Source organism: Hemiscyllium ocellatum, chromosome 18 (assembly GCF_020745735.1).
Source record: "Hemiscyllium ocellatum isolate sHemOce1 chromosome 18, sHemOce1.pat.X.cur, whole genome shotgun sequence".
NCBI lineage: Eukaryota > Metazoa > Chordata > Chondrichthyes > Orectolobiformes > Hemiscylliidae > Hemiscyllium > Hemiscyllium ocellatum.
The window spans coordinates 32194851-32339029 of NC_083418.1; the positions used below are offsets into that span (position 1 = coordinate 32194851).

The following is a 144179-nucleotide window of genomic DNA, read 5'->3' on the forward strand; positions in this document are numbered from 1 at the left end:
TATGTACCTTCTGACTCAATAGGTCATAACATGGGACTTTAATATAAAGACAATGTTGGCGTGTTGAAACATTCTTAATGGTAGCTTGTGTTATTTCCTAACATGAATAATTTTATATGAAACAAGCTAGTTGCAAGATATGTTTTTGAAAGTTTTATTGGAGTATATAAACACCTATGGAATAAAATATTGCAATGGGAAGAATATATAATGCTAAGTAGGGATTCTGAATATTTTATTTTCGACTTGCTATATCATCTAACACCCTTACAGGATGACGCTGCAGATTTTGGTAATTACACAATTGCAATTCTTGTGATTATACAGGTGCTACAACTACACTTTGACATCTCAATATCTCACTTAATTTTATTTCTGTACCAATTGGGATAATCTGTTTCAATTACCCTTGATGCTAAAACCAAGATAAAATCTCTGTCCTGTTGAATCCCACTGTATATTGTTCCAGCACAGCTGTACTGTTTACACAATGTTGTTGCCATTGTGTTTCTTCCTTGACAATTTTCCCTACCACCTGAGCGACTTGGCTGAAAAAAATCTTTTATCCAGAGCTTTTATCTCTCCTGAGGAGACTTCAGCCAATTCACATCCACCAACCTGCTCTGAAAACCAGCATTGATTTTGATAGTAGTGATGAATTCCATCATCCACAGTATTCCAAAGTAATTGTAACAGTCTTAATCTCGGTTAAAAAAACAATGTCAATTTGTCCTTTTCCCAATGTCAATGGATTTTTTTTTTAAAATCCTAAGATTCTGATTTGGAGCCATATCATCCAAAAAAGTTCAATCTTCCTTAGGTCATACAACAGCTGTGTATCTGAGAATTTTTGAATGAAATTGATCACAAATAAATTAACAAATGCCACCATCAGTTGCAAAAGTAATAAGTAAAACTACCTTCTATTCTGGAAGATTTCAATAGGCTCATCTCATTCCCATCCACTTTTGTCATTTGACTTTGGAGAGAATGAACTTAGTATTCTCTTGGACGTTACCATGATGTTTACTGTGGCTTTGTGGAAATTTGTGGAGATCATTGTAACAATCGTTATTCTGTTTTAAATGCTCAGCTATTTATAATCCAGCCACAGTTTGTGCTATGGGAAGCAGCCTATTGATGGCTATTGGGGTTTGAATAAATCTTGAACTTTATTCAGTGTTTTCTGTTAATTTAGCAAATGAATCTCCAGGTTGGAAATAGTATAAATTATGTATCCAAAAATTTAAGGTAATTTGTATCTTAAAAGGTGATTAGGTTGTTAAGTTCTATGCCTGTGCCTATTTGAATATTCATCTTTTGTAATGATTTACTGCCTTCATGCAGGTTGGACTGTGGGGGATATTGACTGAGCTTCAATTCAGAGTGGTTCCCTTTGCACCTTAGAAGAACTACAGTGGTCTTTGGAGGCACAGATATCCAAGCTTCTGTACATTGAGTGAAAGGGCCCTATTAAAATATAAGTATTCATTCAAACTATTAACCATTCAGTTATTCAGTTTTTTTTCCTTGTCTGGAAAATGCCAGTAATCCACACACAAATGCCGAGAGATGTGAGGGGACTTGTAGAGCACTAATTCACTTTGTGATAGAGCTCCTGATGCTAGATATTAGTTCAAATTGTGGGACGCAGAGTTTGATTGTGATAAGGTGATGCGATGAAAATAAACCAAATGTTATATGTGAATTACCCCTGTTAAGACTGACTTTGTTTCTTGTGGATTCTCAAAGATGTGCTACTTTTTAATGCATATATATTTACAACATTTTAAATGGTAAATCTTAAATGATGTCCTTTTCCTCCTTTACAGGCAAAATTGCTAGTGCAATTTGAATGTAATGTCTGAGCACTAATGGATATTCTCCTGCCCAGGATTATTCATTCAGAGTGTAATTAGTTAGATGTTGCCATATAAGTGAGGTACTTGTTGAATCTGTGGTGTTAGTCCTGGCAGCCAAGATGACTGGCTGTGTAACTAGTTTCTCAAGCAGTGATGCTATAACATTACTGACTTTGGTTTGATTTTTAAAAAAGCCAGCAAAATACTCCCAAAATTCCACAGCCCCATTCAAGCTATTGGGAATCCAACTGCTCTGTTTGATGAGAGATATTCTAATCCATAAAGATACACAATAGTTTTTTTTTCCCCCGAAACTCAGTACTGTATGTTTTAGAGTATAAGGGTCAGAGGGAATGAAGTAATATTTTCTCCTCCATCCAGTATACTATATAGAAAGGAAGAGAGAAATTCCAACACTACTTACAAAGAGAGAAAGAATGATACCCAACAACATCAATATATTTTCCAGCAGCAGAGGCAGATTCTATCTGACTACTTACATTTTTTTTTGTCTGCACAACCTCAAGTGGTTTCATCTTCTGGAGTTATAATAGATATCCGTCAGAAAGTGACTGGAGGTTCCAATAAAGGGGAGGATGAAATAGGTTTTCAGAACACTTGCCTCTGGGATTCAGTGGCTTCAGGCTGACAGCATCATAGTCACACGGAAAAAGCTGTAGCCCTTGAATAGACAGATTTTGCAGGAAAGGAAGTCTATATGATGAATTAGTACAGCAATAAATTAGCAAATGGAATTGCTGAGTCATGTGGATGCTGAATTAGCTTTTGTGTTGTGTCCAATGCTAGTGCCTTGTCTGGTATCATCAGATGAGAAGTATTTGATGCATAATTCACATTTAATCACTGTCTCACCCCTATCCTGGTGCCTCTGCCGATATCTAGACAGAAAGAAAGACATTATTTGCAGCATTCCCCTAGTTTTAAAAACCCGTAGTTGTTTTTGTTATAAAATACTCCAGTCAGGTAGTAGCCCAGTGAAAGAAAGAAACAAAGTCAAGCCTCTTGTCAGAAGTTGAAAAATGTGGAGATTAAATTGGTTTTAAAGCTGTATAGAGTAAGTCGAGGATGAATGGAAAAGAACAAAAGAGAAGGTCTGTGATTAGGGTGGAAGATGAGAGAGATTAAATAACAAAGGGTGACCTTTTGAAGGAAGAAATGGTTATGAAACAACGTTTCAAACATTCCAATTTGTAGCTCATCTGGATCACCTTTTTGTTTCTCTATTTGACCTGCTGTGCTTCCATATGCAGTCACTGAGTCCCTAATGTATAGGCATGCTAAGGTAGGCACGTTTAAGACGGGCACAAAAGGAATGCACAAGTGCTGTAAACATTTAATTGTCTGTCTATCTCATGTTTTACTGCAGATTCCCCACAATCAATCACAGCCTTTCATAACTTTATAGTTTCCTTTTCTCTAGATTTAAGATCATTTCAGACTGAACTACATTACTTTCAAACTTGATGTAAAATTCTACGAATGTTCACCATCCCTACATCCCCTTTTGCAATTAATCAGCGCATTGTTATTATTGCATTACTAGATTTAAAATAACATGTTCTTGATTTGGTTTCTCAGCATTCTATTCTAGAAAACATCTTGCATGCATTCCAGAAATTCATACTGCCCAGGATTTGTGCTAATTAGGTTTACCAAATTTATGTACAGAATGGCATCACACATGAATATTGCATCATTCTTAAAAATGAACATACAGGTTAGAAGCCGTGTAGGGCATCAAGCATTTTGAGTCTGCTGTGTCATTTAATAAGAATTAGTTGAGAATGAACAGTGTTTTACACAGGTTTATTATAATTATCTTTTCTATCTTATGCCTGTATTTATAAAGTCTAGGACTCTATCTGCTTTATTAACAGCTTCCTTGAACTGCTCTACCACAGTCAATGATTTGTGCACGTATATCCCATTGCTCTTGCATTTTCTTTAGAATTATGTTTTTATTGTCTTTCCTTAATCTCTAACTAAAATCAATCACCTCAAGCATTTCTGCATTATCTTCTGTTACTTGTTCACCTATTCTGCCAGACTGACTATGTCCTTTTGAAATTTATCATAATCCTCCTCACAGTTTGCAATACCACACTCATTAGCTGTAGTTGCTCTGGCAGCAATGAAACTTTTTTAAAAATCCAACTATTGGAGAAAATTCTGAAGATATGCACTTCACTTTCACTTGAGGCAAGGTTTGATCAGCAAGCTTTTTCAGAGGGAGATAATGCCTACAAATTTGATTAAATTTTCTAGGGTGATGACCAGGTGTGTCATTGAGGATAATGGATTTTAGCAAGTTTTTGACTAGTTCCCACAAGGGAGACGAGTAAGATAAAAACCCGTGGGATCCAGGATAACTTGGAAAGTTAGATCCAAAATTGGCTTAGTGGTAGGAGCTAGACCGAAATGATAGTAATCTGACTGGAGGCCAGTGTGGGTGGGATGCAAATAAATTAGTGGATGACAAAATTATGTGAGTGGTTGACAGTGAGGAAGGAGGTCTTTGGGTACAAGAGGGTGTAATGTATTGGTCAGATGGACAGATCAGAGGCAGGTGGAATTTAACTCTGGCAAAGGAATACTCGAATGGCAGGATATGAGAAACAGAAGGATCTTGCAATGCTTGTCCACAGATCCCTGAAAGAAGGTTAATAGGATAGTTAATAAGACATACAGGTCGCTGCCTTTATCAATTGTGGCATTGATCGTAAGAGCAGGGAGGTTACGGTGGAGTTGTATTGGACTTTGGTTAGGCCATAGTGGAGTACTGTGTACAGTTCTGGTCACCATGTGATAGGAAGGATGTGACTGCACTAGAGAGGCTGCAGAGGAGATTGCTTGGGAGAGAACAGTTTGGCTATGAAGACCGGCTAGATAAGTTTGCGTTCGTTTTAGAGTCAAGAAAGCTGAGGGGGGAGGGGTGGTGGTGGGGTAGAAAATGGTGTGCCACAGTTAGGGGAGGACAAGGTCAGTAGAATGCAGCTGTTTGCCTTAGTTGAAAGGTCAGTTACGAGGTGTTATAATTTTAATGAGACAGGCAGAAGATTTAGAAGGATTTGTGGAATCCACTTGAAATGCTAAGCACTGGAAAGTGGGACTCATTTCTGATAAAGATTAAATAATAGGTGCATGCGAATGGATGTTAAATGAGGGAAGGGCTTGGCTTTGCTGGTCTTAATAAACAGCCCATGAACACCTCATGGGCACTCAGTTATCTAGGCTTTCAGCTTTGGCAAAATACAGACTGACTGTATAAATGATTTTCACGTCTTATCATGAGTCATCTTTTAGGTAAGGTGGGGTAAGATGCGGAATTTTGGATAGTGCTGAAATGTGCATGTGCCTATGTTCACCTCACCATATTCAATGCTGATGGATGAACAGCTATTTACCAGTAGAATCTTACCTTTGGAAACAGGTAACCATAAGAATGATGCTGAAAACACAGCCACAGACAACGACCACCGTTGTGATCAGGCTTGGACTCTTTGAGATGGTATCTATTTGATAGATTTTAAAATAAGTTTGTTATTAAAAAAAACTCGTGAAATAGTAACTAAATGAAATTACAGGAGGACTTCTATCAGTGAATCAGGTTTCTGTATATTAATAGTCATCAATAATGTTATAGAAGGAATGTTGAGTTGCAACTTGCTGGTTGAACAATTATGGCTCTATCTATCTTACGGTAAGTACAGAAGGAGCTCTAACACAATGAGTTTATGTATGTTTGATTCAGTTTCCATTATGATTCAGCTTTTATTTTGCTTTAAATGGAGTCCATTTCCCCAATACTCTAATCAGCCATGGTCACATTTTTTTTGAAAAATAACTGCTAGGCAGTGTTGAGGGAGCTTCTGCAGTCTCAGACCCCAGCATAGAATATATGAAAAGACCAAAGGCCTATCTCTGAACTTAAGGCTAAGAACACTATTACCATTACAATCTGTCATACTTCTATTTAAACTACCAATGTCAGCACTTTTTTAAAAACTCTCCTGTTACATCTAATCTGTCTCCCATTCCTCTTCTCACTATCCTTTAATATTGAAATAACATGAATTGGTTTTTATTCAGGACATTAGAATTTCTTACCATCCCTCTTGTCCTTCCTTGCTCGTAAATCTATAGGTTTTGTAAAAACTGAGCTTGCCATCACCTAAATACTAGTTGTTGATTTGGCTTTCACTTTTTTCCAAACTTAGTGGGCCCTGTAAAATGAGCCTCAATTCTTGTTGTTAGAGAATTTTTTAAAAACTATGCAAATGATCAACAATCACTTCGTTGTAACGTGACATGGACTGACACTGTTAACTAAGCTGACAACTGGAGACATCAATGGCTGTTCACAATTGATAGGGAACTTGCACCTAGAAGTGGGGGCGGTTCCTCCACTGGAGGAAATCATTGGTGTATTTGGTATTCCCACTAACCAGTTGTTTTTTTATATATCTGTGCACTGTCACTGCTCAGACCTAAGATGACAACATCTCTAGGTACCTTGGCATATAGGTGCTGGAGAGCTCCATGCTCCAGTCGGGAGGTCACAGGTGAGAGAAGAAGGTCCAATGAGTGTAAGCCCCGTGTAACATTCAAAATGGATGGAGGTGTTACAAAAGAAGTAGTGTGCTCCTTCTGCTTTAGGAACCTCTCCACAAGGAGTTTCTGTCAAAAATCAGAAGATACAACTTTAACCAACTCCTGAAATGCAGATTTTTGTTTGGCAGTGGAATAAAGAGAACGGAAGGGGAGTAATCTAGGATTTATTGGGATGTTAACCATTTTGTTTTTGAGCATCTGGCTTCAGTTATTTAAATGCCTCACCTTAATCATTGATTATCAAAATGTCTGATCACTTCTAAGAATTTGAGCTGTTCTGCCAGGTCAGTTCATCTTTGTGCCAGCTCATTCTTATTGTATTTGAATAACTCCAAAACAATCTCCGCTTTATTGGTCAGCTGGTGCACTTCTGAATCGTGCAGCTCAGTAAAGATGAGAGATTTATCCAGAGTGTATACTAGGACCAAACAGCAAGCATCAGACCAGAAGAAGGAAAATTATGACACCAAAATTGGAGGTGTAGTGGACAGTGAAGAGGGTTACCTCCGATTACAACAGGATCTTGAGCAGATGGGCCAAGAAGTGGCAGATGGAGTTTAATTCAGATAAATGCGAGGTACTGCGTTTTGGGAAAGCAAATCTTAGCAGGGCTTATACACTTAATGGTAAGTCCTAGGGAGTGTTGCTGAACAAAGACCTTTGGAGTGCAGATCCATAGCTTCTTGAAAGTGGAGTTGCAGGTAGATCGGATACTGAAGAAGGTGTTTGGTATGCTTGCTTTTATTGGTCAGAGTATTGAGTACAGGAGTTGGGAGGTCATGTTGCGGCTGTACAGGACATTGGTTAGGCCACTGTTGGAATGTTGCATGCAATTCTGGTCTCCTTCCTATTGCAAAGATGTTGTGAAACTTGAAAGGGTTCAGAAATGATTTACAAGGATATTGCCAAGATTGGAGGATGTGAGCTACAGGGAAGGGCTGAACAAGCTGGAGCTGTTTTCCCTGGAGCATCGGAGGCTGAGGAGTGACCTTATAGAGGTTTATAAAATTGAGGGGCATGGATAGGGTAAATAGGAGAAGTCTTTTCCCTGGGGTTGGGGAGTCCAAAACTAGAGGGCATAGGTTTAGGGTGAGAGGGGAAAAGATATGAGAGGCTTGAGGGGCAACTTCATCACAGAGGGTGGTACATGTATGCAATGAGCTGCCAGAGGAAGTGGTGGAGGCTGCTACAATTGCAACATTCAAAAGGCGTTTGGATGGGTATATGAATAGGAAGGGTTTGGAGGGATACGGGCCAGGTGCTGGCAGGTGGGACTAGATTGGTTTGGGATATCTGGTTGGTGTGGATGGCTTGGACCGAAGGGTCTGTTCCCATGCTGTACATCTCTATGACTCTATACATGAAGGTAAGAGTAAAATTGTACAGTCATATAGCTGTAGAGTCAGAGACACATACAACATACAAACAAACCTTTTGGTCCAATCGGACCAGGCTAACCATGTTTCCATACTAAACTAGTCGTGCTTGCCTGTCATTGGCTTATATCCCTTAAACCTTTCCTGTTCATGAACTTATCCAAATATCATTTAGAAGTTCTAACTACCTGTATGCACCACTTTCTCTGGCAGTTCATTCCATGCCCGAAGCACACTCTGTGCTTTGAGAAAGGTTGCCCTTCATGTCCTTTCTCAATCTTCCAACTCTCACCTTGAAAGTATGACCCTGAGTTTTGAATTCTTCCACCTTAAGGAAAAGGCCCTTCCTATTCACCTTATCTATGCCCCTCATGATTTATAAATCTCGATAACTAATCAAAATTATTCCACCTACATGCAAAAAAGATTCAGAGAATTAAATCTAGAAGTTGGAGGCAAGAGTAAATACAAACTTGTGCTACAGCGAAGATACGGCATTACTTACAGAATTAGAAAAGGCCCTACAACGTACTGTTAAAGTAAAATTGAAAAGATTAGAAGATGGTTTGAGAATGACCAACAAAAGACCAAAACAATTGTAATGAGAAGAGATAGATTAGTAGACTCCAGTGGGAAGAATTGAAGTGGATGGTGTCACACTGGAGCAAATCAATGAGTTTGTCTATTTTAGGAACATGATAACAAATGTACATAGAATATAGAACAGGAGAAAGTGTGGACTAAAAATGCTGGACATCAGACTCAAAAAGTGTGGCACTGTAAAAGCAGCAGCTGAGGAGCAGGAGAGTCGACGTTTCGAGCACAAGCTCTTCATCAGGAATGCTCTTCATCATTGAATATAGAATAGTACAAGCCCTTTGGCCCCCTGTTGTGTTGACCTTTTATCCTACTTTAAGATCAACCTAACCTATGTACCCACCATTTTCCTATCATCCAGATGCCTATCCAAGAGTCACTTAAATGTCCATAATGTATCTGCCTCTACTACCACTGTTGGCAGTGCACTCCATGCACCCATCACTCTGTAAAAGAACCTACTTCTGACATCTTCCCTAAACCTTCTTCCAATCATCTTAAAATGATGCCTCCTTGTCTTGGCCATTTCCGCCCTGGAATAAAGTGTGGTTATCTGTTCTATTTATTACCTCTCATCATCTCTTACACTCCTATCAAGTCACCTCTCATCTTTCTTCGCTCCAATGAGAAAAGCCTCAGCTCCCTCAACTTTTCTCCTTAAGACATGCCCTCCAGCACAGACAGAATCCTGGTAAATCTCCTCTGCACCATCTCTAAAGTTTTCACATCCTTCCTACACTGAGGTGACCAGAACTGAATACAATACTCCAAGTATGGTCTAATGAGGGCTTGATAGAGCTGCAGCATAACCTTGTGGCTCTTAAACTCAATTCCCCTGCTAATGAAGGACAACACACCATATGCCTTCTTAACAACTCTTATCAAGTTGGGTGGCAACTTTGAGGGATCTATGGTAGACCTCAAGGTCCCTCTGTTCCTTCACACTGCCAAGAATCCTGCCTTTAACCCTGTATTCTGCATTCAAATTTGACTTTCCTAGATGAGTCACTTCATACTTTTCCAGGTTAAACTTTACCTGCCACTTCTCAGCTCAGTTCTGCAGCCTGTCAATGTTCCATTGCAACCTACAACAGCCTTCATGCTGTCCACAATTCCTCCAACCTTCTGTGATCAGCAAATTTACTAACCTACCTTTCCATTTCCTCATCCAAATCATTTATAAAAGGTTTGAAGAGCTGAGGTCTCAGAACAGATCCCTGTGGAACATCACTGGTCACTGAGCTCCAGGGTGAATACTTTCCATCTACTACCACCTTCTGTGATTCAGCCAATTCTGTATCCAGGCATCCAGATTTCCCAGCATCCCATGCCTCCTTACTTTCTGAATGAGCCTACCATGGGGAATGCCTTGCTCAAATCCATACACACCACATCCACTTTATCAATGTGTTATGTCACATCCTCAAAGAATTCAATAAGGCTTTTGAGTCACGATCTATCCCTCACAAAGCCATGCTGACTATCTCTAATCAACCTATGCTTTTCCAAATAATCATAAATCCTGTTTCTCATAATCCTCTCCAATATTTTGCCCACCACTGACATAAGACTGACTACTCTAATTCCCAGAATTATCCCTATTCCTGTTCTTGATCAAGAGAATAACATTTGCCACCCTCTAATCGACTGGTACTACTCCAGTGGACAGTGAGGACTTAAAGATCATCACTAAGGGCACAAAAATCTCTTTCCCTGCTTCCCATAGTAACCTTGAATGTATTCCATCAGGCCTAGGGGACTTATTTATCCTCATGTTTTCAAAATAACCAGCACGACCTCCTCCTCACCATCATGTTTGAGCATATCCGCCTGTTTCAGGCTGTCCTTGAGCCATTGAATCTCCTTTCACTATCACTCTCCTATTCCTTCCGCCACCCCCCCCCCCCAAATTGACTTCTGAGCCATAGAGCTAGGCTCAGTGTCAGAGACTTGGCCATCGTGGCTTTCCCCTGGTCAGTCATTTTCCCACCTCTTCAACAGAATACAAAACAGTAAGTTTCTTACTGAGGGGAACGGTCACAGAGCCCCTGCACTGGCTGCCTATTCCCTTTCCTTCTCCTGATGCTCACCCAGCTACCCATATCCTGTAACTTAGGTGAGACTATCTCCCTATAACTCCTCTCTACCATCCTGTTAGCCTCCTGAATGATCTGAAGTTCATCCAGCTCCATCTCTGGTTCCCTAACACAGTCTGTGAGGAGCTGTAATTGGATGAACTACTCGCAGGTGAAGTCAGCAGGGACACTAGCAGTGACCCTTACCTCCCACATCCTGCAAGAGGAGCATGTAACTGCCTGAGCTTCCATATTCTTTTGGTAATTTAGAGCAAAGGGAATTTTAAAAAATCCTTACCGTACCACCCTCTGCACAGAGTCTTTTATTTGATTAGAGGAGGAGGAGGATGGATGGGAGACACTACATGTATAGTGTTTGAGTTTAGCCACAGCCCGAATATGAGTTCAGTAACCCAGCCGTCCTTGTATCTGCTTCCACTCCTGTTCAGCCTGTGCTCTGCTGATTCCCGAGGTAAGTATTTTATATTCAAGCACCTTCCTGGCTGCCACCTGGCTTGTGCTCTCTCAACTCGTGCTGCTGAAATGGAGTCTGCTGATACACGAGGTAAGTATTTTATATGTAATGCAAAGGTTAGAAGGACAGAGATAGCCAGAAATAAATTTTTGAAGATCAAGGATGTTTTAACAACAAAACTCCAGTTTGTAACAAAGGAATAACTCAGAAGATGATGCATTCTATTCATCTTTCTGTATGCCTCAGAAACCTGGATAATAGATAAAGATTTGTGAAAGAAATCCGTCTTTGAAATGTGGATACTAAGATGTACACTAAATGTTCCAAACACAGTCCATTAGACAAATATAAGGATGCTTAATATTGTAAGAACAAAAAGAACTCCACAAAAGTGACATTTAGAAAATGTTGATCATTTGATCACAGCTGAAAAGGTACAGAAATGTGCAGGGTAATAAATGAAGACATTAATTGAAGCATTGTTGGATGGGAAAATGTCACAATGGTTGAAGAAGAGCTACCATGTGTGTGAGAGGATGGACCAAGACAGATGGGTGTGACACAGCATGCCAGCAGATCTCCTGGCAGGACTAACTACAAGCAGCAGCATATTGGACAAAGGGTACATCTGTCAGGGAGATATCATGGGACAGAGTATATCAGACTTGGGCTTATTTTAGAGGCTATTTTGTGTTGGTGTATATTGGGCTGGAGATTATATTATGCAATACCTCAGTTTTATTACTCTGCCTCTTGATGCATATGTATTGGTACTGAGGTTAGAATTGGCTATTGAAAATATTTTCGTCACAAAACCAAACATCAGTACACATCCTGTAATCTCATCCCTCCCTTATTTTAGTTCACTTTAGTTCACTTATTTTCCTTTTATTCCAACTACTTCCATTCCTGGTACTCCTGCCCAGCATTCACTTTGATCTCTATAGACCTTATCCCAGGCCATTTCCCTATGCCAGCTCTCTCTTACATCTTCTCTGTCCAATCTTTGTGCTGTCCTGATCCCATCCTCTTCCTGCATGGACTTGTCTCCTCCTCCCCGTCCTCTTCCTTATCCCTTTCCTTAGCCTTTCTCCTTCTCCCAGTCTTTCTGCCATGTTTCTCCCTCCCCCCCCCCCCGGCCACCCAAGCCTCACCGGATTCTAATCTGGTTTTAGAATTGACAGATAGCTTTTACCTACCAGTGACGTTCTCTCTCCATGGCGACAGATTGAGTGAGGGAATAGCTGAACTGTTACAGTATACAAAGTCATCGGGATAGTCATTGTGCGAGAAGACATCCACTGGAATTCTCTGAATCCTGGTGTTGTCACATATGATTCTGGACAGGGTGACTTTGTTCAGCTCTTCTCTCTGCTGGCTGGTAAACATGCCATCACTTTCCCACCAAAACCTGAGGAGAAAAATACAGCAGAGTAAGGTGCAGGACTGAGAAGAAAGCACAAAATTAGAAAGCAGAGTACTGTCAGATGCTGGAAATCTGAAAAAAAGTAGAAACAGAAAATGCTGAAGTATTCAGCGGGTCTGGAGTGAGAAACAGAATGTTTGAGGTGAATGACCTTTCATCAGAACTGGGAAAAGTGAGAAACATTAACCGATTTTGTGCAAGGAGTGGGTGGGACAAGGACAAAGGAAGATCTATAATACAGTACAAGACAGAAAAGATGAAATGACAGAATGTTAGCCTTACAGAACAAAGGGATTGGTGATGAGACAAAAAAAAAGCAGCAAAAAATGTGCCGAGAATATATGTGCTGCTTTGTGGAGAGAAAAATGAGGAAAAATAAAATTACGTGTGATGGTACTGTAATCAGAAGCTTAGGTTCATAATTTGTCAGGACCACTGAAGAAATCAGCATTTGTTTGATTAAGTCAAATAGTTGCTGGTGATGTTCAGTCCAGTAAGTTAGCTGACCTTGTTTCAAAAGGTGCCTGGAATAATGTTTCACAGATGTTTTGCCATTATGACCCCTTTTCGGTGCTTTACAATTGCTGTGACCCCAGACCTATGGGTATGGGGTGGGGAGCAGTGGCACTGGCAGTCGCATTGGAGAGGGTGTCCTGATGGTGGTGGGTGTTTGGTGGTTTGGGGAAGGGCGATGAAACTGAGCCTAGTTGAAGTGAAGGGGCCAGGAGTTCCATTCATAGAGTTTTTAATTTAGAAAAGCACATTCTTCTCTCATGATTTTTAAATGCTGCATTCATGCCTCAAGGTTCAGTGGTTAGACCATACAGCTTTTAGTCATTGGTCAGAGTTCTGTGGTAGTCATCATTGCATTGGAGCTAATGACCCATTGTTTGGGAAGCCTTGCCTCAAAAGTTTATTTACTTTGACTCCCTAGGGCTGAAGTTTTTCCACTTAGTTCACAGATCCATAAATCTTTGGTGATGAATAATATTCCTGGGTGGTAGAAATTCGCAGAGAATTTTGCTTTCTGAGGGTGCAACATATTCTCTTTTGCCAGGACATGATGGCTCAGATGTTTGTGGTGGGCCTTGAACATTGACTGTTGTCATTAAGTGTTAATCAGGTATCTGTAATATTTTCAACACTCCATGTTGTCTATTGTTATGTTGTTCGTTGGTGGATCCATGGATGAGTCTGTCATTCATGTGGCATGTGACACCTTCCACATCAACTATTTTAAACATTTGTCTTTCCAGAATCCCCAGTGAGGATGTGGTTGCAAAAGTAAGACCATTGAAATAATAACATCTAAATAGTGTTATAGATTAGATTCCCTGCAGTATGGAAACAGGCCTTTTGGCCCAACAAGTCCACACCAATCCTCTGAAGAGTAACCCACCCAGACCCATTCCCCTACCTAATGCATCTCTCACTATGGGCAGTGTATCATGGTCAATTTAACTGGCATCTTTGGATTGTGGGAGGAACCCACAGTAAACCCATGCAGACACTGAGTGCATGTGCAAACTGCACACAGACAGTCACTCAAGGCAGGAATTGAACCTGGGTCCCTGGCACAGTGAAGCAGCAGTGCTAACCACTGAGCCACCATGCCACCCCAATGAAGGTGACTAGAGTTTGGACTCCTCATTTAAGGGAAATTACCAGAATCTAATGTTTGTATTCAGCTTAGTGAAAGTTGTGCTGTTTGTGAACCAGATGCCATTAGATGCATTTCTCATGGTTCTGTCTTGTTCAAATGCATTCAATTAACGTAGTTTCTAGTCGATCTATCCAGTTCGGGAACTGGCAGTAGCTGATAGCTGATCACAAGGCTTTGTGGGTTCTGTGACTAGTGAAATAACCTGCTCAGAAGCATCATTGCAATCCCACTTCTTCCCCTTTTGTAGAAATAATTGTAAACCTTCCTGGGTGTAAACAAACAGACGAGTTATGACATTTTCTTTCAGTGTTGCGTTGTATGCAGCATTTACGTTTCTAAGGCATTGGAAATATTTTGGAAATTGTCATTTAAATTCACTTTAATTGTTTGTTGATTTCTACCACATTGGGAATGAGGACGAACCCTTACAGACTTACTTACTTAACTAGTTGTGTGGATAACTAATTGAGTTTCAGAGATTTCTCTGTCTTTTTGCCTTTAATATCACCTGAAGCTAATCTCTTACTTTGAGGCTGATTCCTCCTGGACCTTGAAGTTTTGCCAGGGGAAGACTGCTAGATATTTTACAACTGTTCAAGCCCATTCAACAGAACAGTAAGTATCACGCCTGTGTTTAATTTAAAATTGGTATGATGTCCATTGAGTTTAATTTTAGCCCTCTAATATTGTTACTTATTCTTTGTGATTTCCCCATTAAATGTGATTTTTAGTACAGGGCTTTCTTTAATAGCTTCTGCCTAGTGGTTTATAAACACAAACTTTTTGAAACAATCTGTTGTTTTAAAACAACTGCTAATGTTATAGCCATGGGTTCTGATAGTGTGGGAATAAGCTTTTTGCCTGTGGGCATCCTGAAGCCATGACAACTTTGCAAAATGACGTTTGGTGCTTTTTCAGGATGGTTCCAATAATGTTGTTCTGGTGTGCTTTTGGTTTTGTCCCACTGAGATGTATAATCTTCAAAGCACTTTGCCCTTGGCTTCACTGTCTGGGGCTACCTACAGTCAGGAAAGTGGCTGGATAGTGCTGGGTGAGTTCATTGCTCACCTGAATTGAAGGCCATGTCTCCTTTGGTGCTGTCTGTGGTGGTTGCTGGGCATACTGGCAGGGTTTCCTTCTTGCACTCTTATTGTTGGCATGGCCTTGAGGTCAGCCTGCTGCTCTTTGTTAACACTGGCTTTTTCTGCAGGCTTCTCCTCATTGCTTACCACCATTTTCTCTGTATCTGGTTACCAAAGCTCCCCAGTGTTCTTTTCTTTTTTGTCCACCATCCATATGCTGTAACAGTTTCCAAAGCCAGAAGTCCATACCAGGGATAGTGTAGCATGTCCAGCTTAGAGGGAAAGTTATTGGCTACCACTTGCCTCTATGCTGGAATATTTTTAAGGTGTTTTGACTGAATACAAGCCTGGGATAAACTTCTAATGTTTATTACCAAATACATAACTAGAGATTTTCTGGTGCTTTCTTCTGTGAAATCTCTGACCATGTGATTTGACATCACCATGACATACTTCCTTTTGCACAAGCTCAGTAACTTTGAGGGCATTAGGACATTTAACTGTTTATAGCATTGACTATTCATGAGCTTAGTTTATGAACTAATTACACCCAGAGGAACGAATGGGGCTCTAGTGCTAAACATATAGAGAATACATAATCCCTGCAGGAGTTCAGGCACCAGAGGGTGTGCCTGTCACTAAGATTTGGGATTCTTCCCTTCAGCTTCCAATAATCAAGAAAATGCTCAGAATGATTTGGTGATCCTTGTTGAGTGTATAAATGAGCTGGACAAAGTGTTTGCTTTTTAAACTCTAGCACAACACTTGAATACCTCTGAGGATATCTAAAACATGGGTCCTGGCAACCAGTTTCACAATTATCCTATATATTCTGAAATTTGCCCTTCTGTTATTTGATTTCCCAACCCAGTTGGTGTATGCCAGTCATTGGATTTAGGAAAGTATGGAGCGTCCTCATGGAGAGGCTGTATGCAGACTTTGTATCAAGCCATCAAGAGTATATGTGTAACTTGACTTAGACGCAGCTAATTAATGAGCATAAAATGTTTAAAAACTTTGCAGATCATTGAAATTAGTCTCTGACTCACTCTAACCTAACCAGTCTGTTTTGGTTAGGGGAGCACTGGCAATTCCTATACAAACCTGTCTCCATCCCTCAAAATTTGGAATTGTTTTCCAAGAAGACAGGCCAGGAGTTCTCCAACCCGAGCTTTGGGCAGTAATGGCTCTGCTATTGCACCGACCCACACATCGATATTGGCAGGTGTCTTGTACACTGATAGGAGCTTCTTGGCCAAGAATGTGCTGTTAAATATTTGTATCAATTCGGAGAGATTTCTGGCTTCCTGCAGTCCACAGAATTGTCTCCAAGCACTGTAACCTATCCAGAAAATAAAGAATGTTCAGATTGTTCTTTGGAACAAAAAAGAGCCTCATTCTGTGTCATTGCATAATGCTCTGCAGGCATAATGCACTAATTTCCAGCCTTATCCCATCTTTGTCGACAATATGGCCCAGGAAGCAAATACTTTCCTTTGAAAATCCACATTTGTCATTGAGGGTATGCCTATTGGCCCGAAAGCGTTTCAAAACCATATGGACGCTAGACTGTCTCCTGTGTGTCAATAAGCCATTAGTGTGGCATATTACCCCAACTAATCCTTTTGATGTATTGGAAGTAGAAAGTTTGAAGATTTCTGGCGCTGAGATGATCAAATGGCAATCTTTGAACAAAATCTCCCAAATAATGTGATAAATATCGTAAGTAGTCTTGCTCCTCTCAGAACCGACTGTTGGCATCAGATTTGATGAACAAAAATACTTTTAGACAATTTGGCTAAACTCTTATTGAGGGTAAACAAAGGGTAAATTTATCTTGTTAATGATTTAAAGTATGTTGAATCAATACATATTATGATGGACCTCTTGGGTTTGGGTGTAGTAACCAGGCCCATGCAACACTTTGTTGGATTGGCTACTGTAATGTTTGGAGCTCAATGAAACAAGAACATTAACTCCTTCAGAACCATTATATTGTCCAAGAGTTCATATTTCTTCCAAATGTTGTTTTATCTGGAAATTTTGAAATTGTGCTTTGTGCATCACAGTCTGGATACTTAATATGTTAGGAAGTGCAGGGGTCTCAATGCTGAATCTGACTATAAACCTCCCTTTAGTATGAAAAAGGACTGCCCTAACTACACTCAATTTTCTGTTGCTCAGCCAGTTTTTTTTTAATAAGTTGCTATAATTTCTTAAATTCCATGAGTTCTAACCTTTTTCAGAAGTCTGTTCTACATTAATTTATCAAATAACTTTGGAAGTCCAAATACACAACATTAATGACATTAAGCCAATTAATACTTGGCCCAATCTTACCAAAAATTAAATAAATATCGATTGTGACTAGTTTGATGGAGTGTTTCCTTTTCATGGAGGTGCATGTTGTTACTGCCCATGGAAGGTGTCCTGAGATGTTGGTAATTGATAGAGGTCTGGAGGAGAAAACAGTGAGCTGGAGTCACCAGATAACTGTTGTGATTTTCCATTTACTTTCTATGTGGCAGGTCGGAGAATGCGAAACTATATTGAGGTGAGTTTACATAATTAATCATGTAAATACAAACCAATACCTTCAAATAGACCTCTTGCCAGTCATCAGCTAGAATCTCATCTTGCCAAACAACACTTGGAAATTAGGACTTCTTGTTCTCAATGGTATGAAGCACTCATTCTCGATCTCATGATTCTCCTAACTCTTTTGCCATAGTTATAGAGTCATAGAGATGTACAGCATGAAAACAGACCCTTCGGTCTAACCTGTCCATGCCAACCAGATATCCCAAACCAATCTAGTCCCACCTGCCAGCACCCAGCCCTTATCCCTCCCAACCCTTCCTATTCATATACCCAACCAAATGCCTCTTAAATGTTGCAATTGTACCAACCTCCATCACTTCCTCTGGCAGCTCATTCCATACACGTACCACCCTCTGTGTGAAAAAGTTGCCCCTTAGGTCTCTTTTATATCTTTCCCCTCTCACCCTATACTTATGCCCTCTAGTTCTGGACTCCCCGACCCCAGGGAAAAGACTTTGTCTATTTACCCTATCCATGCCCCTCATAATTTTGTAAACCTCTATAAGGTCACCCCTCAGCCTCGGATGCTCCATGGAAAACAGCACCAGCCTGTTCAGCCTCTCCTTATAGCTCAACTCCTCCAACTATGGCAAAATCCTTGTAAATCTTTTCTGAACTCTTTCAAGTTTCTCAACATTATTGGGCGGCACGGTGGCACAGTGGTTAGCACTGCTGCCTCACAGCGCCTGTAGACCCGGGTTCAATTCCCGACTCAGGCGACTGACTGTGTGGAGTTTGCACGTTCTCCCCGTGTCTGCGTGGGTTTCCTCCGGGTGCTCCGGTTTCCTCCCACAGTCCAAAGATGTGCGGGTCAGGTGAATTGGCCAAGCTAAATTGCCCGTAGTGTTAGGTAAGGGGTAAATGTGGGGGTATGGGTGGGTTGCGCTTCAGCGGGTCGGTGTGGACTTGTTGGGCCGAAGGGCCTGTTTCCACACTGTAAGTCTAATCTAATCTAATCTTTCCGAAAGGAAGGAGACCAGAATTGCACGCAATATTCGAACAGTGGCCTAACTAATGACCACATTGATGGGCTGTGGTTCTACTTTCTGAGTTACCTTTTTAAAAAAAACCTGAACACACTAGTTAAATTCTATTTGTCCTTAGCATATTGGTGCTGATTTTCCCTAATTATCTTTCATTTATGTTTTGATGATACTTGATTTCAGAATATTATAGAGTATGTCTCCTCAATTTTCAACTCTACTTCCCTCGTCAAGTTTAAATGCATCTTATGCAGCATCTTATTGACTTTGAATACTGCACAGAAACTGACCTAATATTGCTTCTCTTTCAATTTTTATGATTTAGATGTCAGCATAGGAGGTATGGTTAATAAATCTGCAGGTGACATCATAATTGGAGCTATATTGGACAGTGAAAACTGTTACCTCAGAATACAATGTGATCTTGATCAGATAGGCCAATGGGCCGAGGAGTGGGAGTTGGAGTTAATTTAGATAAATGTGAGGTGCTGCATTTTGGAAAGACAAATCAGGGCAAGAGTTATTCACTTATTGGTAAGGTCCTGGGGAGTGTTGCTGAACAAAGAAACCTTGGAGTGCAGGTTCATATTTCCTTGAGAGTGGAGTCACAGGTAGATAGGATAGAGAAGAAGATATTTGGTATACTTGCCTTTATTTGTCAGTGTGTTGAGTATAGGAATTGGGAGGTCATGCTGTGTATATGTAGGACATTGGTTAGGCCACTATTGGAATACTGCATGCAATTTTGATCTCCCTCCTACAGGAAGGATGTGGTGAAACTTGAAACAGTCAAGAAAAGTTTTGTAAGGATGTTGCCAGGGTTGGAGAGCTTGAAATATAGGGAGAAGCTGAATAGACGAGGGCTAGTGTCCCTAGAGCATTGGAGGTTGAGGGGTGACCTTATCCAGGTTTATAAAGTCATGAGGGGCATGGATAGGGTAATAGACAAGGTCTTTCCCCCATGGTGGGGAATTCAAAACTAGGCATGGGTTTAGGATAAGAGGGGAAAGATTTAAAGGGGATCTAAGTGGCAATTGTTTCACACAGAGGGTGGTGTGTGTATGGAACGAGCTGCTAGAGGAAGTGGTGGAGGCTGGTACAACTACAGCATTTGATTAGATTCCCTACAGTGTGGAACAGGCCCTTCAGCCCCAGAAGTCACACCAACTCTTCAAAGAGTAACCTACTCAGACTCATTCCCCTACATTTTACCCCTGACTAATGCACCTAACACAATGGGCAATTCAGCATGGCCAATTTACCTGAGCGGCACATCTTTGGACTGTGGGAGGAAACCAGAGCACTGGGAAGAAACCCACGCAGACATGGAGAGAATGTGCAAACTCCACACAGACAGTCACCCGAGACAGGAATTGAATCTGGGTCCCTGGCGCTGTGAGGCAGCAGTGCTAACCACTGAGCCACTGTGCTGCCAAAAGGCATCAGGATGGATATATGAAGAGAATGGGTTTAGAGGGATGTGGGCCTAGTGCTGGAAAATGGTACTAGATTTATTTAGGATATATGGTCAGCATAGATGAAGGGTCTGTTACCATACTATGCATCTCTATGACTCTAATTTCATGCCCATCAGGTGCCTACATTGCTTCTTCTTTCACCATGAAGTTACTTTGGTAAATGCAGATGGAAAATATTAAATTAGTCTTTCAAAATGTCCCCATCCATTGTGTATAAGTTCCTTTTATAATCCCTAATTGGTTTCCTTTTACCACCCAATTGTATTGTTTAAATGGCTAATAGGAGACCCAAGACTCTTGTCACATTGCTGTTGAGGCAGCTTGCTGTGTGCACTCTGACTGTCATATTTTCTGTTACGATAGTGACATCACTTCAAACAAGTACTTAATTGCCTGTAAGATCATGTAATGTGTTAAATCAATGCAATTACTTCTTTTCATATTTTCTGCTCCATTGGTACTTAACAAAATGGCAGGACTGATGACTGTAGAGAGCTTAATGCATTAAAGATTATATTCACTGGAGTTAGGAAAAATGAGAGGATATCATTTAGAAACTGAAACCTCCGTCAGGGCGGGACTTGTACAGTTTATGGTAGGGCCCTGGGAGTGTTGATGAACAGAGAGACCTAGAGGTACATGTGCATATGCACATTTCCTTGAAAGTGAAGAAAGCGCTTGGTATACTTGCCTTTATTGATCAAAACATTCAATATCGGAGTTGGGACATCATGTTTGGATGTACAGGACATTGATTTGGCCACTTTTAGAAGATTGCGTGCAATTCTGGTCGCCCTCCTATAGGAAGGATGTTGTTAAACTTGAGGGTGCAGAAACAATTTATAAGGATGTCGCCAGGATTGGAAGAGAGTTATAGGGAGAAGCTGAACAGGCTAGGGTTTTTATCCCTGGACCGTCAAAGGCTGAGGGGGTCTTTATAGAGGTTTGAAAAATCATGAGGGGCATGGATAGGGTAAAGAGCCAGGGTCTTTTCCGCGGTGTGGGGGAGTCCAGAACTAGAGGGTGTAGATTTAAGATGAGAGGGGAAAGACATAAAAAGGACCTGAGGGGTAACTTTTTCATACAGTGGGTAGTGCACATGTGGAAAGAGGAAGGGTTTGGAGGGATACGAGCCAAGTGCTGGCAAATGGGACAGGTCAGACTGTGGGATATCTGCTCGATGCAGATGAGTTGGACCAAAGAGTCTGTTCCCGTGCTGTATGATGTTATGATGGGACAGTGTAGATGCAAGAGACATGTTCCTGATTTGGATGATCAGCCATGACCATAATGGATAGCAGAGCAGGATGAACGGCTGCATGGCCTACTCCTGCTCCTATTTTCTGTGTTTCTGTGTTGACCTGTAGTTTGATACTTCCAGGCCTGAGGCATTAAGTTTCGGCATTATCATTGCTCCTGTAATTGCAAGATAATTCTTTACAAGTCCTTATTCTCAGAATATTCATTTCACACCTGCTTTACCAGTTAGCCTTTGAGAATGAAGTAGGTATTTTTATGCATGACTTTTCCTGAAGGTTGAACACTGAGTGAGCCAGTGCTGTTCTTTCCTTGCCCTGCAGTAAATGGCCTGAAGGAATGTTGCTGGCAGGCAGGCAATTCCAGGTTCCAAACAGGAAGAGCAAGAATCTTACTAAAATAGAACAATCTCATCCATATCATCCAAAGAGTTCCTAATTGTTACACATGTCAGATTATATATTATCCTTTTTGTGGCACACTTTAGCCATTTGTTAATGTGATTGGTTGCTGGAGAATTAAATGGAACTTAGACAAAAAGTAGTTGTTTGATGAAACCAGTCTCTCTGTCTTTATTCCTGTGTCAGCAGTAATCTGAATCACATGTACCTCCCTCCCCAACTGACTCCCAGATTCCTTTGTCTTTTTACCCACCCATGTGATGGTTAGATTTTGCAATAGCAATGGTAAAACTGCTAGCTTTTGCTGTCTGTGCTGTCTGGGAGAGCTCCACAGTGTGAGCCCAGTGTGGTGGTGGTGGGGTGGGGTGGGGGAGCGGTGAGTCCTGGAGCAGGAATCTGGCTGTGGTGGGTGGGGTGGGGATGGGGAGATAGTGAGGAGGGTGAGTCCTGGAATGGGAGGCTGGCTGCGGTGGCGTGGAGGGGGGGGGGGGGGGGGGGGTGCGGGCGGGGGAAGGGAGGTGGTGATGGATGTGAATGCCAGGAGGCAAGTCCTGGCCTGGAGGCCTCAAGAGGAAGCGAGGCCCTTGTGGATTGGTAGTGAGGCTGGTGTGGTCTGGAGCTCAGTGCTGGCAAAGGCTTGTGAAAAGGAATGCAATTTGGGTTTTTAAAATAAAAATCTCTGTATTCCTATGCTGGACTTTTATTCATTATTTTTTCAATTCTGTAACAATACTTGAGTATTTGTACCTCGGTATTCTGTACCTATAATAGGGCCATATGTGGCAACATTGCAAAAGTTTCACTGCACTCATTTGACTCCACATGACAATAAAGCCAATTCTATTCTATTCTTTTCTTTACTGTTCTGAAGTCAGCTTCTGTTTCTGGAGTCTGCACGTGTGCAGTTAAATGTGGAAATGCAAAGCTACAATATTATTGGTCATGCTGTCTGTGAACTTGGTTTATCTGCTGATACTCACTTGGTAGTCCATGATCTCTCCCCCGCTGGACGTTTAGTGCTGCCAGATCCAATGCTAAGGATTCCTTGGGCTGAAACAACTTTTCTGTCAGCTCTTCTGGCATCATCTGTGTTTGTGTTTGAAGCTTGGCAGAGTTCAGTATAATTCCTCGAATGATAGGGTCAATACCTCCTGCAGTTTAATGCAACACCCTCAATTAGAGTACCAGACATTGAGAATGGCACTGAAATAGACACTTGGTTAGAGTACCAGACAATGTGGCAGATACTTGAACAGCCCCTGAGCTAGACCACATAGCAATGGCAGTGACAGACACTGGGTTAGAGCACTGCACAATGAGAGTGACACTGAAACAGCCCCTGTGCTACAACAATGGACAATGGGGGTGACAGTGAAACAGCCCCAGTGTTAGAGCACTGGGTAATGATGGTGACGGTGAAACAGCCCCCGTGTTAGAGCACTGGACAATGGGGGTGACAGTGAAACAACCCCTATATTAGAGCACTGGACAATGCTGGTGACAGTGAAACAGTTCTTATGTTAGAACACTAGACAATGGGGGTGATGGTGAAACAGTCCCTGCGTTAGAGCACTGGACAAAAGGGTGACACAGAAACAGACACTGTTAGAGGATTGAACAATGAGGGTGACACTGAAACAGAGTGTGGGGGTGAATTTTCCCTTTGTTCCCCTTCCAGATCACAGGTGGTAGCAGATTAGCCTCCAATTTTAAACAACATCTGTCCACTCTGCTGGGAAGACGCCCCGACAGCTGTCATGGCTGTTTGCCAACTAATGGCAGGAGGGGAGATGATCTGGCACCTGTGGCCTTTCTTACCTTGTCAATTTTCTACCTTTCTTTAGAAGTACCTCCATAGCAAGGTGTCCTCTTACTGCATTTGGACTTTACAGTTCAGGTGCTGGGAAAACATATTCCCAACATCCTCACCTCTTGGTCAAATTGTATTTGGTGACTGGCACTGATATGAGGCAGCGTCTGGATTTGGAATATTATCCAACATCGGGATTCCTTCCCAAAAGAAAATTCTAACCCAATAAGTTTGCATACAGGATGAGAAGAGGATTGCATTGGCTGACTAATTCTCTGTTCAGATTTACAGACGAACATGCTGGTTTGAGTAAAGAATTACAAATCTCTGGAACCAAATAGCAGGTACGTGATAAATCCAACATTAATGGATTTTGCTCCTGATAGTATACATGTTTAAATGTGTAACTTTTAGTTCTTACCTTCTTCAATAATTCTCCAGGGAGAGAAGAATGACTTGTGCAGAGAGATGCTGGGGTAGACTGGGCTCTCTCTGTAATTTTCATCTAGTCGAAACACTGTTGGGTGGATGGTAACATGAGCAAAACGAAATGCTGCTGTGGCAAATACATTAGAAATCCGAGGGTCAACTGTTTCATCGTAACCCTTATAAGGAGGCAGCTGCTGCTCTGTGGCAGCTGGCCCGAGAATTTTAGGTATATATTCCTTCCAGTTTATAACCTGTCGGAAAGGGAAGGCAAGCTCCAGTTACATTTCCTTCTCCTCAGCCCATTGACCAGCATAAATCTTAGATGCTGAAAGCAAAATGGCATCTCAATACTGTTAGTACATAGATTTGAAATTCAGTGAGGATCAGTCTTTCCCTGTGTCTCCATTAATAATGACTTCCATCTCTCCATATGCACTTCAATTTTTGTCTTCACCTTTTTTTATTTGCCTGGTCACAATCTCTGTTCTTGCTGACCATTTTTAATTAGTTTATGAGATGAGTGTTGCTGGTTAGGCCAGTATTTGTTGATCACCCCTAATTGCCCAGGCAGCAGTTAAAAAGCAGCCACAGTACTGAGGGGCTGGTGTCACATGGAGACCAGACCAGGTAAGATGGCAGGTTTCCTTCTCTAAAGGACATTTTTAACTTGAATTGATACACAGACAGGGACACATGGCTTATGTTGACATAATGTAATATTTTTAAAACAAAATCATGGATAGCAGAAACTTTATTATGGATTGGGCAATCAGTGACACCCCGACTGAATTATAATTGTTCAAACAACATATATAGTTCTACTTTACAGATCGAGTGATCAGTGATCCTGTGAAAATTTGCTCTAAAAGTATCAGAGCAGTGGCATGGAGGGGCTTTACAAAGGTAACCCACCCAGCCTTTCTATAGATGATCAGAAAGATCCATATAAAGACCAGGAAGATTCTCAAAGGCCAGCTCAAAGTACGAATTGACTTGAGGATTAGTGAGCTTCAACTTAGGCAATATAGTTAGCAACCTCAAGAGTTTATTGACCAGTTTATTGGAAGATGCTTCAGCACAGGATATGATTGCGACTCTTCCAAAGAAGAACTCTGAGAGGCTCACTGAGTTAGTCATTTAGTTGTCTGCATTAATTAAACCTTGAGAAAGGATCTTTAGGCAAGAAAATTAATTAAGAAACAATATTAATACATTATTTGAGGATAGATGCAAGCATGAGGCCAAAGAGGTAGGCCAACAAAATTAAAAGCGTTAGGTTCAGCCAGCATCATTACTGTGGATACCAAACTAACAAAATCTGTAACAGGTGCAGTTTGCTACATCTACCTGAAGACTGTCCAGCTTTTCTTGATGTCTATAAGAAAGTGGTGTCAAGGCATATTAGGCATTTATTTCTCATTCCTGATGAAGGGCTTTTGCCTGAAATATGTCGATTTTCCTGCTCCTTGGATGCTGCCTGACTGCTGTGCTATTCCGACACCACTCTAATCTAGACTCTGATCTCCAGCATCTGCAGTCCTCACTTTCACCTATGTATTATAAGTCAGGTTCCAAAAGACAATTCCCAGCAAGTAATCAGTAACCAATAAGATGGAACAACACCACAACACTGGGATCAAGGAAATTGCGCTTTCATCCTCTGTCAGTTTTTCTGGAAAAAAAATTCACACTCCTAACTTTTCCTAACCTGGTCAGTAGGCTGTTGGGTTATTAATTGTATGACTTCAGTGGGAGTAAAAAATGAGGTCTGCAGATGCTGGAGATCACAGCTGCAAATGTGTTGCTGGTCAAAGCACAGCAGGCCAGGCAGCATCAATTCCTGAGATGCTGCCTGGCCTGCTGTGCTTTGACCAGCAACACATTTGCAGCTGACTTCAGTGGGAATCTGTTAATCCTGAGTTAATTCATAATGTGAGCTGGTCATCAAGGATGTTTTTAATCTTTTATTTTAAGAAGGTGTACCAATGCAGACATATCAGATTCAGAGTCTGCCAAGGAAATGGCAAATGTCAGAAGATGGTATAAGGTGATCAGAAACTTTTATTACCATTGATATCCAAAGGTAGGATAACACACTCACTAAAAGCTAAAATTAAGATGGAAACCAATATGTCGCCACTATGCATCCTGAAAGAAGTGCCATTGAGTTCCATTGCTGAGGTACAACATTTGAAAGGCCATCTCACACCTTAACAAATCAGCAATTCTGTGCATTGGCAGAATCGCACTGCAGTGTCAATATACAATCTTGCCTTGATGGCCTGAAATCTTCTACCTGGTAGATACCTATGCAGTAGTAGGGCTACATATGACCACAGCTTTCTGTGGTGGCCTGAAAGTATAAAAGAAGTACCTAAAAAGATTTGTTTATTTTGGGCATACAAAGGTGAACTTGGTATATCACAAGTATTGATCCACATGAAGGCTAGCATGTGGTGGTGGGATAAATCAGGATATCCCGTGACTTAATGCATGTGAGGCACACCAAATAGAGTCATACAATACAACTTTGAGCCAACTTGTCCATACTGACTAGGTTCCTAACCTGAATTAGCCCCATTTGCCTGCATTTGGCCCATATCCCTCTAAACCTTTCCTATTCATGTACCTGTCCAAATATCTTTTCGATATCACTGCGACCACTTCCTCTGGGAGCTCGTTCAACCCAGCACTGGAGGGGGAGGCGGGGTGGGGTGCGTACATCCAAACAATGTTCCATCTAATCCGTGAACTAAAATAGCAACAAACATATTCCCAATTTATGGGAAGATTGCATCTTTTTGACAGATTACTTCTCGAACTTTCCCAACGTTTGACAACTTAGCAACGACCACAATATACTGGCATACCATTTCCAGACACGTAATAAGTGGGGAGTGACCCATATTGCGTCATCATCCCACTATCCACATTCAAATGTTATATACTTTTAAACAAATAGTCATTAATTGTTGAGCAACAAAACAAGACTTTCACGTTATATTGCTGAGTTTTCATGCAGCCTCAATTGTGAAAGAATTACTAGTGCAGACACAACCTATACTTGGAAGACAAGTATGAACAACCTTATCCAGCAACTACTTGCCCAAACATTCTGAGAGAGGACATTCTTCTTCAAAGAAAGAGGAGAATGACACAGATACACAATGAGAAAGCAGGTGGAGATCTACCAGAAATGCACACCAAACAGAGAATATAAGTTATAAATACAAATATAACTTGCATATGTGCAAATGTTTCTGAAAATATGCCACCAGCCCAGATAATACAAAATGATTACTGATCATGATTCTGCAGTGAAGGAAACCAGCTCAGACTAATAAACTACAGACCACTCATACACAAAAGAGAGGAAAATACTCCAATGACTATGATTGTTCAGTGGCTGAGCAATAGAAACTAAAAGCAAGACAGCTGAATTCTTGGACAACTGCAACAGAGAACATTGCATACCTCTCCAGACGGATATCCTGGGTATTAGGTTGAATTGTCAGACTGCCATATTGTCACACTTAAGTTTGAAATATTAGTCTTTTAAACTAAATTTTACCTGTTTGAATAATTAGAATATCAGACAATGAGGGTGACATTGAAACAAACCATGGGTTAGGGTACCAGACATTGAGGATTACACAGAAACTGACCCTGGGTTAGAGTACTGGACAATGATGGAATGAAATAGTGACTAAGGATGTATTTACTGATCTTGACCACTCGTACGCGATCATTACAATATTTCACTTCATATCCAGTTCATGGCAGAAATTGACTGTTTTGTCACTGCCTTGTCAGTATCTTCTTCCAGTAGGGAAGAAGTTCCCTCTCCTCCATTGCATTTTTTGCGCCAAGGTGCCCAGCATATAGTCACATCCTTTGGTCGGTTCCACCATTTTACAAGGTTCCAACTGCCCAATAATTTACACCACTTTCAGCATTGTCATGCTCTCAATGCACCTTGCCTTTCAGAGGTGGTAGCTGTTGGTGTGCTTTCACAAAATTACACAGAGCTAAAGATGAGATAGAATATTCAGCTCATCATCATTAATCTTTCGTTAAAAAGGGAGCTCCTTAGAATAATGACAATAGGAACATGGTTTTGAATAATGACAAAACTCAATACAGGCAAGCTCTGGAATCTAAAAGGCAGGTTGATTCACTTGTACTAATTTACAGTGTACACTTCTAATTTTTATTCATGGGTCCAGATGTTACTAGCAAGGCCAACAGTTATTGACCGCCTTTCATTATGCTTGAGAAGGTGGCAATGAGCTATGTTTTGAATCCACTTTGGTCCTTGTGATGAATTGCTACAGTGCACATAGGAAGGGAGTTCTAGGATTTTGACCCAGTGATAGTGAGGGATATATTTACAAAGTCAGGATGATGTGTGGTTGAGAGGGGTACTTGCAAGTAGTGACACTCCCATTTATCTGTGCCCTAGTTATTCCCAATGGTTGAGTTTGTGGGTTTGGAAAGTACTGTTGCAGAAACCTTACTAAATTGCTGTTGTGCAGTTGTAGATGTTACATACTGCTTCCACTGTATGATATTGGTGGAGGGAATGAATATTTAAGGTAGTCAATGGATCAGAAGAAATGCTTTGTCCAGAATGGTGTTAAATCTTTTCCGTTGATTGATGTGATTATTGTTATTTGTACCAAAGTACAGTGAAAAGGTTTGTTTACGAGCAGTACAGGCAGTTCATAGTAAGCTGAAATGTATAGAAGAAAAGATTTAGAAAGAGGGGTACAGGTAATATTGCACAGGGCGTGCAAAAGAGATCAACTTTAGCAAGGTTAGCATTATTTGTTGGAGAGGCATTCATCCAGGCTGGTGGAGAGTATTCCATCACACTGTGGACTTGTGCCTGGTGAATGAAGAATCATAAATATTTTAAGAAAATACTTGGCAGGTGTTGAGTGAAACCTTTTGCAACACATCTCAGGAAAGCAAGTCTGTGCACAAAAGGTCTTAGCCCCTTTATAGAGCTATACTTGAAGGAGGAGGTATTTGTAGACTCCTTTCTTTTACCTATAGTATGTTGTTATCATCACCCTGTGGCTTCTTAATTTTGAATATTTCTTGTGATAAAATTCATACCATTGTGATTTTCATGTGAAAATTGTCTGGGAAAATCTTAGTCTAAGGAATATGGGATGAGAATTTCCTATGAGCTGCTTTTCTTGCCATAGCTTCATTTGGATGTGCGCTGCAAATCCCGTCCAGACTCAGAGAAAAGAGCCAAACTCTCTTCTTGTGTATATATTGTTCCCTTCAAAACCATAGATTGTTGGCAATTGTGCTTCAGATGCAGGATGTCATGACAGATGTTGTATAAATGGAATTGCCATTACTTTGTAACAACTAATGTCTAGTTTTGCGGAAGAATTTTAAAAAGTTTTCTTAATGATGAAAGTTTTGGAAAGTGCTGAGATGCAGAGGCATCTGGATGACTGAATACATGAGTCACAAAAGATTTGTATGAAATACAGCATGTAATTCAAAAGCTAAGAGAATTTTATCCTTTACTGGGAGAGGAATTGAATACTGAAGTAGAAAGGTTACATTTTAGGATTACAAGGCATCGGTGAGACCACAGCTGGAGTACTGTGCACACTATCGGTCATTTTACTAAGAAAAAGATGGAAATGTGATGGAAGCAGCTCAGAGAAGGTTGACAAATTAATACCTGGAATGAGTTTGTTATCTTGTGAGGAAAAGTTGGATAGGTTAGGCTCTACTTGAGTTTAGGAGATTAACAGGCAACTTGATTGAGACATGTAAAATCCTATGAAGTCTTAAGAGGTTAGTTGTGGAGAGGTTGCCTCCTCTTATGGGAGAATCTAGACTAAAGGTGATTTTTAAGAACCAGGAGTGACATGTTTAAAACAACGCTAGGCATTTTTCTCATTTCAAACTGTTATAAATCTTTAGAACTTTTTTCTTGAAAAGTTGATGGAAGCAGGGTCCTTTAAATATTTTAAGGCAGAGGTAGGTAGATCCTTGTTCAGGAAAAAGCTAAAAATTTAACAGGGTAGGTGGGAACGCAGATTTGAGGTTACAGTCAGATCTGCTATGATTCAGTTGAATGGTGGAGCAGGCTTGAGGAGCTGAAAGGCCTACTCTTGCTCCTTGTTCATATGCTTAATAACTGGGCCATTGAACTCCATTTATAAACACAAACTGTGGTAAGTTAATTTAAAAAATACAGACTTGACATGATTATTATCTACAAATATATTTGTTTTGTCATTGAATAAAATGTCTTCACTTAGGCATCTGTCATGCATTTCTTAAAGCCTGGATAAAATGCAGTTTAGATGTAAGCATTGAAGGAAATCACATAGCCACAATCTCCTAACACAGTGCTTTGCCTAAAAGGATCTGAATGCAGAGGTAAAGAAATTGCTTGGAATATACAGAGGTCCCTATCTTGCCAAGAGTAATTCTCTTCATTACCTGATGGTATGCTCCAATTATTTTCCGTGCTTCCTGGTACACAATCTCTCCACTCCAGTGTGGATTTAGTTGGTGCAAATCTGAGGCGATTCGATTGTGCTCTCTTAAGAAGATTGTGTGCAGTACCTGCATCCCTAAATGTTCATTTGCTCGGGAATCTCCTGCAAGACAAATTCTCAAATTCTCAGGTATTGGACAAACTGGCCAGTCTTGCTGCAGTGTCTCTATTTTATTGGTACAGAAACTGGCCATAATGGTTACTGAAATAACCTTCCTTTCTCTTGTCTTGGTACCAGTGCCTCAAATGGAAAGTGTTCAATTTCTGAGCAATAAAGTTCACACCTTTTAAGGTTTAACATTAAATTTAGAGTTATAAATTCTGGGGCCTTTTTCAAATCTATAAGCTAACTCTGCTGTTAATGAATGCAAGGTAACTAATTTCTCACAGTTGGTTGTTAGTTTATAAAGAACTAGTCCCAACTCCAGTATGTACTGGTCTGACTAGAGAGAACTGTTTGTCTCTTCCATTGTCTTTTCTGAGATGTAATGGTGTCACAGAGGTCAGCTACTATTTTGCATACTGTTTGCATGTTAATCTTATCTTCCTGTTTCCTGGTATATGGGGGATTTGTTTAGCCATAAAGGACTCAATTGATTAGATTTCCTACAGTGTGGAAACAGGCCATTTGGCCCAATAAATGCACACTGACCCTCCGAAGAGTAAACCAGCCAGACCCATTTCCATCTGACTAATGCACCTAACACTATGGGCAATTGAGCATGGCCAATCCAGCTGACCTGCACATCTTTGTGATTTGTGGAAGGAAACTGGAGCACCCGGAGGAAACCCACGCAGACACAGGGAGAATGTGCAAGCTCCACACACAGTTGCCCGAGGCTGGAATCGAACCTGGATTCCTGGTGCTGTGCGGCTGCGGTGCTAACCACTGAGTCACCATGCTACCCTCGTCTTAATTCCAAAAGTCTCTTCCCAGTCTGAGCAACTACCATTTTAGCTGGGAATGGTGTTGAGGGTAATTGGGCAGGACATATTTCACATCTCAGTGGTATGTGGAACAACAGAACATTTAAGAGTGCATCTGCTTTCAAATAGGGGCAATTTTCGTTCTTGGGATTTCCAAAACATGCCATGTGGGCTTTTGGCATTTGAGAAAAGAATCTGAGCAAAGGTAAGGTTCTCTTTTTTTGGGAATGTCAGTTGTCTCTTTGGGAGAGACCAGTATCCTTTGCAACTATTAAAAGAAAACATGAACATACATATTAAGTGGATAATTTCTGCAGATTAATTACATTTTCAAGTAATTCAAGTTCTTCAAACTCTATAATATTTTGAAAAAAGGGAACTATCCAATCTGCAGTTGAAAAGAAATGTGTTTGCCAATTTCACCATTTGGTGACATGAGGATTAATGCTACTGGACCCAACCCACAATCTATCATTACAACAAGTTCAGTTTAATTGATAGTTCTACATGGTTATGAAGGGATTAGCAATATTTGATGTGGGACAATGAATGCAAATTCTATGTTTGGTAACTACTTGAAGGTATTTTAAACTTATTGTATGGGCTTTATTAATGAATGTGTTTCCATTAAAATATAATTACTTCTATAATAGATACTAAAACATTATTTTAATTTATCTCACCATGGGTCCTTGAGGCCAGCTGTTGGTGGATATGGCATGGAAGATGTATGTGCAAATGGTGGTGGGTGGAATTATGGCTTGCTAAGTATTGGGACGCAGATCATGAAGAGTCATGGGGTGGGGATATGCGTGTGTCCGTGCACGTGCACATGGGTGTGAGTGTGTGAGAATTGGTGTTAGATCAACTGATTTGTTTTACAACTGAAATAAAGTTTAATTCGATCTTGGACTTGTGGCTACTCCTATATTCTTTCTGGTAGCGATTTGCCCAACTCCAGTTAATCCTTCCATCTGGAACGAAAACCCTCACTTTTGCCTGAATTGAGTCTGAGGAGTCTGGAATTTTTATGACCGTACAATCCCGATTCAGAAGAGAAAGTGCAGCCTTAGCCCTTGGCAGATCTTTCACTGTGAACATTCGCTTAGAGTTACAGGCAACTGCAGGCCTGTCTTAATCTGACATCCACACATGATCCCAGCAGAGATCACTGATCAGGTACAGGATTGATTTTTGTTTTCCCCCTTCCCTTCAAGCACTAAGGCCAAACAGAGCACTTCAACAGATAATCCAATTTTGACCAAATAACTTGGTACAGACTATGTCATGGATTAGAGTGTCCTCAGCTTTAAGGGTGAATTTCACACATTATTTTTATCTACCAAGTTATTGCAGAAATTCAGTGCACTGGATTAATTACTTAGTTACTGGATTAAATGGCTTTCAGGCTCTTGGTTTAAGTGGAAAATCCTGCTAAAGCTTTAACAAGTCATTCTTCAAAATAGTCTGCACAAGATAATGATAAAATAGGGTTTTTGAATAGATGCCAGCAGTAAAGAACCTAAGAGCACCTTGAGATAAATGCAGCAGAAGGACAGTATTAGGTGAAATAATTGCTTACTGGATACCATCATTAGTGAGGGACTCAGAGCACCACGAGAAAGGGATGCTTTCCGGTACGTAGATCTGTGACCATCCAGGGGGACACTGCAAATGGCTGAAATAAAAGTCTATAGATTACAAAGGTACTGTTTAATTATTAAACAATGGGAAGTAAAGGGTAGAACCAGTTAACAATGTGTGGTACAGTGTGGGGGGAGGGGTGGGGGGGGAGGTTTCCTGTGTTCAGGAGATAGCATCTTGGCATCAGTTAGCTATATTGTTATTGAGCAAAATCCTTTGGTCCAGACTTAGAGGTTGGGATTTTATCTACTAGCCTCTATAGCCAGAAAACAAACTGGTTGTGATGATAGTACTTAAAGAAAGGAAAGAAATAGGAGATGCAACTTTGACATTTTTTTGCTTAATCTAAATGCAATGTTTGCCAAATGTAGAAAGATCCATCCAATTAGCAGCAATAGCACAATGTGCATTGAAATATATTTGAAGATTGAAGGCACCAAGTCAGCAACGCATTAAAATGAGGAATTATCACTTCTTCGACAAGACACCTGGCAAGTCTAAAATGCATGGGAAGACTTGGGTGCAAGTTCAAAGGCCTTTCTTTACTTTCAGTCCCTTTCTCTTTCACAGTATAATGATAAGTTTGTGGCATTTACACCTTGATATTGTTTTACCTGCCAGAAAACAAGGAACATTTGACCTTTTTGTGTTGAGAGATTGGTCTCTGGTCAGTTCACAAGGATGTTGAAGTGTCTTGCTCATGAAGGGCAGGTAGGCCAGGCCATTGTCAGAGTATTCCTGGTTCACAGCTAGGTATCCGAGATCATTGGTAAGATTCCTCAGTTTCCGTGCCAGGGAGTCTGTGCTCCCGTAAACCATGCTGGCATCCACAAAGGAAGTGATACTGTTCATTTGTTCCCTGGGATGGAGCTGTCCGGAGAAGACACCAGACTTGCCACTCCCACATGCTGGAGCTGAACGGAAGAAGGGCATGCATTTCTCACTTTCATAGGCACGTGGGTCACCATCAGGGATCTGTGAAACAAGATTTTATCATTGGAAAATGGACAGGATTTGAAATGTTATGTCTGGTATGTATCAGTGATGTAGAACAGAGACTTGCCTGTATTGGGAAGCATGGGCCTCTATTGTCACATGACAATGAGCAGTCACTGCTATCAAAAAAGGAAGAAGAACTGGCAGTTTGTGGTGTCAGGTCCATATCGTGGTCAATCCACTGTCCCCACTCCACCAGTATGTGAGCATACCTGCTGTCCAGAGAAATATTCTCATTGCCAGTATACAGGATTGCAGTAGACACTGTCCTGGCCTGGAAATAACCAATGCAATGGTGAAGCTCAGAAAGCTGTCTCATTACTGTTACAACTTGACCAACTGTATACAACTACCTTGTCTCAGTGTGCCCCACTACATACCAGTGGCAAGGGGAACCTGTTATATTCTTTGCTTTTGACCCATCCTTTTGGAAGTGAGAAGCCATCATCGTACTCTGGCAGTAACCATCGAGTATACGGGACATTAGCTGCTCCCCACCAGGAATGCTGTCTACAGTTAGAGAAAGTACAACAAATCAGAATTTATTATTGGTGAGAGACATTTGAAGAATTCTAAAAGGGGTTAGACAAAATAGTAATGTTGACTCTAATCAATCTCTATGTGTGAGGTAAATTGTAGTACATCTATCGATGGGACAAATGTATACCTGCTACTAAGAGATATTGTGAAATCTTAATTTGCTGGAAGTAAGGCTATAACATTAATGACATCTAAGCAACTGAAAAAGTCAGTAAGACAATTTCTAATCGAACGTATATCAGGCCAGATCTCCAGAGTGTGGGTCAGATTCTACAAGATTCCACTGGCAGTAAGCACATGCCGAAACCTGAAATATACTGTGTGCTATGTACTGTGGTGAAGATAGTGGTTCGTATACAGGAGACTGTTCTGTTGGGCAGCATCTCAAAGGATCACCATCCATAGATGTAGAGGCTTTCCCAGATTTACAAAGAGCTATCCACCTGAAAGTTATTCCTTGTTCAAATAATAGGGTCACTATGTATCACTTCTCCTCTCTGTAAATTTGTTTACATGTTGGTAGACCAATTCATGGACATGGTCTCCTTTTGAGGAGACAAACTAATTCATTCACTGCATTTCCCGTTCCATTCACACTTTATACCCTGTCAGCTCTTTGTTTTTTTTAAAATAACCCTTCAATTGCATGATTGTGAAGAAAATAAGAAAGAAGACAGATTGCATCTTATTATTATGTTCTCATCTTCAAGATGTCCCAAAGCATTTCTTAAAAAGTAGGAATACAGCCAAAAGTTAGCTGCACATCTAAATTCTATAGACGAACCCTGAAATGTCACCGCTGAAAGGTCTCAGAGAGAAATGCACTACAAACCAAACTGTAGTCTCCTGTGTGCATCTCAGGCTGTGAACATGATGGTAGAAAAGATGACAGGCTGGGAAGGAGTCAAGTTTGTATTTGCTCCTCTTCAAAAATACACAAAGACGGAAGTTAAAAGGGAGTTTCAACCATAATCTGTTTGTGCTGGTGAGCTGAGGCACCGATGTACTACCTTGGGTTCAAGTGCTAGTGTACAGTGAAAATCACAGTCAAGGAGCTTTCTACAAGTCACCCCTGTATTGCAGGTAAGGAATTTCCTCACTTTGGAATGCTGGAAACCGGTCAGCAAGCCAGTTCAAAAGACAACTGGACAAGGCAATTTCAAATGACCTGAAAAGCCAGGACTCTAGAAATCCATGTTCAACTATCAGCTGTGTTCCACCATGTACTGTTAGATCAGCCTTTGGGTTATTTCTATGTATCTTTTTAACTTTTATCTTTTTTAGATTCACTTTTCATTTCCAACTAATTATTTGGCTAACTCAGAAAGCTGAGGTAAATTGGCTTCTTTTAAAACCTAACTTGATTGGGTAAGGGAGAAAGATATCCATAAGTGAAGGGATCCTTTTTAATTAACCCTGCTGTGGCCAGCCAAGGAAGTGGGTGAATAAAGAAAGGGAATCAGCTCATCTCCCCTATTCCAGGAGTTTAACAATTTGATGTACACCATTTGGATATGTTATAATTTGGGGAACATCACCTAGGGATTGTTCATAATATTTCTCAGTTAATTAATTATTTCAGAAGTTTTATGCAAATTTGTCAGTCAATTTGTATGTAGGGAGGTGTGGAAACTACAGTGAGAAGGATGACCAATGAATTTATTTTGGTGGTAGTGGTTAGGGGATGAATGGACACTGTGAGAAGCCCTCACTCTTTGAGAAATGTCCATGGTAGTTTTTTTAAATAATGTAGACGGAGACAACCTCAGTTTAACATCTCACCAACAAGGTGAATCCTCTGAGAATACATTGCTCCTTTTGCAATCTGTTGACCACCGCACAAGACTACTTGCCTGAAATCTGGCTTTGGAATCAATTAGTTTGAATTGCTTTCCTTGAATTAAATCAGGCAAGGAGTCCAGACAATAGTAGAGCCATGGAGCCATACAAATGTACACATCGAAATGGAAACAGACCATTCAGTCCAACTCGTCCATGCCAACCAGATATCTTAAATTAACCTAGTCCCATTTGCCAGCACTTCACCCATATCCCTCTAAACCCTTCCTATTTGGATGCCTTTTAAATGTTGTAATTGTACCAGCCTCCACCATTACTTCTGACAGCTCATTCCATACACCCTTTTGCGTGAAAACAGTGCTCCTTCTGTCCTTTTTAAATCTTTTCCCTCTCACTGCTCTCTAGTCCTGGACTCCCCAGTCCAGGAAAAGACTTTGCCTATTTACCCTATCCATACCCCTTATGATTTTATAAACCTCTATAAGGTCACCGCCTGCCTCCGATGCTCCAGGGAAAACTGCTCCAGTCTATTTAGCTTCTGTCTATAGCTCAAACCCTTCAACCCTGGCAATATCCTTGTAAATTTTTTCTGAAACCTTTCAAGTTTCACAACATCCTTTCTATAGCAGAGAGACCAGACCAGCACACAATATTCCAAAAGTGGCCTAACAAATATCCTGTACAGCACAACATGACTTCCCAACACCTTTATTCAATGCTCTGACCACTCAAGGAAAACATACCAAATTCCTTCTTCACTATCCTATTTACCTGTGACTCCACTTTTAAGGAGCTATGAACCTGCACTCCAAGGTCTCTTTGTTTAGCAACACTCCCCAGGACCTTTCCATTAAGTGTATAAATCCTGCGCTGGTTTGCCTTTCCAAAATGCAGCACCTCACATTTATCTAAATTAAACTCCATTTGCCATTCCTCAGCCAATTGGCCCATTGGATCAAGATCCTGTTGTATCTGAGGTAACCTTCGCTATCTACTACACCTTCAATTTTGGTGTCATCTGTGTACTTACTAACTATACCCCCTATGTTCGCATCCAAATCATTGCCAGATAAATGACAAAAAGCAATATTTCCCTTTGAAATTATACAATTTCTTATCACCTTACTGGCTCGTTGAATCTAAGCTTGGTTTCACCTCAACAATACATCTTCAACTGTCCTGTTCCATTCAAACCTGCTAGTATTCTTGTGCCATTGACTTTCAGCTAAGATCATCAACTTCAGAAGAAGCAGCCAAGATTGATGGACTGTCCTAGCAACAGATAGATCTGATAAAGCCACCAACACACTTATTCCAGTGGGTACAGTACCTGTTATTGCAGATGCCAGTAATGGTTCGATATTTGTTCAGTAGACAGGAATTGGAGCAAGTCACCGACCGCAACTGGCTGGTACAACCTGTTGCCTCAGCCAGCACCTGAAGATCGAGCTTGCTGAGCAGATCTGCAAGGGGCAAAAACACTCTCTCGATCAGAGGCAGCAAGGTCTGATTTCAGTCAGGGAAATAGCAAGATGTTTGAAGTCTTTTCCTCTGTTAATTGCAACCCTTCTCCTCATTGGCCCCGGGCACTGACTCCTGTTCAAAATCTCACTCCTTGTCTTTTCGCATGGATCGAGATGGGAGATTTGGGAAACTTATCCGCTAGTAAGGACATCAGAGCTGACCTCCATTCTTGCACTAATCTGATGTCCACATGTTCATTTTCTAGTAGAGCTTCAGGAGTTGTGAATCTGTCTCCTTTCTTCCATTTTAGGGTCACAGGGATTCAGACATTGGTCCAACCCCCTTTCAGTACCAGTTACCTGTGGCACTGCATTGGGGGTGCAATGTTGTTTCACCAGTGCATCTGCTATCCACTGAGATATTAAAATAATTGATCTGGAATTGTGCTATAAGTCAAAGGTCAGGAGTAAACAATGAACATGTCAAATAAGACTTTTATTTGGACTGATACTCCTCCATTTTTCCAGCGCGGTGAGGAGAGAAGGAGGAGTGAAACGAGGGCTGCTGGGAAGGGTAAGTTTTCCCGCATAAAAAGGGACTTACCTCAGGAGTCGGGCCTCCATTTTGCCAGAGTGGCGAGGAGAGAAGGAGGAGTGAAGCGAGTGCTCTGGGAAGGTAAGGGCTTAATTTATATTTGGGCAGTGGCCGCCCTCCTCTAACCGGAAGAAAAAGACTCTGTAAGGTAAGGCTTTTATTTATTTTTTCATTTATTTAAGTGCATTGTTTGATTTAAGTTAGTTCATATAAAGCTAAGCTTACAATGGCAGGGGACCTCAGACCCGTGGCATATGACTCTTGCTTAATGTGGGAGCTTAGGAACATTTCTGACGTTCCTGACTCTTACGCTTGCAAGAAGTGTGTCCAGCTGCAGCTGTTGTTTGACTGCATGATGGCTCTGGAGCTGTGGATGGACTCACTGTGGAGCATCCACGATGCTGAGGAGGTCGTGGATAGCACGTTTAGTGAACTGGTCACACCGCAGGTTAGGATTGCGAAGGGAGACAGTGAATGGGTGACCAAAAGACAGAAAAAGAGTAGGAAGGCAGTGCAGGTTCCCCCTGCGGTCATCTCCCTCCGAAACAGGTATACCGTTTTGGATACTGTCGGGGGAAATGGCTCACTAGGGGAGGGCAGCAGTTGTCAAGATCATGGCACCATGGCGGACACTGCAGTTCAGAAGGGCAGGAAAAAGATTCGTAGGGCCATAGTCATAGGGGATTCTATTGTGAGGAGAGTAAATAGGTGGTTCTGTGGCCAAAAACAGGACTCATGGATAGTACGTTGCCTCCCAAGTGCTTGGGTCGGGGATGTCACTGATCGCCTGCAGAGCATTCTAAAAGGGGAGGGTGAACAGCCAGTTGTCTTGGTGCATATAGGCACCAATGATATGAGTAGAAAGTGAGATGAGGTCTTGAAAGAAGAATTCAGGGAGTTAGGAGAAGACCTCAAAAGTTGTGATCTCTGAATTACTACCAGTGCCACGTGCTAGCCAGCGTAGAAATGAAAAAATAGGCTGGATGAACATGTGGCTTGAGAGATGGTGTAGGAGTGAGGGGTTCAGATTTGTTGGACATTGGGACTGGTTCTGGGGAAGGTGGGACTATTATAAAAGGGACGGTCTACATCTGAACCAGACCGGAACCAATGTCCTTGTGGAAGGTTTTGCTACTGCTGTTGGGGAGGTTTTAAACTAATGTGGCAGAGGACAGGGAACCAGAAGAGAAAACAAGTAGGCAGCCAGGTGGAGACTGGAGACTGTAAGAATCTTCTAACTCTAATCTCAAGATTCATCATGTTTCTGTCCTGTTTGACTAGTCTGGATCACGTTGGCGTAAGTAGGGAAGATGTGTTGGGTATGCTAGAGGTTATTAAGGTGGACAAATCCCCAGGACTGGATGGGATCTATCCCAGGTTGCTGAGGGAGGTGAGAGAGGAAATATCTTTGTGGCATCCTTAAATACAGGTAAGGTGCTGGAGGACTGGAAGGTTGCTCATGTTGTTCCCCTGTACAAGAAAGGGTAGTAGGGATATTCCGGGTAACTACAGACAGTGAGCCTGGCATCAGTGGTGGGGAAGTTGCTGGAGAGGGTACTGAGAGATAGGATCTATTTTATATTTGGAAAGGAATGAGCTTATCGGTGATGGGTAACATGGTTTTGTGCAGGGGAGATTGTGCCTTACCAACTTGATAGAGTTCTACGAGGAAGTGACCAAGTTGTTAGATGAAGGAAGGGCTGTTGATGTCATATACATGGACTTTAGTAAGGCATTTGATAAGGTTCCCCATTGTAGACAAATGGAGAAAGTGAAGTCACATGGTGTGCAGGGTGTTCTAGCTAGGTGGATAAAGAACTGGTTGAGCAACAGGAGACAGAGAGTAGTAGTTGAAGGGAGTTTCTCGAAATGGAGAAAGGTGACCAGTGGTGTTCCACAGGGGTCAGTATTGGGGCCACTGTTTTTGTAATATACATAAATGATCTGGAAGAGGGCACTGTTGGTATGATCAGCAAGTTTGCAGATAACACAAAGATTGGTGGAATAGCAGAAAACATATGGGACTATCAGAGAATACAGGAGGATGTAGATAGACTGGAGAGTTGTGCGGAAAAGTGGCAGATGGCTTTCAGTCCAGACAAATGTGAGGTGATGCATTTAGGCAACTCTAATTCTAGAGCATATTATGAAATGAACAGAAGAGCCTTGGGAAAAGTTCATGGGCAGAGAGATCTGGGAGTGCAGATCCATTGTACCCTGAAGGTTGCTGCACAGGTGGATCCAGTGGGCAAGAAGGCATATAATATGCTTGCCTTCATTGGATGGGGTATTGAGTATAAGAGCTGGCAAGTCATGTTAAAATTGTACAAGACATTGGTTCGGCTGCATTTAGAGTACTGTGTACAGTTCTGGGCGCCACATTACCAAAAGGATGTGGACGCTTTGGAGAGGGTGAAGAGAAGTTTTACGAGGATGTTGCCTGGTATGGAAGGTGTTAGCTATGAAGAGAGGTTGAGTAGGTTAGGTTTATTTTCACTAGAAAAAAGAAGATCAGGGTGACCAGATTGAGGTTTACAAAATCATGAAGGGTATAGACAGGGTGGATGAAGACCAGCTTTTTCCCAGGGTGAAGGATTCAATAGCGAGAGGACACACTTTCAAGGTGAGAGGTGGAAAGTTTAAGCGGGATACACATGGCAAGTACTTCACACAGAGGGTGGTGGGCGTTTGGAACGCGTTGCCAGCAGAGGTGGTTGAGGCAGGCGTCTGGACAGATGCATGAGTAGGTGGGGAGCAGAGAGATACAAATGCTTAGGAATTGACCGACAGGTTTAGACAGTACATTTGGATTGGCTCAGGCTTGGAGGGCCGAAGGGCCTGTTCCTGGGCTGTAAATTTTTTTTGTTCTTTGATCTTTTCCACTCTAACAATAAGCAGTTTCGCAGGTCCGACAGCTAATGCTTCACTGGACAAAGACAGCCAGATGAATGTCTGACTAAAACTGGGGTTTAGGGTTCTATCTGAAACTACTATGTTGCTGTTTTCACAAGAAAAGAGACAAATCTACTTCCCAAAACATCGGTAAAAATCTTGCTGTTCCATGTACTATAAACGAAGGTCAGTTATGTAGTTATATTAAAGCTATGATTCTAATGCTTAAACAATGGATTTGATGATCTTCGTGTCGCTAAAAATGCAGTGCCAAGGAAAATATCTAATCTTTAATAGCATAATACTAATGAATACAGATTTTTAATTTGGTCAAGAAACAAAGACCATAGAATGTTTTACCCGTCAGCGATAACTGCGAGTGGTTTACCCTGAGGGTCACTACAACCCAGGAAAGGGGAAAGGTTGAGAAGGGAGGACATTCATGCTAATCTCAGCTGATATGTGAATTGAACACACACTGTAGGCATCATTATGCATTGCAAGCCAGCTATCCAGGCGACTGAGCTAATCAATCATCAAGCTACTTTTCCATCCAATCAAGTCATAGTCACACACAGTCTGTGAATGGAGACAAGTCATTCTGCTTTAGGTTTTGAAGGGAACTGTATCTATAACAGCTCCCTAAATTCCTAATAATTATGCCTCACTAAATGAAATTGCACTTATTGATATCTTGCATGATAATTCCTTACATGAATGTATAATAGGTTAACCAGGAGGAAAGAAATCTGAGGTGGAGATACTGCATGAGGTAACTATTCTGAAGAAGTCACTGTTCTTGTAACATTGACTTCAATATTTTATTAATGCCACACCACACTGTGAGCATGAAGACGAGGAGTTCTATTCCAGCTTTTGGAATGAGCAGATTTGTCTGTACCAGCTCCCTCAGGTCTGAGTAGTTTTGGCCAAATGTACCTGTAATTATTGATATCATGCAATAAATGACTTGGTATCTAACTGTATCTAACTTGGTATCTAAGAACTGTAAAATCATGTGACATGATGTTAACTCATTGTGCTTTTCTCGACTAAGTGGACCATGGTTATATAAACATGTAAGAGTTTTTAAATAAGATATCATTCTAGTTGTTGATCAAGCAAAACACAATATTGCAAATAGAGGCCAAATCAAGGTCTTATATAAAGAAAGTAAACTTGATTTATGCTTTGTACCTTTCCAGCAATATCTCCTACTTTTCTATAATAAAATCAAGAACTGTAGATACTGGTGATCTAAACAAAACCAGAAAGTGCTGGAGAAACTCAGCAGGTCTGGCAATATCTGTAGCGAGAAAACCAGAATTAATGTTTTGAGTCCAGTAACCCTTCATCGGAATGGCTCCTAGTTTTCTATTTGCTTTCATGATAACCTTACAACATTGGCATTTACTTTTAAGGACTCATTCATGATAACATCTAGGTGTCCTTGCTGCCTGAAAGATATTAGTGTTGAACCCTGAGATGAAGCCACTCATTTAACAAGGTTATGATGTCCTTGGCTTTTTTCTCAGAGAGGTCATAAGTGACATGTACTCTGAAAGTCTGGGGTTAAAGGATTTTAGGGCCAATTTGATTATAGCTAACAGATACTGCCTCAGACAGAAAGATTTCAAGTTTAAAAAAAACACAGTTATACAATGAAAGGGGAGTGGCCAGTTCTCCCAGGTGAACTTTTCTCTGGTTTGGTTTGGGTTTTAACAGAAGTGTGGAGAAAGTTTCTCGACTCAAAGAAGCAGGTCCATGCTGGTCTCTCTCTGACATCTCTCCTGTAAGACCCGGTGTTTGATTTTACCTTTTGTGCCAAGGGGTGTTCATGAAATTGTTGCAAGTATTTGGAACAGCATCAAGTTAGGATGACCTGTTGGATTTTTGGATAGATTAAGCTATTCGGTATTCTGTTCTCTGTTGTTTGTGTTACATGCAGTAATCTTGGAAATAAATTCTGTTTTGTTTACAACTAAGTGGAATGACCAGCTGCAACATTCCTGGAATATCCATGTTTTATATCTGCTTAAAACAACTAACAATGTTAGGGTCTGGGTCACTTAATGTTTTGAAAGGGTCTGGCCTGGTCCATAACAACCCTTACTGGTGTATGTTGTATTATATGTGAGCTCACAGCAGATAGCCATTATTGAACAAACTTTATTTACACCTCCCCAACAGGGAGGGCATCAGAGAGCTCAGTATATCAAAATCCTCGATTATTGCAATATATTACAGTTAGATCAGTCTTATGTGTAATATTACATTTATCCATCCAAAATACCAGCTTTTAGATGTGGGCCTGTTCTGCTATTATATCTAGATCTGATTTCAGTCTTCCTTTGTCTCTTATGAGGTTCTAACTTAACGAAAATCTTTGAGTGACTATGAGAAGGCCAAAAATGATATTATCAGAATGTGATGCAAAACGAGACTGATTTTAATATCTGCTCCCCAGTCCATCTCTGTTTCTATCTTCCAAATGGGATTTCTTGTTATTTTGTAAAACGTAGCAGAATACTTGAACTTTAAAGCTGTTATCGAAAAATAAGTTGTTGTTTACCTGTTACATTCATGAATATCTTCTCCTGAGTGTACACCATCTGCCGAATGAGTTCTATGGCAGTTTCCATTAACTCAGCTGCTCTCACTGCTGTGCGAGTCTCTGCTACTGGATGTTTGAAGAAGCCAAGCAGGTCACTGGCACTAATGAAGCCTTCGGCCAGCATTGCTTTACTCCTAGAAATCAAAGAACACATCTTAGAGCAATTTAATAAAAGCAGAAAATGTTGGAGAAACTCAGGTCTGGTAGCATCTGTAGGGAGAAAAACAGAGTTAGCGTTTCGAGTCCAGTGGCCCTTTGTAAGAACTGGGCTTCTGACCAGTCCAGTTCAGATGAAGAGTCACTGGACTTGAAACATTAACTGTTTTCTCTCTACAGACCTGCTAAGTTTCTCCAGCACTTTGTTTATGTTTCAGATCTCCAATGTTCACAGTTTTTTGTTTTATCTTAGACTAATAAATAGTTTACACACGGTGGTGTAAATCTTCTATGAACCCTTCCCAACAGAATGTGTACAAAGTACGGAGATAAAATGTATAAATCAGTCAATGAGTTTGACTCATCATCCTGTCGAACCTCCAGTCTTGTATTTGAAGGGATTCTACTGAGTTAGTTGAAGAGAAGAAAATCTGAACACTCCCTAATTTCTAACTCAAAGTTGTCACCAATGACATGAAACAATAGCAAGAAATTGCTATTTGGCCATGAGCGGCTGCCCAATCTACTTTGGGCAAATGACAAGTTGGGATGTTTTGACAAATGGCTTTGACCATTTTCTGATGCCATTGTCCAGCCAAGCAGAAATTGTTTGAGGCATCATTTTAAGAAACTCCATTTGACATTGGTTTCAACAATATTCAAGATTTGAATGTGCCGATGTTGAACTGGGGTGTACAAAGTTAAAAATCACACAACACCAGGTTATAGTCCAATAGGTGTATTTGGAAGCAATATTCAATGTAGCTAGAGAAAGGCTAAGTCCACTCAAGGACAAAGGAGAGAATTTATGCGTTGAGCTAGAAGAAATGGGCATGGGTCCTTAAAGTGTGCTTTGCATTGGTATTCACCAAGTAGAAGGAAATAGATTATAAGATCTGGGAGGGGTATGCTGATATTCTGGGGTGTGTCAATATTAAGAAGGAGGTGGTGTTGGATGTCTTGAAAAATATTAAGGTAGAAAGGCCCTAAAATACCGGAGATTAGCGAATGTCACTCCTTTGTAGAGAACGTAACAGGCATAATCCAGGAAATTAATGGTAGGACATTTAGGGACAGGATTTACTTACATTTGAAAAAGAATGGACTTATTAGGGATAGTCTGCATGGCTTTGTTTAGGGGAGGTCTTGTTTGAGAATTTTTGTGCAAGTGACGTAGATGATTGATGAGGGGCAAGGATTTAAAATGAGCAGGGGAAAGGAGATGTGCAAGGCAAGGTTTTTAGACAGATGGTGGTAGGTGCCTGAAACACACTGCCAGGGGAGGATATAGAAGCCGATACATTAGCTACATTTGAGGGAGATATAGACAGACACATGAACAAGCAGGGAATAGAGGAATACTGACAAGATCCGGGCAGATGGGATTAGTTTAGAATGGCATCATGGTCACATGACCAAGGAACACACTTGATTGGAGCCATAAGCACCACCTTAAACCTTCAGTCTACCACAGATGCACAGTGGCAGCTGTACGTACTGTCACAAAGCTGGTTTCTTTTTTCTAAAAGTTGTTCCTTTTCTCAAGAGTATTTTGTCCTTGGTTTTTTTCAGAGGAGTAATAAACCACTTTGGTGCTGATTAGACTGGTTTGGAACAGAGATTAAAAGATATTGAGAGGTATTTTTGTTTATATGTAAACAGATGAGACTTCAGGCCAAAGTGGTCATGTTTTGGAAGTGATCCGTACAGTGAAAGGGGAGTGGTGAGCTCTCTAGTTGAGCAGTTTAGTTCAGTACAGAACTGGTTGGGAGTTCAACAGTGAGCTGTGTGGAAACAAACACTCTCTCTCTCTCTCTTTCTCTTTCCCTGCCCTTCTAATCAACCTGTAAGCATCTGTTCCATTTCTTAACTGTATTTCAAGAATATTTGCTTATTGGGACTGTTGTGTATATTTGGAACTGCATAATTAAGTCTAGTTTGGATAGAGTGAGTTCTATAGGGGTTCTTTATTCTGTTGGTTGTGTTTCATTGTGTAATTTTGTGGATAATTTTTTTTCTGTTTTAAAACCTGGTAGTCAACCTCGCTAACTTAATCCAGGTAATTTTCATGGTACACTTAGCGAAACAAATTGCAAAGTTATGGTTGGGGCTGTCTGCATAAGAATGTTTTGAGTAGTCTGGCCTAGTCCATAACAGACTGAGGTCTCTTTGTGGGATTTTAAATAGCAAGTGGTAGATGTCAATGTCTTTATTTTGGGTGTTGGTTTGGTTGGGTAGACAAAGCTTGGGATAGGAATGGCTCTTTCAGTCACCAAAAGTTCTCTCGATGTGGATGCGGTGACTTTGGAAGTTTTGCAAAAGGTGACTAAGTCCAAGCTGCAGGAATTAGCAGAGAAGCTGGAATTGGAGCTGCCTGCTTCTATGAGGAAAGGAGAGATAATTACAGCAGTTGCTCAGCATTTAAACTTGCTGGAGAAACCATCAGATTCTATAGAGATGGCAAGAATTCAATTTCAAATCATGCAGCTTGAGTTAGAGGCGAGAGGTAAGGAAAGGGCAGCAGAAATGAAACTGTTTGATATACAATTAAAAGCAGAAGAGAAAGAAAGAGAGTGCAGCAGAACAGAAAGAAAAGGAGAGAGCTTTTGAACTTTAAAAATTTACACTTAAAAAGGAGAGTCAGCTTAAAGGCTGGAGATAAAGGCTGAGTGACGAAGAGCGTGAGGATGAGCAAGCCCCTGGTCGTCGGACAGCCAAGAGTTTAAGTATGTTCAAGCATTGCCTAAATTTAATGAGAAGGAAGTGGAAGCCTTTTTCATCTCATTTGAAAGGGTGGCTAAACAAATGCAGTGGCCACTTGCAATGGTATTTTGTTGTTCCAAATGAAACATATAGGTAGGGCGAGTAAGGTATTGACATCCCTATCAAAGGAGGTATCAAGGAGTATGAGGAGGTGAAAAAAGCCAGTTTAAGTGCATATGAGCTTGTACCAGAAGCCTATAGACAATGTTTCCAGAATCTAAGGAGGGATCCTGGCCAAACCTATATTGAATTTGAAAGGATCAAACAGAGTAATTTTAATAGATGAATAAGAGCTTTAAAAATCGAGCAAAACTATGATGCCCTTCGATAGATAATTACTTTGGAGGAATTCTGAAATTCACTGCCTAAAGTAATGTGAACTCGTGTGGAAGAGCAGAGAGTTAAAACAGCAAGGTTAGCAACTGAAGTGGCTGATGGTTATGAGCTGGTTCATAAAATTCGGTTTGGCTTCCAGAATCATTTTCAGTCCATGAGGGATAGAAACTGGGGCAAAGAGAAATCCTCATGTGGAAAGGGAAAGGTAGATCTCAGTGAAGATTATAAGGACAATTGCCACAGGGTAAAAAGGAAACCCTTGAGGGGGACAAAGGAGTTAAAAAGCACCAGTATTTTCATTGTAATGAAGTGGGCTGCACAAAATCATAGTGTTGGTGGGCTAGGGGAAAGACAGATGTAGGAAAATTTGACAAGCCTGGGAGTTTTGTTGAACTAGTAACAAAAAGCACAAGGAAAGTTAGACAATTGCCTCAGAGTGTTCAAGATGATCAGAGTCTGGTTCAGGAGGAAGTGCCAGATCTACTTAAAAAATATACACGCAAGGGTAAAGTTTATTCACATAGGCCAGGAGTAGCATGTAAAGAGGTTACATTATTAAGGGACACAGGATCCTCTCAGTCAGTAATACTGAAGGATGAGCAGATATGTACTCCTGAGGGACTATTTCCAGAAAAGGTACTGGTAACAGGAATTCATGGTGAGACAAAAAAAAATGCTCAGTCATGTAAAGTGAGGCTAGAGGGTTCAGAGAAGAGTGGAGAATTTGTGGTAAGAGTACTGGACAAATTCTCAGCTCCAGGAATACAATTTGCCCTTGTAAATTATATAGCTGATTCACTGGTAGGCATGCTACCTACTCTTGTTGAAAGGCTAGTGGAGACGCAGGCAACTGAAAATATGAAGAATGTTTATCCAGGAACTTTCCCGATTGTATGGTCACAAGATCACAGAGGCTCAAGTTGAAGCAGGAGAGATCAACGGCACAGAAAAGGAAGCTGACATTGCATTATCCAATACCTTTTTTGATCAGATAAGTAGCACAGAGCAGCACAAATAGATATACATGCAAATATCTTTACCTCTGCTAAGCTGATTGAATTATAGCAGAAAGGTGAAGAGTTAAAACAGGTATATCAAAAGGCATTTACAGAGAAGGAAAGTGAATGCATCTCTGTGTGTTATCTTAACAAATGAGGTCTTAATGAGGAAATGGAGACCATCAGACATTCAAGCAGATGAGAAATGGGCAGAGATTCATCAAATTGTTTTGCCAGGAGGGTAAAGAAAGGAAATGCTGTGAGTGGCACATGAGCTACCAATTGGAGGTAATTTAGAGGTGAGGAAAACAGGCTAAAATACAAAGACATTTTTACTGGCCTGGACTACACAAGATAGAGTTGACTTTTGCTAGACATGTCATACATGTCAGCTAACTAGAAAATCACAGACAGTAATAAAACCTGCACATTTAATAAATATTCCAGTATTTACAGAACCTTTCACAAGACTCTTGATTGATTGCATAGATCCTCTACATCAAACAAAAAGTGGGAATAAGGATTTATTAACAATAATGGATGTGTTGACTAGATTTCCAGAAGCAATCCCATTATGCAACATCATAGCTAAAAGGGTTAGAAGAATTACTTAAGTTTTTAAACTAGATACGGAGTGCCAATAGAGATCCAGTCAGATCAATGATCAAACTTCACATCCAAACTTATCCAAATTATGAAAAACTTGGGAATAAAGCAATTCAAATTTTAGCTTGTGTTTTTCTCACCCCTAAATGACCTCCAAATGGTACCTCATGCGCCATTCGCAACATCGCCTTTCTATATCCCACTGGCAAAACAATCTGGAATTGCAGGGAGCGCGAGAGAGATGGCATCAAACATTAAAGATCATGTTGAGGACTTATGGTCAGGATTATCCAGATGATTGGGATAAGGGACTACCATTTTTAGTTTTTGTGATCAGAGATGCACCGAATGAATCAACCAAATTCAGTCCATTTGAATTAACCTTTGGGCACGAAGTAAAAGGACCATTAAAATTGATTAAGGAGAAATTAATACGTCAGGATTCAGAGATCACCCATTTGGACTATGTGTCAAATTTTAGAGAATGATTATATAGAGCTGGAGAGTTGGCTAGACAGCATTTAAAAGTATCACAGCGTACAATGAAACAGGAAGCAGATGAGACATCACAAATTTGCAGTTTTGAAATTGGTGATAAGATATTGGTGTTACTTCTAGTAATAGGTGAGCCTTTAAAAGCTAGGTTTAGTAGTTCATATCAAATTGTGAAGAAATTGAGTGAGGTGAACTACTTGATAAGGACTCCAGACAGGAAGAAATCTCACACTTGAGTGTGTCAAGTGAATATGCTCAAAAGGTATTTTGATAGGGGAGGAAAGTAAGAGGAGAAGGTATTAATGATTACAGCACAGAAGGAAGAACCAAGTTCTGAGGATTCTGAATTGGGCATTCCTCAAATCAAATTGGACAATGAAGAAGTTGTCAAAAATTGGGATAAATTATTGAGTTACTTTCCACAAAAAAATCAAAATGACCTGGAGAGTTATTACTATTCCATGGGGAGGTGTGCAGAAATAAACTGGGAAGTACTAACCTAATTGATCATGATATAGATATAGGAGATGCTGTTCTGATTAAGCAACATCCTTATAAGCATAACCCTCTAAAGTTGACACAGGTTCAGAAGGAGATCAAGCACATGTTCCAAGATGGCATAATTGAAGTGAGTTACAATGATTGGAACTCCCCCATAGTCATGGTGCCAAAGCCAAATGATGCTCAATGGTTATGTGTGGACTATCACAAAGTCGACACCGTTTCAAAGACTAATGCATATCCAATTCCACAGTTGGAGGACTGTGTCGAAAAAGTGTGATAAGCAACTTACATTTCTAAATTGGACTTGTTCAGATGCTACTGGCAAGTACCCCTGTCAGAGAGAGCAAAGGCAATTTTGGCATGTGTAACACCAAGTGGACTATACCAGATCAAAGTCATGCCATTTGGTATGAAAAATCCTCCAGCCACATTTCAGAGACTGACTAATAAGATCATTGCCAGATTACCCAACTGTGGCGTGTATATTGATGACCTGGTGATTTTAGTCACTTGTGGAAGGAAATTTACAGCATTTATCGGATTTGTTTGATCAAATTCAGAAGGCTGGCTTGGTTGTAAACCTCGTTAGAAGTGAATTTGCCAAGCCCAAGTCACCTTCCTGGACCATGTTATTGAACATAGACAAATGACATCACAGGATGCAAAAATAGAAGTAATTGGGGAATTTCCCACATCGTCAATGAAAAAAGCAGTACTACGGTTTGTGGGATTGAGTGGATTTTCCTGAAAGTTTGTGCTGAACTTTAGCAGTGTGGCTGCTCCACTCACTGAATTGTTATAAAGGGCAAGACGTTTCAGTGGACAGTGGATTGTCAAAAGGCATTTGACAGCCTAAACCCTATGTTAACCACTGCCCCAGCATCCGCCACACTGGATTACACGAAGCGTTTCAGGGTGGCTATTGATGCGAGTGATTTGGGTATCGATGCAGTGTTCTTGCAGGAGGATGACGAGGGAGTAGAAAGACCCTTTGGGTATTTGTCCAGGAAGCTGAACGTTCATCAACAGAAATATTCAATGATGGAGAAAGAGACTTACAACATTTCAGTGGTTATATGAACAGCAATTCATCTGAGACAATCGTATACACTGATCATAATCCATTGACATTTGTGGAAACATTTAAGGACAAAAATGCCAGACTGTTTAGATGGAGCTTGTTATTAGAGCCATTCAATTTGACAATTGTACATTTGACAGATCGCGAAAACATGATTGCCGATGCGTTATCAAGACTCGGATGAGATACGGAGGTGTTTGGTGGCCGGTGTGCTGTGGCCTGAATTTGCATATAGTTGTGCGTGTTGCATGTTTATAGTTAGTACAGTGTATATGTGTGTTTTGACCATTAACCAGGTTTTTGAAGGGTTTTAAAAATGAAGCCATCTTTTAATATTGATGGATCATTATTTTTTAAGGATGGAGGTGTCACAAAGCTTTGTTTTCTAAAAGCTGTTCCTTTTCTCAAGGATACTATGTCCTTGGTTTTTTTCAGAGGGGTCATAAACTGCTCTTGGTGTTGATTAGACTGGTTTGGTACAGAGATTGAAAGGTCTTTTTGTTTATATGTAAACAGATGAGACTTCAGGCCAAAGTGGTCATGTTTTGGAAGTGATCTGTATAATGAAAGGGGAGTGGTCAGCTCTCGAGCTGAGCAGTTTAGTTCAGTACAGAACTGGTTGAGATTTCAACAGTGAGCTGTGGGGAAACAAACTCTCTCTCTCTCTCTCTCTCTCTATTCACCCTTCTAAATTCAACCTGTAAGCATCTGTTCCATTTCTTAACTATGCTTCAAGAGGGTTTGCTTATTGGGACTGTTGTGTACTTTTGGAACTGCATAATTAAGTCTAGTTTGGATAGAGTGAGTTCTGTAGGGGTTCTTTATTCTGTGGTTTGTGTTTCATTGTGTAATTTTGTGAATAATTTTTTTTCTGTTTTAAAACCTGGTAGTCAACCTCGCTAACTTAATCCAGGTAATTTTCATGGTACACTTAATGAAACAAATTGTAAAGTTATGGTCGGGGATGCCTACTTAAGAATGTTTTGAGTGGTCTGGCCTAGTCCATAACAGTACCATCTTCAAGATGCAGTGCGTCAACTTGCTAAGGCTTTTCTGTCAGTGCCTTCCAAACGCGTGACCTCTATTACCTGGTAGGTAAAGGACAACAGATGAATGAGATCATCATAGGCTTGAACTTCCGCTCCAAGTCACATTCCATTCTGACTTGGAACTTTTTGTTTGTTCCTTCATTGTCACTACTTCAGAAACCTGCAGTTCCCTTCCTAACAGCACTCTGGGTGTACCCACACAAGATGGCCTGCAGTTAAAAAGACAGCACATCACTACATTCTTGAAGACAAGTTGTGATGGTCAACAGATACCAGTGCAGCCAGGAATGCCCATTTACTGAGCGAGAATTTCAAGAAAAGCTAGATAACGTTTAATGGAAAGAATATCAATGAGGAAATTTACTCAGTGAAATTTTAGTCCCCTTTTCATTTTTAAAAATTTGTTCATGGAATGTCGACATTGCATTTATTGCCCATCCTTAGTTGCCTCTGAGAAAGTGGTGGTGAGCTGCCTTCTTTAACTGCTGCAGTGCATTTGCCGTAGGTGTTAGGGACAAAATGCCATTACTAAGGGAGTTCCAAATTTTTTTGCATTGACAGTGAAAAAATGGTGATATATTTCCAATTCAGGATGATGAGTGATTTGGAATGGAACTTGCAATGGGTGGTGTTCCCATGTATCTGCTGCCCTTGTCCTTCTAAATGGAAGTGGTCATGGGTGTGGAAGGTGTTGTCTAAGGAGCCTTGGTGAATTTCTGCTGTGCATATTGGAGACGATGCACACTGATGATGCCATGCATCCAGGGTGGAGGCAGAAAATGTTTGTGGGTATGGTGCCAATCCAGAGGCTGCTTTGTCCTGTATGGTGATAAGCCTCTTTTTTGTGGTGTTAAAGTTTCAGTCATTCAGGCAAGTAGGAATATTCCATCATACTCCTGATATTGTTCAGGTTTTGCTGAAGTTTGACATGGACTGCTTCAGTATCTGAGGAGTTGCGAATGGTGCTGAATATTATGCAATGATCAGTGAACATTCCCACTTCTGATGTTATGATAGAGGAAGGTCATTGATGAAGATAGTCAGATGTAGGACAATACCCAGAGGAACTCCTGCAGAGATGTCCTGGAGTTGAGATGACTGACCTCCAATAGCCACAAAAATCTTCCTTTGGATTAGATATGACTCCAAAAGAGTCTGCCTCCTCCTCTAGCAGAGGGTTAATCCCCGATTCCCATTGATTCTAGTTTTGCTCAGACTCATTGACACTACACGCTCAAATGTCAATTGACCCTTGATGTCAAGAGGCAGTCATTGTTGTGTTAAGGCAGTGTTTCATATGAGTTAAGAATAGATCATCAGGTTACTTATTCTGTTTGACACAACAGCAATAAAGATAAAATCATTTTAATGTTTTGGAAGAGATTTGTGAAGATTTTCCTACCTAAGGTCTGTGTATTGTATTATAGATGACCATCATTACCCTTTATTCATATCTTTTAATTTATTTTCCGTTGTTCAAAGTTCAGTAAACGAGGACATATTTGGGAGCAAGTAACACACAGATCCTATTGAACACATCTTGTTCAGGTACAGGATATGTACAAAGCAAACTTCTCATCACCACATCAATCCCGCCCCAACGCCCCCCCACCACCACCCCCTCCATTGAGACCAGTTTACAACGCCATCTGGAAAGCAAACTGACGTACAAATATGCAGTGCGATGCCAGATCTCTGAAATATCAACAATCATTTCACATGATAATTAACTTTGAAGTGTGGTCATTGTTATTTATTTAGATAAATTCAGAGGCCAGCAAGATCCAATAAACAACTACAAGATTAAAGACAAATTAATCCGTATTGACAGAGCAAAGTATATTAACCAGGATAACATCTTAGCGTAAAGAGGTAGGTGGCACAAAGTGAGGACTGCAGATGCTGGAGATCAGAGTCGAGAGTGTGGTGCTGAAAAAGCACAGCAAGTCGGGCAGCATCCAAGGAACAGGAGAATCGACGTTTTGGGCAAGATGAAGGCCTCTTGCCCGGAGCATTGATTCTCCTGCTCCTCGGATGCTGCCTGAAGCTGTATTTTTCCAGCACCACACTCTCAGCACCAATTAAGAGTCTAATTCAAAGAATTATACTTCCAGCAAGACAGCACTTTATCTGATGCATTGAGCATGAAATGCCATAGGACATCTTCCAATAATTTAAAGGTCCTACATAAATGTAAGATATTTTAAATGTATCATTTAGATTAGGGAGTGCTGTTTTGTGGCCTTACAGCTCACAAATTACTGTTTCAGAGATAAAATTACGACCTACTGAGTCAAGGAATATTTGAAAATCAGGTAAATCTCCTTGCATAGTCAGTCAATGATGTACCTTATAGCAAATCTCACCCAGTAACATTTTACTTTCTCGCATCAGTTATCTTTGAGAACTTTCTGAATGAAATTTGTGTGTATTTATAGTGTGTCTGGTTCCTCACAATAACACAATTGTCTATCAAATTGTTCTCCTCTCCCTGTGGCCTCATTATTGGAACTCAGAACTCCTAGAGTCTCTATCTTCTACAGTTTCTTGTAAGATTAATTTCAAATGCATTACACCTAGATTCATTTCAACCTGCTGCCTATTCTTTTCCACGTTTTGATGTGGAGTTTTTTGTTGGTGGACTCTGGCACATGAATTTGCAGTATAAAAGAAAACTGAACTTGCCTCTTTTATTTAACATTTTACCTGTCTCTTGATCTTTTATACGCAGCATTGACAAGATCAAGTGCTCGCTGAATTGCGTCATTGACAAGCCCGCTCCCTCGCTGAGTCACCAATCCTGCAAGAGCAGAAAGGAATTGGTACATGGTTTAAAGAGTGAAGCAATAGATTAATAGTATTAATTTTGGAGAAACTGTAGATTAACATTAATTATTTTTAAAGTCCTATTTAGTTCCACACATTCCATTTCTTGGAAGCTATCCTTAGACACTAGGTCATCCAAACATAGAAATGTGATCTTCAGTTGAATTTTCAGCTGAAAATGCATCATCTCTGCTTTAGTCTGAGCAGAAATCTTGTCCATGTTTCCATGTCAGTGATACGGAATTAAACTGTCTAAAAATCTCAAGTGTTTCTGGTGCCTCAGCTGGTAAAGCCAGTGGGAACTGAAGTCCATGAACCAGAAAGGCACATGTTTGTTTGTGGTGTCTGCATTGAGTTAACTTGACACCTGGTTGATATCAGGTATGTGTTTAACAAAGGTTTCTGTCCTCAAGGTAAAAGAAAGTGAACCAGAGATCCTAGACTGTTCACTGCTGAATTTCTCCAGCAATTTCTGTTTTAGTTTGTTTCACATCACCAGCATCTGGAGTTCTTTGTTTCATTAAATTTAACACAGTTGGTGGTGTGGATATTTATATTTATCTCTGACTGTGTCAGATTCCGTATTTGAAACAAGTCAGTCAGGTTTTTTAGTCAACAGCTAATAATTGAGTTATTCAACTCCGACCAAAAGTGGATAACCTCACACTTAGCCCCACATTATTTTCCATCTCCATGACCTGGCCCATTCATTCAGCCTGCATAAATCCCCTTGAAGTCTCTTTGCATGCTGCACTTCACTCATATTCCCATTCAGTTCTGTATAATTCTCAAACTTGAAAATGTTATCATTGACCTCACATCTAAATCAGAGCTTGTGAAAAACCAGGGTCCAAGTACTGATTCTTGTGGTACCCCACTGGTCATAGCTTGCCAACCTGTGAATGATCCATTTATTTCTCCTCTCTTTCTGCCTGTTAACCAATCCTCAATCCATGTTTGTATATTACCTTCAATCCCTTGGATTTTAAATTTGTTTACTTCCTTCTTCTGTGGGATTTTATCAAAAGCTGCTGAAAATTCAAATACATCACATCCACTGGATGCAGGCATCCTTTTCCCTTATGTCCTCATCGTCCTCCTCATCATCTTCCTTGGAAGAGTGCTACCATTGCCCCAGTACCTGTGCCTCCAGGAAATGCCCCATTACCTGCTCCAATTGTGCAGAGTACAGCATGCCAGGGTGATGTGACGCATTCTGTCTGAACTTCGACAAACAGCAGAACTGCATCTTCAGGAGCCCTGATCTCTGTTTCCTCATGGCCTTGTTAATGCATGGGCTGCATTAAGCCCAAGCTCTGTGTCAGTTGGGTGGGACTTATACAATGGTGTCATGGTTGTGGAAGTAGCTTTCCTTTCCCAGTATCCAGCCTTGTAAGGCATCTGCATCCTCAATCACAGCAGGTACATCACACTACTCCAGGATAGAGGAGATGTGGCAGCTGCCAGGTTAGTAGGTACTCCTCTTTGGGAAGGGGAAACAGTGATCACCAATCACCTGGACATTAATTGAATGGAACCCATTCCTTTAGAATTCCACAACATAGTGGCCTGGTCCTCTCAGCGTGAAAAGTGTGCAGTCCCCTCTCACTGCCACATGTCACAACCCATAGTGGCGCAGTCATGGGGGAAGCCAATGTTACCAAATCCTACTGATCTCATCATGGGAGATCAAAATGAAAGGCTGTTACCTTTCATAGCCAGCCTTGGTTACTGCCCTGATGTATCTGTAGGAGCATGACCAAGGTCACCTGTCACTCCCGAAAGGAGCCAGATGCACAGACATTCCGAGTGGTTGTCATCTTCACAGCTCTTGAGAGAAGGTGGCCTTGCATTCGTGCAGCTCTCAGGTCCCATTCCAGCAGTTTCCTCGCAGTGTCCTGGGACATGTAGACCCTCTGCACTATGTCTCACTCATCTCCAGAAGGATCTTAGACCACTTACACACCCCGTGCAGCCTGAGGGCCCCTACAGCTGCAACTGCTCCCTAAACTGGGTTCTCCTTCTCCTCTGTTGGAACCTACTGCTGCTCCTGGACTTGCTGTTGGCCCTGATCCTGCTATGTGCACCTTCACCTTCTTAGGAAGGTACCTATAGGGAGAAATGTCCCTCCAGCAGCTGGGTACAGGACTGTTGGTGGAAATGACCTTCATTGGAAACAGAAAGTGTGAAAGAGATTCTTGGATCTCAGCAAGGTGATCAGTTCCATACCCTGCTAATAAGGACTGAGAACACTTCACCATGCGATGAGATATGCTGCAGACCAATTACGAGACCATGTCTCTATCATTCATCCAGCTTCATCACATGCAGCAGCTTGATGAAGGAGCCACACTGGATGAGTGACCACCACATTGCCTCAAAAAAGGAGCGCCTTCTGTTCTCTGAGACCCTTCTTATCTCAGACCTATGTTGGTCGCTCAGTTTCTCCCTGTATTCAGTAAGAACAATCATTACACTTATGTGACAGATGATGAAGTAATGGTTTGGGGCTCATATAAAGAGCTCATAGGGCTCATGGAAGTTGCATGAATAATGAATCCCATTTGGCCAGTATTGGCCTTTTTAATATCATTACCGCTAACTTCACCATTATTGAGATACCCAAGTTCAATTTGTAGCTGATGCCTAAGCATCTTCTCTCTACATGCACAGCTCATGGATGATGAAGTGATTGCAAATTAAATGTACCTGGGGTCTTGCAAATGGCTGCTTTACGTATTTGCATCTTCAGTCTTAGAGTCCAACAAATATGGTCCCACACTTTCACACAACAAATTGACACTGACTCAGTCCACCCTAGGCATTGTCCCAGCCATTTCCTAGAAGCACTTTGCATCTAGACAATGGAAAGTTATGGCAGAGCATGTAGCTTGAGGTGGAGACTGTCAGCAGCAGACTTCATCTGGCCACTAGGTACCAGACCAAACCCTCCATGTTCCCTTTTAGCTCGCACAACTATTCCCTCTGAAGCTGTTCTGCCTACCTCACCCCCCCCCTCCCATTTCACCTTGAATTCTCCCTCACCATCATCCTTGTCCTACCTCCACCAATACCTCGGTTTCCACACCCCACACCCTTGGCTCACCATCCCTCCTGAAAGTGATTCCCCTTGCTGCCCCTATGGTACCCCTCTTTGAACCTTCCTGCAAGATCAATGGGTGGACACCGACCCCCACCCCCTCACCCCCCCACCCCCCCCCCCCCACCCCCACCCCCAATCCCAGACTATTTACTCAAGACCTCTGGATAACTTCGGTAAGCAACCCCTCGACATGACTGGTCAGATCCCCGACTAATATCTTTGTAGCTCCTAGATGATGATACGTAATTCAGAACTCTATAGTGTTAGGATTAATTTGATCATTCATACTGCAGTCCTTGTTCTCATCCAAACAAGCAGGCAGTATCTTGTGTCTAATGGTTAAATCTAAACATAAAGGCTCCTTGTAGAGTCTTTGCCTGAATGACTAACAGTTATTCACCTCCAGTCCCTGTCTATTGACCAATCCTAATGTCCTACTTGACTTCATGTAACTGTCTTCTGGAATAATGTGTCGTGGTAGCTCTCCTGCTGAAAATGCCCAGCATTAGCTGCAGCTCTGAGCTCAGCGCAACACATCTGAGCTGAACTTCATCAAAGTGTCAGCATTTCACTGTAGATATGGTTGTTGAAGATTCCAATTCACTTCACAAACTATCACATGATGAAGCTATGCCACACTACCTAAATAGACACATCAACATAGCCTAAGTTATATTTATTTGATTAGTTACGAATTTAAGCTTTTGAAAGGTTATTGTTTTTGATTATTTAACATAAGCAACTGGAAGAACTCAAAAATAATAAATGTAAAATCCCTTCTTTGCACTGAATTCCCATTTGCACCAAATTCCAAACTTTAGTATTGTGTCTACGAAACTCTCTTGCTATGAAAACTCTGTGGGTAGCAAAATTGTTAAACACATGACTTACAGTCTCATTTACCTGGTACTTTGGGATGCATTTCTGCTGATGTGCATGGGGAGCTCAGGCAGCTGAGCAGGAGCAGGAACTGGTGGATTCCTGTGTTTAGTACCTACATGTGAAAAAAATAAACAGTTAGCACCACATAAGCACTGTAATGTCATTGCATATTAGCCTATAAAGAATGATGAATTAATTAACAGGCTCATTTTAAAATTAGATTGATTGTACGAACTAAAATAGTGGACAGAGAACAATCCCATAAATACTATATATAAAACATTTGTACAGTAACATTTCAAACATTACTGCGCAGACTTTAGTGGATTTGTGGGTGAGTGTCTCAGTTTTTCAGTTATAAGTGATTTGAAAAAGATTAGAACTGCATATATAAATGAGTCTTTAAGCGTAAGATCATTTGGAACATGACCTGGATTCTTATCCTTGAGGCAGGAATTGTAAGTTGCTGGTGTTGTGATCCTGTCTCCTGCCTGGTGATGTGAGCAGAAACAAATTTCATTATTAGGCAACAGAAATGGACTGGCGATGTGGCTTCCCCCTTTAGAACCATGTGCAAGATTGGAACAGAAGCATATGGAGGCTAAGGCTGGCAGTTTAGAAGGTCACTTTATATGAGTGTGTGGTACCCTAACTCTCACCCACAAAAGCCCTCAACCCTCACTCACCCCAAGCCCTTGATTCTGGATTAGGTTCCGTGATGGTTCACAGTTCCTATGAGATGCTGTGAACTATGTCCAGTATCAAAATGTGTCTAACTCCATGAAAATAGCAGTGGGACCTAAAATTCTTATGTCTCAAATGATGTAGGTAAGGGCATCAGTGCTGCATGTTGCCAGATTGTTATCCTGTGTCATAAAAATGTGAAGGGGGATCAGCAATCCCGGAGTTGGATCCTAAGCACCCTTTTGAAACCCTGCCTGCCTCCATTCTGACAGAAATTCAGGTTTGAAAATCCAACCCAAAGTTATATGAGAGCTTCCAAGATGGAACAAAGAGCGATTGACCTTTTATTTGAAACCAAGACATCGAGGTGCATTTTGACTTCTAAACATCTGAGCAAGCATGCATTTCCCCCGTGTCCTCCAATGAAGTGGTATTCAATCATTTCACAGGAAGGCAAGGCCAGTATTTATTGACCCTCACCTTGACCTCCTTCCACCTATCGCATCTCCATCGCCCCTCCCCTAAGTCCCCCCTCCCTACCTTTTATCTTAGCCTGCTGGACACACTTTCCTCATTCCTGAAGAAGGGCTTATGCCCGAAACGTTGAATCTCCTGTTCCTTGGATGCTGCCTGACCTGCTGCGCTTTTCCAGCAACACATTTTCATGCCCTCTTGCACTCTTCATTGAACCAGTGTTTATCCGCTGGTTCTATGGTAACAGTAAATTGAGGGATATGCCTTGCCATGAGGTTACAGAATGTGATGGAGTACAATTCTGTTGTTCCCAATGGCTCACACAACCTCACAAATGCTTTGTTTTAAATTGCTAGATCTGTTCTGAATCTATTTCATTCAGCTTGGGGGGAGCATGATACAATGCAGAATATTCTCAGTGTAAAGGTGACACCACTTCTCCACAAAGTTTGTGTGGTAGTCACTCCAACAATAAGAGCAAGTATTTACATTTATATAATGCTTTTAATGTAACAACATGACCTTGCTTCACTGCAGTATTGTGTATCAAAATTTGACACCTTAAAGACAGCATTAAGAAACTTGCATATCTGTACCTGCAGCTGCCTAAGCTCTGGAATTCCCCCTCTGAGTCTCACTATCAACTTACGTTTCTCTCCTCTTTAAAATGCTCTTTAAAACCCGCCTCTTTGACTGAGTTGGTCTGGTCTATATGTCTGGCTTATGCTACATAGTAGGTGTTTAATAGCTTCTGAAGTGACCAGTTATAATCAACTAGCACAAAGTTTAATATTAGGATAAAATCAGATAGATCTAATAATTAAATTGAATGTCATCAGTTCTTGTCCACAATCAACTGATTAATCAGTAACTTGCCCATGCTGGGCATCCTGGAGAAAGCAGATTGTACTCTGGCTCAGTGACTTCAGGGTCTCCCAATATGAAAGGCCCAGTTGAACCTCACTGTCAGGGCTGGTTGGTTTCTGAATGAGTGAGGTAAGCAATTAGTGGAAGGAACCAATTTGACCTCTAACCACCCTAATCTGTTGCAGTCCATGATAGTATTTGCAGGAGTTGATCAACTTACACTGCTTGTGACAACAGGAGTGTTACGCCACTGGATAGGAAACAGTTGGTTAATAGATAATCCATATGTATTTTCATTTCAATTGACTCCAGATAATACGTAAGTGACTAGTTAAAATCATCCCATGTCTAATTGATCAAAGCATTTTACATAGTAGTGTGACATCAGGTTGGATTCCAGCTTTGGATGATTGTCTGTGTGGAGTTTGCACATTCTCCCTCTGCCCTGGGTTTCCTTTTGGGTGCTCCAGTTTTATCTTGCAGTCCAAAAGTGTGCAGGTTAGGTGGACTGGCCATATCCGCCACAAATTCACCTGCGATCCTTCCATATCCGCCACAAATTCACCTGCACCTCTACACACATCATCTATTGCATCCGCTGCACCTGATGTGGCCTCCTCTATATTGGGGAGACAGGCCGCCTACTTGTGAAATGTTTCAGAGAACACCTCTGGGACACCCGGACCAACCAACCCAACCACCCCGTGGCTCAACACTTTAACTCCACCTCCCACTCCACCAAGGACATGCAGGTCCTTGGACTCCTCCATCGCCAGAACATAACAACATGACAGTTGGAGGAAGAGTGCCTCATCTTCCGCCTGGGAATCCTTCAACCACAAGGGATGAATTCAGATTTCTCCAGTTTCCTCATTTCCCCTCCCCTCACTTTGTCTCAGTCGAATCCCTCGAACTCAGCACCGCCTTCCTAACTTGCAATCTTCTTCCTGACCTCTCCACCCCCACCCCACTCCGGCCTTTCACCCTCACCTTGACCTCCTTCCACCTATCACATCTCCATCGCCCCTCCCCCAAGTCCCTCCTCCCTATCTTTTATCTTAGCCTGCTGGACACACTTTCCTCATTCCTGATGAAGGGCTTATGCCCGAAACATCGAATTTCCTGTTCCTTGGATGCTGCCTGACCTGCTGCGCTTTTCCAGCAACACATTTTCAGCTCTGGCCATTAACTTACCCAAAGTGTCCAGGGATATGCAGTCTAGGTGGGTTAGACATGGGGAAATGTATGGTTACGGGGATAGGGTAGGGAGAGAGGTCTGGGTGGGATGCTCTTTTCAGGGACTTGATGGGCCAAATGGCTGTTTCCACGTTGTCGGGATTTTATGATTCTATGAACTGGGCTTCCACCAAATGTCTGCTGACTGTTAAACCACTACGTAAGTCAGCACAATGCCCACTTCTCCTTTCTTTCTTGTTTAATGGTGAGTAAGGAAAATCAACCTTTGTTTCATTGGGGATTACAGAAGGTGCCCCAGAAGCAGTAGGACCCATAATGCAGACTTGAACACTAACCTGTGAAACTGCAACTCAAGGCTGCCCATAATCTAAACACCCAAATGTAGCATTTTCTGTAGATAGCAAATCAATCCATAGCCAATTGATCAAAACAAAACTTTCTACTAATCTGCACCTAACATGGTAGTGAAGAAATGTATCACTTGGCTCAAGGAACAGTCCTGTTCTCAACCATGGTGAAACTAGCATGTGAATGCAAGAATGGCCAGCATCTTCAGCTAAAAGTGAAGCCAAGTCAACCTACTTGGCCTTTTGTTGACAACTCACTACCATAATTAGCACTGTCCAATCAATTTGATTGAATCTGCATGATGTTAAGAGGAGGTTAAGTGCAGCGAGGCAAGTAAGGGGCAGATTGTGCTTTTAGTGGATTTGTGATAACAAACTAATTATAAAATTGGAGACTGTTGCATAAGAAAATGATTCTGAAAGAATTACTGTATCTTGAGCTCTGACTAGTTAGAAGATGATGTGTAGGTGTCAGTGTTGGGCTGGGTGGGCAAAGTCAGAAGTCACACGACACCAAGTTATAGTCCAACAGCTTTATTTGAAATCGCAAGCTTTCAGAATGCTGCTCCTTCACCTGACGGAGAAATGCTCTGAAAGCTTGTGATTTCAAGTAAACCTGTTGGACTATAACCTGGTGCCGTATAACTTCTGACTTAGTCACACTGACTCAGCCACAGGCTGGAGAATAAGTCAGAGTTTAGCACAGTCCCTGGAGACATGTCTTTTCTGTTTCTAGTTAGTAATGGTTCATATTGCTGGGATTTAATGTAATCTATGTATAGTTACTGTTAAGCAGTAAACTACATCTTGCTGGGCCTCTTCTGTGAGACTTATTTGTAGTCCATCCTCTACCTGTCTATTGAACTGACTCTTTGAATTGGCAGGGGCTTGGTGGCAGCAATCCCACCCAACCACATCACATACCCAGGCATCACTACCTGTGCATATTCTAATAGTGACCTCTGACCCAGAATTAACTTTCTCATTAGAATTCAAGTAGGAAAGGGGGATAGCAAAGTTGAAGGACAGGAAAGAAAAACAAAAACAAAACATGAAGGTGGGGCACAGATGCTGCTAATGAGAGAGAAGGGCACAAAATTCTGTAAATGATAGTAGCATTCAGTAAATTGGAGGACATGATATTTGTGAAAAGTTCAGAGACAATGAACAAACTAAAGGGAAACAATTAGAAGATTAAATAGATAGGGCGATAATGTAGATGAGGCAATATCCACCATACTCAAGGTGCTGAATGATGGAGACTAACCGGGGGTTGGGGGTGGGGGGGTGGACCTCAATGAGCAGTGACTTCAATTACAATGTTAAACATAACATGTACAGAATATGAATAAGAAAGCATTGTGCTGCTACAACTGATACATCTACACCCACCCAAATTCCTCAAAAGCCCCAAATGGGATTATTATCTCCCCAATTTTATAAACTGTTCCATGTTCCTATGCTGAGGGCACATACATGCAAAAGAAAGAGTTAATGACTGGGGAATAAAGATCATTAAAAATGCACAAAAGTGTAGTATTGTTACTGTCATCAAATCTGGAAGTGAGACAATGAACACTTGAAAGTATTGACCTAGATTTTACAAATCAGTGCACTTGCATGATTTTCTATCTGAATGCCTACACAGTTGATTCCATTGCACACAGCTCTCAGCTTAGAGTACAAATTCATAAAACCTATCCATCATGATACTTGTAATAGAAAAGAAATAGCTGAGACAGAAATAAATGAAGCGACCTTGAACAGCGGTTAAAGAACAGTAGCATTAGCACAGAACATTAAGTTAATAGAATGAAGAAGAAGGAAGTCAAGTTCAGACAGGAAGTCAGAATATGAACAGATGATAAAGAAGTTAGAAGAAACAGACAGTCAAAGTAGCTCACCTGGTCAGAAGCTTGCTGAATGTGAAAATGAAATAAAAGGATAGAGAATTTGAAAAAAACAAAATGCTGAACTTCAGTGAAAAAGTGAAAAAAATCTAAGTGAGGAGGCAGAAGCATATTTAAAAGCTGTAATAATAAAATGTAATCGAAAAATTAGGAGCTAAGATGTCCATCACGTAGTCAGGAGCAAATGTGAAGGATGTTTTCGCTATTTACTATATTAGCATTGACAGACAGAGATGAACACCTTTTGCTAGAAGCCATGATACATATTCTTTACAGAAAGGGATGTTGGAGAAGTTAATAAAGAATTTATTAAAGTGCTTCTCATGAATTTGGTTGTGAATTTTCAAGAGAAACACTGTTTCCAAATAAGAGGAGATTTCTTGACCTATTTCAGCTTGTAACAACATAGGGAGTGTGGCAGATTCATACAATAAACTTATTAATAGGTCAGCAGCTGATATCTACACGTTAACACAAGATGCGAATCATCCCCAAGACAATTTCAATTAAAGGGGTAGTTACTCATGTATCAATTATAATTGAGATTAAACTAAATTCCAGCAATTTAAATCATTCGAGTACTGAGCACACCCTTCTGATTTAGAGACAAAAATAACTGCAAATGCCAGAATCCAAAGTAGACAAACAGGAGGCTGGGAGAACACAGCAAGCCAGGCAACATCGGAAGGTAGAGAAGTCAATGTTTCGGGTATTAATCCTTCTTCACCAGGGAATTGTTGACTTCACCTCCTGATGCTGTTTGGCTTGCTGTATTCTTCTAGCCTCCTGGCAGGCCATTCTGAATATTGCTTGTAAGATCACTGTTATTTCAGTAAGAAAGTCACTGACAGTGAAAATCTAAGAATTGGCTACGTCTATGGAATTAGGATGAAAGAAAAAGGTCAGTAATCAAAGAAATTAAATAAGTGAAGTAAGTAATACAGTTGATTCACCTAAGAAAGAAGGTGAGTGACTGTAGAAGTTTAATATACACATAGTTGAAGTAGTAACAGACTAATAATAATTCATTAGTCCATATTGAAGCTTATCATGCATCATTGAGGTTCCATATTTATATTTTAATAGCTTTTTTAACAGCTAAATTCTGTAAGACAAAGACTACACAAACATATCTAGTGCAGCCATGAAACGTTTGCAAAAATACATTACTGTCCTGTTCAGTTTTTTTTTATTTCTAGATGACATAAATGAATTAAGTATTGCTTAACAAAAGCTTTGTTAATGACCAACTGTGGCTGCAGGTTTTTAAATTGAGCTGATTTACATAGAACAACATAAGAGGTGACAATGTATTTAAGATTTTATGTAGGTAAAGTGTGGAGTACTTTTTTAAAATCATTGTCTACAACAGGGATTGAAACAGAAACAGTCTGAAAGCCATCTGTTTCTTCACAATATAAACTGCATGTGAACACGTTGCCAAGCAGGTATTGTATTCCATGTATTGTATTGTATATACTACTGTTATCCTACATTAAACTGAACTGAGCTGAAGCTACAAAATTGTAATTCTGAATTAAATTACAAGATGTTAGACTGAGCCCTTTTATTTTTGAGTTTTTCTAATTCTGAAGCCAAGGATTGTGATGGTTATCAATTTTACTCTCCTTTACTGTAATTAAGATGTTCACATTAGTTATGATTAAAGTATCAAAATAAATCTTGCTTTTAAAGTAAGCTATGCCTTAGATAGAACTTAACGAATGGGTCTGTTTAGTTCCTACTGGTCACAAAGTTGTGGCTAGATATTTTCAACTTTTTTTGTAGAACAATTAAAACATACAAATTAGACCATGGAAATAAAAACTCCTCAATAAAATCCTGAAAATTGATTCATAAATCTTACAATTTTGAAGCATTTTGTGACTGCTAATTTTTAATAATCTAATTAATTTAACTTTATATTTCTTCAATTTTATATTGCATCCACCTGTATTATTTGCTCCTTTTAAAAACAAACATTTGGTTGTGAAACATTTACAAATTTCAAGTGGAAATAACACGTAATAATCAACATAACAGAATGACAAGATAAAATTTAAATATTATAAGCAGGTATCAGCTATAATGGCAGAAACCTTTACAGAGACATCACAAACTTTCAAAGAATAAATATACTGGGATGAGCGACACATGGAGAGTGGAATAGGCACCGACAGCTATCGTAAGTTTGTGATGAGCGATCTAGGCAATTCTGTATCTGTATAAGTGGATTGAACCACAATAGTCTTTGATGGTACTTTTGTTTCACAGACTCTAAGACCTGAGCCCGTTCCGTCAAACAGATGAACTCTGAACAAATTAGAAAGTTAACATGTGGAGAAACTAGGAAAGGTGGTATGAGACAGAAACTGACAAGGACATGGAGAAAGAGAAAGCTACAATAGACTGGGAAATGAGGAGTGAGACGTGGAATTCCAACTCCATGTCATTTGTTGTTCCAGTATGAAGTGCCAAACTAATCTTTAGTTCTTCATTAGTTTATTTGAAACTTTGCTATAATTAGATTAAAGAATTTATTCCTTACCATTCTGTTAATATGAAATGCTGCGGTTTCCTACTATTCAGTAGGATTCCCGAAGCTTGAATTTTTGGTGTCTGAATTCTCACTGGTGAAGCTAATGATCCCAGTTCTGTGTTTGGATTTTTTAGTTTGAAGCTGAAACTCAGTTTTGAAGCAGCATTTCCAGCTCTGTATCTTGATTCCTGTGACGATTCCCCCTGCTGTAAATTAATTCGAGACCAGTGTTCATAACTCGTGACTTATCCCTTGTGTTTGTTCAATAAGGTTCAGTTCTCTTTTTATCTGTTGGATTTAGCTGTTGCATTGGCAGAATTCATTACTTCAGAACAAAGCATCAACTACTCCTAAATAATAGTCTCATTCATACAAACTTCAAAAAGATTTCTAGCTCTAAATATTCAAATTTGTGGTTTGGGCATTGATAGACAGTGTCTGTATCAAAATAGAGAACATAACTTCTGTCAGAATTCATCAATGAAGGTCAAAGTGATGCCTTTTTCCCTTCTGATAAGGGTTGTTGTTAGCGATGCCATGCATTTGAAAATGATGGCCCAGTATTTTTGAGTGAGATCATTCGCAAAGCAACAATCAAATTAAGGTTTATTCCTATAGTGCAATATAATGTTTTTCTCCCCCATGTGTTGCAAATGTTTAAATACATTGATAATTATACTTCATTGTCAGTAACATTGTCAGTAGTCCCTTGATGGTTGAAAATTTCTCTTCCATATAAAATGAGAAAGAAACTTTGGAAACTCACTCAACAAAGCCAACAAATGGCCACAGACTGAAACTACATTGTGATAGTTGGTATCTAAAATTTCTAAAGTTAATTTAGAATGGTAACTGTTGAAAAAAATTAAAATGACAACAGAAGGTTTTGTGAAGAAGAAATTCAACAGTAGTCATCATAGACCTACAGCAGTCAATAAGGCAAAACATTATGAACTTGCATTTGTAGACAAGATAAAGACTGGATCTTTTTATTTTTCAGTATTTTTAATTGTAAAGTAAAACAGGATAAGGACGGTTTCAAAAAAAAACAAGGATTGTGAAAAGGATTACTGCCCTTTTTAAGGGCAAGTTACCTGAAACTTATTGTAAGTGTTGTTTACATGGCTGTTTGTTCAAGCAGTAGGAGGAAGGCAAGTTAGAGATGAGCCGGAGCCACGATGGTTACATGAATGGAGATTTGGCTGGCAGCAAGTAGCTGGTAGGTCTGTGCAATGGTGACCTGTTGTTGATGAAAACAGCCATCTGCCTGCCACCAACTGTGTGATTGGCTCCCAGGCAGCTGAACAACTTGTAAATATGAATGTTTGGATTACAAGTCACTAGACATTTGGAAAAAGGGAGCTGGCCTTTTTCTACAGCAAAAACCAAGCCTGAAGATAGCCAATTTATTTTCCACATCATTTTCTGAAAGCTGTAGGTTTCAATCGTTAAATCAGAGACTTTATAAATGTGAACTGTTGATTGTTTGCCTCCTACTACCAAGTAAAAGTACCTGGGGGAGGATGGTCGGGGAGCAGCAAAATCTTGACAAGCCAAAGAGATTATTTCAGTGAATCTGTGAATAGTGATCATTGAACTACCTTCTCAGGCTCACCCTTTGCCCATGACACCCTTTTTTTGTGCCTGTATGACTATATAAGTGTGTAGATGGATTTTATAGGGGACCCACAGTTTTATCAAGGAAATATATATTCTGACAATTCAAAATTGTTTACCTATTGCTAGAAATCTATTTGCAGTCAATATTAATTTTTGTTAAATAGAACAATCTGGCCAGAATTTTCAGTCAGCCTGGGTCTTGCATACTTATACAAACTTTTTTACGTTTGTGATGACACTAGGAGTAATGGGGCTTGATTTTGAGCACACTACCCCAGTGAGGGAAAACAGCAAACATTCCAAAGTATTTTGGAGGTTGTAATTGGGCAAATAAATGAGCTGAGCAAAAGAACCATTAACTGGGGTGACCAAAACCTTTGTACAACTGATTGATTTAAGAAGAGCCTCATAGGAGAAGAGAGAGAGAGAGCTGACAAGAAAATATTCCAAGATAGCTAGCTACCAGTAGCATGTCAAAGGGAACAGAGATGGGAAAAGGTCTAAATTGAAAATAAAGATTTTGGCCAGAGATGGAAGATACTGCACGGATAGGAATGACAAGTCCCCACAGGATAATTATATATGAGGATGGGTTTTAAATAGGAGATTTGGGCAAGGGATTTGGTGCTATTGTAGGTTATGAAGAGTAGCAATGATTGGTGAATGGGACTTAGTTCACGATAGGAGAGAGAGTTAATGATGAACTAGATTTTGTGGAGGATGGATAACGGGAGCCCAGGATGGAGAACTTTGGAAACATGAAATTTGAATGTGATTGAAGTTATGGATAAAAGATTCAGCAGCTTGTAAACTGAATTTGGGTTTGAAGAAGATGATCCTTGTGAGATGAAACATTTGCTGTTGGAAGCTCAGCTTGTTGTCAAATAAGATTGTGAACAACTGGTGTAGTCCAAGACAATGGCATGGAGGAGGATGGAATCAGAGAAGAGCCTTTGGAGGTTGTCTTTGACTCTATTTCATTAAAGGAGCTTCATTTAGATGGACATGGCCAAGAACAGAATCTTGGGGAAATTTACTTGCAATGGTGCAAGGATAGAAAGAGAAAGGAGTCTTTATTGGGAGCTGCTGTTGCTATGATTGGATGGGTCAGAATGGAACTTAGGAAAGATAAACAAACTGAATGGTGGAGAATTAGGGAGTGAGAATAGTGTTATTTATCTTCTCAGATGCTACATAAAAAATTATAAGAGATAATGCACCACTGTAACAAGTAGATGGTATTTGACAACATCAGACCCAGAAGGAAAATACAGTAAAAATGGCAAATGATATACTGGTTTGACTTGTATAGTTTAGAATGGAGCTTCATTATGACCAGTATGTTAATTTCCAAATATTACCTCTGTTTTTACTGCTTTTTATACTTAAGAGAAAAGCTCATTATAAAGAATTAAACACAGCATTTCAGGAAAGGTATAAATAGATTTGCAAGTGATAAATATATTCAATATCATTGGAAATGAAACAAAGGTTGGATATCAGACTATTGCTTGCATGGATGTTTTCTCAAGGAATGAGGTGAACACTCACAGATATTGTTGTTGGAGTTAACAAATTAGCACTGTTAGAGGATTGGTCAACTAGTGGGAAGCATAGAGTCAGGATAAATGGGCTGTAACTAGAGTTTCAGTTTTGGGGCCTCAAATATTTACAGTTTATAACTGGGATGAAGGGACTGAATGTGTACCTGCTGAAGTTACTGGAGACACAAAGATTGGTGAGAAGAGGATGGATAAAATCAGCTCTTGTATATAAAAGTAACACTTCTTTCCCCCAGTACACAGATATTGCACTGACCCTTGTGGTAGCTGCAGACCAGTCTGGCGATCCTGAGGAAACAGGGTGACTCATCTCTACAACCCTGACCTTCAGGACCTCGAGGTCCCTTTTGGTGAAGTGGGGGCAACCACTCTCTCTTACTATTGACCTTTTGAATTGTGCAGCAACAAAGTGTGAATAGCAGTTTCAAGCAGTGTCAGATCTGGTGCACAGCTGGGATTTAAATATGGTTCTAGTAGCACAAGCCTGTAGATCCTGGCAGGAGTGGATCTTCCACTGTTGGTGAATGCAAGATTGTGTGAGAATGGTGCTATGGATGCATGGTACATTCATAATGGGGTGAGCAGTCATAGATCGAGTGGGAAAACTTTGCTAGAGTTCAAGGAGAAAAATCTGACATAAAGCTCACTGAAATTGACATTTGGTCAATCTTTGGTAAAATTCAACTAGGAGAAAGTGAGGACTGCAGATGCTGGAGATCAGAACTGAAAAATGTGTTGCTGGAAAAGCGCAGCTGGTCAGGCAGCATCCAAGGAGCAGGAGAATCGACGTTTCGGGCATCAAGAAGGGCTTCTGCCTGAAATGTCGATTCTCCTGCTCCTTGGATGCTGCCTGACCTGCTGCGCTTTTCCAGCAACACATTTTTCAGCTTTGGTAAAATTCAACCTATTTCTGTACACTTGGTAACACAAGTCGGGATTCATTCCACCTGCAAGAATCTACATTGGACTCTGAACGTCTGCATTAAATGGAGAGTGACATAGTTGATTCTGAGACTAGGGTCTTGAATTTAAATAGAGGTATGAGGCGGAAGCTGGCTACAATAAATTTGAGAAGTTTACTTAATGGGATGATGGTGGATTGGTAATGGCAAACATTTAAAGAGTGCATGGAGGAACTGTAACAATTGTTCATTCCTGTCTGGCACAAAAATAAATGGGAAAGATGCTATGACCATGGCTAACGATGGAAATTAAGACATTAGATCCAGGTTGGGGCATACAATTAGCCAAAAAAGTAGCAGACCTGAGGATTGGGAGTTAGATTTCAGCAAAGTAGGACCAAGGGTTTGATTAAGAAGGGACTGTTAGGATGAAAATATACTTTTGGAGAACTTATTGTCAAACTCCTATTGGTATGTGAAGAGAAAAAGATTAGTGAGAACAGACGTGGATCTCTTACAGTCAGAAACAGGAGAGTTACAATGGGCAAAAATGGATAGCATACTAATTAAATATATATATATATATATTGGTTCTGTCTTTGCAAAGAAAAACAAAAGTAACATCCCAACAATGTTGAGGAACACTGTGCTAGTGAGAGGGAGAAACGGAAAGAAATCAGTATTAGTATGGAAATGTTGTTGGGAAAGTTTTTGGGATTAAAAATTAATTACTCCCTTGGACCCAATAATCTACATCAGGGATAGTAAATGTTGTTTTGTTAGGGGTAGATCATGCCTGACAGAGTCATAGAGTCATAGAGATGTCTTCTAAATCTTTTCTGAACCCTTTCAAGTTTCACAACATTTTTCCGATAGGAAGGAGTCCAGAATTGCATGCAATATTCCAGGTTTGATTTAGGTTTTTGACGGAGTAACTAAATGAGGATAGTATGCTTGATGTAGTCTAAATGGACTTCAGTAAGGCTTTTGACAAATTCTCACATGGGAGGCTGGTCAAGCAGGTAGGTGCCCATGGTATCCAGTGTGCAATGGCAAATTGGAACCAGATGTGGCTTAGTGACAGGAGACAGAGGTCAATGCTTGTTTTGGGACTGGAAGCCTGTGTCCAGTGGCATTCTGCAGAATTCAGTGCTGGGTCCCTTGCTGTTTGCACTGCACATTATTATCCAGGCATAAATATAGAGGGTTTGCTCAGTAAATTCTCAGATGATGTGAAAATTGGTGATTGGTAAACTGCAAGGAGAAAAGCCTTAGACTACAAAATGCTAAATTTGGGCTGGTCAGATGTGCAAAACAACATCAAATTGAATTTAATCCTGAAAAGTGTGAGGTTATGTATTTTGGCAAATTGAATACTTGTTTTTATTTGTCAAGGCATGGAATACAAGAGCAGGGAGGTTATGATGGAGCTGTATATAATACTAGTTAGGCCATAGCTTGAGTACTGTGTGGTGTTCTGGTCATCACACTATAGGAAGGAGATGACTGCATTAGATTCACCAGCATGTTGCCTGAGATTAAGTATTTCAGCTGTGAATAGAGACTGGATAGACGAGAGTAATTCTCCTTAGAGCGGAGACAGCTGAAAGGGTGGACACCTGATTGAGATGCACATAATATGAGGGGCATGGTAGTGCAGATAGGAAGAACCATTTCCTCTCATTAGAGGCATCAATACTGGGACATGGATTAAGGTAAAAGGTGGATAGGTTAGAGGAGATTTAGGGAAGTTTTTCACACCCTGAGGGTGGGATTTTTCTGGAATTCACTTCCTGAAGGAGTGGTAGAGATGGGAATCATAACAACATTTAAGAAATATTTAGATGATCACTTAAAGCTCCAGGGCATACAAGGCTATGCGTCAAGTGCTGGAACACTGGACTAAATAGGTGCTTAATGATTGGCACAGGTACGGTGGACCAAAAAATATATATATAGTCCAGTCATTTCTTGAGCAAAGTCTCCATTAATACCACAACATATTCCCATATGATTATCAGCAGCTCACCAACCTTATTTACCATACTCTGTGTATCTACATACATGCACAGTAAATCTAGTTTAGACTTCATTATGCTCCCTTTTACTCAGACCTCACCTATACTAGAATGCCTCTTCCAATCCTCAGTACACTTATCCTTTCTAAGGTTACATCCTGGTTCCCATTTCCCTCCCATGTTAGTTTAATCCTCCCAATAGCAGTAACAGATTGTCATGTAAGGACAATGATTCCAACTCTGATGATGTATAACCGGTATGACTTGCACATGTCCCATAGCCCCCTAAATTTGTTACTGAATTCTAAAGCCTGCATCATCTCTCTGGCCATAAATTTATCACTTTATTGTCTTATTCCTATGCTCACTTGTCTGTGGCAGCATGAGAATCCAGAAATTACTGCCTTTGAGGTCTTGCTTACTGGAGCTCCATGACTCCAGGACCGCATGCCTCTCCCCAGCTATCTCATCACCAATATGGACTAGCGACTGTTCATCCTCGCCCCCTCCCCCAGACTGTTCTTGCGTGCTCAGTAACATCCTGAACCTAGAATCAGGGAGGTAACAACCATCCTGATTGTAGCTGTAGAAACTCTTAATTATCTGTATAGTGGGGCAGCACCTGAGTTAATGAATGGTATGTAATGGTATATAAAAGGAAATTGTGAAGTAATCAGTTTATTAGAAATGGAATTAAGGGATCAAAAGGTTGGTCTCATCAAAGACAAACTCAGATAGAAGAAACTGTTTGGTACACTTGCCTTTATTGGTCAATACATTGAGTAGATGAGTTGGGAGATCATGTTGTGACTATACAGGACATTGGTTAGGCCATTTTTGGAATACTACATTCAATTTTGGTCTCCCTGCGAGATGTCAGTAAGCTTGAGAGAGTTCAGAAAAGATTAATAAAGATATTTCCAGGTTTGGAGGGATTGAGTGAGAGGGAGAGGCTGAATAGACTGTGGCTATTTTCCCAGGAGTGTCAGAGGCTGAGGGGTGAGCTTATAGAGGTTTATAAAATCATGAGGGGCATAGATAGGGTGAATAGCCAAGGTCTTTTCTCCAAGGTGGGGGAGTCCAAAACTAGAGAATATCGGTTTAAGGTGAGTGGAGAAAGATTTAAAAGGGACCTAAGGGACAACTTTTTCACGCAGTGGGTGGTGCGTGTATGGAATAAGCTGCTAGAGGAAATGATGGAGGCTGGTATAATCACAGCACTTAAAAGGCATCTGGATGGGTATATGAATAGGAAGTCTTTAGAGGGATATGGGCCAAATAAGATGATATTAATGTAGAATATCGGGTTGGCATGGACGAGTTGGACTGAAGGATCTGTTTCCATGCTGTACATCACTCTGACTCTGAGATAGAGACTAGGAGGAAGTATGAGAGAACTGGATAGTACAGCACAGGCATGTGTTTTGGCTTGCTGAAACAGCAGAGGTAATGAAGCCCATTGATGTTACCTCACTAGAATATATTTCATGATAGATGACTTTTCTCAGTACTTCCTTCAAATATTCATCATTGATGAGCAATGATATTTTGACTGAGGTGTTTTGGATGGTAATCTGCCTAGAAGTTCCTTTCTTCTGTTTGGTTTAAGGACACAAGACTTGTTATTTAGGATTCCCAGCTTTCACCATACCCGAGAAATGAGCGAGAAATACATTTCTGGGTTGATCAGGCTGGACTGCTTCTGCTTTGCCCTGATTTGATGCTTTGATTGTTGTTGATATTTCTCCTATGATTCTGTTCTGTAGTCACTGTGTGATAACTGAGTAGCTGGTTTATTGGAAGTACCACATATTGTAATACAAGTCAAATGTAGGCCAAACTGGATCAGGCTCCCGTTTCTGAAAGGCTTTAGTTAACCAGTTTTTACAATTAGCTAGTGCTGTGATGATTTTTTTTTCAGATACTAGCCATAATGTACCAGGTTTAGTATTGAGTTAAATTCTTTGACCTTATTGATGGGATTAAGTTTCTGCCTTGTATGTCTCGTCGGTATTCACTATACAGCTGGATAATAGGGATAAAAACCCTAAAGCATTAGCCTGTTCCTCAAGCTAGATATTTGTGGAGCTTATTTGTTTGTTTGAGCTTTCCTCTGCCTTTGACTGTTTCCTAGCTTGAGAGTTATGGCCTACTTCCAGATTCCTGTCAACAGGGCCCACAGGCCTAATGCCAGTGGCATGAGGCCTAATAAGAGGTGAGGACAGTTCGAGCAAGTCACCAGCCTCAATACAGCTCCAAGTTGTCGTCCACAAGAGCTAATTGAAAGCACTGTGTGTTTCTCACTGGCTCAGTCCCACACCTTACTTCAAAGAAAACCTTTCCTATGACCACAAAAGCTGCAATACACTCCTCAGCAGAAAGAATGAAAGGCATTGTACAAATAGTGCCACTAATCAGCAATTCAACATCAAACAGCCCTCTTTGAAGCTTTGACTAATTGACAATAATTATATAGCACGGTCAGACTCGGCTGGGTACTATGCATCATGAATAAATATAAGACACAGATTCATTAATGCCTCTGCTGAAAGCCTTAGGATGTTATCACGATTATAGAAATCTGTCTAGCTAGGGGTATGGAAAACACAATCTACTGTCTCCTCATATTTACCTAAACACACCTGTATATTTCTGCTTCACTATGCCAAGATATGGCAAGTTGTTCCTGTGTTACCAGCAGGTGTGACAGCTGGTGAAAGTGGACTGCTGATGGCTGCACCTTCGGAGTTTGCACCAGGGCTTCCAGATTTTGTTTGCCGTGTGCCACTGGCATAGTGTTCTGAGGGCAAATTACTGTGGTGAGAAAGGGCAGCAGTGTCCAGTTGAACTCCATGATGCTGAACCCTGGATCTTTGCCCCCGGCTGACCTGGTGACAGGACCAAATCTCTGAGAGGCAGCAGTCTGCATCACTGATCCCCAAGATTAGAAGCTGAGTAAAATCACCTGATGAAGGAGCGTTGCTCCGAAAGCTAGTGGGCTTCCAATTAAACCTGTTGTTCTATAATATGATGCTGTGTAATTTTTAACTGAATAAAATAAAGAATTGAGTTTAAAATGACGCAGAACAACATCAGTCTGTTTCAAAGCATTTTCTAACCAATGAAATACTTTTGAATTGTAGTCGCTGCTAAAACAAAAAAAGATAGCCAATCTGATCACAACAAAACCGAATAATGTGATAATGATAAAACAATTTTTTTTAGAGTGGTAGAGTCATAGAACTGGACAGTTTGATACAAACCCATCAGTCTCACTTGTCCATGCTGACCAGATATCCTAAATTAATCTTGTCCCATTTACCAGCATTTGGGCCATATCCTTCTAAACCCTTCCTATTCATATACCCATCCAGATGCCTTTTAAATTCTGTAATTGTACTAGCATCCACCACTTCCTCTGGCAGCTCATTCCATGCACGTACCACCCTCTGTGTGAACAAGTTGCTCCTTAGGGTCCCTTTTACATCTTTCCCTTCTCACCTAAAACCTATGCCCTTTAGTTTTAGACTTCTCCACTCTGCAGGGTCTATTTACCCCATCCATGCCCTTCATGGTTTTATAAATTTCTACAAGGTCACCACTCAGCCTCAGGCGCTCCAAGGAAAACAGCCCCAGCCTACCCAGCGTCTCCCTATAGCTCAAACCCTTTAACCCTGGCAATTTTTGCTGATTTTTGTTGAGGGCTAATACTGACAAAAAATCCAATGCAAACCCCTTACTCTTCTTCAAAATCTTTTCGTAAGATTTTCTACAGCCCCTTGATGGGCAGAGTACCTGGTTCAGTAATTCACTGTGAAGATGACACCTCCAACAGTCAAGCACTACAGAGAATTCAATCAATTTAGTCAGTGAATGATGTCATGTTAATGATCATTGACTAATAATCAATCATTTTTTTGGAATTAGTTTAATTCTAAGGCATTTTTTTTAGAAAGCATGACAATGCCTTATAAGTAATGAAACAGATGTTAGAGCAGAGCAACTGATTGCTAGGAGAAAGTGTGGACTGCAGATGCTGGAGGTCTGAGTTGAGAATGTGTTGCTGGGAAAGCACAGCAGGTCGGGCAGCATCTTAGGAGCAGGAGAATCAATGTTTCTGGTGTAAGCCCTTCATCAGTAATGAGACTTGTGGGCCAGGGCTGAGAGATAAATGGCAGGGGGTGTGGGGGGGTGGAGGGGTGAGCGCTGGTGGGGAGGGTTGGTTTTGTGGGGAAGGTAGCTGGGAAAACGATAGGTGGGTGAAGGTGATAGGTCAGAGGGGGGAGTGATGGACAGGTCCTCAGGGTGGAGGCTTAGGACTGGGATAATGTGGGGGGCGGGGAAATGAAGAAGCTGTTGAAACCACATTTATCCCGTGTGGTTGCAGGGTCCCAAGGTGGAACATGAGGCGTTCTTCCTCCAGGTGTCAGGTGATAATGGTTTGGCAGTTGAGGAGGTCCTGGACCTGCATGTCCTTGATGGAGTGGGAGGGAGAGTTGAAGTGATCAGCCATGGGGCGGTGGGCTTGGTGGGTATAGGTGTCCCAGATATATTCTCTGAAACAATCCGCAAGAAGGCATCCTGTCTCCCCGATGTAGAGGAGACCATACCGGGTCCAACGGATGCAGTGGATGACATTGGCAGATATATAGGTAAATTTCTGACAGATGTGGAAAGATCCCTTGGGGCCTTGGACGGAGGTGTGGGGAGTGGTATGAGCAGAGGTTTTGCGCTTCCTGCGGTGGCAGGGAAGGTACCAGGAGTTGTTTGTGGGCTGGTGTGTGGCGTGTGGAGTTGCGGACAGAATGGTCTTTTCAGAGCGCTGATAGGGGTGGGGAGGGAAATATATCTCTGGTGGTGGGGTCCGCGTGAAGGTGGCGACTACCACAGACATCTACTACAAGCTCACTGACTCCCACAACTATCTAGACTACACCTCCTCCCACCCTACCTCCTGCAAAAAAGCCATCCTTTATTCCCAATTCCTCTGGCTCCACCACATCTGTTCCCAGGATGACCAATTTCACCTCAGAAAGTCCAGATGGCTTCCTTCTTCTATGATTGCAACTTCCCTTCCCACATGGTTGATGATGCCCTCCAGCGCATCTCCTCCACTTTGCACACCACCCCCTTGAATCCCACCTCTCCCAATGCAACAAGGGCAGAACTTTCCTGGTCCTCACCTTCCACCCCACCAACCTCTGCATACATCACATCATCCTCCGCCATTTCCGCCACCTCCAAACGGACCTCACCACTAAAGACATATTTCCCTCCCTACCCCTATCAGTGTTCCAGAGTTACCATTCCCTCTGCAACTCCCACATTAGGCCCGCGAGCTACACCAGCCTACATCCCACTCCTGGCACCTTCCCCTGCCATCGCAGGAGTTGCAAAACCTGCACCCACACCACTCCACTCACCTCTGTCCAACACCCCAAGGGATTCTTCCACATCTGTCTGAAATTTACCTGTACATCTACTGATGTTATCTATTGTATCCATCACACCCAATGTGGTCTCCTCTACAATGGGAAGATTGTTTCAGAGAACATCTCTGGGACACCCGTACCCACCAACCCTACCGTTGAACACTTCAACTCCCTTCCCACTTCATCAAGGACATACAGGTCCTGGGCCTCCTCCACTGCCAAACCGTTACCACCCAACGCCTGGAGGAAGAACGCCTCATATTTCACCTTGGGATCCTGCAACTACAGGGGATAAATGAGGATTTCAACAGCTTCCTCATTTCCCCTTCCCCCACATTATCCCAGTCCCAAGTCTCCAACTCAGCACTGCCCTCCTGACCTGTCCATCACTCTCCCCTCTGACCTATCACCTTCTCCCTCACCTTCACCCACCTATCACTTTCTCAGCTACCTTCCCCCCAACCCCACACCCCCCTCCCATTTATCTCTCAGCGTCATTCTTGATGAAGGGCTTATGCCCGAAACGTTGATTCTCCTGCTCCTCTGACGCTGCCTGACTGGCTGTGCTTTTCCAGCAACACACTAGCAACTGATTTCTGTCCATTCAGCTTGCCCACCCACGGCTAGGCTACATGATAGATGGTGTTTCAAAATTATAAACACACAGAGCACACCAAATTCTTAAAGCTGAAGTCTCTTTGAGGCAAGGCATATGTACAGCAAATGAATCTTAAAATGACATATCCCACCAATTGCATCATTAGCTTCACACATGGCTCAAAGCACCCTAACTCTGCCAGCTATCTCTAATAATCACAGCTTCATCTCACCCTCATGTACTCTTATGGAATTCAATGTAGCTAAGTGCGAAGTCGTTCACTTTGGTAGGAATAACAAGATGATGGATTACTGGGCTAATGGTAGGCTACTTGGTAGTGTGGATGAGCAGAGGGATCTTGGTGTCCATGTACACAGATCTCTGAAAGTTGCCACCCAGGTAAATAGTGCTGTGAGGAAGGCATATGGTGTACTGGGCTTTATTGGCAGAGGAATTGAGTTCCGGAGTCCTGAGGTCATGTTGCAGTTGTATAAGACTCTGGTGAGGCCTCATCTGGAGTATTGTGTGCAGTTTTGGTCGCCATACTATAGGAAGGATGTGGAAGCTTTAGAACGAGTGCAGAGGAGGTTTACCAGGATGTTGCCTGGAATGGTAGGAAAATCGTATGAGGAAAGGCTGAGGCACTTGGGGCTGTTCTCATTGGAGAAGAGAAGGTTTAGGGGAGATCTGATAGAAGTGTATAAGATGATTAGGGGTTTAGATAGGGTAGATACTAAGAACCTTTTACCGCTAATGGAGTCAGGTGTTACTAGGGGACATAGCTTTAAATTAAGGGGTGGTAGGTATAGGACAGATGTTAGGGGTAGATTCTTCACACAGCGGGTTGTGAGTTCATGGAATGCCCTGCCCGTATCAGTGGTGAACTCTCCTTCTTTATGGTCATTTAAGCGGGCATTGGATAGGCATTTGGAAGTTATTGGGCTAGTATAGGTTAGGTAGGATTCGGTCGGCGCAACATCGAGGGCCGAAGGGCCTGTACTGCGCTGTATCCTTCTATGTTCTATGTTCTATGTACTCAGCACCACTTCAACACCAATATCTCAAAGCCTGTAAACACTGTCAGCTATTCAATTACAATAGCCACATCACCCAATCACATTATACCACAATCACCGCTACAGTTCTTACTTTCTTGCAGGACAAAACGGTGCATAACCTGAAGCCGACTAATAGTGAGAGAGAGAGAAGGTTTGGCTGCATGTACTAATCCCAATGGAGGAAGTGTTGCCTGCCATCGTTGGGGCAGCCGTATCCAGGCATTGGTTGCAGCAGGGTGGAAACAGTTTGCTCATTGCTGTGTATCCTTCTCACACCCAAATTCCCAGTCCTCACATAATCACTTCTTCTTCAGAAGCTGCAGATGGTACAAAGATGCACCTCTTTTTTTCGATCCCTTCCTTCATCAGAATACATATTATCTTTGTGCCTTTCTCCTTTACTGGAGAAGCTGACTAGGCAGAGGTACAGGTAGTGACGTCAAAGAGGAACAAACGAATGATAATTGAAATCATCATCTCTTAATCTCATACTCACAGCCACCAGCTGAGACACTGTGTATACTCTAGAGGAATACCTAGAGGTCGGACATTTGAGTAGTGAATCATTGATTTCATTGACCTGTGGCCTGGGTAAGGGGTTAGGACAGCACAGATGCTCGCTCCCAGGGTTCAGTTCCTGTGGACTTGGAAAAGGATCTTGGTGGGGTGGGCTGCAGAAAACTGCCTGGTAATCGTGCACACGGGAATGTTTGGTGAATTGGTAGACTTGCTAAGAAGCTTGTAGTCAATAGGAGGTTGGAAGGGTTAATAACAACTTTATGCAAGGCTTTAGATAGAGCTTGAAACCCATTCTTTTCAGCATGGAAATGGTGGCTCGCTTCAGTACCAAGCTAAGATGATGGATATTGGATTCTGTTTCTTTCTCCACAGATGCTGTCAGACCGGCTGAGTTTCTCAACACTTCCTGTTGTATTTGGGTCCCAAAGTTGTTGACTGAACCATGTGTCAGAGTGTGGTGGCTGATGTTGCTTCCATTGTGGCACAAACAATAGTTACCTAACATTCAAGTGCTTCAGAGGGTGCACAGACTGAACTCCTGCAAGTGCCTCTTTTGAAGAATGTTTAGACTGCTGTAAAATGAATCTTCACCACTACTCGTCACGTTGGATGAACTATCTGGTAGAATTGCTGCCACCATTTGCTTTCCTGAAAAAGTCCTATAGGGCCTGCTTACTCTCATGTGTAGAGGAAAACCACTTGGAAGCCTAAAGAGAAGAGGCTCCTATCTTAAATAAGCTGCAGATACATGAGATTAGTATGCAGTTTCAGTATGTAAATGGGAATGCTAATGGAATGCTACCTTAATTACCAAAGGAATGGAACTTAAGGTAAGGATCCTATGCTTCAATTATACAGGGCAATGGTCAGACCACATCCTGAATACTGTGTGTAGTTTTGGTCTCTTTTAATGATGGATGTAAATGCTTTGGAGGAAAAGGTTGACTGGAGTGTTACCAAGACTGAGTGGGTTGGTTTATCAAGTAAAATTGAAAAGGCTAGGCTTACTTTCACTAGATTTCAGAAGAGCGAGGGTGATTTGATTGAAGTAAATAAAATCCTGAATGGTCTGGACAAGGTGGACGTAGAAAGGATGAGTCCAGAATTGAGGGACACCGTTTAAAAATATGGGTCACCCTTGTAGGACAGAGAAGAGAGGAAATATTTCCTCTTAGCATGCTGTGTAACTCTGGAGCTCTCTGCTTTAAAAGTGGGTAGAGGGTGGAGATTGACTATTTTTAAGACAGGGGTAGGTAGATTGCCATTCAGCAGGGGAATTCATCAGAGGTAGATGGGACTATGGAATTCAAACTACGAACAGATCAACCATGATCTTATTGAATAGCAAAGCTCACACAGGGAGCTGAATGGCTAACCTCTGCTCCTAATCCTTTTGTGTGTTCATAAGAGCAAATACCTCAAGGACACATTGCATAAGACCCTGAACACTACCACATGAAACACAGCTTGTCGTACACCTATGAGACCCAGACACCCCTCAGCTCACCATCTCAAGAGGGCATATAGGATAAGGAAGGTAAGCGATGGACACCCTGGAGCTCTCTACCTAGTCCCCACTTGTCTACATTGCGGAACTCCAGGTATTTTTAGACATTAATCTCATTTGCAGTAATAGAGACAATGATGGCATTTAATGCTAATTTTCCAGTAGCTCTACATGGTCCAAAAGGATTGGGTCTGGAGTTCCTCATTGGGTACCCAGGGGAGGTATCCAAAAGTCAGGAGTGTGGGGACAAAGTGCAAACAAATATTTAAAACAAGTTAAAGAAGTGTTGGAGCCTGTTGCACTGAATATCAACAATGAACTCCTCACGTGTACAAAAATTACAGGCAGCCTGCAAGCCCTTAAACCCATCTACCATATTTTTTATGTAGGACTGCTGTGTGCACCATCCACCACTCCAGGGCCAGATGGTAAAAGAAATGATACCACATAAAAAGCACTCCACTGGGGTCTCTGCCACTGCCACCTGAAATGATGGGCTGCCAACTCTTGTCTGGATAGTGGACTGAGGTGAGGGAGTGAAGGGTGTGCAGGAGCAGTCCACAAAGGGAACTGATCCATTCAAGATTTGTGCGAAGATTTGTAGCTCGGGTGCTCATTGTTGTGGTTCTGTTTGCCGAGCTGGAAGTTTTTGTTGCAAAGGTTTCGTCCCCTGGCTAGGAGACATCATCAGTGCTCTGGAGCCTCCTGCGAAGCGCTTCTTTGATGTTTCTTCCGGTATTTATAGTGGTCTGTCCTTGCCGCTTCCGGGTGTCAGTTTCAGCTGTCCGCTGTAGTGGTTGGTATATTGGGTCCAGGTCGATGTGCTTGTTGATGGAGTTTGTGGATGAATGCCATGCCTCTAGGATTTCCCTGGCTGTTCTCTGTCTGGCCAGACAGAGAACAACCAGGGAATTCCTAGAGGCATGGCATTCATCCACAAACTCCATCAACAAGCACATCGACCTGGACCCAATATACCAACCACTACAGCGGACAGCTGAAACTGATACCCAGAGGCGGCAAGGACAGACCACTATCAATCCCGGAAGAAACATCAAAGAAGCGCTTCGCAGGAGGCTCCAGAGCACTGATCCATGCTGAAAAATAACATGGGGGAGAGTTTCCTCAAGACAGCTCTTCTGCCCCTCCCCCACCGCCAACACTCAAGGGAAGTTTTGGGACCCGGGGTGAATGTGAATTTCTGATTGAATGGGGCCAGTTTGATATGACACCACACTCTGGGACAAGTACCACTGCTTTCAAACTCTAGTGGCTTTGGCAGTGTGCATGCCATGAACTGATGCCCACCCATCATTCTTGTGGCATCACATCCCACTTCGCCAGCATCCAGCACCTCCCTGAGGCTGTCACCCCAGCAGCCTGAGCCCTCTCCTCCCTCCAGCCTCCTCAGTGAACAGACGGAGGTGGGAATTCAGGAGGTACAGCTCCCTATTCCTGATGAGGGTGAGCCACGGAGGGAAGTGACCGTGTCCTGAACCCAGACCAGGTCCTGGTAACGGATTGGCATCTCCTGTAACACATTACAAAGACCAGAGTCGTTCACAAACAGGAGCTGCACTTCATAATTGAGGACTAGAATTTTGCTTATGAAATATTTCACAGCGGACACCATTGCAGGGTCTGACAGAAACAAGTTACTCCTAGTGGGAGTGGGGTGTGGCGAGCGGGTGTAGGGAGTGGAGTGTGGGAGTAAAAGCATACCTCAGCAGCTGCTCAGCCTCACTAAGTGGGAGGCTCTGTATCTCAGAAGTGACTCACTGCTGCCTTTGAGAGCATCTCTATATTATTGTATCAGACTTCAGGGAAGGGATCAAAGTGACCATTTTGGTACCACAACTTGGCAGCGATTGGCTGATTTATGACCCATGGTACTGTCACACATAGAGTGACTTTGGCCTTCAACTCATGCTGGTTCATTGGCCAGGATTCCTTAGCAGAATTAAGATAGACTTCCAGGTGAGGGGAGGGGTGGTGCATCTGGTGAAGATTTCTGTGCTCTTCCTGTGTGGAGTCATTCCAATCAGGAATGTGCAACATTTCCCCAGTTGATCTTTGCGAGGATACTATAGAGTACATCTCTTGGTGCTCTTGCTTCCTCTGGCCTGGGACAGTGAACATAAGGAGCATGTCACCAGTATAGACCAATCTGTTCCAGTACTGATATGACATCGGCATCCAGCTGACAACACCAATGGCAAAAAGCAGGACAAATTTAACAAAGCCAAATACTCTTGGTCATCAGCAAAGTTTCCCTCGAAGTCATTCACCATCCTGACTTGGGAACAATATCTTCATTCCCTTGCTGAATTTAAATCCTGGAACTCTTTTCCTAATTGCATTGTGGGTCTCCCTTCACCACGCAGACTGTAATGAGGCAGCTAACTCTCACATTTTTGAGGGTAATTTGGGATGGCCAATAAATGTTGGTCTAGCTTGTGATACTCATATTCCATGAACAGATTCTTTAAAAACTCACTGTAGTAAAATAACAATGTCATATAATATTTATTCCCTCTTCTTGCATGGTGAATCATTTTTCTTAGATGTATACAGCTCAGTTCACGCCCTTTGGCTCTCAATGTTGCACAAGCCTGTGGAACTAATGTGTAGCATATCTATCTTACACTATTCCATTTTCATCCATATGTTTATCCAATGACCATTTAAATGCCCTTAAAGTTGGCGAGTCTACTGTTGTTGCAGGCAGTGCATTCCACACCTCTACTATTCTCTGAGTAAACTATTTCTCACCTGCATTCACAGAAGAGAAAGATATTGTAACCGGGAATTTTAATTGCAGTGGTACGGTTCTAAAACATGTTAAGATCAATATGGAGGAGGTATAGGATGTTTTAGTGCACATAAAGGTGCAAAAATCCCCATTGGCTGATGAAATGTATACTAGGCTGCTGTAAGAGGCGAGGAAGGAGATTGCTTGGGCTCTTGTGGAGATAGTTAAATCTTTGTTGGCTACGGGTGAGTGCCAGATAGCTAACGTGGTTCCTTTGTTCAGGAAAAACAGCTACGATAGGCCAGGTAATTACAGAGCAGTTAGTCTGATGTCAGTGGGAGGGAAATTATTGGAAAAAATTTCTGAGGGACAGGATCAATCCAAACTTGGAAAGTCATGGATTGGTTAGGGATAGTCAGCACAAATTTGTTAAAGGGAGATCTTGTCTGACAAATTCAGATGAGTTTTTTGAAAAGGTGACAAAATATATTGAGGAGGATCGTGTAGTTGTTTTTAAAAAAATATATTCATTTGTGGAGTGTAGACATTGCAGGCTGGCCAGGATTTATTGCCTCTCCCTAGTTGCCCTTGAATTGTCTTTTTGAACCATTGCAGTCCATCTAGTTTGGTTGACCCACAATGCACTTAGGTAGGGAATTCCAGGATATTGACCCAGTGACAGTGAAGGAATGGCAATATATTTCCAAGTCAAGATGGTGAGTGGTTTGGAGAGGAATGTGAGGATGGTAGTGTTCCCATATATCTGCTGCCCTTGTCCTTCCAGATGGAAGTGGTTGTGGGTTTGGAAGGTGCAGTCTGAAGATCTTTGGTGAAGTTCTGCAGTGCATCTTTGGTTAGATTGCCCACAGTATGGAAACAGGCCCTTTTGCCCAACAGGTCCACACTGACCCATTCCCCTACAATTACTCCTGACTAATGCACCTAACACTATGGGCAAATTAGCATGGCCAATTCACCTAACTTGCACATCTTTGGACTGTGGAGGAAACAGGAGCACCTGGAGGAAACCCACGCAGGCACAGGGAGAATGTGCAAACTCCACACAGACAGTCACCCGGGATAGGAATCGAATCCAGGTTCCTGGTGCTGTGAGGCAGCAGTGCCAACCACTGAGCCAACGTGCCATCCACATTGCTGCAACTTAACGTCAATGGTGGAGGGAGTGGATGCTTGTAGGTCTAGTCTTAATCAAGTGGGCTACTTTGTCCTGGATGGTATTAAGCTTCTTAAGCATTGTTGGGGCTGTACTCATCCAGGAAAGTGGGGAGTATTCCATCACACTCCTGACTTGTGCCTTGTAGACAGTGAATAACTTTGGGGAGTCAGGAGGTGAGTTACTTGCAGCTGTATTCCTCTGAACTGAACTGTTCAGGGGAATATTGCCTCTGAACAGCTCTTGTAGCCATTGTGTTTATGTGATGAGTCCAGTTGAATTTCTGGTCAATAATAAACTCCAAGATGTTAATAGTGGGGAATTCAATGATGGTAACAACCATTGATATGATTTAAATGAGTTTTAAGAAGGCTTTTGACAAGGTCCCACATGGAAGACTGGTCCAAAAAGCGTCGATAGCCGGAGACTATTTCCCAGGGCAGAAATGACTAACACGAGGAGTCATAGTTTTAAGCTGGTTGGAGGAAAGCATGGGGGGATGTCAGAGAAGGATTCTTACATGCATATGGTCACAGAAATTTAAGGGGGCATACATGAGGATCACTGGTCGGCACAACATCATGGGCTGAAGGGCCTGTTCTGTGCTGTACTGTTCTATGTTCTATGTTCTATTAAAAGATAAATGCCATGGAAGTTGACAAACTGGTTCATAAATTGGCTTATAAATAGGAGACAACGGGGAATGATGAAGGAATATTTTCTGAGATTGAAAGCCTGTGCAAAAGGGATTGGTTCTGGGACCCTTGTTTGTTGTATACATTAATGAATTGGACATGAATGTAGAATACATAATTGATCAGTTTTCAGGTGACACAAACACTGCTATTGATAGTGAGGAGAATGGTCTCAGGCTGCAGTCTGATATTGATCAGCTGGTAAAATGGGCAGGGCAATAGAAGAATGATTTTAATCCTGATAAGTTACCAAGAAGATTGATGAGGGCAGAGTGGTAGATGTTGTTACTTGGACTTTTAGTAAAGCCTTTTGACAACCACATGGTGGACTAATTAGTAAAGTTAGATCACATGAGATTCAGGGTGAGCTTGTCAATTGGAGATAAAATTTGCTAAATGGCAGGAGACAAAGAATGGCCCAGGAAGGTTGGCTTTGGACTGGAGGTCTGTTACCAGTGATGTTCTATAGGGATCGGTGCTGGGTCCATTTTTGTTTGTCATTTATATAAATGATTTAGGTGAGAATTATAGAAGGCACAGTTCATAAGTTTGTGGATGACACCAAAATTGGTGGCATAGTGGACAGTGAAGAAGGTTATCTTAGATTACAAAGAGACCTTGATCAATTGGGTCAATGGGCTGAGGAGTGGCAGATGGAGTTTAATTTGGATAAATAAGAGGTGTTGCATATTGGTAAAACAAACAAGGGCAGAATTTATGCAAATAATGGCAGGGCCTTGGGTAGTGCTGTAGAACAGAGAGACCGAGGGGTTCAGGTACATAATTCTTTGAAGTTTGCGTTACATGTAGACAGAGTGGAAAAGAAGGCATTTAGCATGGTTGCCTCCATTGCTCAGACCTTTGAATAAAGGAGTTGGGATGTAATGTTGAGGTTGTACAGAATGTTAGTGAGTTCTCTTCTGGGGTACTTTGTCCAGTTCTGGTCTCCCTGACATAGAAGGATATTATTAAGCTGGAGAGGGTTCAGAAAAGATTTACCATGATATGACTGGGAATAGAAGGTTGAATTATAAGGAGAAGCTGGATAAGCTGGGACTATTTTCACTGGAGTATAGGAGGTTGAGGGGTAGCCTTATAAAGGTTTATAAAAAATCATGATGAGTATTGATAAGGTGTCTTTTCTCTAGGGTGGGGGTTTCAAAATTAGGGGGCATATTTTTAAGGTGAGAAAAGAAAGATTTAAAAAGGACCCTGAGAGCAAAGGTTTTTACACAGAGAGTGGTTCATGTGTGGAATTAACTTCCTGAGGAAGTGGTGATTGTGGGTACAATTATAATGTTTAAAAGACTTTTAGATAAATTCATGAATAAGAAATGTTTGGAGGGATATGGGCTAAACACAGCCAGGTGGGACTAGTTTAGTTTGGGATTAGGGTCAGCATGGACTGGTTGGACCAGAAGATCTGTTTCTGTGCTGGATGCCTCTATGACTCTGTAAGTGTGAAGTAATGCATTTTCAAAGGTTTAATAAGGATATGATACACACAATGAATGGTATATCTCGAGGAAGTACTGGGGACAAAGGCATATGGATGTTTGCCTTCATTACCCAGTGTGTAGAATATAGGAACAAGGAAATCTTGCTACATTTTTATAAAACATAGGTTAGGCCCAAGTTATTGCCCTGTGTGCAGTTCTGGTTACCACACTATCAGAAGGACATGATTGCACTGGAGAGGATGCAGAGGAGATTCACCAGGATGTGAATTATGAGAAGAAACTGGATTTGTGGGGGTGTCTGATTGAGCTATACAAAATTGAGAGCCAGAACAGATTGTGAGGATCTTTTTCCATGGCAGACATGTCTAAGATCAGAGGGCTTAAGTTTAAGGCGAGGGATAAGTTGTTTAGAGGAGATCTGACAACAATTTTTCACCCAGAGAGTGGTAGAAGTATGGAAAGTACTGCTAGGGAGGTGGTGGAAGCAGGTACTCTCATGACATTTCAAAAGCATCTGGACAAGCTTTTAATGTGCCCGGGCACAGTAGGCTCTGGATCAAGTGCAGGTAAATCGGGTTGATATAGTTTCATGTTTGTTGGTCAGCGTAGACATGATACGCCAAAAGGTCTGTATCTATGCTTCATGACTGTATTGAACTATCTACACTGTTAGCTGCATTATTTGTACAGTGCTGCCACCTTGTGACCATGTTTGTAGTTTACTACATGATCCATTAGCAAAGGTTCGTGAATTACAGTTTCTTTATGGAAAAGCAAATGCACTACTGGAAGGAGATTTGGATGATACTAGTAAATATCCATGAATCCCATAAAAGGATAATTAATTTCTTCCGTAATAGTAAACAGTATCCCTTCAATATAACACATGTATGTTGATATCATCCACAGGGGTTGTTGTGTATTTCCAGCATTGAGTACAATCAGTGCAGGAATGAACATAGAGGATGTGAGCTCGGAGCACTTGATGAATATGTACAGAGGAACCTCGATTATCCGAACGAGATGGGCGGGCACTATTTCGTTCGGATAATTGATTATTCAGTTAATCAATTCAATGCCTTTCCGCTGGGGCTTGGAATTTTCTGTAAAGTCTTCTCCTTGTTCAGGAGGTAAGGCAGCATCACAGCACGCGTGAGCTCCCGCCACACCCCCCAACCACCTCCCACCCCCAACCCTGTTCAACCCCACCCCCCCTCCTGCCCCCAACCCCGTCCAACCCCACCCCGTCCTGCCCCCAACCCCGTCCAACTCCATCCCCAACCCCGTCCAACACCGTCCCCAACCCTGTCCAACAATTGCAAGAATGATGCCTCCAACCCCTACAAGTAGCTATTCCCCATGCAAAAGACTTAAGAATGTGCATCAGTGTAAACTGCAGAGAGGTGTCACAGCCAAACTTGAACCTAGTCCTCAGCTGAGGTTTCCCTTCCCATTTAACTGTATCTGTTCAGGAACATAGACAATCCTCACTTGGTGTGCCTTTTAACAATGTCCACTTTCCTGTTCCTGAATTCCAAATTCGAGTCATATTGGACTTGAAATGCTGGCCCGGATTTTCCAGTTTGGATTTAAAGTACTGAATTGAGTGTCTTACAGGATGTCACCTGGCCAAGTTTGCTGTCACAGTTATGCGCTTTTCCGCTTATTTTGTAAGCAAGTGAATTGTCTCGTTTGTCAACCAGGGAGCGAATCCTTTGCTCCTGCTAAGACATTCCACGTTTAAAGTTTCTGGCACTATGTTTAAAGGCCACCTCTTCCTTCATTGCAAATCAGGAGCACCGAATCGATATGTGTTTGTCCCTCCCAGCTTCCCTGAAGACATCACAGATTGAACAAGTTGGCCCTCACTAGAGGTCATTCCAGGTCATACAGGAATGAAAGGTGGTGCTTTTTCACAGTGGTGACACTTGGAAGTACTCCCACTGACCAGGGAGGCGGGGGCCAAGGGTGCATTGAAAGTGGTCATCGAAGGTGGCATTGAATACATCTGTGGTTAGCACAAAGGACTTGAGCCCAATGTTATAAGAGGATGAATGACCTCCTGCTCTCCTTCTTCCTGACAACTGACACTGAAAGGGACATTACTCAACTGAACACTGCAGTGCCATGTCACATAGGATTGTCAACCTCATCATCACATACTGAGCACTGAACAACTCACCTGCACTCACTTACTGGGGAGGACTCTGCACCTAGCATGGTGAGGAGTGTACCTGGTTATACAACAAGGAAGAAGTTGCAATGACAGAACAAACAAGTGAGAAACACTGCAGTTTGCTCTTCTCAGATATGCAGGCAGTGTCAAACATCTATATGAGGAATTGTGCATCTTCATCAACTATTTCTGTCTCTTCTCTCCTTCAGTTACTACACACATCTGATGCAAAAGGCTGATGCCTCTGTCCAACAGCACCACCATCCCTAAGGCTGACAGCTGTGAACCCTCAGGGGCCGCTTGCAGTCTGCGTATCTTTGCCTTTAAGAGAGTTCACCTATAAGAACTCCATGTGCTATGTATAGTACATACTTAGTTTTGACTCTGCCTGCCAGTAGGCCTGCTGTAGGTCTGCAAGCTGCACACAGAAATCAGTTGGATTGCTGAGTGTCAGGTTCATAACTTATAATGTGTTTTACTGTTTTAAACAACAAACCCACAGAGTGATTCCATCCCTAATGAGCAATTGATTTTGACACCTTTAACATTAATGTGATATGGTGAACAGCAGTGTAAAGATTATGGTGGCAAGATCGATCATGTTTGAATATTAGCAAGCAAACTAATCTATAGAGGAAACACAAAGTTGACAATATTAAATCGTATTGAAACGCATGAGCCTTTTTGTTCATTAAAGTGTTGGACATTATCGACAACATAGCTTGCTGGTAAATCAGCAAATCCTGATTGAGAGAGCAGTTTAACCGCTTGAGAAAGGCAAGTGATCAGGGAGTGTACCAGATTGATAGCAAGCAAGGGAAGGTCAAAGGCATATAGTCAGACTTTCCACAAAGTTCCCTCATTTAAATTGAGATAAAACAGACTACCCAACAGAATTTAAAATGTCTGAACAATGTTCAGAGTGATAGTTTTTGGCCTTGGGTATGTCCAATGCAGAACAACAAACCATTAAGATTTGCTTTGAAAAGATGTAATATGTCAGGATTCACATCTAAAAGGATAAAAGATATGGACCACATAAGGAGACCTTTTCAGAGTCAGATTAACCATTCAAAGTCTGTGAAAAGATTTGTAGCTCGGGTGGTCGTTGTTGTGGTTCTGTTAGCCGAGCTGGGGATTTGTGTTGCAGACGTTTCGTGCCCTGTCTAGGTGACATCCTCAGTGCTTGGGAGCCTCCTGTGAAGCGCTTCTGTGATCTTTCCTCCGGCATTTGTAGTAGTTTGAATCTGCCGCTTCTGGTTGTCAGTTCCAGCTGTCCGCTGCAGTGGCCAGTATATTGAGTCCAGGTCGATGTGCTTATTGATTGAATCTGTGGATGAGTGCCATGCCTCTAGGAATTCCCTGGCTGTTCTCTGTTTGACTTGTCCTATAATAGTAGTGTTGTCCCAGTTGAATTCATGTTGCTTGTCATCTGCGTGTGTGGCTACTAAGGATAGCTGGTCGTGAAGTTTCGTGGCTAGTTGGTGTTCATGGATGTGGTTCATTAGTTGTCTTCCTTTTTTTCCTATGTAGTGTTTTGTGCAGTCCTTGCATGAGATTTTGTACACTACATTGGTTTTGCTCATGCTGGGTATCGGGTCCTTCGTTCTGGTGAGTTGTTGTCTGAGAGTGGCTGTTGGTTTGTGTGCTGTTATGAGTCCTAGTGGTCGCAGTAGTCTGGCTGTCAATTCAGAAATGCTCTTGATGTATGGTAGTGTGGCTAGTCCTTTGGGTTGTGGCATGTCCTCATTCCATTGTTTTTCCCTTGGGCATCTGTTGATGAAATTGCGCGGGTATCTGTTTTTGGCGAATACATTGTATGGGAATATATTGTATAGCTGTACAGGAAGACAGCTACCGATCCGCATCCATGAACACCAACTAGTTACGAAACGACACGACCAGCTATCCTTAGTAGCCACACACGCAGATGACAAATAACATGAATTCGACTGGGACAACACTACTATTATAGGACAAGCCAAACAGAGAACAGCCAGGGAATTCCAAGAGGCATGACACTTATCCACAGATTTAATCAATAAGTACATCGACCTGGACCCAATATACCGACCACTGCAGCGGACAGCTGGAACTGACAACCGGAAGTGGCAGATTCAAACCACTACAAATGCCAGAGGAAAGATCACAGAAGTGCTTCACAGGAAGCTCCCAAGCACTGAGGATGTCACCTATTCAGGGGACGAAACGTCTGCAACACAAATTCCCAGCTCGGGGAACAGAACCACAACATCAGATTAACCATCTACATTCATTGAATAGAATTCATGTTATTTAGATAAGAGCCTACAGAATCCATAGACCATCCTGTGAGCAGATGCTGTGAAAAGGACTCATTATGTACTTTTCAGATAGAGAGGCAGAATTTTCAATTTTGTGATTTCATCCACTCCAGGGAAGCTTTCTAGAAGATTATCAAGAAGACTTATAACATCAGAGTTATTGAAGGACAGGTGGCAAGTATGAAGCGAGTTTTGCAGTTTGATGAAGTTTACAGGTTTGAAGAACAAATAAGACAGTTGACACAACTGACACCCAGCTTTCAGTTAATTTTGCAATGCATGTACAGGGACAAGGCCATTGGCAGAGATAGTGCACTAGAGTAAAGCTACAAAGAGCAATGCACAATCTGAATAGACCAGGCATAAGGAGTACCTTCAAGCTGCAATTAAGGCCATTTGGTACCCCAGCAGAGGTTTATACATGAAGCGATTGACAAATTAAATTCTGGGCAGAATCTCACCGGGGTCTGAGCAATGTGGGCTATTCTAAGGTTTGTAGCGGAATTGGGTGGCAAGTTAATGAGGCCCATCTCAACATTGGGAGCATCCCACTTCACCTTTTCATGGTTTCGATGAGCGATGTGGTGAGTTTCTTGCTACGCATCAGTGACTTCACAATTGAGGATAATTATTGCTTATTAGATGCCTTGTTAATGGAATGATTCAGCTTTCTGTCTTACCAAACAAACTAGACATCGGGAAGACATGACATTGAAACTGGAGTATGCGGCTGGTGAATTCAGCTGGCTGCTTGCTCCGAAGCACCTTTGTGTTGTGTGGGATCAAACTGCAGGCCAGGGTATGATGCACAGGAAACAGCCACATTCAGCCTCATCCATAGTCATTGGCATCTGGCATTTTCCAAAACCCTCCTAATCCTCCTGGCACTTTACCAAGATACTTGCGGGCTGCTCAGAAGGTACATGATTGCATTGTAAGGCACACCAGCAGTTTGGGACACTTTGTGCACACCATAGGCACCCAGTTCAAAGATGGGACTGGCAGCAGCTCAGATTGCTTGCTTACTTTCATAGTACTTACACATTTCATGCCTTGCTGTAGTTATTTTTAATCAACCTGTTCAAAATGTTATTACACAAGTCCAGATTGGAAGGGACTTAAACCCAGATTTTCAGGCCCACTGCTGAACAAGGTCCTGAAAGCATCCATGCCTAGTCGTGCCTTGCCTGTTATGGAGTTTTAGCCAAAGAAAGGCCTGTTTTTCCTGCAGTATCGAGCTGCTCTTTAACACAAATAGACAGACAAGCTGCCTGTCATGTCACCCTCATGATCTGTCAGTGGTGGGGGGGGGGGGGGGGGGGGGGGGGGTGTTGTAAGTGTGTCGGTAGCACATCTCAATGAGCAGCCCAGTTGGATGCCAATCTAACCCCTAAAGCATGTGCTGGTTGTCTGTGCAACAAATACACTGTGTCTTTTTACAACCAAGTGACCATGTCAGAAACCGGAGGAGGATAATCCTCAGTAAAGAGAAAGGAGATACTCTTACCTGCCACCTCAAGGGGAGCTCACAGCCACAGTGATCTCAGGGATGTATGGAAACTTGAAGAGGTTTTAGTGCCTGACTCTGTTCCTGAGGGAGCATTGAGGTGCAGCATTGATGCATATTCCCTATACCCCTGGGACACAGTGACAGAGCTGCACCAGATGCTGGTGTGGGACCTGAGGGCTGCAGAAGTGGGTGATCACCCTTTCCCAGAGGTTGTGAAGATGACAGTCACTCCTATATGACTTGCTGCTGCCAGGGAGTGACAGGTGACCTGTGTGGGATTTCACAGCCGTGTCCCACACACATGCTTTGAGACTGTGACTGTCTGTGTAGGGTCACACTAGTTCGTTTCCTGCCCCCATGACAAGGTCAGTGCTGCAGCCTGGGCAGTTGGAGTCAGAAACATAGCTGGGATCTGCCAGGGCAAGACACCATTAGCTACACTCACATGGCACTGAGAGGGCATGAACACAGTACTTGTGGAATTCAGCAACAGCAATGGGCTCCATTCCGTAAATAATCAAGGAATCTGTAATCACTATTACCACTTTCTAAAGGTGTGTGCCCATTTTCCTGGCAGTGGCCAGGTCTTCTACAGCCTGGAGAACCCTCAGCTACCTGGGGCTTTTGAGGGTTCAGGTACCTTGCAAGGCTATCTACTGGGGAAAGAGTAACTTACAATACAAACAGGAACAATAGACAATATTATTGATAACAGTGAAAATATCCAGACAAAATTAACATCAAGAGATCCGTTATAAATTCACGGCCTTTAAAAGGATTTATCTGTAAGCACCCCATATGCTGTGTGTCTACAATGTTGTATATCTGCCCACTAGTCTGTCAGTTGTGGGGTTGCAATACAGAAATTGGTTAGCATGCTGTAATGTCTGCTTCATAACTTATGATATGTTCTATTGTCTTTAATAAACTACCTCACAGAGATCAATGTCACTGACATGATACACTTACACCCTCCACCATCATAGACAGGGCCATACTGGGCAGAGTGGACTCAGGGACACAGTCACATCAAGAGCACATCACCGGCACGTTTCAGACCACAGCATGTGGAGGAAGAAACATCAGAGTTTGCTGACACTGATTTATCTGTGCCGGAGATCAGGAACCAAAACAGAAGTTGCTGGAAAAGCTCAGCAGGTCTGGCAGCATCTGTGAAGAGAAATCAGAGATAACATTTCAGGTCGGATGACCCTTCTTCAGAACGGGAGATCAGGCACTTGCTCAGGGCTGAGTCAGAAGATTTGCTTCTGTACTCATCCATATGTGACATGATCAACCTGCTGAGAGAATCTAAGGAACCTCAAGGTAGGTGTCCCAAGGACCCTTGATAGACTGGAAAGAAAGACAGGGATGTCTATCTGTGTTCCCGATACAATGATGACTCCAGTATGCAATGACTTGGCTCCTCTAAGGGGAAGGTGTCAGCCTTATTAGAGGTTCAGGTCCAGCAGAATTCTCATTGGCTGCTGGATACGCTCTCAGGCCTGCACTTCATCACTCTAGTGCTAAGCGTCAATGGCAAAGTGAAAGGGAAATGACGAAGTTCAATTTCCCTCTAGGTATCCCTTCTTCTCAAGGGGTTGTGTGGTGGTGCTAGCAGGCAAACATTTGAAGGGTAGGGGAGATGCACTTGGATTTCTAGAAGGCATTCAGTAAGGTGTGACATAGAGTCATAGAGATGTACAGCATGGAATAAGACTCTTCGGTTCAACCTGTCCATGCAGACCAGATATCCCAACCCAATCTAGTCCCACCTACCAGCACCCAGCCCATATCCCTCCAAACCCTTCCTATTCATATACCCATCCAAATGCCTATTAAATGTTGCAATTGTATCAGCCTCCACCACGTCCACTGGCAGCTTATTCCATACACATACCACCCTCTGCGTGAAAAAGTTACCCCTTAGGTCTCTTTTATGTCTTTCCCCTCTCACCCTAAACCTATGCCCTCTAGTTCTGGACTCCCTGACCCCAGGGAAAAGACTTTGTCTATTTACCCTAACGATGCCCCTCATAATTTTGTAAACCTCTATAAGGTCACCCCTCAATTTCCGACGCTCCAGTGAAAACAGCCGCACCTGTTCAGCCTCTCCCTATAGCTCAAATACACCAACCCTGGCAACATCCTTATAAATCTTTTCCAAACCCTTTCAAGTTTCACAACATCTTTCCAATAGGAAGGAGACCAGAATTGCACTCAATATTCGAACAGTGGCCTAATCAATGTCCTGTACAGCTGCAACATGACCTCCCAACTCCTGTACTCAATACTCTGACCAATAAAGGAATGCATACCAAACGCCTTCTTCACTATCCTATCTACCTGCAACTCTGCTTTCAAGGATTTATGAACCTGCACTCCAAGGTCTCTTTGTTCTGCAGCACTCCTTAGGACGTTACCATTAAGTGTATAAGTCCTACTAAGATTTGCTTTCCCAAAATGTAGCACCTCGCATTTATTTGAATTAAATTCCATCTGCCACTTCTCAAGCCATTGGCCCATCTGATCAAGATCCCATTGTAATCTAAGGTAACCCTCTTTGCTGTCCACAACACCTCCAATTTTGGTGTCATCTGCAAACTTACTAACTGTACTTCTTATGCTTGCATCCAAATCATATATGTAAATGACAAAAAGTAGAGGGCCCAGCACTGATCCTTGTGACACTCCAAGGTTATTGCACAAGTTAGGAGCTCATGGTAATCAGGCTTAAGTGTTAACATGGATTGAGGGTTGGTTATCACACAGATGAAGAGAGTCAGGATTATTAAGTCGTTTTCAGATTGGAAACGTGTAACTAGTGGAGTGCAACAAGAATCAGTCCTAGGGCCTCAATGCTATAATATCTACATTAATGACTTGCAGGAGGAGCAGAGTGTAATGGATCCAAACTTGGTATTGATATATAAAAACACATGGGACTGCACAACATGATGAAGACATAAGGGATCTGTGAGGGGATGTCATAGGTTGAATGAGTAAGGAAAAAAAGGCAGGTGGATTTTAATGTTGAAAAGTGAGGCACTGGAAAAGCATAGCAGGTCAGGTAGCATCCAAGGAGCAGGAGAATCGATGTTTCAGGCATAAGCCTTTCATCAGGAGTGAGTTTAATGTAGGATAGTGTGAAGCTATTCACTTTGGTAGAAAGAAACAAAAGGCAGACTATTAGTTCACTGGAAGGAGACTCCAAAAAGTGCAGCACAAAGGGATTTTTGTGTTTTTGTGCAAATACACAAAATATTAACATGCAGATGCAGTAAGTAATAAAGAAGGCAAACAGAATTTCAGCCTTTATGGCTAGGAGATTGGAGTTAAAAATAGAAAATTCTTGTTACACCTACAGGGCATTGGTGAGGCTGTACCTGGAATACTGTGTACAGTTTTGATTCTGTCTTTAAGAGGGGATATACTGGCATTGGAGGCAGTTCAAAGTTTTGAATCAGAGGAACTCTTTTCTGCAAAGTGCAAAGGAGCGATGTTATTTGATATTTTTAAGGCTGAGATAAATACATTCTTTACCAACAAGGTAGGCAAAGGTTATTGAGGTAGATTGAATGTAGTGTTGAGGCAACAATTGTGTCTGTCATGATTTTATTAAATGTTGAAGCAAGCTCGAAGGACCAAATGGCCGTCTCCTGCTCCTCACTCATATGTTTGAAATTTTTATCATAACACATCTCTCAGACATAAGCAAACCTCCGTAAATTTTGTGTCAGATGTCCCACTGGGTTGCTGAACTGCCATAACTCACAGTAACCCTGACTTCTCAAAAAAGTGTTTATGAAAGAAATATATTCATTGCTAGACTTCCTGTAGTCAAATCATTTTGGTGACAGTTCCTTTAATAATCTGAGGGTGTAGCTGATTCCTCTTTTGAAAGATGGCTCATTTCACCTTGGAATTTTGTTTTCTTTCCTCCCCGTTTGGTTTAACTTGACTAATTTATGGTGAAGTCATCTTTGAGACCCTGAATTTTGTTTCCTGTTGATCTCAGCTTTGGCACAAAGCCAGTATTCTTGTCTCTGCTTCCTGGGTGCTGGAGCCAAGCCTTATCTGAAACACTGTGCTATTAGTGTTTATCATTCTGGAGAGGGGAGGCAGTTTCTGTTGAAGACTAAATAGGCTAAATCTGGAACTTTAGATTGGAGTGGAATTCCTTTGCCTCACCCTAAGCTATGTTCGATGGACAGAAACTGCTGGAATTGTCAGCTTCCTCCAAATGCACAAACAATAGTACACTACCTAACCTCCCAACAATGCTCAAGATTTGGAGTTTACCTGCTACTTGAAAACTAGTATTCTGCTGGAAGGGGAATTAGTTATTTTTGATTGGGTCACACGCCAGTTCTTGGTATAGGCTGAGAGAAATTAACTTTAATTAATGCACTTTACCGCACAAGCTCAGTTAAATCTAATATTTACTCTTTCACCCATAAATTGCCACCAAAATTACTAATTCCCTGAACAGATTGGGTTTGTTTATTTTTGACTGTATCATAAAACAGTAGTACATGTAGACAAACATAAGGATTGTCATGGTGATGGCCATTAGATATTGTATGGTACTCAGATAAGATACACTCTGTATTACACATGGGACGCCTGACCTGGAGCGGATGGTCAGTTAGCGCATGTAGCTGGATAAACTTCCATTAAAGTTGTGTGTTCAAACTTTAAAACTGCAGCTGGATCTGTCAGTTTGCATACTTTCTTTTAGCGTTTGTTGAGATGCCGTAAACTGTAGCCCTACACCAGAAATACTACACTAAACCTAATTTAAAACAAAATTAAAAATGTATGCAGAGTCCTGGCATTTCATTTTATTACTGTCTTCCCAATTCTAACTTCTTTCAGACTTATTTTATCCAAGAACAGTTAGAAGGTAGTCTACTGCACTAGACATTGTTCAGTTCTGCCCCAGTGCAATTAAACATGTTGATAAAGATACATAATTGTCTCTTTCACCTCTTTGTGACAAAAAGATATCAAGTGTTACCTGAATATAAAGCTCAGTAATCATACTCAATATCATTTAGCAGCACAAAACCATTGTTAATACTAGTCAGAACACAAGCCAACTGTTTACTCAGTATTTTTTCTTTGATGTAGAACCTCTAGGATAAAGAATCACTATTTCTGGACAAACAGCTTTAAGGTGTCCAGAATGGATTGGAAAGACAGAAGATTGAAATCAATGGCCATCCCCCCACTAAAACTAGAAGATCCTCTGCAGGAATATTAGAAAGACAAGTCTCAAGATAGTATTATGTTGATTATCAAATTTGCAGGATCTGGAAGAATGCCAGATTAAAAATGTTAGACATGAAGAATGTTAGACAATGTTCAGCCTATGTATTAACTTGTATGACAAGTCTCTGCTATTGTTGGAACTTCACGTAAAGATTCTGACAAGTGTCACGACTTATCTGGAAAGACTGCTCTGATAATTGTACCCCAACCTGTCACAAAATGAATAAGCAATAAGATCACCAAATTGACCAATTTCCCTGACTGACTGCTACTCAATTCATACCGCATTTCTACATTAACATGAAAAATCATTTTATTGTAACACAATTAATTTTAACAAGCACAGTGAAAAGAAAAGATTCATAATTTGTGCAACTTAAACTATGTTCCTTGAAAACCCCAAATGCACTCACATTCAATCATGTTTAAGTCAGACAGAATTCAAACGATTTAACACAGATACTATGGGTGAAAAAATAATATAGACAAGGTAAACTAAATTCTGCAGATCAAAAGTCACAGGTGAAAAGTAATATATTTTTGACTTTTGCAATGATGATAAGTTGTTGTCTGAAGGATGACAGTTGTTTTTCAATTTGTTGGTTGATCTGGTGAACTTACGGATTCTTGTATGAATTTTTTCTTAAAAACTTTCTTGATTTTCTGTCTTTTTCCAAAGGGAGAGAAGGTGGGAGGGAGAGATAGATGCTATCTGTCTACAGGATTCTGGATTTTTCTTTCACTTTGCTGCTGTTGGCACATACAGACTTTTAACACTAGACAGATTAGAGGGCTGTTGTCATGCAACATTTTCCTAAGATTCTGAGGGGTCACTAAGCCTCAAATTCTCCCTCTTACTGCTTCCGAAAAACAATATTGTATCGCATAACTCAAAAATATGCAATGCTCGATTTGCACATTATTCCAGTTATATTCAAGTTATATCCAGTTGTAGCAGTCTAATTTCCATTTAAGTTCGTACTCCCAGAAAAATGAAAAGTATGTGGTCTCTAATATTTGCCCTCCCTTCTCACCTGTTTCTTTGTGCAATGTGTATAAAGCTGTCAACCTGTGTTGTAATGGCAGTGGAGACTTCCGGCTACAAATGCTTAGCTTGACAGTGGAAAGACATTACATTTGCAAACACAACTAAAGGAGTACACAAACTGAGTGTTTGCAAGTCATTCCAGCAGAGCTATTAATACCAGTTCAATTGTAACATGTGGCTTGTGCTAAAAGCTGAAATCTTCAAAAATTATTTATTTTCTCATTCTAAAGCTGTACCTTTAAAATTTCCATAAAATTTCCATAAGGCAATCCTTCCCCATTCTATTTCTTCATGTATGTTGCCTCTTGTCAGATAATTTGATATTTTCCATGTCCATGAGCTATTCTGCCGATCCACCTTCCTTGTCTATTTATGTACCCATTGCTCTGCATCTTCACACTGCTTTGCTGATTTTGAACTGGGAATGAATTAAAACCTTCTCAATTAAACATTGAACAATCTTTGCCAAAAAAGCTTTGTGTGCTTAATCCTGAAGCTATGCTTGTCCCATCTTCTCACTCAGTCTTAACCACACAGTGTGAATTATGTAACTTCTGTTCAATCTGATGCTGAGTGTGTATCTTATGTCAAGGCCAATTAATTCCGGCTCCACAATTGCACCAATCCCTGTGCTTGCCTGATCTCCCCTACTGCTATAATCATCATTCACACTTTTACACAGGACATCCAATGTGGGAATAGGCTATTTGATTAAACTAATTCATGTTGGTATTGATCATCTGCATGGAGAGTCATTCTGGATATTTTTGACTAACCCGCTCGGAGATGTTACGACACAGTTCTGGAGAAAATGCATGTATTTGCTCTTTTCACACATTTCTTTATTGCCTTTCTGCAAGTCACCTATCAACAGTTTCTTAAATTTTAACAAGATTTCTGCTCCAGTAATTAAATTTGGCAGTGCCTCTCAACTCTGTGTGCATCTGTTCTCTGATTTAAATTTCTTACGCTCACTTTTTTTTTTGTTTCTTGTTGTTTGTTACATCCAGACACAATTTCTGCAATGGCCTCATCACCAGCTTCCTGAGCACCACTCGACATGATCTCAACCCGTCTTAAACTCACCATCAATATTGGATCCTATTTTGAAATTTACATCTTGGTGACTTCCATTACCCTCCAATCCCTCAATGCGTGAATTCAAACTTCAATTCAAAAGCTTTGTCCTTGTTCACAGATCACACTCCATGGTTGCTCTTCACTGTCCAGTCTCTGCAGACCCACTTTCTAAGCCATTCACTTTGGTTCACAAGCTTTGTCTTTCGATAGCTTTGCTCCCACCTGCCCCATGATAATTAATAGCACTAGTTCCAGTGCCTTAGTCTTTTCTTGCATTCCTTTCATTAACTCCCCTGCCTTGCTTTGGAACAAAAATAATTATAGAGATATTAGAATAAGTCATTATCAGCAGGCCTGGCTGGGGTAACTGACCATTTCACACGATGTATGACATGTATTGTCCCTGTATCACAAGTCCATTGTTCCTTATTTGCTGGTGATTTTCCTGTAATGATGCCTCTTTTCTCAACCGAGAAAATGCAGTTGCATTCAAAATACATTTTATGGCTGAATTCCAGACTGCATGAGGTTTTGTGAGATTCCTGCAAGTTTCCCAGGAATTTTGGATCCATGCATGAAATCTAAATCCATGTTCTGATTACTTTGTATCTATTTCACGTTGCTGATAAAGCCCTGCCACCCTGATTGAAGATTTATACAGCAAGGAGGCAAAAATAGATTTAAAAATCTGTCCTTTCTGAATCTCCAACTCCATAAGATGCAACACAGCAACAACTATAAACACAACTAGGGCAGAGTTACTTGAGCAATTTGTCAGATTAAGGATTGTTGACTATAATATGGACATTTCTAAGGTACACAACTCCACAGTTCGTTCTATTAAAATGCAGCTAACATGTGATGATCACCTGAAGTAATGGAGATATAGCTCTGCTTTTCCTGAATTAAAATGGATGTTTTCACTTTAACCCCTTACCCGGCAAAGACGGGTTAACTTGCCTTCACTCAACTTGTCTTTTTCAGAGTGCAACGGGTAAACTCGTCCAAAACATATAATTTCAAAAACAGCCACAGACGAGTTTATACGTCAATTCTCGGCATTTCTGGGCCCTTCTCAGCTAGAGACGAGTATACTCGGTGACTCATACGTCTGGTAGCTGTGTCTCTTCCGCCTCAGGCATTGCAAGAAGAGTCGACGCACTACTTTTGGGCACACACTGTCATTCGTTTTTTTTCTGTTTTTTTTACAAATTACGCCCAAATGTCGAGCTCAGAAGATGACAATGAGTATGAACCTTCTACTAGAAGCTTGGACACATCAGATGAGAGTGCAAGTTCGTCTGATAATGGCTATTCTCTCTCAAGTGAGGAGGAGGAGGATGGACGAATTTGGTGTCGACATGTGGTGTCGGAAGAATGCATGCTTCCTCCACCACACACGCTTCCCAATCACTGGAAATCCTGGAATATCAATTGATCAAGGTACAGCTGTTATGACTCCTTTGGATTTTTTTAGTCTTTTATGTGATAACAGAATTATTGATCGAGTTGTGGACGAAACTGATCGCTTTGCTGAACAAACTGGAGAAAGAGATTGTATGTGGCGCCCTGTAACAAAGGCAGAAATTTGTGTGTTTTTCACCTTGAAAATGTTTGGGGGCATTGTGAAAATGCCAGATCAAGAAATGAACTGGTCGAAAGATGAACTATTTGAAAGACCAATTTTTTTTGCTGAGAATGATATCTTCAAAATAAAATTTCAAGTAAAATATTGGAAATAGATAAAAACAAAAGTTATTTCCATAATCAGCATTAGAAATACGATAAAAAAAGCAATTTAAAAAATTCGTCTGAAAATGAAACGTTTTCTCCAAAAAAAGTCACCGGAGAAGGGGTTAAAGTTATTGACAATAACAATTTGCATTTATATTGTGCCTCTAATGTAGTCCACCACTCGAAGTTGTATTACAAGTGCTACCAAATGAATTTCGACATCAAACCACAGAAAGAAATATAAAGACAAACCCTGTCACAGATGAAGGATTTATAGAGACTCTTACAGGTGGATGGAGGGGTAAAGAGATTTAGGGAGGGTATTGCATAGTTTATGCTGAAGCTACTGAAAGCAAGACTGCCAGTGGTAAACTGAAAGGGAAGAAAAGAATATCAAGAATTCTGAGTCAAAGGAACACAAATTATTTGAGAGTCATAGAGACTAAAAAATCAGGATGGCAGGCAAAGGCTGAATGAAGAACATAGCACCATGGAGGGACATGGACAGCAAAGATATGATAAAAAAAACTAGAAATGTTTCTGTTCAGAAAAGGGGTGTGGCAGGGTTTGTTAATGAAACCAGGATATGATTTAATTGTTTCTTCATTAAGTTTGTTCATGAGCTTATAATAGTTGTGAGAAATATAATTTTCCAGAAATTTATTACCATATGTTTAACAATCAACAGTTTTTGTAACCAGTTGCTTTATTTGCATTTGATCTGTTGACAAGCCAAAACAAGAGTTGATTTATCCAAACCATTATTCAATGCGTTGATTTGCTTGTGGATATCATTTCCCAGAGTTGAAGATAGCCACTGATAATATTATGCATTGAGGTTGCCTTCTATTTCGCCCAACATTATAACGAACTTTAGTCAATCTGCTGAGTTCCCAGATGCCAGGCCTGTACCAGAAGCAATACAACACTTATTCAATAAGTAACAGCAGGGATATTGGTCACAATCCTAACTGGATATAGGAGTCATTATTCAGACTGCAGAGTTACTAATTTTATACCACTATAAAAAGGGGAAAGGGTCAAATGGAAACTGAAAACCAATCAGTCAAATATTGGAGTTGTGGGAGGTGTTGAAAACTATTATGAGGAACTGCTTTCATTGTGAAAGTCTTAGGAAAGCCAGTGTGGCTTTGTTCAAAGCAAATCGAGCTGACTATCTTGATTGAATTCTTTGATGAGATAACAGAGAAGGCAGATCAAGGTTATGCAGCAGATATTGGCCTGACAATTACCTCACCCCTAGAGACACATTGGCAGGCAGAGTGGTCTGTAATTGGGAGGTGCATTGGCAGTGTTCAGAGCGTGGTGCTGGAAAAGCACAGCAGGTCAGTTAGTGATGTGCTTTACCAGCACCACATTCTCGACTCTGACCTCCAGCATCTGCAGTCCTCACTTTCTCCTAGATATAATGGCAGTGTCATGTCAGTCGTCCACCTGCCTCCACTGGGATTTTGCCAGCTGTGGAAAATGAGTCCATTGGCCCACCCGCCTTTAGGCAAATTAAGACCCATAAGTGGCCAATTGATGTTGAAATTTTATCAGCAGTGGGAGGTCACCAAGTGAAAACTGACAGTCATTTTGAGAAAATGTTCCTCCTGTTTAGGGAGACAAGGAAAATTAAGGCAAAGAGACTGTGCATGAATTTATTAATCTTTAGGTAGGCCTCAGCTGGAGTATGGAGGTCTTAGAAAAGGTGTCTGTGGAGGAGGTTTATCAGGATGTGACCAGGGATGAGAGGCTTCAGGTTTGAGGAGAGGCTAAGAAAGGTCACACTGCCCTCTTAGAACAGAGATGATTATGAGATGTCCGCATGTAATTTTTCAAGATAATGAGAGGATTTATCAAGTAGAGTGAAACATGCATCAATAGCCAAACCTGACAGATTTAAGACTATTGGAAAAGATCTAGAGAATAAATGTCACTTAGAGAGTTGTCGGAAATTAGAGTGACCTATTTATGAATATATCATGAACGTCTAGCTGAGGTTAAAGAACTTACAGACTACCAATGAAAAGTAAGTGTTTGCCATTGTTTGTCTACCATGCTACTCCCAAAAAGATAGTGTTATTGCTGTTCCTATGCCTATTGCAGAAGAGTTGTTTCACACAGCTTTTACAATTTCACCTGGAATCTGTCTTACCTTAACACAACTGGCTAAGAAAAATATTCCTGCTGCTTATTGGCTGAGTAGTGGTCTGCTTTTGAAATCCCCTCTGGTGTTAAGTCCCCTTATAACACAAGTGTCTGCAGCTTGATGCCTCATAAATGAGACAATATTGACTGTACCTCAGGATGACCTGTTCTGGTGCAGGGAAGATGTCTTCTGTCCAGTTTCTGTCAGCTTGTATGGGGAACTGTTCTCTAGAGCAAACATTTTATGAGATGTTGAAATGAAAAGCCAGAAAGCAGAGAAACTGATATTTAAGGTAAAACATTCTCATTGACAGTTGTTAGTTTATTTTTCATTATATATACTGTATATAGGTACAATGGGCTTTTAATAATTGCAGACATTGTGTTTCCTATTAGCATTTAATGGATGGGAATTGGGTAATCCATGGGCCAAATTAGATAGATCTTTAAAGATATGGGCAGAATGGCCTCCTTCTGTGATGTATAACATTATATCTAAAGTCTGTAATGCTTTCTCTGTGTTGTATTACCTGCTACTTCAAGTTGCACAATAGAAAATCAGAAACTTTTGGTTGTGTATTATTGAAATGGTGTAACTTCTGAATCACAGGGATAGTGTTTATTTATATTAATCTGTTAAACTGTTGAATGAAAATATAGTTGTAACTAGGATTAATAGTTTTACCAAACAGTTTGTACTTTACTCAGCCGCTTTCACTTGTTATATGAAAGCTATAATTCCTTCTAGTAATAACTCTTTTCTTTTGCTTTAAGCTGATGAGCAGAGGACAGGAAATCACTGACAGGTGGGATATGGGCAGAAGCAGATGGAGCAATGAGTCTGGTGAAGGGGAGATGGGTTACACATGATCCTGAACAACACTCACGACTCTTTATGTCTCACCATTACAAGGTTCAGTCCAGGAAATATTAATGAATGAATGTAGCAATAACAGAGAATGAGAGTTATTGCTTTTAATTCAGTACATTGTAGTCAAATCCATTATCTCTGGGAACATCAATCTCGAGATGGAACAGCATTTGCTGCTGACAGAGTGGTTGGAAAGCTTTCATATGAACCACTAAACTGTTGACTACTTCAATGTCCCTTCCTGTTTCCAAACTTAGTGTATATTGTGAACAGTCCATTCTCTTCAGGTTCTTATTTCTCTCCAATAATTCTACCACGATCAGCCCATTCCTCATCATTCTTGATATGTCTGCAACTTTTGACATGGTTGATAGCATCATCAGCCTCCAACATCTCCCAACCTCACTCAGCTGAGTGATATGGTGCTTGCCTCTTATCTATCCAATCCTAATCAGAGAATAACTTGCAATGGCTTCTCTTCCTGTTAATATCAAGAACTTAATCTTGGACCCCAGCATTTCTCAGCTACAAACTGACCCTCAGTGATATCATCCAAAAGCACACTGTTAGTTTTCACAAGCACACTGACAATTTGCCAGTCCTGGGCTATCATGCCTCTCATGCTTCTTCTTCTTTCACAACATTATCAGACAGCTTACATTATCAAAGAGTACTAGAAGATTTCTTCCAGTTTAAGTATTGGGAAGATACCTAATCCATCCTTCATCATGGCAACTCTCTGAGATCGAGTCAATCTATTTGCAAACTAGGCAAGATGAGTTCCTGACCAGATATCTACACCATCATTAAGACTAGGAGAAAGTGAGGATTGCATATGTTGGAGATCAGAGCTTAAAAATGTGTTGCTGGAAAAGCGCAGCAGGTCAGGCAGCATCAAAGGAACAGGAGAATCGATGTTTCGGGCATAAGCCCTTCTTCAGACTGCCTACTTCCAGCTCTATAACATCGTCTGATCCAGCACTTGCCTCAGTTCATTTGCTTCAGAAACTCTGATCTGACTTTTGGTTGCCTCTAGACTGAACTATTTTAACAGTCTGACCAGCCTCCCATATTCTATCCACAGTAAAATTGAGGTCTTTAAAAACTCAGTTGCCCATATCCTCCTTTGCACCAAATCCTGTTCACCCACCTGTTCTGTGTTTGTAAACCCTTTCTGCCATGGTCTCCCCCTCTGAGGTCTTCTCCAATTCCACAACTCTCTGCAAATTATCATTTTAAAATTGTTCTATTATTGGTGGCTGTGTATTCAGCTGCCAATAAGATCTTTAGTTTTGAATCCCCTCCGTAGATCTCTCTCTTTACTGCCTTGCTGTTTTAAGACATTCTGTAAAACCTATCTCTTCTATATGATTTTGGCCATTGGCCCTAATATTACCCAAAGTGGCTTGATGTCAAATCCTGCTTTGTCATGCTCCTGTAAAGTGTATTGGAATATTTTATTATGTTAAAGCTGCTATATAAATACAAGTTCTTGTTGTTGTAGTATGTGGTTTCCAGTGTGGTTGCGTGTGAGCACTCCATTAATCTATGTTGCAGTGTGTGGGGTGAGAAGCCTGATGTTCTGAAGTTCATTGACATTTATCCCACGACCCATAGGTTGCATCATGATGTGTTTCATTTCTCTGTGTATACAAAGCACAGAATGCTGGGATAGTTAATAGGTTTACGACACAACGAGACAAAATGAACTTTGGGTAATGACTAACTTACCAAACATTTGCTTAAGCCCTTCCCTGGGAAAGAGAGATAAAAGAACAAAGACCTTTGATGGGACTTACATGCCTTGTTGTGTGAGTAGGAATGGAAAATTCTTAAAGGGGACGTCATGAGTATTCATATAGTACATAACACAGAGTAGTGTGTTAGATACTGTGTTGACCCCTCAGCTTCAGACCTGGGTTTGGCTTCTCAAATAAGAAGACACTATCTCAAAATACAACCAAGTAATTATCTTTGTCATGTAGTCATGGTCATGATGTAGGCAGCTAAATTTGCATGTAAATCAGCATCACCTGTTTTAAGAATCTATTCTCTTGTCATTCTGTTAGGGGGACAACTATTATGAAAACAGATTATAATAACCAAAGCTGTTGACATGGCAACTCAAAGTACATTGCCAAAATTAAAGATGGTGGCTGAAATTTTGGCCTTTTATGAATTATTGCAACCATCTGTTTTATTCGTAAGTTTTCATAAGTTAAACAAAATAATACTTCAAAGACTAGTGATTCTCTGAGAGAAGTAATTCCTCCTCACCTCCATTTTAAATATTTAGCCCCTTATTTTGAAACTGAGCCCCCTATTTCCGGATTCCCCCAGAAGGGGAAACATCATGTCAGCATCTACCCTGTCAAGCCCTTTCATAATCTTCTCTTAAGGTCACCTCTCAATCTCCTAAATTCAAAGGGGTAATAGGCCAACTTGCTCAATCTTTCCTCATATGGCAACCCTTTCATTTCAGGAATCAGCCGAGTGAACTTTCTCTCAACTACTTCTAATGCAAACATATTCCTTAATAAAAAATATCAAAATTGCACCCAATACTTTAGGTGCTGTGTCACAAAGTTCTAGCAAGGCTTATTTTTAAGTGCTATCCCTCTTAAAATAAGGGGCAATATTCAAGTAGCTTTCCCAATTACTTGTTGAATATATACATGCTGACTTTATCACATTACTATTATCACATCAAGTTGCCACGCCAGTTCATGATACTACTATTGGAGTGTAGTGGCTAGAGTTATGCTAGCAAATGTGGTGGTAATTTTATATCGCATCATCTCAGAAAACAATAAGATGAATGATCTGTTAATGTTTTTGTTTGGGTGAATGTTCACCCAGTTGAATGTTCACCCATCAAGAGAATTCCATACTCTTCCCTTCAAAAACTGTCATGGAATCTTTAACTTCCAGAACTATAAAAGAAACAATGAAAAGGAGTTTATGTGCAGGATCTGGGTGGAAGGTGGGCCCAAAGTTGTGTTGCTTTGAAGAAGACATTTTTAAAAAGTTCTGCTCAATCTCTTGTGTGTCATTGAGCACAACATTGACCATGAAACTGAACATTTTGTCAATTTTAGATGGTAGTTTTCTTTAAAAAAAAGAAATAAACTTTAAAATTGTCACATGGAGACAAAGCTGCAGTTTCACTGAATTATATGTTGACCACCAAAGTACAAAACTGGATAGATATTTGCCAGAGGAATAATACTGCATTGCTGATTTGTTTGCATTGAGAATATCAACTTTATCTGCAACTATATCTGGACCACCATTTTGATCTTTGTACAATGACCAAGCAGTCTTAATCTTCCACATTCTGGACAGATCTATGGCATTCCACAAATCATAGAGTGGCTGATTTAATGCTTTTGCTAGGCTTGGACTATCTGACTTCGGCAATGATGAAGAGTAAAGGTGCAGCTTCTGGTTCATTGGCCTACTCAAAAACATAGAACATAGAACATAGAACATAGAACAGTACCGCACAGAACAGGCCCTTCAGCCCACGATGTTGTGCCAACCACTGATCCTCATGTATGCACCCTCAAATTTCTGTGACCATATGCATGTCCAGCAGTCTCTTAAATGTCCCCAATGACTTTGCTTCCACAACTGCTGCTGGCAATGCATTCCATCTCTCACAACTCTCTGCGTAAAGAAGCCACCTCTGACATCCCCTCTATACTTTCCTCCAACCAGCTTACAACTATGACCCCCCCGTGTTAGCCATTTCTGCCCCAGGAAATAGTCTCTGGCTATCGACTCTATCTATGCCTCTCATTATCTTGTATACCTCCGTTAGGCCCCCTCTCCTCCTCCTTTTCTCCAATGAAAAACGTCTGAGCTCAGTCAACCTCTCCTCATAAGATAAGCCCTCCAGTCCAGGCAGCATCCTGGTAAACCTCCTCTGAACCCTCTCCAAAGCATCCACATCATAGGGCGACCAGAACTGGACGCAGTATTCCAAGTGCGGTCTAACCAAAGTTTTATACAGCTGCAACAAGATCTCACGACTCTTAAACTCAATCCCCCTGCTAATGAAAGCCAAAACATCATATGCTTTCTTAACAACCCTGTCCACTTGGGCGGCCATTTTAAGGGATCTATGTACCTGCACACCAAGATCCCTCTGTTCCTCCACACTGCCAAGAATCCTATCCTTAATCCTGTACACAGCTTTCAAATTCGACCTTCCAAAATGCATCACCTCGCATTTATCTAGGTTAAACTCCATCTGCCACCTCTCAGCCCATCTCTGCATCCTGTCAATGTCCCGCTGTAGCCTACAAAAGCCCTCTATACTGTCAACGACACCTCCAACTTTTGTGTCATCTGCAAACTTGCTGACCCATCCTTCAATCCCCTCATCCAAGTCATTAATAAAAATTACAAACAGTCGAGGCCCAAGGACAGAGCCCTGTGGCACTCACCACTGACTTCCAGGAAGAATATTTTCCTTCTACTACCACTCGCTGTCTTCTGTTGGCCAGCCAATTCTGTATCCAGACAGCTAGGTTCCCTGTCTCCCATTCCTCCTGACCTTCTGAATGAGCCTACCATGGGGAACCTTACCAAATGCCTTGCTGAAGTCCATATACACCACATCCACAGCTCGACCCTCATCAACTCTTCTAGTCACAGCCTCAAAGAACTCGATAAGGTTTGTGAGGCATGACCTGCCCCTCACAAAGCAGTGTTGACTGCATTTAATCAAGCCATGTTCTTCCAGATGGTCATACATAAATACCATCCCTCAGAATCCTTTCTATCACCTTGAAGATGACAGCCGTGAGACTGACTGGTCTGTAATTGCCGGTGATTTCCCTATTTCCTTTCTTGAAGAGAGGAATTACATTTGCCTCTCTCCAGTCCTCAGGTACGACTCCAGTGGAGAGTGAGGATGCAAAGATCTTCGCAAGTGGCGAAGCAATTGCATTTCTTGTTTCCCAAAGCAGCCAAGGACAAATCTGGTCCGAGCCTGGCGACTTGTCAATCTTAATGTTTGACAAAATTTTCAGCACATCAGCTTCCTCTATCTCTATCCATTCCAGCATGCACACCTGCTCTTCAAAGGTTTTATTCACTACAAAGTTTGTTTCTTTCGTAAAGACAGAAGCAAAAAACTCATTTAGGGCTCCCCCTACCTCCTCAGACTCCACACACAAGTTCCCTATGCTATCCCTGATCGGCCCTACTCTTTCTTTGACCATTCTCTTATTCCTCACATAAGTGTAAAATGCCTTTGTGTTCTCCCTAATCCGTTCTGCCAAGCCTTTCTCATGCCCCCTCCTGACTCTCCTCAGACCATTTTTGAGCTCCTTCCTCGCCTGCCTGTAATCCTCTCTAGCTGAGCTTGACTCTAGCTTCCTCCACCTTATGTAAGCTACCTTCTTCCTTTTGACGAGAAGCTCCATCGCTCTCGTCATCCAAGGTTGTTTTATCTTACCCCTTCTTGCCTGTCTCAGAGGGACATATTTATTCATCACTTGCAACAACTGCTCCTTAAACAGTCTCCACATGCCTTTACCATAAGCAAGACATTGTAGGAACTTCTTTAACTGGAACTCTGATGTTCCATAATACCACCAAAAGTGATTGGGATATTTCACAGGTCCCAGGAACTCAGGGATTATTGGTGGCCATCTATATCTGTGGGATACCACATCATTGCACCTGCCTCATAGAAGGAGCTAAGGGGAGATAAATTAAACTGTGAGAAGAATTTAGCCTCATTCCATGACCCTGGAGATCATGCAGTTAAACAGCAGTTTATTTTGTGCACTGCTGGCAATAACAGTGGGTTGGAGGTGAATGCTTTGTGTTAAGTAATGGGTTGTCAATTGCTGATCATTCAAATGCTGCTGTGATACAAGGTGACTCTGTACAGGATCTTTTTAGTCTTGTATACTGATATACAGCCTGCAGCTGTTGTTTTTCCAACTAGATCTCTTTTGCTAAATCAATGGGATGGTGTAGAATATTCTACTTGAGCAAAGAGGGTGGCATGGTGGCTCAGTGGTTAACACTGCTGCCTCACAGCACCAGGAACCTGGGTTTGCTTCCAGCCTCGGGCGACTGTCTGTGTCGAGTTTGCACATTCTCCCTGTGTCTACGTGGGTTTCCCCTGGGTGCTCTGGTTTCCTCCCACAATCCAAAGATGTGCAGGTCAGGTGAACTGGCCATGTTAAATTCTCCATAGTGTTAGATGCATTAGTCAGGGGTAAATATAGGGTAGGGGAATGGATCTGGGTGGGTTACTCTTCAGAGGGTCGGTGTGAACTTGTTGGGCCAAATGGCCTGTTTACAAACTGTAGGGAATCTAATGTTCAAACTTCTCTCTCCTTTTTCTCAGAGTGCTTCTTTCACAATACTAGAAAAAGACTTCATCTTGTAACTTGAGAAGAACCGTGTCACACTAACATACAGACCAACATCGAGAGAACTAGCAACAGCCAATAAACAGTTTTAAAAAAGCTAACAACTCAAGGTCACCCCTTAATTTCTGTGACATGCAGTAGTACAGAAAATTTACAGAAAGGTAATTTACCCACTTCATCCCATTTCATATTTTCCTCTAATGTATTTGACCGGTACATATTTCCCCTCTTATATATGCGTTATGTTGTTCCCCCAACCTCTTCTTTTTGTTTTGTTCTGTCCCTTTATAAATGTGGTTCTTCTGTAAATTTTACTGCTTTGATAAATGGGCTGCAGCTGATATGATATTGTGTCCTTTTTCTGTTGCTGATGGCAGTTTAACTGGACATTTCTAATATAGTTTAATTTAGTTTTTGGGCGCGTCATTGCTAGTCAAAATGGTCCCACCTGGATTAAGTTGGGGAAGGGGACTGAAATGGAGCTGGAGAAATGGAGGAGGAATAGAGGAGTGTGATTTTTTTCCAGTATGCTGTTTTGACTGCACTGTTTCATAAAATGCTGTGGATGGTGAACTGGTCAGTTAGATAAGGGCATTTCAGCTTGGTGGCCTGGGTTCAAGTGTGACTCAATTTGCTAGAATGAAAGTGTTCTCTGACTGGAAGAGCCCTGTGTAAATATATAATCCAACTGCTAATGAGATTGGGCATCCCAGAAAATACTGATAGTGATCATCATTGGCAACCTGACTCAGACTTACCAACCTACAAAACTGACAAAAGCAGACTGACAGCTTCAGAACTGATGACAGAACCCCTAAAAAATTTCAAGAGATCCAAAACAGCCCTCAATAACTCCCTTAGCATATTTTGAAATGATCTACATGCAAAACCCCAGCACTCTAAGTTGTGTATGCAGTAGTACGTAGAGGGTTGGTAAGGAGCAGAGAAATGGATAATGTCCCTCATTTGATTGTTGTACGATGTTCAGAGGGTCTAGCCATTGAATAAGATGGGTAGAAATACATGCAGGGGCTGACTGACGTGAGGAGCAAGGAAGGGCATCAGGGAGCATTCATTTGGATGACATATGGTGCGTTTACCAACTAAGCCAGAGGGGGAGCTATCCCATTGCTTTTGAAGTGACCTTGACAAAAGCATTAATCAAACTGAGCCATCTGTGGCCTGAATAAACCACTTTAATATTGAGTTTCTGATTTGGATGCTATCGGTAAGTTACTCTCAAAATGCACTTCAAGGTGCATTGGATAAGTAATGGTGCAAGCTTCTGCTATTTCTTTTGCATAATCACAAATATAAAATTTTCAATGAACCCATCACAATCAAACCCATAATAGAATGAAATACTTCTTTTACTTTTCTTAATGTGAAAAAGTTTTGGAGAGTGACATTTTATTAATAAAAAGAAAATGGATTTAATCACCAAAACTTTGCATTTATTTTAAAAAGGTTGTCTTGACCTCTCCGTGTGAGTAAACTGATTTAAAGTAACTGAAAATGACTGAAAACATGATAATGAACCATTTAATCATTTAATTTGCATACACTAAACAATAATTTAGGTTTTTTGATGTGAAGAAACTGTTGCATACTAGAATCTCAAACAATGAGTAAAATGTAAATTGCCTTCCTGAATTAGTGCAATTTCATAACTTTAACCAGGCCAGTTTTGCTGGCAGAGCATTATCTAGCTAAATTAAATCTTAAACTAGCACCAAAGTTTGTAGTAAATGAGAATTTAGATTTGGAAGGGAGACTTTAAGTATAACACAGTTATGTTTAAAATTCAGTAACTTTCTAGCATGCTTTATCTGTTTTCACTCAGAAGAACATAAAGAGGAGCAGAGGCAGGCCATTCAGTCCCTCAAACCTGCCCTACTATTCTATAAGATCATGCCTGATCTGTCCCAGGCCTCAACTCTTCTTTTGTGCCAATTCCTCATAGCTTTCAACTCCTTGATATTTCAAAAATCTATCTACTTCTTGTTTAAGAACTTTCAATGATCTAGCTTCCACATCCTTATGGGAAGATAAGGAAGATTAACATTCTTCCAATCCACTAGAGCCCTTCCAGAATCCAATGACTTCTGGAATTTTTCAACCAATACTTCTCTTATGTCTGCATTCATTTCAAGTCATTTTATGGTCATTTAAGCGGGCACTTTATGGTCATTTAAGCGGGCACTGGATAGGCATTTGGAGGTTATTGGGCTAGTATAGGTTAGGTAGGATTCGGTCGGCGCAACATCGAGGGCCGAAGGGCCTGTACTGCGCTGTATCCTTCTATGTTCTATGTACCTTGGATGCAGGCCATTGAGTCACATTAGTTTATCAGGTACTATGTCCATTCTGATGGTGAACTTTGCAAGACATTCCTCCCATTACCTCCTTGCTCATCTGATATCTTTGGCATTATTATAGTCTCCTCCACAATGCTAAACATTAGTCTAAATTATTGCCCATTTCCCTGTATCTCATGATCAATTTTCTATTTGCATCCTGTAATGGTCCCACATGCATCTTAGGTGGTCTCTTTGTATATACCCATGGAAGCTCTTACTTGTTTGTTTTTGAATTTCTTGCCAGTTACTTTTAAAATCAATTTCTTCCATTTCTATTAGGGTTTTCCTGCAGGTTCCTAAAAACTTCCAATCCTTTTTGCCTACAATTAGTTTGTTGCCACTTTATATGCATTTTGATTGGATACTCTCCTTGGCTACCTTTGTTGACCATAGGCCACCTTTGTTGACAATCTTTCTCACTGAGTTCTTTTTGATCAGAATAGTTCTTCCTGCTCAGCAAAAAATTATGTTTCTTCAATTAATCTTCTACTGACCTTCCACTTAATCTATTTTCCCAACCTGCATTAGATAACTCTTTCTTCCTTCCTGTTTCTGTAATTGCCCTTATTTAAGTTGAGAACACTAATTTGAGACGACAGCTGCTCTCTCTCAAATATGAATTTGAAATTCTATCACGTTGTGATTGTCACTCTCTGGAGAATCCTAATGTAAGAGATCTCTCACTAATCTCACCTAACTACACATTACTACATCTAAAATATTCTAATCCCAGTAGACTATACTACATCCTGCTCTAAGAAATAATTCCTAATGCCCGCAAAAAATTTGTCTTTTGTGCTACCCTTCCCATCCTGATTTGTCCAGTCAATATACTGATTAAAAGCACCCATCACCTCAGTTGTTCCCATTTTATAGGCCTCTATTATTTCTTAATTTATACTTTGTCAAACAGAGAGAGAACTTTTTGGGACTATAGATGAGGCCCATCTATGACTTCTTTCACTTGCTATTTCTTATTTCCACGCAAACTGATTCTACAAAATGATTTATTGCATCTATATCACCACTCAACGCCACACTGGCATCTCCTTTATTTACAAAGCTACCCCATCTCTTTTTTTTTTGGCCATTCGTTTGGTTTGAATACCCCTGAATATTGAGTTCCCAGTCTTGGTCACCCCGTGACCATGTCCCTCAAAATGTATCAAGTTATAATCACATTTCTACTTGTGCAACTAACTTGTCCTTTCACTATCCTGTACAGCTGCTCTCTCAGTTCATTCTGATTTTTAAAACTTCCCTTGAATTGAAACCTCCCATCAGTAATTTATTTAAACCTCGACCTACATTGCTAGTTAGACAGATCTCCTGATCCAGCTGGGTGCAAATGAAGCACATCTCAAAGTAATGGCCCTCTCTTTCCCAAACACTGTGCACATGCCATGTGAATAGGAAGCTGTTTCTCTCAGACCAATCTTTCAGCCATGCATTTATCTCTTTAATTTTATTACCCTATGTCAATTTACACATGGGTCACATCGTAATTCTGGGATTAGGATCTTTGTGGTTCTGCTTTCAAATTTAGCTCTTAGCTACGCATAGTTCCACAGCAGAATTTCTTCCCTAGTCGTACCTATGTCATTGGTACCTCTGTGGACTATGACATCTAGATCCTTCCCCTCCTACTTCAAGTTCCTTTACAGCTCAGGAGATATCCTCAAAGGTAACATCTAAAAGGCCACACGCCCTGTCTGTCCATGCTACAGAGAACAGTGTCTGTTCCCTAATTATGCTGTCTCCTATTACTATAACGTCTTTTCTTCCCCTCCTTGAATGGTGCTCTGTAGCAAGGTGTTCCTCTGAGCCTCTGCACACTCCTCCCGGTCTGCTTCACAGTGATACTGACCCGCTGCACACTCCTCCCGGTCTGCTTCATAGTGATACTGACCCGCTGCACACTCCTCCCGGTCTGCTTCACAGTGATACTGACCCGCTGCACACTCCTCCCGGTCTGCTTCATAGTGATACTGACCCGCTGCACACTCCTCCCGGTCTGCTTCATAGTGATACTGAGCCGCTGCACACTCCTCCCGGTCTGCTTCACAGTGATACTGACCCGCTGCACACTCCTCCCGGTCTGCTTCACAGTGATACTGACCCACTGCACACTCCTCCCAGTCTGCTTCATAGTGATACTGACCCGCTGCACACTCCTCCCGGTCTGCTTGACCCGCTGCACACTCCTCCCGGTCTGCTTCACCATGATACTGACCCGCTGCACACTCCTCCCGGTCTGCTTCACAGTGATGCTGACCCGCTGCACACTGCACACTGCACACTCCTCCAGGTCTGCTTCACCATGATACTGACCCGCTGCACACTCCTCCCGGTCTGCTTCACCATGATACTGACCCACTGCACACTCCTCCAGGTCTGCTTCACCATGATACTGACCCACTGCACACTCCTCCCGGTCTGCTTCACCATGATACTGACCCACTGCACACTCCTCCCGGTCTGCTTCACAGTAACGCTGACTCGCTGCACACTCCTCCCGGTCTGCTTCATAGTGATACTGGCGCACTGCGCACTCCTCCCGGTCTGCTTCACAGTGACGCTGACTCGCTGCACACTCCTCCCGGTCTGCTTCATAGTGATACTGGCGCACTGCGCACTCCTCCCAGTCTGCTTCACAGTGACGCTGACTCGCTGCATACTCCTCCTGGTCTGCGTCTCTGTGATCCTGACTTATTATGCACTCATCCAAGTGTGATGGTACTATGGCTTTAAAAGATGTGTTTTGTCCTTTCTTGTGGATAAAGAAAGTTTGAGGCTGAGGTGCAGAAGGATCTGCTCAAAGCCAATAAGGTAAATAGGTTTTGAAGCCTCAATTTTTTTTTAAGTTGGAACAGTGTAAGCAGCCTGAATGTGTGGAGTCATTCCTTTATTTAAATTGGACAGTGAAGAAGTTCTCAAAAATTAGAATACATTTTTGAGTTACTGCAATCTCCTCCCAGTCTGAATCACAGGGATGCTGACTTGCACCACACCCTTCCCAGGAGGCACTATTTTTCAGGATTCATGTTCAAATGAATGACAGATTCTCATCTGCACCTTCCTATGTCACCCTATGAGGTTATGTGACACCTACACATCTTGCTCGTGTGCAATATGTGTCTCCTTGCCACCTTTACTAATAGTTCAGGCTTTTCATCCCACAGTCCTCGTGCACCTCCACCTTGCTGCATGTTGGCCCATCTTCAAAAGCCTGGGCCACAGTAGTGGCATGATGGAATTTCAAAGCGTGCGAATGTGTTTCAGGCGGTGTCTGTTTCAGAACTGCTGAGGGGAGATGGTGCGGTGTGGGTGGTCTATTAACACTGGCCCAGGGTATCATCTTAGCTCCATGTCAGGGTCAGCAAGGCAAGTACGATGTACAATTTGGTAATCTTGGCACTGCATAGTTGGCAGGAGAGTAGGTACTGTGCAATTGGGTATTGAACAGGTTCACACATCTCTTCAGAAATATGGGGACAAAAGGGTAGTGGAAAACACAATGGTGCCCTGGGCACACCTGTCATAGGATCCCTGCATTGCAGAAAGAGGCCATTCAATCCATCAAGACTGCACTCGCCCTCTGAAAAGCATCCAACTCAGATATATGCCTGCACCCTATACCCATAGTCCCACATGGAGTTTTTACCATGGCTAACCCATTTATCCTGCACATCCCTGGAGACTATACACAGAGGTAATACAATCAATAACGACTGATCAGTAGAAAAAATAACTGAAGCAGGGAGAGAGGTTCTGATGCTTCCGGGGTGAAAAGTCGGTCCTATGTCTTTGTGTGTAAACTTTGTGTATTTAAATTTCTACCCCATGTAGTTTTGAGACCAAGTGAAATAAATAAGCGGGCACAAACATAGAGATTGCTGGAGAATCTCAGCAGCATCTGTGGAGAGAGAGAAAGAGAGACAGACAGACAGACATGGTTTCAGGTTCAGCATGAACTTCTTCAGAACTGAATAGTGTCAGAAAACGCTTTTATACAATATTGTCAGACGAGGGGGTGGAGGCAACAAATGGTGTGTGGCCCAATGCAAAAGACAAACAGGTTATAATGATGGTGAAAAAGAAAAAAAAGATGTAAAATGGGTGCAAAATAAAGTGGGAGAATATGTCGGGACTGATCCTGCAGAGTGCTCATAGTGGGAGGGAAAGGCAAGATGTATTTGATGATGGCATCCTGCTGGATGTGGCGGAAATGGCAGAGCTTGATCCTTTGAATACAGAGGGTGCGGCGGGGGGGGGGGGGGGATCCCTATTGTTTGGGAAGGTTGGGAAAGTGCTGAAGGGAGAAGTGCAGGAGATTGGATAGGCACAGCTGTCAACTACAGTGGGGAGAATCCTCCATTGAGAATGTAAACTGCTAACCTGGGGTTGACAGAATAATTTCCTTTTCTTTTAGCGGAAAGCCATATGATTAGTAAAATGGCTGCATGTTTACAGTAAATATTGCCCTGACACTTGACACCGTAAGCAAGGTGCTGACAATATGGTGTATAACATGGTTGCTGCTGACATGCATTCGGCTGCACAAATGATAAACAAAATCTTTGGTTATAGTAATGTAACATTGTCATCCAAGCAACTGATTTCTGGGATATCCTCATTTGAGTATCGGGATGGATCCAGTTGAGAAAAGTTAAGGGCAGGGATAGCTTTCAATGTAATTATTCAGGCTAAGTAGCCTAACTTATTGTGGAATCAGAATGTGAGTCATAGCATTCTTGTAGTTTGGTGTCTACCATCTTCATGAAGACCTGGTTGGTATAACAGACATGATAGATCTGTATTGTGTGGCCGACCCCCCATTTTGTGAATAGCATGTTTCTTTCCTCTAGTTTATTCTACACATTTGATAAGTCAACTCTGTTTCCATGCTGTCCGGATACAGGTTAAGTAGAACTGCCCATTTCTGTTAGGCTATGAATTGTTAAAATATTTTACATGATCCATAAAACATGTACACGTCTCTGGTTTATTCATACTTAACTTGGAATGTTTTGCTCATGATTTTATTGAATAGCCTTTGCAATGTCTCTGAACAATTTCATGGGTCAACTTTCACAGACACGAATTAATAGGGGAGTAAGACCGTGACCAGAGAACATCTGTTAGTGTGAACCACTGCTCCTCCTTACTCCATGCACTCCTGCCAGCACAGAGGAAAGCATCACCTGAGGTGAGACCACTCGTTTACACGCTGTTAGCTGACAATGGTTGTTCTCACATCATATAGGGTGATGATGATAAAAACACACAATGTATGAGATTAGCAGATCTTACTTTTGCTCTGATCCCAGTTATGAGAGTACTGGACAAGTCAGATCTTTGTTATGATCTCACTTAATAGACCATAATCTTTTATGGACTACAATGTCTGGAAGAATCAAATACAAAAAAAATGGCAGGATACCAGGTTGAGTTAAAATGCTGAAAAGCTTAATTGGACTAACTTGAACAAAGCAATCATAAGCAATACTGAATAAATAAGTATACTAACAGTATACATTACATATAGTTTAGATTCTAACATGCAGGATTAAATGGAGGCAAATATGATTTAACAGACTAACTGTGGCCGACTGTCCTATAGATTGTTGTATAAATAGCCAATGCAGCTAGCATAAATCTCTTTCAGAGACAAGTGACTCTGTGTATCCCCAAATTGCATTAAACCTCTGTTTCCTTTTCAAGAGATTTTAATTCTTCACCTTTGAATATCAAGATTTGGAATTCCTTCGAAGGCTGTCTTCTCCTGAGACCTCAGACTGCTGAGACTGCTCCTAGGCAACGTTCCCTAAGTTCAACAGCCCTGTAGCTGATGGGAAACCCCACACACATCAGTTGGCCTGTCGCTGAATGGTTTCTACTTCTGGACCTCAGAGACTGATGTAGTAGCAAAACATATTACAGGTAACATTGCTCCCAAGTAGCTAATTACTGCTACATTTTTAGCTTTTATTAAACAGCTAGCCTCACTGAGCTGCTGCTGCCGCTGAACGTCTCTAAGTTTCAATTTTGTTTTAGCTGCATGAAGAGCTTGTAAACATTCTTCACCCCACTCCCAGCTGCATTGCACTATCAACGATTCAAGAGTTTTTTTTAAAGCACAGTACCATTACTTCCTGGGACTTTTCTTGAGTGCTACTGTCTGGAGACTGCTAACAGCAGTGCATGTACAGCCTGTAGTGAATTTTCCTGCTTTAGCACTCCTCTGCTCCAAATAGTGACCTCTCCTGGGAAACACACACATCAATTGAAATTTTAGAAACTTCTTCAGTTCCATCCGTCACCATGTGATGTGGTCTGCTCTGAACTATCCTTAACATGGCTTTATGTTAATTAGGCATTTTAACCATCACAGCTTTGAGAACAACCAATTAAACCCTCACCCCGCCCCGCTAGTAAAGTAACCAGAGTTTCAATCAATCTACAAAGCAAAGAATCTCAAGATTGACTGTTGAGCTATCCATATCAATACCCCCTCCATTGCCATGTCCATAGCATTCATCTATTGGCTCTTCATGAACCTTCCAGAGACTGATCTGTAACTTCTTAAAAAGTTTTATGTTTTCAGACTTACCTCTTATTTCTAATCCATGTCTTCTCAAGTCTTCTTGTCGTCTCAAGTTTTTCAGATTAATTAATAAAAACACTTTTCTTTTAATGTGAGAAAGCCTGGTTAAAGTGGTTCCTTTTAGATGATCAGTTCATTTGGTGGGAGACAGATACCCACAAGGAAATCAATCCTTTTTAAAATTAACCTTGTAGTGACCAACCGAGGGGAGCGGGTGAATAGCCAGGTGGAGCCAGTTCACTTCACATCCCCCTTCCCCCCAGACACACACACACACACACACCAGAGACTTAATGGTTTGAGGTACTTCACCTGGGACTGTAACAACTTAGGGTACCTCACTTGGGGACCAATCAGAACAGTAGGAAGGCTTTCTGGCCCACTGCCAGATCATTGCACTAACAGATTCTGAGGCCAAATTAAGGTCTCCGTATTGCTTCTGGTATTAACTCAGCTGCAAGTGGGCATGATGGGTCATATTGTGGGGACTCCTTGTCAGCTTAGGGCAGTAGGAACTGCTGGATCAAAGGCAACCCAGTGGTTGATCAGAGGGGTAGGAGTTGCCCATTGAGAGCTGATCTGTGAAACTACAAGCCTGTTGTCGGTCCCTTGCACCCCTGGGACTCCAGACATGTTCTACTGCCACCAGCCTTTGCCTGCTTTTGCTAAGCTCAAGAACCATCAGTTTTTGATTGGGCTGGCATCTTGCTGAGTGTGACTTCTGAGCTCAGGGTCTTAATTTCAGTGAAAGAACCGTTAGTGGCCTTGCCACTGCCTGATTAGTGTTTTAGCAGACCTTACCTAGTTGAAAGAGGCAGCTCAGATCTCTTGTCAGCTCTCTAGCCAGCAGGGAAGATTCCAATGTTTCAACACGCTTCCACCCCCCATCATACATTGAATGTGAGCAGAACTGAAGGGAAAGGCCTACATTTGTTTTCTCTCTCATAAGAGAGCTTATTTGCAAACCTTATTCAATAAATTATTGTTTTTGGCAGCTGTAGACCAAACAGAAAGTCATCTGAGCTGTCTTGTGTGTATGACAGAGTCTAAATGAGCAGTAATGTATTCATGTTGGCTGCCACACTCCAACTCTAATCAATCATTGAAAACACAGACAACCCTGGGATTCATACATTCAGCACAAGAAATAACACACTGTTGTCAAAAAGGCTTCATTTGGCTTATGAAGTAATTGGGAGTAATTGGAAATTCAAAGATATGTTATTATCTGAGTGGAAGCTCACTGGTCAATAGATCCTCTTCACCCTATCGAAGGGAAGACAGATAGAAAAATAAAAAGCAAAGAATGTGCTTGTGTTATGTCGATAAATCACTTCCCACTGACACTACAACAAGCAGAGCTGCAGACAATGAAGTTTATTTAAATATTAAAGATCAAAGATAAACCTGGGAAAGCTAGAAATTGAATAAAAACAGAAATTGCTGGAAACACGGAGTAGTGTTGGAAAAACATCCTAAATCTGAAGAATTTTCTCTTTAGCCCCTATTGTCTTTCTGTTTCCTGTGCTTTTTGTTTCTAATTATAAACTTAATTATTATCCTGAATAAACTATACCACTCAGCAGGCAGCAGTGTATAGAAAAACCTGGTTATGATATTATTTCTTAGATTTTATTTAGAGTATTATTTGCATTGGGGGTGACATTCGATTTTGGCAGTAGAAGACAATGGGTAATTTTTAATGAGCAGGTGGGATTACAGGCCACTCAAGACTGTCTTTCATTGACTTGCTTGTCCTAATTTCTATTCTGTACTCCACCACTCACCTCACCAACTTTTCCTCTTTCTTTCCATTTCAAATCACCATTCCATTTCCGCCTCTACTCGGGACCTTAATCCAATGCTTCCACAGTCTTCACTGATGGGTTGGGTCTTTTCATTGTCCTTGCTCATTACTCCATATTGAAGGTACGTTGTATGATCAGAGCTCATCTACAGCAAGTCAGCATGTAGGTTAGCAATTTTAGTTGATGTAAATATAGAGGAAAGCTGGCTGGGAAATTTTTGCCTGATACTGTCTTGCTTCTTAATATCCAAAATTACCAGCAAAGTATTATGAGGGCAACTCTCCCATTATTAATATCACATGAAGGCAGGTAGAAAGTCTTGTGGTTGGATTTTGCTGTGTGCATAGCCTAGCCATAAATCGTGGCAAAATATTCAGGCTTCATCCAGGAACTACACTGTTAGAAAACCGAAACGGTGCAAGTGCTGGAAATCTGAAATAAAAATTGGGAAATGCTAGAAACACTCAACAGGTCTGGCATGATCTGCAGAGAGAGAAACAGAACTAACATTTCAGTTCAATTTAACATTTAATCAGAACTTCTTAAGGACTAAATTCTTCAATGGAAACAGGGATAGTTTTTTGAACCTGTAAAGATACTTGTTTAAAAAGCTGTAGATTATAGTTTGAAGTTTCTGATGTGAATCTGAAGTTGAAAGAGAAGGTGAGCTTCTCCTAGGCATGGGCCTTGTGCAACAACCATTGGTTGTGAAGCTGTGCTCACAGGCCCAGGCATACCTACCTGGAAGGGCCTGAAGGACAGTGCCCTTACAGATTCAGATTCTCCAGGAAGGCAGTGATAAAGGTGCACATCTACTACAGTCACTGCTATGGGCGATTCTCACTACAGGAGTAAAGGGAACCAATGTTCAAGCTCATGGCTTCTCATACTTAACTTGTTCCATTAAAAAGTTGAGCTTTTAAACTAAATTATTTTCAAATGGAAGCCCATTTGGAAGTTGTGTATCAGAGCCAGAAATTGATATAGTTTCACAATAATAAGTGGACTTCAGGGTTAAATAATGAGGAGAGATTATATAATTTAGGATTTTTTTCCTAGAACTTGGAAGGTTAAAAGGATCGAAGCCTTCAAGATATTAGCAGGAAAACACAGGGTAGATGAGGATAAACTGTTTCTAGTGGTTGGGCATTCGTGAATAGAGGCATAATCTGCGAATTAGTGCCAGACCATTCAGGAGAGATTTTAAGAAGCACTTCTACACACAGAGTTGTAAAGGTTTTCAACTGTCTTCTACAAATGGCAGTTGAAATAACTGTGCAGAGGCCGGTATCCCATTAAGCCATCCTATATTTACATGAGCAGAGTTAATAATGGGAAAGAGGTGGATGCATTGTATTTGGATTTTCAGAAGCCATGCAATAAGGTGTCACATAGTAGATTATTACACAAGGTAGGAACTCGCTATTTGGGTAATATAATACTTTAACATGGATTGAGGATTAGTTAACACACAGATGACTGGTTGGAAAGATATAATTAGCAGAGTGCTGCAAGGATCAGTCCTCAGGCCTCCATTATTTATTATCTACGTTATGGGATTAGAGTATGATGTATGCAGATGAGTTGATGATATAAAAATAGGTGGAGGAGATGTTGTGATGAAGACATAATGAATCTACAAGGGGATATAGGAAGGTTAAGTGAGAAAACTTGGCAGATGGAGTTTAATGTAGGAAAGTGTGAGGTCATGCCTTTGGTCGGAAGAATCAAAAAGCAGACTATAATTTAAATGGAGCGAGACTCCAATGTGATCTGATGATTCTTACGCACAAAACACAAATGGTTTGCATTCAAGGTTGGCAAGTAATTAGGAAGGTAAATGGAATTTTGGCGCTACTTGCTCGGGGTTTGGAGTTTAAGAATAGGGAAACATTGTTACAATTGAACAGGGTGTTGGTGAGGCAGCAACTGGAGTACAATGTATATTTCTAATTCCCATATTTAAGATAGGATGCATTGGCATTGGAGGCTGATTCATGGGATGAAGAGATTGACATATCAAGACTTGCTAATCAGGTTAGGCCTGAATTCATTAGAGTTCGAGTGTAATCTTTCTGAAAAATGCAAGGTTTAGAGAGGGCTTGACACAGGAGATGTTGAGAAGATGTTTCCATTTTCAAAATAGGGCTTAGTTACAGAACAAGTGGACACACATTTTAAACTGAGATGTAAAGTAATATTTTCTCTTAGAGGCTAATATCTGGAATTCTCTACCCCAGAGAGTTGTGGAGGCTAGACCATTGGAAGTAATTAAAGATGCTGTAGATTGATTTTTGAAATATTGAAGAGTTGAAGGCTATGGGTACCTGACACAAGAGAGGAGTTGAGGCCTGAGGCAGGTCATCTCTCTATTTTAGAATAATAGGTCAGGCTTGAGGGACTGAATGGCCCATTCCTGCTCCTATTTCTTATGTTCTTATGAATATCAGGAACCAAAAGGCATTGTTATTCCATCACAGGAGTTCACGAGAAGCATTGATATTTTTGAGGCATTGGAATGTCTCTCTTTGTTGGAGTTAGCTTCAAAGGACAAACAGCACCTCAAATATTGCCCTGAACCCGAAGACAGAACATGAAAAGCAAGCTCTAACTTCCTCAAGGCAGAAACAAGGATGAGCAAAGATACATGGTCAGTCAGTTTTAAAAATTAAAGTTGCCAGGCCTACCATATAAACCCTGTGGCTGGAAGTACTCAAGTTCAGTTAGAAATTATCTTATTTAAGCCAAGTATGACAACCTACTCAGGTGAAGAAACGGGGTGGGTTCTTTATTGTGTAACATAATACAGAGTTGAAAGGCTTCAATGAGTGAGTCCATGCTGTTTGAATTTACGATGAAATAAGGTAACTTGCCTTTTATCTTACCTAGCACTATCCTGATCATCACTGAGGAACTTTGGAGAGGTGAGCAAGAGTTTATGAGACAGACATGAATATCTGGTTCAAATCACAGTGATGGACTTTAGTTATAAACATGAAGATTAAATGTAGGGGCAATGTGAGTCAAATGTTTGGAATTTTTATCGGAGCAACTGACACTACTGAACCCAAGGACGTACCTATGCCAGATCTGCATTTTAACACAAGTTTGACAAGACATGTTTGATGAGCTTCTTCCTGAACTCCCAAGACTTGACTTGTAACAAAGATGATGGGTGGAATATTGAGCAACATGGACTATTGCAAGCACCTTGAGGGAATCATGTGAGACCTGCAGGGTGGCCTTTCTCAACAACAGGAATAACAGGTCACATATCCCAACAGAGTTCTGGAAATCGAGACGAGAAACTCACTAGGGAGTGGCAAGATCCTATTAATACAGATTGTTGCCTGTTGTCACTCTTCTGAACATAGAATGTCATTTCATTAATATGCTGGTTCCTATCCTACCACACGCTGGATGGAAACTTGACACTGAACATTCTTGACCTGAAAGTCAAAGTGGGTAGCTGGTAACTTGCTCCTCCCGATCTATATCTTAGACATTCAGCACCAACATCTGAGGCTGTGTTTCAGGATAGTGAATGCATGCACTCATGCCCATAAAGAGTGGCATCCAATACTTTCCAGCCTCTCCACACCACCATGGCCCATCTCTGATCTAATACAGTAAGGTGCTGCACTGCCACGTCACTCTCATTGCAATGTTGCTGCAAGGACAGTTTGTCTGCCAGAGTAGGAATCAGCTCATAGACTGGACCAAGCTGCATCTCAGGACTACTCGCTTGCACTCCTGGTGCTCACTCACTTTACCCTACTCAGATACGAACAGCATCTCTGCTGTGCCCTGCTTCTCCTTGTCAAGCCTTGCCTTTTAGCATAGACACAAATCCAGGCAGCCTGCCATGTTTGTCAGCAGTCACCTGTCAAGGGGGTGAACATGTTGCTGTACAGCACCATGCTCCCGCACCTGCATCATGTGCCAACCAGAAGCATGGCAAACAGATTGTGTATGCTTTAATCGAATGGTTGTGTCCCAATATTGGAAGGGAGTAGAGCTGACTATTCAGTGAAGGATTCCTGATACAGTGAATCAAGAGCAGCATCCAATATGAGTGCAGGGGCTTGGATATAGTCAGATCTGGACTCTTTCCTTATACTGGGTGATTTGTCAAACGTTGGGCACCTGCCCTGACTCTTTCTGGCTTATTACGCACCATTTTCTCTTGAACTGAGAAAAAGGCAGGGACTAAATAAGATGAAAGTGATTGGGATGGGCAGTTAATGCTAGTGCAGATGGGGGAAAGGTGGTGACATGCCCTGAGTGGGGGAGTAGAGGCACAGAGGTCATGCCAACTTAGTGGTGTTGGGGATTGGCTTGGAAGAGAGTGCGTGAGGAAAGAAGTTGCACCCAATGGTGAGAGTGGTAAAGTTTGGGTGGGTGTTAGTAGAAATAGAGTGAGTGTGCAGTGGCAGAGATAAAAGAGATGGTGGATTGTATCTTGGCATTGCAGATAATGTCAATGACCTTCGAGTGGCTCTGCTGGGCATTCCTCCAGTTGACCGAGACTGCTATAACCCTGGTAGCAACCCAGGACCAGGTTGGCATGCTCTGGTGTTGTGTCCTCCACAGCTAGCCCTGGGGAAACGGACATCCTCCTCTGCAAACTGAGGTGATCCTACAGACTTACAAAGGAAGACTGTCCTCATTGTGATGTGCTGTAAATGGTGCACTCACTCCTACAACAGAGTGCAGTGCTTGTGTCAGTGTAATTTGGGTATGTTACTGTGATTCAGCTTCCCTGGGTGAGATGGAAGAACTGATGACGATCTGTTAAAATCTGAACTTTGCTTTATGAATTATTATGTACTTAGGTTTTGCTGTTGAAACTTACTCCACCTGTAGATTTTCAACATTGAATTTATATTCTCCCACACTTGCTCTAGGGGTTAAAAGTAGGACCCTAAAAAGATGCCTGAGAAACAGATGTAGCTATTGTTTATCATTTCCCAAAAGGACACTTTCTGAACTGCAGCATAGATATAGTTACAGTTCAGGAATCAAAGACTCATAAAGGTTTACAGCCAATGAAATAGCTGATTTGGCACTTTGTGACATTCAACGACCAGCACTGGATGACCGGAACGCTCCCCTAGTTAAATGTGGGAAAGCTGAAGCCATTGTTTTCTATCCCTGCTATAAACTTTGTTTCCTATCTACCAATTCGATCCCTCTCCATGGCAACTGCCTAAAATTAAACCAGTCCAAAGATGTGCAGATTAGGTGAATTAGCTATGTTAAATTGCCCATAGTGTTTGGGGATGTATAGGTTAAGTGCATTAGTCAGGGGCAAATATACGGTAGGGGGAATGAGTCTGGGTGGGCTTCTCTTCAGAGGATCGGTGTGGAGTTGTTGGGCTGAAGGGTCTGTTTCCACACTGTAGGGATTCTATGATCTATGATTAAAGTTCCTTTGCAACATTTGATCCCAAGATAAGGTCTTAATCTCATACCTGTGACACACTCATACATTCCTTTATTATTTCTAAATTTAACTATTCCAAATCACACCTGGCTTGATTGCACCTTCAACTCCTCTTGAACTTGAGCTTGTCCAAAACTCTGCTGCCCATGTTACTTTTGTTGTTATGCCATTCACCTCAAATGGCTAAAGAGAAACATGGAAAAAAAGTAAGTGATAATAAGGAAATAGTAAGATATTTTCCGAGCACATGAAAAATAAACAAATAATTAGAAAAGGATGGATCATTCAGGGATGAAGGGAGAAATCCAATTGTGAAGAATTGAAAGTTTGGCATCCATGGTGAATAACTATTTTGTAGCAACGTCACCACCTTTCAAACTGGTTTCTGGCTGACTCCAAGGGAATGAGGTACATCCCCTAATATTGCACTTCTCCCACATTGACTCCTCTAGCCACACCATGGGCACATTAAAATCACTCCCAACTTTCCAAATGTGATCTGAAGAAAGTTATACAAGACAAGAATATTATTTCTTGATTTATGTGTAATTATTCTGGCAATACATTTGAGCACCCAGTCTGTCTGTTTATATTAGTTTTGTGGTACTGGTCATGGACTTTCAGACACACACAGTATTGGATAGGAATGATTTTTTGCCTTTTACCTGTGTACGTGTATGTGAGTTGATGCTGAGGCATGGATTAATCACAGAGCAAGCTTCAGTCAGGATTGCATTGGCTGCCTTCACCCATAGTGTATTGTGCTAACAAACTAGAACCAACAGACAAAGCTTGCAATGATTCATCCCAGGCTTGAAAGGACAGAACAGTTCTTAAAACATGAACATTTTCTGGATATAAAACAATGAAAGCAGCAGCTTATTGTTCAGTTTGCTGACAAGCCTCCTGCGTTTGCAGGAGCCTCCAAGGAATGCAGCTGGCCAAGGGCACATAATGAACCCATTGCAATTAGCTTCTGATAGAGGAACTGTTCAGCAGAAAGCAGGACCTTGTTGTGTGTACACACATTGTGCTGTAACCAACAATGAGCACTATGTGAGGGGCTGCATTGCCCCTTGTTTTCAAATCTCTGTTGTTTTTAAAGGGACAGTGATGATTTCTATTTGTAAGTTTGGATTGAAAATGAATGAGCAATTCAAAATGAGAAGCCACTGAAATTAACCTCGATCTCTTTGGTATGAAAATGAAAATTAGTTTCTAATCACCAATCCCTTTACTGCAAAGTATTGACAGAGGACAGAATAGGCTATCTTCCACCCTTTGCTCCCCAGTCAGATGATAGCGAGTTTGAGGATACTAATATCTCTTTATAAGCGAATGGATTGTAGCACTCCCAAACCCCATAGAACTCTTCATATAATGAAGGAGATCTCTACTCTCCATCACTATTACTCTATCATTACTATTACAGACCTTGGCAGCTTTATACCCTAGCTCTAAAAGTATGGTGTATTCCTTGCACCCTAACTACAAGAGACTTAATGGTTTATCTGATCTAATTTGATAAATGATAGGAACACCTTTAGTCTTTGAATCCTAGACTTTGATATTAATCTGAAAGTGGTTTCTGAGCAGTCGGGTTGAAGTTGGGAGTGGCAGTGAATGGAAATCCATGTTGAAACTCAGAAGCTGAACTGGTCATCTCCGTTGTGTAGAGGTAGGATTTAATGAATATATGGATAAACATCTGAGGTCAACTGTGATGTAACAGTGACCTCAGTAAGCAGGTGCTAAAACACTGCCAGGAGGCTGGAATCCCTACAGCACGGAACATGCCGCTCAGTAGCCTGACCGTTATGTACAGCCTGTTCCTAAATATTTTTTGAAGTAACTCCACAGTTTGGCTTGAACCTGTATGAAAATCTGAAAAACCCATTCTAAAACAAAATCTACAAATACACTGAGGGCATGATCGCAACTGTTTTGAAAGAAGTAGTGTACAAATTGGAATTGGAGACCATAGAATCATAGAATCCAGAAGAGGCCCTTTGGCCCATCAAGTCTGTAATGCCAGGTTACACTATATCTGCACTAGTCCTACATTCGAGCACTGGGCCCATAGCCTTGAATATTTGAAATGATGACAGATATGGATCAAGGCCAGATCTTCCTAGGTTTATTTCAGGCAGTAGTAGAAAATAAAATTGAAGGCAGGGATGACATTCACAGCCACGGGTTGGGTATGGTTACCAGATGTAACAGGGGACAATGTCTTCTTCCAGGAGGTGAAAATGTCTTTCATTCTCAACCTGCAGAATCACTATTGAGAGGGGCAGAAAGCTGAGTGTCTACCTCTAAATCCTTGGGAATTTCACCTGTCCCCCACACTCCTGTACCCTCCCCCCAGTGCCCTCACTCCTGTGTCCCTCCCTCCAGTCCCCTCACTCCTGTGCCCCTCCCTCCAGTTCCACTCACTGCTGTGCCCCTCCCTCCAGTTCCACTCACTCCTGTGCCCCTCCCCCCTGTGAACATGCTGATCCCACAACCGGTCTTATTTCTGTGGCTGTCAATGGCCTTCCTCTTCTGATGGGGTCATTCATGTCATTTCAGAATCCTTGAAGGCAGAAAAGTTATACAGCTGCTTTGTGGGCATTTACAGAGGGGACTGAGGAAGTAGCAGGTGTCCTTGAGCTTTTATTTAAGTAGCTATTAGCTATTTACCCCACCCACCCACCTTCCCACTGAATCCATTTACTCATTCATCACTCACTCAATCACTAATGTTTAACCATCCAATTACTTACTAACATTCACACTGGACACTAAGCCGTCTCACACTGTTGTAAGAATCAGGGGTATTTGTTCTACACTAATGTCCTCTCATCCTAGATTGGCCCACATGAGGAAACGTCCTTTTACATCTACTTTGTCAATCCCCTTCAGCACCTTATAGACCTCCATTTTTTCCATGGTGGTGGTGGTGGATTAGTATTCTGTCCATTTCTGTTCTTTTTTCCTCTTTTCCTCATGTTTTGTTTCCTTTTTCCCTCTTAGCTCCTGGCCTTGAGCCTTGAGTGAAATCATCATGGAGCCCTGGCCTCGAGGTGAAGCCCAGCGCAGTCTGGAGGCTGAGTGTGTTGGAAGGACTACCATTCTGAACGTTTTATTTCTTTTTTTTAAAATTTTTTCCTTGGGACTTGTATTGAAGAATCTGTACGTAGGTATCTTTGTACCAAAGGTGGCGCCATATGTGGTGACTTGTGAACGTTTCACTGTACTCATTTGAGTACATGTGACAACAAAGTAAATTCTAATTCAGTGAATTTCTTCGCTGAGCAGGGTCTCAAGGCTGTTGCATTAGAATTCAAGCTTTGTAACATCCTGGGTAAGGGTTCAATTTTCTAACTGATGTGCACTGGACACAAAGGTTCTGATTAGAAGATTTGGGTCAATGTAAAAACCACTTCTGTGTCACTGCCCTTCCCTCCTGAGCTCCATTATCTCCCCCAAAGTACCATAGCTGTTTGTTCTTCTAATTCTGGCCTCTCACACATTCTCAAGCACTGGCAGCTATGCTTTCAGATTTACTCAGAAATTCCACATCTAAACCTCTCTGCCTCTTGATTCCTTTAAAACTCTCCTTAAAATGTTGGTGTGGAAACACTCACTGATAATGTCTTGTCTGAAGAATGGTCATTTTTAAGAGCTGGCAGAGGGCAATGGCCTGTTGCCCACCAGGATGTTTATCAAGCCAACCTGCCTCAGCAAGAGCCAAATGATAAATATCCCTCGGACTGAAGGGAAGACTTCTGCAAAGAATCGATACGTACCTCAGGGTTTTGCTTACTTTGCCATAAGCTCCCCCCCACCCCCACCCCCCCTCTCAGTTTGAACAGACTTTCGAGATGCTCAGTGAGTCATGCTGCTCTAATCCAGCAGAACATTTTTTGGATGAACTTGAATGCAGGTTCAAATCTGCAGCAACTCCCACCTGACAGTTGTAAGCAGCCATTCACATTTTTGACTGAGGTGCGGTATGAGAAATGAGATGAATGTTTTGAATAAAGAGTGCCAGAATAGGCAGAAACCATCTTTAAACTATAAACATGGCATTAGATAATGAGAAATAATATGAAGTGACTCCCAGAAATCTTTTCTTTACAAGTTTCTGCTCCTGGTGCTGACTCATGCTGGAGTTTAATACTGTACGACCTACTGTTCCTCAGCCAATTCGCCAAACTTCGGGTGTAAGCTTGAACAGTGAATATCAGCAGCTTTCTCAACTGTAAGGAATATCACAGCCTTGACTACTCTGTTACACACACAGTTCACTAAGAGTCATTGCGAAGTGACCAGAGTGAGAACTCTGGCAATACTATTTCTGCTGCTCACTTTATGTGCGGTGCCAATTACAGTCCTCCCAACAGCAGCACTGGTAAAATGAAATAATTCTAGTGTTGACCTGTATTTGAACCGTTGCTTTTTGGTATGTATGCCTTGCTTTCCTAAGTTTGTTTAAAAAAATGCTGAGAAATCTGTGAAATAGAATGAAGGATATCAGAAAGTCTGCAGCATGCTGAATGGCTTCCATGTACACTGTCCATGATTGGAACAATGGTGGAAGAGTCCGGTTCAAACATGATAGGGTGATGTGACAGGTCAAGGTGAAAATGTCTTCCTCCATGAGTAGGTCGCTTTATTAATGCTTTATTAATCAGTGTAATGAAAAGAGTCTAATCATGGCTGAGTAAACTCTGGATGTCAACTTGTTTGCCAGCACATCTGGAGTGAGACATTTTTTAATCTCAAATTGCCTCACTAACCTCCAACAAATGTCAGCCAAGGAGAGTGAACGAAGTGAAGTGGAGCTAGCCCATGAGAAGGATGATGGATAGAGGGAACATAGAGATCAAGCAATTCACTCAAAGTGTTCACACTGTTTTTCATTGATGCTCCTACTATCTAGCCTCATTTAACCCTCCTGACAGTGGTCTAAACATGGTGTGTGTTACAGATCACTCAGTGTCATCACTCAGGCAACATCCACTTTGACATGTGTTGCAGTCTGAAGGTACGATTAGTGAGAATACAAGCTCTAATATTTTCTCCATTATGGGGTTGACTGGGAATCCCTTGCTGTTTGTCATTGGTATATGTTGGAAGGCTTTGCAGGTTAATAAGCTTCACCACTTTACAAACGTGACTTCCTTGACGATCAAATCTAGGATGAGTCTCAAGCCTGGAGCCAGAGGTAGGACTGATACCCCGGTGCATCATGGGACCTCAATTTAATCCTACATGGGAGGAGATAAATCAGTCATTGGTGAAGGCCTCATGGATTTTAATCCCTAGAGATTAAAGGCCAACCACATCTCAAGAGTCAAGGAAGAGAGCTGAGTAATCTGCCTCCAGCTCTGCTGAATTCATAGGACTGGCACTGTGTAGAGGCAATAGAAAAAGGAAGTTAAAAGCTTTACAGTTCTGTAACAGTGCTTACTCAGTTTCTTTTGTATACACAAATCGCAATAGATGTATATTTTATACTACTTTCCCATATTGTCTTTTCTTGATTTGCTGGGTAACATTTCAACTTTTCAGTTGCTTGTGGACAAATGGGAAGACATGAATTAATGACAAGATATGAAATGGATGGATGGATTGTTACAGTACTGTTTTCCATCAGTGGAATGGGGGAAGGGGGAGGACGACCATTTGTTATGTTGATGCAGTGATAATCTCTGATTCAACTGTACAGATATAAGGGAAACCCTGATATTCAAGTAATGAGGGAAACTAGTGCCTTTGGAACACCATTTTACTCTTCTTATCCACCTCTTCTTCATTGAATTGTTTGCGGATGGTGTGTGCTCGGTGCCTTGTTCCTCCTGCAGTTACAATCCTTGCTGCTATGCAAAGTGCAGAGTGCAGGACACCATTATCATCCAGGAGACCTTGACTGGTGAGTACTGAAGGAGGCCTCCAGATCGGTCCAAACATTGGAAGTGCATCTTGAACATGCTGATCACTTGCTCTGGTCAGCTGGTCATATGATGGTGGTGCTGGGCTTCATTGGTGGAGTTCCTCAAAATTGTCACCGGCCACATTGGAAAAGGGATATCTCCTGGCAACCATCTATTCCAGGCCCAGAGAGAGACTTGTGCAGTATGAAAGCATCACGACAGCTCCCAAGGAGTCCAGCATGCATTGCATGGTTAATGCGTGGTCACCATTGGTCAGACTTTCTTTCAGGATGTTGCTACCACCTTCCATGACAATCAGAGGCTCTGGAATTACTTCTTTTCTGAAGTGAAAGAAGCTGAAATTGTAAATCCTGGGACTTGGGTAGTGTTTCCTGTAATCTGAACAGTGCTACTGCTTTCCCCTGAACTAATCATGACCATCTGTAGGTCTCTCTGAAGCAGGCTGTTGTTGCTGTTACTGATGCTCATTGTGCTCCTCATCTGAGGTCCAAGTTAAGTCAACCACTGTGCTGTGTATCCTGATATTTCAATATCCCACATACACAACCAGGAGCTTCTACACAATCCCTACCAGCTCTTTCCTCGAGTGAGCTAAGAAAGCTGCAGTGAGTATTCAATGACATTACTTTGCCTGATTTAAATATTATGAGTAGCATACAGTAAACTGTCTCGATCTTCAGAGAAGTGATGAAGACATATTGAGATGACCTAAACTAAATTTGTAAGTTGACAAGTTGGAGCCAGCTTCCGGATGCACTGCCTGCTTCATTTATTTTGACAACATTCCCACCCACAAACCATAGACCTTTTATCCTTACAATTCCCTTTCTGAGTTGGAATTCCTTCCCACTTTCTTACTGTTCTTTCTTAACTGGAGATAAAGTCAAATGTCTGAGTTCTGACCCTTTCCCGGCTCTTCCTGCTCAGCCATTGACCAGTTGAATGGTCAATTAAAACTGCTAATCAATTACATCACCCAACTACATCACACCCTCAGTTCATCTGCTGCTGAAATTCTCAGCCATGCCCTGTTACCTCGTGACTGGGTTATACATTATTCCAATGTTCTCCTGACTGGCCTCCCACATTCCATTCTCTATACACTGCAGATCATTCCAAATGCAAACTAAATCCTCTTCACCCATCCCCTCGGTGCTCACAGATTTGCAGTGGATCTTAGTTAAGCAATGCCTTGAATTTTTTAACTTGTACTTATTTTCACATTCCTCCATGGCCTTGTTGCTCCCTATCTCTGCAACTTCCTTCAGTCCTACAACACTCCAAGCTATTTGCATTTCTCCATTCTGTCCTCCTGAGAATTATGGATAATGTCTCCATTGGTGGCCAAGACTAGCTGCCAAGACCCAGAGCTCTGGAACTTCCTCAGAAATTCTTTGCTTCTTTATCCTTCTTATCATTCCTTAAAACCCATCTATTTGACCAAGCTTTTGGTTATTTGCCCTTTAAACCTCCTATGATGCCTGGTGTCATCTTTCCCATCTCATAGCATTATCTTGAAGAGCTTGGGGGGGAAAAATTGCTTTATAAATGCAATTTGTTGTTGTTGCTGTTATTGTTACTATTATTATTGACCTTCACAGCGTGGGTGACTAGCAACTACCCTGCTCTGAGATGGAATGCTTGTTGGACTATTCTAATGTATCCCCATTGTCTTATGATGATGTGGTACATTTTAGAAATCCAACTGCAGTTGCTTCATTGCAATCAAGTTCACATCCTCAAGAAATTTGTCATGTGGATTTAACCATTGCAGGAGGAATTTAACTGAACAGCATAATCCTGAAATGATTGGAGTCAAAATTCCATCTAAGCCAGGAAGCTAATAATCTGGAAACATGTCAACTTCCTTTTAATTCAGTGTGATGTATTTTCTTCAAAATAGTCTTGGTGAGAGATTGGTAATTTACTCTCAGCTTCTAAGTGCTCACCACTTAGAACTGCTTTTGGCTATCTAAGTTCATTTCACACAGGACGCTCATGGCCAAAAGACTCCTCGGATACTGAAACAGTCTGTGTCCCCATGCAGCAAGACGTGTACAAAGTTCAGGTTTGGGCTGACAAATGGCAAGTTACATTCACACCATACAAGGATCAGGCCCATCTCTTCAACAAGAGAGAGTCTAATTATTGTCCCTTGCTGTTCAATAGCTGAATTCCTTACCATCAACAACCTGGCAGTTACTATTGAACAGAAACTGAACTGAACCAGTAATTTAAATATTATGATTCCAAGAGCAGGTCAGAGGCTCAGAGTTCTGTGACAAGTAGCTCACATCTTGTCTCCCAATGCCTGTCTACAAGGCATAAGTCTGGGGTGTGAAGGACTACTTACCACTTATCTGGACTGTGCAGCTCCAACAAGACTCAAGAAGTTCAACATCAGCCAGAACAAAGCAATGATTCTATGACTCTAATGTGTACAATCTACACAATGCATTGTAGTAACTCACCAAAGCTCCTTCCTCAGCACCATCAAAATCCGCCTTCCTGCTGCCTAGATTAACAAGGGAAGCAGATAAGGATGTTGCCAGGGTTTGAGGATTTGAGCTATAGGGAGAGGCTGAACAGGCTGGGGGTTGAAGCCTGGGTGGTGACCTTATAGCGGTTTACAAAATTATGAGGGGCATGGATAGGATAAATAGACAAAGTATTTCGGCATGGACAGGTTGGACCGAAGGGTCTGTTTCCATGCTGTACATGTCTATGACTCTATATATGGGAATGCCATCATCTGCAATATCCTTCCTAACCACTCACCTTCCTGACTTGGAACTAGATTTCCATTCCTTTGTTGTAACTGAGTCAAAAACCTGGGACACCCATCCTAATTCTACTGTGGGTGTACCAACACATCAAGGCCTACAGCAATTCAAGAAAGCAACTCTCCAGGACAGTTAGAGATGGCCAATAAATGCTGGCTGAGCCAAGCACATCCACATTATATTAATGAATTAAAATTCGATTCTGGATTTCAGAAGTGAATTAACTATTTGAACAGCTTTTGCCACCCAGCTCCAATTATATTTACTCCTGTCATTACAGACAACGATTTTGGATCTAGATATGCAGTAAGTTACAATGTCAAGGTGGATTTTCAGTCAGCAATGGGGAGGTTCGGGTTGGGGGGTGCGGGGGAGAGAGCAAACAAGGTATCTGGTTTGACCACGTGCTGTCATCTAAAGTGCTCATGTACAGAATATGTAATAAACCTCATCTCGAAGCAGTGCAGCTGTGTTCTTGAGAGATTTCTCAACCTCCTTGATGGGAGATTACTGAGCAATCAGCTTGTTGATAGAGGTGGATGGTAAAGGGCAGTGACGCTCAGGCCCTTTCAGCATGTGAGTACTTCAAGCTGTCATTCTGATTGCTCCAGTTTAAATTCAGAATATGAGTAGCACAACAGCTTTTCTTTTACGTCTGTAACGTTTGGTGGAGGTTAAAGGAGGTCTATAAGATTTTGCAGAACTTGAAGACCTCACTTGAAACATCGTGTCAGATTGGTGCAGCTGAAAATGGGTCGATTTTCAGATCTGCAGGAGAACCAGTTACTAAAAGAAACAGCAGGGCTGCCACTTGGATTTCTTAGGTGAGCCAGAATGCCTGTCTTATCTTCCATTGCTGTGGAAATGGAAAGAGATATAGACAACTGGATTTTTTCCACTCTTAATGGCAAAACAATGAACTAGCTATGAATTTTAAAAACTCCAGCATTTAGGAATTCCAACTCTGTTATTGTTACAGGGAAAGTGCGATGAGCTGCATTCCTGTTTAGGTCTCACTGAAAAGCAGAAAATTAGACGGGGGAGAATTTTTCAAATGCTTATCAATTTTCAATTATGGTCACTACCTCAATGATCACTTTTAGCAAAGTGTCCCAGGCACAAAATTCATAATCTGAAGCAGTTCTGGAATGTTCCCCAGGGTAGGCTATGTCTCTGCATAATCTATTTGATGCTCTCTGAGGAGCTGGCTGCTTACAAGTGACCCCACTGCATGCCTTGGAACCTCTCCACAATTCTGATATCCCACACCCCAACTGGCTGACGTAACACCAGGATCCCAACACTGGATAATGCAGCTTCAGAAAACATCACTATTGTCTACTCATTAAAAAAAACCATGGATCAAAACTATGGGCTCAGAGGTTATGTTATTTATAGACCAGGCACCCTTATTATAGGTAAATAATATTTTAAAAACATTTTCAGTTGCAAAACTCTGGAGTGGTTAGGAGATGTATTGGTGAGATCCTGTATTTTCAGAGGATACTGCTGTATCTTCTCAGGTATGGCAGATGACTAAGTGACATTATGTCCACAAAAGGGATGCAATAGCCATGGTCAGCAGATGTATGTGATTCCAGGATTGCTTTTAGCAGGAAGAATGGAAAAGAAGCATATTACCTAGAAGGTGAGAGGTTCGAGAGCTCTGTGATACAGAGGGATCTGAGTGTCCTTATTAGATTACATTAGATTCCCTACAGTGTGAAACAGGCCGTTCGGCCCAACAAGTCCACGCCGACCCTCCAGAGAGTAACCCACCCAGACCCATTTCTCTCTAACTAATGCACCGAACACTTTGGGCAATTTAGCATGGTCAATTCACCTAACCAGCACATCTTTGGACTGTGGGAGGAAACCTGATCACCCGGAGGAAACCCAGGCAGACATGGGGAGAATGTGCAAACTCCACACAGACAGTCACCCGAAGCTGGAAATGAACCCGGGTCCCTGGCCTTGTGAGGCTGTAGTGCTAACCACTGAGACTCCGTGCCACCCCCAAATGCATAAATCACAAAATGTTAGTCTGCAAGTAATAAGAAAATTTATTGGAATATTATCAGTTATTGCAGGGAAATCGATTGCAAAAATTGGAAGGTTATATCTCAGCTCTACGGAGCACTGGTAAGACCGCATCTGGAGTACTTAGAATCATAGAATCCCGACAGGCCATTTGGCCCAATGATTCCAAAGAGTATCCCATCTAGATCCCTACCCTATTCCTGTAACTCTGCATTTCCCATGGCTAACACATCTAACCTAGACATGCCTGGACACTATGCAGTAATTTAGCATGGCCAATCCATCTAACTTTCACATCTTTGGACTGTGAGAGGAAACCGGAGCACCTGGATGAAACTCATGCAGACCCAGGGAGAATGTGCAAACTCCACACAGACAGTCACTTAAGGGCGGAATCAAACACCTGGGTCCCTGGCACTGTGAGGCAGCAGTGCTAACCACTGAGTCACCATGCCACCCCAGTATTGGTCATTTTATTTAAGGAAGCATGCATGTATGTTGGAGGCAGTTCAGTGAAGGTTTACTGAATTAACACCTGGAATAGATGAGTTGTTTTATGAGGAAAGCTTGGACAGGCTCAGCTTATATCTGCTTGAATTTAGAAGCATAAGAGGCAACCTTATTGAAACATATAAAATCCTGTGTGGTCTTGATAGGGTAGATGTTGAGAGGATGTTTCATGTTATGGAAGAATTTGGAACAAGGGGGTCCCTGAAGTCAAGGAACTGCACTTCATTACTCACAGGCATAACTTCAGTGCTTTACTAACAGTTCCCTTCACCAAGCCAGTCCTGCCCTTCAATTTTAGCCTGAGTTCCAAGCTTGTTCAATTGTATTGAGTGAATATTGCTTGTGGGCTTTTCAGCCTCATTCTCAGCTGTACTGAACTATTAATTATTTACAGAAGAAAATGAGGACTGCAGATGCTGGAGATCAGAGTCGAAAAGTGTGGCGCTGGGAAAGCACAGCCAGTCAGGCAGCATCTGAGGAGCAGGAGAGTCAACGTTTCAGGCATAGGCCCGAAATATGATTGCATTGCTGATGAAGGACTATGGCCCAAAACGCCGATTCTCCTGTTCATTGGACACTTCATGACTTGTAGTGCTTTTCCAGCACCACACATTTCGACTATTAATTCTTCACAGGTGTCTGTTGCGTTTTCAAAAACAGCAAGTTTCACCACACCTGTGCTTCCCCTGGATTTTTCCTGAGCTGTGATTTGCCTCAGTTGCACAAAGTACTACTTGTATGCTTTCAACGCTACTCTCAGCTGTATTGAATTAAAAGTGCACACAGCTTCTTCTGAACCCACTCCCCTACTAGGACTTCCCTGAATCATCACTATGCAGAGGTATTCAATTGCACTAAGACTTTCCTGAGCCCCAACTGCATATGTAGTTTTCAGTTACCTTTAGCAGCCCAGCTGATAGCACTCTTGCCTACCATAGGGTCAGCTTCTCCTTCTCTCAAATACCCACAGATTCCTATCATCTGTCTGCCTCTTTTTCCGACTATAATCCTGGAACTGCTTTTCAGTGTCTCTGGAACTATTTTGAGTGACTAACTGAAAACCTTGCAGCAAATTCCACCCCTATGGTTTGACAAAATTGAATGTAACTGATTTTGGAACAGTCAAATGTTGCAAACCCTAAGAACTCTCTATTTCTTTATTGTTACCATTTCCCAGGCTGCTGATTTACAGCACAAATTGCATACAGCAAATCAACAGGAATTCATTACACTGGTGAAAGGCCCTTGTTGTATCCTCCTCATTTGTGTATTCCAGAGAGATTAGCTCAGGTCTGCGACAGTTATTGTTTCAAAACAAGCAATCACATTTGGATGTATTATCTTAGAAATATCTGAAAAGTTTCAGGATGGTGTGAATGGGTCTTTCATGCTCCTCAGGGAGTGTCTATCATCATCCAACTTGGTAGTATATAAAATTATGTAATTTACAGTAGCCAGTCAATCTGGTTCTGTTTTGCAAAACATTACCATCTGTATAGGATTTCTTTTAACAAATCCAGCCAGGAAAATGAAAATTAGGAATTGTGTCTTCAAAAAACACATATCCTCAGAACAACTGCAAGAGAAGAGATATTGTCAGAGGATGTATAGTGGTGGGTAATGTTTCTGCCCTCGCTGAATGCCCGTTCAAATGTGGAGGTCGTGGGAAGTGGCTGTGAGGTTGGCATCATTGACAGGTCTGTGAAAATAAGGTAATATATCTGGATGATGGAACTGTGTCCTGAGTACCAGGGAGAGCTGCTGGTGTAGGGTGAGCTGCTGGTGTAGGGTGAGCTGCTGGTGTAGGGAGAGCTGCTGGTGTAGGGTGTGGTGTTCTGATAAATTGAGCGTCACGAGAGGTTTGGAGATGTCATGTGAAGAAGCATTTACTCCCCTGACCATCCGTTTGAGAACATTAGCTGTGTTTCTCTTGTGGCTCTCCTGCCAAGTTCTTAGATCTGGATTCCAGGGTTGTACTCCAGAACAGTGTCAATAGAAGAGTGCAGTTCTAGACTGCAGGACCAGATGTGGATGTCACTTGTGCTCATGTGTTGGAAAACAAATTGAAAAATGTAGATTGTGAGTGTGTGCAGTGGAGCTGTTCAATTATATGCTGGGAAGTGGGCAGGAAGTGCTCACCCCCACTATTAACTGACTCAATTCCAGGTTGGGGAGGATTGTTAAAGTCAAGAAGCACTAGTAACAAGTTTGCAGTGTCTCATTTGTGAAACAATGTGCCAGTATATTGAAGTCAGTCTTTACTGGATGGGATTTCACGTGGCTTGATTTGTTTTCTCAAGGCAATGGACGACATGAATGAATGTGTAACATCTGTTGGTCTTCGAATAAATGATGTGCCCAGGGAGATAGGGCCAAATTAAGATTGAGCATGAGATGTGATGTGCTACTCATGTCACTGTGGTCCTGTCACCTTTGCAAGGAGCTGAAAGATGGCTCAAAATAGCTCCAATGATTTATGTGCCAGTACATAGCCTGGATCTTACATTGAGTGGGGGTGTGGAAGGGTTGATTCCTCACTTTTCATCATGTGAGACAGAAGTCTGTTTTCTTTGACCATTTAGATGGTGGAGGATGTGAGTAGTGAGGTAGCTCCAGATGGAGGCTTGCAGAGTTTTGTGCACAGTCCGTAATTTGGCAATATGTAGTCATGTAGGTACCTCAGTTCTGTGCAGAGTGAGTAAAGATGAGGTTGTCTGTGACAGCCCTGGCACATCTCTCCATAGCCATGACACCTTAGATGTCCCCCTACCTTATACTGCTCTCTGTAATCATTACCTAAGGTGGAAAGAAATCAAAAACTTGGTTCTGAAGGACAGTCATACCGGACTTAAAACATTTATCTGTCTTTCTCTCTCCACAGATTCTGCCAGACATGTTGAGTTTCACCAGCATTCTACATGTTTGTTTCAGAATCCCAGTATCTGCAATATTTTGCAGGGAGCTTTCAAATCTTCATTCTGTAGGATTAACAGCCTTGTCCCAGTAGCAAGCTGGGGCATATTTGTGAGGCCAAGCTTGGAAGTTTATTGCGGGTTGGTTCATGATCAAAGGATTCTATAGATTCTTCAACACTGGGGGAAAGCTGTATTTAACCAGATAACAATTGTTTGACCATTAATGAGGTTAGTACCTGGAAATTAGTGCCAGCAAATCTGGGAGAGAACATAATCGTTAAACATAGGTGAGAGTCGGAGAGTTTGAATTGGGTTTTTGGACTATATTTCTGGGAGAAGTCTGTTGATCCTACAGCATGAAGGGTTGAATGCTCCCTGCCGCACCTCCCATTATCAATCATTGGAAATTCAGTAAGTAGAAATTAAGTTAGTGTTGCTGAAACTTCCTCAGAATGGACTGAATGGTGGCCCTGATTGACATCTTTGAAAAGTTCTAGTTTGCTTGTCCTTTATTTTGTAAGCCAAGCTACTGCTCACAATTCATATAGTATTTCCAGTTCACAGTTCACAGTTCAATACACCAACCCAAAATTGACAAAACGGTAAAATCACAATAAAGAAATATCAGCAAGGGTTCTAGCACTAGTCTTGGACCCACTGTTCTCTCCCTCAAACTAAAGTAATTCACCTTGTGGTGCTGGTATACATCAGTGCCTTCATACAAGGTCACTAAGTACTCCTAGCTCATCGCACAATGCCAGTTCTAGTATTGTCTGCTCTCTGGTTTCCATTAGAATGTGCTGATATAAGAAACTACCCTGAAAACATTCTATGAAATCCTCATTGAGGGTATCTTTGTCTATCTGATTTTATCAGTTTATAGGTCGATTAAAACTGCTGTTGCAGCTTTCTTATAAGCTCTAATGTTTTCTTCCTCCATCCTATTATGT

At 41.5% G+C, this 144179-nt stretch overlaps 1 protein-coding gene across 1 annotated transcript; it reads right to left on the reverse strand.

The window, feature by feature from the left end:
- Positions 1–6784: 6784 nt before the first annotated feature.
- Positions 6785–101643, reverse strand: LOC132824289 (eosinophil peroxidase-like). Its single transcript, XM_060838631.1, has 14 exons — positions 101551–101643; positions 58977–59067; positions 54851–54944; positions 44115–44290; positions 37923–38055; positions 34633–34762; positions 34320–34526; positions 33871–34231; positions 30628–30788; positions 24140–24398; positions 22889–23059; positions 16293–16530; positions 12217–12428; positions 6785–6912 (listed from the first exon to the last, which is right to left on the reverse strand). The coding sequence occupies exons 1-14, from the start codon at positions 101641–101643 to the stop codon at positions 6785–6787; spliced, it is 2454 nt and encodes an 817-aa protein (XP_060694614.1).
- Positions 101644–144179: the final 42536 nt, after the last annotated feature.

Bases quoted from the DNA above. Each gene is read 5' to 3' on its own strand.
- LOC132824289 (XM_060838631.1), bottom strand. From the start codon at position 101,643: ATGTCGAGTGGTGCTCAGGAAGCTGGTGATGAGGCCATTGCAGAAATT. The intron at 34,527-34,632 runs GTATGTAGTGGG...GGTTATTTCCAG, and splicing joins ACAGGTTCCCCTTGCCACTG to GCCAGGACAGTGTCTACTGC. The intron at 24,399-30,627 runs GTAATGAAGAGA...CCTTTCCGACAG, and splicing joins TAATTGGAGCATACCATCAG to GTTATAAACTGGAAGGAATA.